The 140,468-nt window shown below is 49.3% G+C and overlaps 6 protein-coding genes across 43 annotated transcripts in view; 3 read left to right on the top strand and 3 right to left on the bottom strand.

The window, feature by feature from the left end:
• Mgat5b (mannoside acetylglucosaminyltransferase 5, isoenzyme B) overlaps positions 1-9,191 on the bottom strand; it is a 68,092-nt gene extending 58,901 nt beyond the window's left edge. For 2 of the 4 annotated variants that reach the window (XR_388471.3, XR_001780011.1), the window contains exons 1-2: positions 8,501-9,188; positions 4,592-4,704 (exon numbers count right to left, since the gene is read on the bottom strand). Coding sequence is in view for 2 of the 4 variants with exons in the window: in NM_172948.3 (NP_766536.2) it covers positions 4,592-4,704; positions 8,501-8,568 (181 nt within the window). In the remaining 2 variants the exon portion in view is untranslated. Of the gene's footprint in view, positions 1-4,591; positions 4,705-8,500 lie in introns of all 4 variants that reach the window. The other 2 variants (XM_006533417.4, NM_172948.3) reach the window with 2 other exon arrangements.
• A 43,192-nt stretch (positions 9,192-52,383) lies between these two features.
• Mfsd11 (major facilitator superfamily domain containing 11) lies at positions 52,384-75,833 on the bottom strand. 12 transcript variants are annotated; one of them, NM_001361585.1, is made up of 14 exons: positions 74,141-74,282; positions 73,871-74,044; positions 73,346-73,401; positions 69,463-69,570; positions 68,666-68,720; positions 68,451-68,547; positions 66,927-66,985; positions 66,349-66,521; positions 64,098-64,138; positions 62,088-62,153; positions 59,385-59,510; positions 56,576-56,750; positions 54,665-54,800; positions 52,587-54,263 (listed from the first exon to the last, which is right to left on the bottom strand). In NM_001361585.1, exons 8-14 carry the CDS (start codon positions 66,426-66,428, stop codon positions 54,099-54,101), a joined length of 789 nt encoding a protein of 262 aa, NP_001348514.1. In that variant the 5' UTR covers positions 66,429-66,521; positions 66,927-66,985; positions 68,451-68,547; positions 68,666-68,720; positions 69,463-69,570; positions 73,346-73,401; positions 73,871-74,044; positions 74,141-74,282; the 3' UTR covers positions 52,587-54,098. The 12 variants fall into 12 exon arrangements, with proteins under 12 accessions (NP_848735.1, NP_001348514.1, NP_001348515.1 ...); XM_006534144.4 differs by lacking the exon at positions 74,141-74,282 and adding an exon at positions 75,683-75,833 and having other exon boundaries at positions 53,241-54,263; positions 66,377-66,521; positions 68,666-68,745; XM_006534143.4 differs by having other exon boundaries at positions 53,241-54,263; positions 66,377-66,521; positions 68,666-68,745; positions 74,141-74,280.
• Positions 74,369-78,147, top strand: Srsf2 (serine and arginine-rich splicing factor 2). 7 transcript variants are annotated; one of them, XR_003949366.1, is made up of 5 exons: positions 74,910-75,476; positions 75,713-76,023; positions 76,293-76,396; positions 77,083-77,188; positions 77,691-78,140. XR_003949366.1 is itself a non-coding variant. In XM_030245724.1 (3 exons), the coding sequence occupies exons 1-2, from the start codon at positions 75,115-75,117 to the stop codon at positions 76,014-76,016; spliced, it is 666 nt and encodes a 221-aa protein (XP_030101584.1). In that variant the 5' UTR covers positions 74,910-75,114; the 3' UTR covers positions 76,017-76,023; positions 76,293-78,140. The 7 variants fall into 7 exon arrangements, 3 of the variants coding, with proteins under 3 accessions (XP_011247137.1, XP_030101584.1, NP_035488.1); XR_003949365.1 differs by lacking the exon at positions 76,293-76,396 and having other exon boundaries at positions 74,369-75,476; XR_003949364.1 differs by having other exon boundaries at positions 74,375-75,476; positions 77,083-78,140.
• A 156-nt stretch (positions 78,148-78,303) lies between these two features.
• Positions 78,304-84,529, bottom strand: Mettl23 (methyltransferase like 23). Of its 2 annotated transcripts, XM_006534360.3 has the most exons (6): positions 84,270-84,358; positions 82,099-82,281; positions 79,686-79,790; positions 78,906-79,143; positions 78,744-78,828; positions 78,306-78,654 (listed from the first exon to the last, which is right to left on the bottom strand). In XM_006534360.3, the coding sequence occupies exons 3-6, from the start codon at positions 79,767-79,769 to the stop codon at positions 78,489-78,491; spliced, it is 573 nt and encodes a 190-aa protein (XP_006534423.1). In that variant the 5' UTR covers positions 79,770-79,790; positions 82,099-82,281; positions 84,270-84,358; the 3' UTR covers positions 78,306-78,488. The 2 variants fall into 2 exon arrangements, with proteins under 2 accessions (NP_083141.3, XP_006534423.1); NM_028865.3 differs by lacking the exon at positions 82,099-82,281 and having other exon boundaries at positions 78,304-78,654; positions 84,270-84,529.
• Positions 84,277-90,612, top strand: Jmjd6 (jumonji domain containing 6). Of its 13 annotated transcripts, none has more exons than XR_001779858.2 (7): positions 84,277-84,979; positions 85,324-85,712; positions 86,689-86,975; positions 87,499-87,596; positions 88,113-88,206; positions 88,916-89,054; positions 90,281-90,612. XR_001779858.2 is itself a non-coding variant. In NM_001363363.1 (7 exons), exons 1-7 carry the CDS (start codon positions 84,851-84,853, stop codon positions 90,410-90,412), a joined length of 1,263 nt encoding a protein of 420 aa, NP_001350292.1. In that variant the 5' UTR covers positions 84,595-84,850; the 3' UTR covers positions 90,413-90,612. The 13 variants fall into 13 exon arrangements, 3 of the variants coding, with proteins under 3 accessions (XP_030101324.1, NP_001350292.1, NP_203971.2); XR_388319.4 differs by having other exon boundaries at positions 87,499-87,634; NR_156486.1 differs by having other exon boundaries at positions 84,595-84,979; positions 87,499-87,634; positions 88,118-88,206.
• A 9,304-nt stretch (positions 90,613-99,916) lies between these two features.
• On the top strand, positions 99,917-124,644 carry Mxra7 (matrix-remodelling associated 7). 5 transcript variants are annotated; one of them, NM_001347633.1, is made up of 5 exons: positions 99,917-100,315; positions 111,802-111,859; positions 116,028-116,121; positions 117,177-117,256; positions 120,076-121,472. In NM_001347633.1, exons 1-4 carry the CDS (start codon positions 100,046-100,048, stop codon positions 117,208-117,210), a joined length of 456 nt encoding a protein of 151 aa, NP_001334562.1. In that variant the 5' UTR covers positions 99,917-100,045; the 3' UTR covers positions 117,211-117,256; positions 120,076-121,472. The 5 variants fall into 5 exon arrangements, 4 of the variants coding, with proteins under 4 accessions (NP_001334562.1, XP_006534069.1, XP_011247493.1 ...); XR_001780042.2 differs by having other exon boundaries at positions 99,962-100,315; positions 117,177-117,264; XM_006534006.4 differs by lacking the exon at positions 117,177-117,256 and having other exon boundaries at positions 99,962-100,315.
• Positions 124,645-140,468: the final 15,824 nt, after the last annotated feature.

Here is a 140,468-nt window from a genome sequence, read left to right as displayed (position 1 = left end):
TACTGCCCTGCAAAACCGCAGGGTAACGTCTGTACTGTAGGTAGTTGATGGGTGTTGCCTTGTGCAGTGCACAGCCTGCTGGGCCTTCCTGGGCCGCCCTGGTGAGCCACAGTTCATAACTTCATCTGTGGGAGTCCCTTCCCCAAAGGATCAGGATGAAAAAGAAGAAATCACCCCAGAACTGGGACCTGCTTAGCTGTGCACAGACCAAAGCTCTCAGACCTGAAAGCACCCCCACCCCCCACCCTACCCCCCACCCCCCATGCCTGGTTTGCGGTTCAGCAGGAGCAACTCCGTGCCTTGACTTCCCTGGTACTGCTGTGCTTCCTGGAGAAAACCACCAGCTCCTCTGCCCAGCCCAGGCCTCCTCGTCCCTCCTCTGCCTTCACCGCCCATCACAGGCTCCATCATAGCCCAGGGGCCACTGGGAGACCAAGCCAGCAGCTTACTAGAGTCTGAGGAGTAACACAGGGGCCTGACCCAGGCTGCAGTAAAAATCAAAGCTTTGACTCCAGCCCTGTTCTGCCACTGACCCAATGGGAAGAGTTCACTTCCTTCTCTTGGCCTCAGTTTCCCCTCGGGTAAAATGGGCAGTGGGGTCTGGAGTTGTTGGGCTTTGTGATTTTTTTATCCTCTTCTCTCCTCCCCACTTCTTGTAAAAATTGGGGTCACCAGAAAAGAAGAGGAGGGGGAGAGGAGAGAAGGAAATAGAGAGGGAGGAAAAACAGATGGGTCCCCTAAAACTACAAAAGGGGAGAGTGGGATGAGCCCCAGGGTGGCATTGGAATCTCTCAAGGAGCATGACACCTTGTGCCCCTGGCCCCTGGGTGGGTCTGGGCACAGCAGGTACTCTAAGCAGAGAGAAGTAAGTGACTCTGCATGTTCACACGGAAAGACAATTTCCTGGCACAGCCTGGAAGCCTGGAAAAAGGAAGTCAAGAGACAGGGTGGAGGGTTTAAGAAGGACACAGGGGCAACCGTGTGTGTGTTGTGTGTGTGTGTGTGTGTGTGTGTGTGTGTGTGTTTGTGAGTCTTCCTGCCACCAATGGAGGATATTGAATCTGTCTGCTGGGCCTGATTAGTGATCTGAAGCCCCTGTCCCATGGTTCCCACGTTCTTTGTCCCCATTTGGCTGGCCACACACACAGGCTTTTTGGACAAAGGACTTTATAGGAATGGAGTGTCCTTCCCTCCAAGTCAGGGCCAGAAAGATGGTGGAGGAAACAAACTGATTCTTTGCTGAAGGAAGAAATCAGAGGGAGAGATGACCAGGGAAATATAGGTCACCCCCCACACAAGAGTCTCTGAAGACATTTGGGGGTGGAGGCTGCTCTTCACAGCAGGAATTAATAAGGTTTCCTTGTGGAATTTTTTTGTCAGCAGGAGGTGTGACCCCAAAACTGGAGGACTTAGGGACATGCAAGTGGCCACTGCCCAGGCTTCATTATGGCTTTGGCTGAGGGGGCAGACCCAGTTCAGATGGCCCTTGAGGCACCCTGCTGTTCCCAAACCAAGAAAGATTCCTCCCCTGTCTCCAGTGCTCAGAAGTGCCTCCCTCCCTCTGCAAAAGCCCTAAAATGTCGCTCCTCCCTCCCTGAGAAGCTCATTTCTTGCTCAGGAAGATACCTGAGGATAAAACCAGATGTAAGTACCACAGAGGGGAGAGGGCCTGGGAGGTAGGCCCTCCCCAAGTGACACGCTCAGCTCATGTCACCACTGGCCCCAGAACTATCAGCAAAGCAAGCTGACACATCTTCCCCATTCTGAACTGAAATGCACTTACTACGAGGTCCCAGCAGTAAGTCTGGGAGCTACATGCTCCCCCACTGATTTCCATATAGATGAGCAGCCTGGGGTGCTGCAGATATGAATGGACCCCACATTTAGAGATGGGTGTTATTATTACCCCCTGAGGCCAGCTAGTCTCTCTCCTCCCCAGACACCCTCTCTGTGGCTGTTTCTCGTGTTCCCATCCCTACCCTTTCCTTTGATCAAGCTCCACCTGCCAGAGAAGACAGCCCTCCCTGGATCTTGCAGAGGAGGCTGGGACGGGGTGTCTGGACAGCTGGAAAAATCATTTCCTATGCAGGGTAGACGCTGCAGACCCAGCTGAGGCAGAAGAGACCAGGGCAGACCCCAGCAGGCCAAATGGGGCTTGTCCTCTACCTGTTATCCCTCTTCTCCAAATGGCCAGTGTCTGAGAGACATCCACAGAACCTGGAGCATCTTCCACTCAGCCTCTGCTGTGGCGCCTGGGGTTGAGCGGAGCTCGGCACAATGATCATCTCAATCCACTGGGCCTACATCTGCGAGGTAACCTGCTCAGGTCTGACTCCATGAGGAACAAGCAAGGCCCTTGTTAGGAAGAACTAGGCTGGGCCTCGCTGAGAAGGACTGCCAAAGGCTCCTCCCTCCCAAGCCACAGTCCCACCTTGGCCAGGTGATTCCCATTCATCGAAGTTTGTCTAAATCTCAGGAGGTTTGTCTCTGTGTTCCCAAACTAGAGCACTTTCTCCAGGCCCAGAGAAGGTGCCTCCCACAGTCACACCAGAGATGTTAAAGGCTGGAAGGACACGTGATGAGAGTTCTGGAAACTGGGCATGTTGCTCCTGGTCTAGCTGCATGGAATAGGGATGTTCTCTGTACCTTAAACTTCAGTTTTAAAATGGTAAGCACTAGAGCTGGAGAAATGATGGCTCAGCCGTTAAGAGCACTGACTGCTCTGCCAGAGGTGTTGAGTTCAATTCCCAGCGACCACATGTTGGCTCACAGCCATCTGTAATGGGATCCAATGTCCCCTTCTGTTGTGTCTGAAGAGAGAGAGAGTGTACTCACATACATTAAATAAATGAATAAATCTTTACCAGCCTGGTCTACAGAGTGAGCTCCAGGACAGTCAGAGCTAAACTGAGAAACCCTGTCTCAAAACAAACAAACAAACAAACTAAATAAATAAAGTAAGTTAAGTACATGAGTGCACACACACATACACACCCCTCTGATGTAACTATGTGTAACCTAGGGGGTTCTCTCCTTTCTATGGCACAAGATCTAGGGCTTGAGCTAGACCCTTCCCAAGGCCAAAGCCAAGACAGGGCAAGGGCCATGAGGTGGGAGTGTTGTCTTGGCACATAACCCTTCAGAGGGATGGGCAGAAGACCCAGAGCCCAGGCACAATTCTCACCCTAGGTTCTCGAAGCCCAGACAGATAAGGGCATTCGCAGCGAGCCTCACATCCTTCTGTGCCCTGAGCCCCCAACCATCTAACCCTGGCTTTTCCCTCACAGTGAGTCTTCCCAACTGCCCTGCCCCTTCTCTAATCTCAACCCCTGAGCATCTCCTGTGTAGAGACTCACACACCTCAGGGGTCCCCTGCTCCCCTCCCCACCACAGAGCACATGCGCTAAATGTGCATAGGAGCTTCACTCTGCAGTCGCAGCACAGGATCCCCTCTCCAGATATCTCAGCGCAGGCTCAAGGCCACCCTGCAGAGGCAGTGCCCTAGCCCACTTAGCAGATGGAGACCCTAGGCTCAGATACTGAAGGATCTCTGGAAGTCGGCCGCTGATGCTAAGCATGACCCGGCTTCTGAGAGCTTTCGAGGGTTTAAAGACTCATGTGCGGAGTCAAGGAATGCACCGGGGATGGCTACCAGATGGTGTAGTAAGTGCCACTCGGAGCCCACTCGAGAGGATGCCTACGGTGCTCCTCACCAGGAACCAGGAGCCAGGCAAGCTCAAGGAGGTGATTTCCGAGAGAGACTCTCTCGACAGGCAGAAATCTCACAACACCAAACAGCTCCAGAAGCCTTGTCTGCCTCAGTTTCCCTCCATGCCATGCTCCTCCTTCACACTACTGACTCAAAGGGACCCTGTGACGCAGTACACAGAACTCAGGCATTTGTCTGCTCCCAGCAGCTCCGTAGGAAGGGCAGGGCCAAGGACTCATAATTACCTTCAAGCTGTGTGCCAGCCAGCACAGTGCCTGGGGTTTCTGCACACCAGCCCATTCGGTCCAGCATCGGGGAGGGTCTTCACCCTTTCCCCTGCCCCTCCCCTTTTCTCTGTAACTTAAGAATTTGGCAACAATCCACAGCTAGAAACTAGAGGTGCAGGTTCCAGCCTGTCTGGTCCCAAAAGCCCACACTCTGCATCTCCATTCCACACCTAGCAAGTGTCATTTGGGCCAGGGACAGAGAAGGACCAGGCGAGACCAACATCCCAGACAGGAACCATGTGAGGCCTTTGCAAGCCTGTCCCTTACTACAGCCTGGCCTGGTGAGAAACACACAACATGGGTCTCAAAGAGATGGATGCTGTATTAAAGGACATCAACCCAGACACAGGAAAACGACATAGGAGCCTTTCTGACCCTTCGAGATCCTCCTTCTTGGCCTGAAAATCCTGGTGGCACTCATAGGACCAGATCCCAAGCAGCAGGACATCCCAGTTGACACTCAGGACCCCTTCTCTTACACATCTGCATGTTCAGAGGGCCAAGGTCCCAAAAAACCTGCTAAAGGGGCTGAGCTCAGAGGCATCGCCCCTCTGCTTCGAGGACATTCACATTCCTCTCCTTGCTTTCAAGGTACCTTCTGTGCGGATGGTGAAGGGCGAGTCCCCCAGGCGCCGGGCAGAGAACTGGCCTCCCAAAGATGTCATCAGGAAGCAGAGAGTGAAGAAGCCGATGCCCAGGACAAACAGCCTGCAGGGAGAGAGGAGCAGGGTGGGTCAGCAGAGCGCACAGCCATCTAGTGTCTTATTTCCAACTAGGAGAGGCACAGAAATGTTCTAAGCTTGAGCAAAGAAGCTGGGTGAGGTTCAGGAGGCTCAGGAGTTCAAGACCATCCTCAACGACATAGCAAGTTCCAGCCCAGCCTGGGCTAAGTGAGATCTCAAGCCAACAAAGAGCCAGCAAGCGAGAGAAGGGAGCGTGGGGGTGCACAGAAGAACCAGGGGCGGGGGTGGGGCGAGCTCCCGGCCCAGGAGGTTTCAGCTCAATGGGACAAAGAAACTGACCACATGAAAAAAAATAATAAGAATTCACATATAAGTAGAAATCTGAGCAAGGGTCAGCCCTTGATGGACTGTCAGATAGAGGACAGTTAATCTGGAGTAGCAAGTCCCCAACTTTGGTGTGTGGATCGGCGCTGGCTCCCAAGAACGATTAGAAACGGATATTCTTGAGCTAGGGACATAGCTCAACAGTAGAGCATTTGCCTAGCATACACTAGAGCCTAGACCCAATCTCCAGCACGGACATAGAAAGAGAGACGGGGAGGAAGGGAGAGAGGACACGGTAGGTCCTCCTTCCTGGATGAGATGCTGGGACAGGGCAGGCCATCTGCTTTCTTTATCCAGCTCCCCAGTGACTCTGGTCCACACTCACATGTGAAAAACACTGGTCCGACTAAACAGTGAGACCCACCTGGCTCCCATCAATCACCTGGGCCACCCTAGGCACTGCACATACAGCCTCTGCCATCTGCCATGAGCTCACTTGTCCTCATAGGGTGCCACAGGCCCCCAACACTCTTAGGTGACACAGTCTCAAGGCAAGGCCACATCCCCTCCACCCCCAGCTGTGCCCACTCTCCCCACAGACTTCTCTATCAGTCACGCATGCCCTGGTTTGTCAACCTGCACCACCGAGGGGAGGAATAAGGACATCTTCCCACCCAGGCATGGAGTGTCACACAAGTGTGCCTGCAGTCATGCAGGAGGGGGAGCGGGCCAAAACATGACATCATGCATTCTTTCAGCACACAGTCATTATCTAAGAGGTGCCAGACACTCAAGTAACCTGAAGTGACAGCTGGAACCCGGGCTTAGAGTCCCTGCCCCAAGCTCTGCCAGACCCAGTGCTCCATGCTGGGCTCTGAACAAGACTGAGCCGGCAGCACAGCCCTGAGCCGGCAGCACAGCCCAGAGAGAGGGCGGGGAGGAGAGGTTTTGAGACCCCCCCCCCTAATTCATCAGAGGACTTGATGGACTGTCAGAGCTGAAAGGGGACCCTCCCTTACCCCCAGGGCAGAGTGAGGAACCCCACGTGATATAGAACCAGGATAACCAAGAGGACCCCAAAAGTCATGTCAGGTGCTTCCACCTGTCCCACCTCCGCTCTGTCCCCAACCTAGGGGACTGTTTGTTGTCTTTCTGCAAGACTTGCTGTACACATTTATTTAATCTCCATTATTTTAAACCGACAGAGTAGTGTTTAATTAAAATTTGGTTCATTAAGGAAAACACATAATTGCCAAAGAAAAGAAGAAACAAAACAAATTTCGAGCCCGTATTTAAGGAAGCTGTTAGAAACTGAGTCGGGGAGGGAGAGAGGACCTAGACTCAGAGATTCCCAAGAGCTGCTTCAGGAGCAGCCGTGCCCCTAATTTGTTGGGGGATCATGGTGAGCTGCAGTAGGAAAGATGGTACAAAGGACACTTCTCTTACTTTGGAGGGACCTCACTGAATCCCTCCAAAGTAAGGGAAGTGGGGTTCAGAGCACACTCAGAGAGATCTTATGGGAGACTGGCAACTATCCTCTAAGCCTAAGGATGAAAAAAAGAGGGGGAGGGGTTTCCGAGTTCCAGTCTCTCAACCCCCACCCTGACTCAGCCATAGGACTGGGTTTCAGGCTGGAGATACAGGATGCTTGACATGAGGAAGGTCTACACCCTCAGCCTGGACTTTGAGGCCCCAATATACCTCTTAGCATCTCTCTACCAGTTACCCCACTTGGAGTCCAGGGAACCCCAAAAGCAGTAGTCATGTATAATACATATGATGGTCTCAACCACACAGGTAACATCTCAGGGGCACCTATAAAATAAAGGCCTGGCCAAGAACTCTGCTAGAGACAGCATTCCCAGACCTCCCTTGGGGATAAATGAAGTTAGGGTGATGTAATCAGATAGCTGCCCCTGGCCTTCAATCTAAAGTTCTGAGGGGGCCTGAAGAAGACTGGTTGCTAAGGGTCTCCACCAGCCTAGACAGGAGGTGAAGTTAAAGGGTTGGGAGTGAGTGGCAACTGATCTGGGAATCCTGTCTTCAGGCACACAGGAGGGAAAGCGGGCTCAGGGCGGGCTTAGGGCTGAGGGCGCTGTCTGTGGTGCTGGAGACCGCTGCTTGCAGTCATTACACCAGGTCCTGACTTCAGAAACGGGGGAGGGGGGGAGGTAAGGGGGGGGGGTTCCAGCGGGCTACAAAGCTGACTAGGGATTTGGGACCAGCCAGAACCCTCTCAAGTTGCAGGAATCCAGTATAGCTCTGGAAAAGCCAGAGTCTTTCCCTGGGCATCTTAGGCCAGGGATTTCTGAGACACTTCAAAACCCTGCCCTCAGTCCTCCGGCTCTACAGACCTTTGCATTCACACAGACAACCTGACTGCTGCTGTCCCCAGAGGCTGCCATCTCAGCCCCCACAGAACTGGCCCAGCATGCTGATGGCAAGAGGCAGGTGGGCCACATCACCTCAGCCCCAACCCAGCTGGGTACAGGAGGTTGTCTGGAGGTACCGGGGATCAACCCAGAACCTGGGAGAAAAGCCAGCACCTGCCTTAAGGTTTATGATCGGACTCCACCTGTGGCCTAGTCCCGAGTCCCACCCCCACAACGGTGCCCATCTCTCCCTCTGTGTCTTCTGAAGCCCAGCTGCCAAACAAGGCAGTACTTCAGGCCTCCCAGACACCCTCTCCCCTAGTCTGGCCTCGGGGCCTAGCTCTGCTGGAGTCTGGGGGAAGGAAGTGGGGTCCCTTCTTGGACCAACAGGTCTTAGCGAGTCTCTCACAAACTGCACCCCTGCCTGGCCAGGACTGTCCACGGGAAGGGAGGGAGGGAGGGAGGGAGGGAGGGAGGGAGGGAGGGAGGTGTTCCATGCACCTGCTATGCCTATCTAGTCTGTTGGAGATCCGCGATTGGGAGTGAATCCCTAGCAGAAGGGGGTCCTTGCCCCAATCTTGGGGACGTTCCTGTCAGACCCAGGTTTGTCCCCCACCAGGAAGATGAGTGAGATGCAGGGGGAGGGAGGGGGAGAGGAAGGGGGATGAACTAGGCAGAGGATGGGCGGGCCGACCTAGGAGACAGGCGGGACACCAGGGGTGCTTCCTAGGCACCCCACAGTAACTTCGCAGCTCAGATAGGACCGACAAGAGATGAAAAAGACCGCAAGGGGCAGGAAAGGGACTTGCTGGCTGGGGCCACTTTGGAGCCCAGGACCTTGATCTTGGTGTTTTCTGACTCCATGCTCACCTCTCTATACCTGATATCGTTCCAATCTTGGTCAACTCAAGAAAGATCCAGACCCGCACCCCCCCACACACACACATACCCCAACCCTATCTAATTCCGTCTTCCCATCCCCATGGCCCTCATCGAGAATAGACTCGCGAACCTCCTTTGCCACCCGAACTCGCACCCCCTGAGGGGACCGACCTCGCCCAGCTCCACCATGAGTCCCCTTGGGGAGGTCTTGACCTCCCTGCGCCAACCAGTAGAGAACTTTACCGAAAGGGTCTCAGGGTGACCAGGCATCTTCTGACCATTATCTTCCCATCTGGGTTGACTGTGATCATTGTTCAAACTTGTCTGGGCGAGAAGCCGGGGGCGAGGCCGGACGCACCGTCCTGGGCCCGGCTCTGACCGCCTCGGGAACCACGAAGCCGCTGCGGGCCGAAGCCGGGGGGTCGCAGCACCGAGGGAGCGCGGGGCACGGTGGCTCTGCAGCCCCGCGCGGGGCACGGCGCGGCCTGGGCGCGCAGGGCAGGGGTTCGGCGAGAGCTTGGGGCCGGGCGCTCTCTGCGTCTCCGCCCTCCCCGATTCACATTTTGGGGAAGGCGAGGCGGCGCGCCCCCAGATCGCCGGCCGCGCGTCTGCCTGCTAGGCTCGCTGGCTGGGCGGGACGGCGCCGCGGCGCGCAAACGGGCTTCCCGCGGCGGGCGCCCTCATTCCCGGGGCCCGCGCCCTCAGAGCCGGCTAGAGGCGGCCCCAGGCCCGCACCCCGGCCCCCCGCACCTTCCGGCCGCGCCGCTCTGCAGCCGCGCGCAGCGCCGCGCCCATGGCTTTGGGAAGGAACGGCTGCGCGCTCGCCTGCCTTCGTCCTCGCCCGCCCGCTCGCCCGCTCGGTCGCTCGGCCACCCGCGCTCCGGGCTCCGGGCTCCCGCGCGGCGCTACAACCCGAGGCGCCGCATTGTTCCCTCTGAGGAGGCGGCCCGGGAGCGGCCTCGCGTTTCCTCGGCGCCTGAGCGCCATCTGGTGGCCGCAGTCTCGCTGCGCTCCCTCCCCGGGCTGTGCGAGGAGGAGGGGGACGCGAGCGCGGGAGCCATGGCTCTGCGCCCCTCCCTGGACCATGCAACTTCCTAGGGCATCCAGCAGACCGGAGAGCCGAGGCTGCTCCGGTAACTGCATCGCGCAGGGGAGATGGGGCGCGGAGAGGGGACCCTTGTCTCTCCTGCAGAGCACGAGCCACCACTACCACCCCCAAGAGCTTCCGTACCTATGGCTTCTCACCCGCTGATTCTCTCGGCAACACCCACCCACCCTGAGAAACTCCCCGAGTCCTCCCACTTCTCACTTGCCTATAATAAACTGGGGCTGTGGCATTCATGCCAGGAGCCGTCAGCTGTATGCCTGAGGTCTAGCCTTGGACCCTCTCAATCACTGAGTTAACGGGCTTTCTAGTATACAACTAATGACCAAAAAGCTCACCAAGGCTCTTTAAAGTCAATTCCCAAACCCACAGGCTTAAATTTTAGCATTGTTGAGCCCTGCGCACACCATCCCTGCGTGTGTGTGTGTGTGTGTGTGTGTGTGTGTGTGTACTGTCCTGTCACTTCCTCACTTAGAGTTGATGTGAGTTTGGTCTTGACAGCCAGGAATGAAATTATCACCCAGGCTTGTGGCAGCTGGAGGCACCCAGACAAGATGCATGATTTAGAGGCCCAGCAGAGACCCCATCGCCCTCAGACATTTCCTTAGCCAGCTGGCTGGAGTGCCCGAATTTCCCTCCTCCATCCGTCACTCTTTCACTGAGGCACGGTCAGACTGCCCTTGCTCAATGCAAATGTGCTACCTAGCGAGCGAGCGAACACATCAATTCGCCAACACCAATTTATCGCCTGTTTTCTCGTTGGCGGGAGTAAGGCAACTAGGTAACAGGTGAACGCTGGTGGAGAAGCAGACAAAGCAGTCACCGCTGGTAAGGAAAGGCTCAAGGGAGGCAGAGAAAGCTGCAAAGGGCCTGGGGATGCCAGGGTGCTTGGATGGAACCAGGTTAAGATGGAAGAAAACACGGGTGTCCTAATTAGGTTTCTGTTGCCGAGATAAATATCCTGACCAAAAGCAACTTGGGAAGAGAGGCTATGCTTGGCTAACACTTTCCCCTGGCAGTCAATCATGAAGGGAAGTCAGGGCAGAAACACAAGGCAGGAACCTGAAGGCGGGAGCTGACAGAGAGACTGTGGGGGTGTGTGTGGGTGGGTGTGTGCAAAGGCCGTGGGGGAGTGCTGCTTACAGACTTGCTCTCCAAGGCTCCCGTCTGCTTTCTACACCACCCAGAACCACCTGCCCAGGGCGGCACCAGCACAGTGAGTTGGGACCTCCTACATTATTAATCAAGAACATGCCCACAGGCTTGCCTGTAGACCGCTATGATAGAAGACAGTTTCTAAACTGGTAAGTCCTGCTTGTGTCAACAACAATAACAACGAAAAACTAGCCAGAGCAAAGGGCTTTCTCCTGAGCTGGGGAGGAGACTCACCATCACAGACTGTCTTATACTCGGTACCCAAGGCTTTGGGGCACTTCCTGACCAGAGTCGTGCCTGTCTGGTTTTGGGTAGTGCTGATCCAGCCTGAACGTCTTAAGACCACGAAGGCTCTGCTGGCTCTTCAAAGTCAAGAACTTTGAATGTGGTCCAGAGAGATGAGAGATGCTGAGCATGCTGAGAGATGGCTCAGCATGGGGAGACTGGTGACCTCAGGACCTACAAGGTAGAAGAAAAGAGCCCACTCTCTCACATCCCCTGACTTTCACACTTGCATCATGGCATACATGTGACCTCACACATGCACACATGACACACACACACACAAAAGAATGTCTCTTCTGACCTGACACCTCCCATCTCCCCAAGCTCAAGGGGGGTTGTTTATGCCTCTCTGACATCCCTGAGGGTTGTCTGCCCTAGTAGGTATGACTGCAGTGTACCATCTGGGGAAATGGCCTTCCTTCAACCAGAACTTGGACTTAGAACATGGGAAAGGACACTCCCAGCTAGGAGTGGTGTCCACCTAGCATCCTGGTGCTTAGGAGGTGGAGGGAGGAGGATCAGCAACTTACGTCTAGCCTTGGCTACACAGTGAATTTGAGTCCAGCCTGGGCTACATGAGACTCTGTTTCAGAAGGAGGTAGCTCCCCACTGACCTCTTCCTCTGGATCTTACTCTATTGGAACTGTCCATATAGACAGCAGAGGGATTGCCTGCCTCTGCATTGAGCAGCAGGCTCACAGCTAGTGGAGACGCAGAGGAAGAGCGAGGGTTACTTGCTATGACAGATTGTTTAGCCGTGTGCTTGCTTTTGCCAGCCTTGTCTCTGCAGTCCAGTTCAGTGCACATGGCCCCCTTGCTGGGCACAGTAGGAGAGAAATTATGAATCTAGTATTATGTAACCTTGAACACAAGAGATCTGTGCCTCAGTTCCCCCACTGTGACTCGGGCTATTTATATAGCACTGGCTTCACAAGGTTGCTATGTGGATGCCTGCCATTATTTCTGTCTGCTGTAGCTGGCACCACTGGTGCCTGCATCTCCTCTACACTCGCCTCTACACACTAAAACTACTGTTCCTGAGACAGTTCTGCTTGTGGGGAGAGGCTGTGGGGATATGACCACTTTCAGGGAGAAAACTGAGGTGGCCCCAGAAACACCCTGCAGCAACAGATAGCTATCCTGCCTGTGTCCCACTTAGGTGTGATACTCCGAGCCTCGTGTCCCACACACTCCTGGTAAGACAGCGCTCTTGTTGCTGAGTTGCCCATTACTCTATGATTCCTTGTGTCTGAGAATAGCCACCCTCTCTGTCCCATGACAACTGTCATTCTTCAGCCAATACTCTTGGGGTCAGCTCCCAGACAAACGATTGCACTTGAGTCCCTGTCTCAGAACCCCAAAACCAGAGCCTTGCAGAATGGACCCAGGGTCTTCACCCCTGGGACACAGCAGACTCAGCTGTGGAACTCAGCAAGACCAAAGCTTTATTCTAATTAGGTCCCTGATGTCACCCTGTTGGCACACCTGTGCTTTGTCTTGAGGCAAGGTCTCATATAGCCCAGTGTCTACTTTTCTATTGTTATGAAGAGACACCATGACCAAGGCAACTTATAAAACTTAACTTGGGGCTTGCTCACACTTTTCGAGGGTTAATCCATTATCATCATGGTGGGAAACATGGCAACACCCAGGTAGCCATGGTGCTGGAGTAGTAGCTAAGAGCTTTGCATCCTGATTGGCGGACAGCAGTCAGAAGGAGAGGGGCACTAGACTTGCCTAGGACTTTTGAAACTTTAAAGCCAACTCCCAGTGAGTGGCACACCTCCAACAGGGCCACACCTCCTAACCTTTCCCAATCAGTTCACCACCTGAGGAGCAAGCATGCAAACACAAGAGCCTGTGGAGGCCATTCTCTTTCAGGGCACGCCCCTCCCCCAGGTGGGTCTGGAACTTTCTATATTTTGAGACTGACTCTAAATTCTTGATCCTCCTGCCTCTACCTCCCCAAGTCCTGGGATCACAGCCCTAAACTACCACATTCATCATAATTTTTTTGAGACAGAGTCTCTCCATATAGCCCTGATTAGCCTGAAACTCACCAGGTAGGCCTCTGCCTCCCAAGTATGAGAATTAGAGGCGCATAGCACCATGCTTTCTTCCTTTCCTTTTTAAATGTTAATGGGAAGGGTTCCTAAGTAAGCCATCTTGGAGCAGGCAGTAGAAACTGAGGCAGGCCTGCTGGAGGGCACCTCGAAAGATGTGTCAGCTCAAGAGGGTTCCTGACCTGAGCCGTCTTCCTCTCAGTTACTTTCTTCTTTGTGGGAGAACTACTTTGCTTCAGTCCCTCTCCCTGGCATCCCGGGCTGAAGGTGCCAGGAGAAACCCAGACTCAGCAGCAGGCCCGAGTGGTAGTGAGTTCCTCTGCTGAAGAAAGTGTAAGAGGCCCCTCTGGAAAAGATTAAAAAGTAAGGGAGGTACCCATATTCAGGGTCTTGGACCAGTGGGTCAAACCTACCAGTAAAGCCACTGAAGTTGTTGCCTAGGTTACCATAGCACATCAGCATGAAAAGAAAAGCCCTGTACTCTCTGGAAGCCGGATCTCTGAACTCACTGTATCAGAGGGCTGAATCCTTCTGGGAGCTCTGGTGACGGTGCTGTCCCAGCCCTTCACGGGGATCTCAAGGAACAGGACAAAGTGGTTAGAGATGGCTGAGGACCTGTATCCCCTGAGGACTGCACAGACAGTCACAGCTTTGTGTGGCCATGGGCCCAGCTACTTACTTCAAACGAAGCCAAAAATCTGTGAAGTTGCATAATTTAAAAATGTAGGCTCAATATTTTTAGAACATTGTGTAAGGCCAGTAAAATCCACTTGATGGCCTGCCTGACAGCATCTCTGTGGATGGTACCACCCAGGGGCAGAAGAGTATCTGTGGCCCCACTCATTTAGCAAGGCCAGCTTCCTGGGGTCAAGCCCTCCTCTTTCTCTTCTCAAGCCCAGAGACACACACAGACACACACAGATACAGACACAGACACACACACACACACACACACACACACACACACACACACTATCTTGCCTAGGAAGGAAGGTGAATACTGAATTTAATTTGGAAGCCTAAGAGTAAACTGTTCCCTGGAGCTTCCGGTCGTCCATCCCTGATTCCCCCCCCCCCCCCCCCATGCACCCTGCACTGGAGTTCCTTCAGGGCCTATCTGGCCATCAGAGCTGTGACTCCTCTCCTGCCTTCCCAGGGCTTCAAGAAGCTTCTGCAGCGCACAGACCTGGGCAGGAGGAAGCAAGCCGTTTACGGAGTTTGAAATCCCCATTTCATGTGCTCACGATGCAGCAGCAGCAGACAGCACATTACGAGGCAATAGGCCATTGTCCTTTGCTGGAGTGCGGAACATTAATAATGTCATAACAGCATTTACCGACACCGCACACAAATCATCAACGGCGCGGGCGGGAAAACCAGCCCCACACCCTGCACCCTGCGCCTAGAGCCAGTCAGGAGGCCACCGATCAGGGAGGGCCGCTTCTCCAATGCATATTTCATGCTTTCTGTTTCACAACATTTAGGCTAATCCTCCGATTGAAAAGCAGCGTCTGGGGTTTATTTTTATTTATGCCATTCTGCTGCACAGCTTGTGGGAGCTGAGAACAGAGCTACTGTACCTTGGCAGTTCTGCTGGGTAGGTAGGTAGCAGCTGTGTGTGAGTACTTACATGAATTAATCCCTGAATGAGAGAGAGAGAGAGAGAGACAGACAGACAGACAGAGAGAGAGACAGAGACAGAGAGACAGAGACAGAGACAGAGACAGAGAGAGAATATGAGGGGGAGAGAGAGAGTGCCAAGGAGCCAACCGGCCCTTCTCGGGTGAACCCCACTGGACACTGCAAACACAAGCAGGCACTTCATTTACTATGGCTGAGACACATTAATTTCCTACCTGCTGCATGCCAGGAAATGACCAGGGACTCTAAATGTGTCACCAGCCTTATGCTTCTGGTGTGGTCGTTACACATTCATCAGCATGGCCACTTTTCAAATAGGCAGTTGTTTTGCTTCTGAGTCACCCCCCAGGGGCTTCCGAGGCCAGTCCATGTCGGTGCATGTCAGTCGTGGGAGGGCCAGGTGCCGGTAAGCATGTTTTCACACATGACAAGATCAGACCAAGGTTGCCTGTGGGATTTCAGTTGCTAATCAGCGTTGCTTAAAACACAGAGGTGTTGAGGTGGGAGAGATGACTCAGTCGTTAAGAACATTGTCTGTTCTTCCAGGTTCATTTCCCAGTCAGCACCCCACATGGCCACTCACAATCATCTGTAACCCCAGTTCCAGGGGATCCGACACCCTCTTTTGGCCTCTGTACACAAGTGGTACACAGACATACATGCAAGCAAAACAATCATATACATAATTTTTTTATTTTAATACAGGGTGTGCTGGCGAGATATCTCAGCAGATGAAGGTGCTTGCCACCAAGCCTGACACCCCAAGTCTGATTCCCAAACCCCACAAGGTGGAAGAAGAAACCTGACTCCTGAACGCTGTCTTCTGACCTCCACACACGCACTGTGACACATGCGTATATGTTCAGTGCCTGTGCATGTGTGTCAGTCACAGAGGTGAAGGCTAGAAGATCAGGGGTTCAATGTCAACTTTACCCTATCTCCAAGAATAAAAATAAATAAATAAAAAATAAAATAAGCCAGGCAGTAGTGGCGCACCCCTTTAATCCCAGCACTCGGGGAGGCAGAGGCAGGCAGATTTCTGAGTTCAAGGCCAGCCTGGTCTACAGAGTGAGTTCCAGGACAGTCAGGGCTACACAGAGAAACTCTGTCTCGAAAAAACCAAAAAATAAATAAAATAAAATAAAATAAAATAAAATAAAATAAGGCATGGCAGTATAACCCGGCATTCAGGCAGCAGAGGCAGGAGGATGTCTAAAAGGCCAGATGACCTTATGCTATCTGTTCTATAAAAACCATCATATATACATATGGTCATGGACTATTGGAGAGGTGTTAAAATAATTTCCTTTGTAGTCCCTGCTCCCAGAAGGATGACTCTGAGACTAATAATTTTTTATTAAATGCCTAGGCCATAAGCTTTGGCTCATTCTGGCTAACTTAAAACTTACTTAACCCATTTAAACAATTCTATGTTTACCATTGGCTAGTAACCTCTCCTTCAGTCCCCGCCCACTTTTTCCTTCCTCTCTCCCTCATCATCTCCTTCAGCATCTTCCCAAGTTCCCCTACTTGCTGGTTTAAGTCCGTCCATTCAGTCTGTCTCCTTTTTTGTTTCTTGCGGCTCTCCCCGCATCTCTCTCTTATCTCTCACTATTTCCCAGAATCCTCTCTCTTCCTGCCAGTGTCCCACCTCCTATTTCTTGCCTCACCTCATTGGCTTTTTTTATTGATAGGTGATGTGTATAAGAAAAGGCTCTTTTTCTTACATCAAAACTTATATACAATATTAACAATTATAGGGGCTGGAGAGATGGCTCGGCAGTTAAAAGCACTGGCTGCTCTTTCAGAAGTCCTGAGTTCAATTCCCAGCAACCACATGGTGGCTCACAACCATCTGTAATGGGATATGATGCCCTTTTCTGGTGTGTCTAAAGACAGCTACAGTGTACTCATTAAAAAAAAAAAAAACAATAAAGAAAACAAAAGAAAAAGAAAAAGGAAAAAATAGAAAAAAAAGTGAACTCATTAATATATTTTTTTAAATCAACAATTATTAAAAGAAAATCCGGTAAGAATTACATTCACAATGTCTAGTCCATTTGTATTTGGCGACTTTGGAGAAAGCACTCTCCTATCTATCCTGTCTTGGTGAGTTAGGGTTCTTTATTTAAATCATTTTCTATCATAACTTAAATAGACCTTAAAACATTTTTCTAAATCCTAACAGTGTGAGCTTAGTTGTGAGGCTACCTAGTCTTCAACCCCATCAGAGACCTGAGAGGGAATAAATGTTACCTAAGTGTGCAGGAAGTGCAGAGCAAGCAGCTGCCAAAACTATAGAACTGACAGAGGTCTCTGGCTGCCTGGACAGTCACCCGCAGATTGTCTCTCTAACACTGGAGCATCCGTCTTCAGCCTTCTGGCTCAGTATGACACACTCTTTTGTGACGCAGGAATTATGAGGGACTTGACTACCTTCCTGTTGCAAAGCTCGACAGTCAACTTACCTGTAGTTGTTTGTCCAGATTGGACATTATTCTGTCTGCAGTTGAGGCAAGGGATTTTTTCCCCCCAGTGGCTAGCTTGCCACATATGAAGCAAACTTCATAAGGAGGTTATTCGGGCTCATCATCTTCACTAAAATGGAATGAGGATGCTGCCAGGAGCAGACCTGTCTTCTTGTCAAAAAAGATCTATTAATAAAACATCTTTAAGTGCCATATTCTGCAGATCTCTGAGGATTTTAAAGACTATCTATCTATCTATCTATCTATCTATCTATCTATCTTATATCTGATCAATTTGGTTTTAGCTATCTATTACCTGTTCTATTTTAAAGAAAATATTTCTGTAATAAACTAGACTAGAATTGAACACGACCAAGTTTGATTGATTGACTACTAACTTGAATTTCTTATCATAAATAGTTTGTAATAGATTTCAAATGGACTAGAATTTAACACTGCATCTTTTAAGAACTGTATAGATATAATACCTTAGAGGTGATATATAGAATGTAATCTTAATTTTGTATCAATATACAAAGATCTATAGCAATGTAAGGTTTTTGGTTTGTTAATACTCTTTGGTCTGAGAGTAGATTCATTAATCTACCCTTTTGGAATTATTTCTGTATTATTGCTATACCCCCCCTTTTCTGTTCACCTCTTCTCCCCTGTTTCTCTGTAACATTAGATAGGAAAGGAAGAAGGACAGAGGAAAGAAAAAGAAAGGAAAAATCCCTAAGTTTAACCTCTCTTAATTTTGCTTTCTCCCTGATCCAAGACCATTACAATTTGTTACTGTCCCCTTAAATGATGACAAACATCCATCATCCATAGAATGACCAAACCCCATCTACCCCACCTCTTGGGAATGGGGCGGAGTTTTCTCTTTTCTGTGGACCCAAGAAAATTGAGAAAATGGTCGTCTTTTTTTTTTTTTTTTTTTTTTTTTTTTTGGTTTTTTGAGACAGGGTTTCTCTTTATAGCCCTGGCTGTCCTGGAACTCACTTTGTAGACCAGGCTGGCCTGGAACTCAGAAATCTGCCTGCCTCTGCTGCCTCCCGAGTGCTGGGATTAAAGGCATGTGCCACCACGCCCAGCGACAGGTAGCTTTCTTTTTTTTTTTTTTTTTAAAGATTTATTTATTTATTATATGTAAGTACGCTGTAGCTGTCTTCAGACACTCCAGAAGAGGGCGTCAGATCTTGTTACAGATGGTTGTGAGCCACCATGTGGTTGCTGGGATTTGAACTGCGGACCTTCGGAAGAGCAGTCAGGTGCTCTTACCCACTGAGCCATCTCACCAGCCCGACAGGTAGCTTTCTTAACACTTGACCATTTTCAAGCCGAAGGAAGGAAGAAAGGAAGGAAGGAAGGAAGAAAGGAAGGAAGGAAGGAAGGAAGGAAGGAAGGAAGGAAGAAAGAAAGAAAGAAAGAAAGAAAGAAAGAAAGAAAGAAAGAAAGAAAGAAAGAAAGAAAGAAAGAAAACATGCTACCTGTAGGGTTGGTGAGATGGCTCGGCAAGTAAGAGCACTGACTGCTCTTCCGAAGGTTCTGAGTTCAAATCCCAGCAACCACATGGTGGCTCACAACTACCCATAACGAGATCTGATGCCCTCTTCTGGCACGTCTGAAGACAGCTACAGTGTTGTGCATTTATGTATAATAATAAATTAATCTTTGGGCCTGAGTGAGCCGGGCAGACTAAGTGAGCAGAGGTTCTAAAAATTCAATTCCCAGCAACCACATGAAGGCTCACCACCATCTGTACAGCTCCACAGCTACAGTGTACTTACATACGTTAAATAAATAAATAAATCTTTAAAAGAAAGCTACCTGTAGACGTCTCTGCCTGCTGAGAAAGTTCGGGCTTACATGAAGTCATGACTGGATCAGTCTGTAAGACTGGATAACTTGAGGTCATCTAGGATCAGCAGCTTTCTCTGAAGCTGTCCTGGAAGCCGGTTGTGATGAAATAGCAGTGAGGCAATCTGTTCCAGCATCCCGCCTGATGCTCCCTCAGACTGCCTGTAGCTGTGTAGCTGTACATCTCAGCATCTTGCGCTGTCTTTTTGGTTGTTTTTTTTTTTTTTTCCAATATGAACATATAAGCTTTTACAGGTAATACACATTTCTACGTTTATCTGTTGATAGCATAATAAGACCTGAGGATTTTATAACCATCTCTCTAGCACCACACATTTCATTCTTATATTTGCTCCTGTATCTATTAAGCCTTTGGTCTCTCTGAGTTTTCTGTTTGATCTATTAAAGCTGCTCTGGTTTTGATATCTGGGTTCTTAGTGTTTATACCCAAAGCAGTGTTGTTTAACTGTTCTGCAGATGAGTTTTTCCCTATTAACCTGAGATGACTGACTTGAATTTGATATTGGGGCCTCTCAGGGCATTTATTGTCAAGGGAGTTACCTTGTTTGTCCCTTGTTGATCTACATTCATTAGTCCTGTGTTAGCCTTTATCACCCTTCTGTGTATCCCGGAAAGGTGGGGCAGTAGTTTTGTATGATCTATAGAGGAAACGTTGTTTCTAGGAAAGCCTTGCCTATAATCCCTTTTTAAATGACCTTGCCACAGTTAAAACATTTGACAGTTTGGCTTTCTAAAAAGCCTTTAGGGACTATTTTTCCTATTAAAGCTGCATCCTTATAGTATTTTAAACCTAGCTTTTCTATTGGATGCCATCAAATTTTTCCTGAGGTGGCCATTATCTGTTAGCACTTGTTGTATACTAAGAGGATAAGCCAAGGCTGGTTTTCTAACGACCATTGGCTTTCTTTTCTAATTGTCATTATATGGTAGTGCCATAGGCTTTAGCCTTATTTCTTCTGTTTCTATCTTAGTGGGGAGTTTTTCATTCTTTTTATTTATAATGTTTTCTAATTTTACTTCTATGGCTTGTATCTGTTTTTTATGTTTCCTTTCCTTGTGTCTCTCTCTAAACACTCTTTAGGAAGATATAAAAGAACCTTACGGTTATGAAGATTAAGGTAATAAATATCAGAATAATAATCATCTTATCTGTCTTATTACCTTTAATCTTATTAATTTTACATTCTTTTCACCTGTCTATAATTTTTCTTTTTTTCTTTTTCCCCTTCCCTTCTTCCTCTTGCTCCAGCCACACTAGCTCTGGGCCCTGCTTGCTCCTGCCCCCACTTGCCCCGGCCCCCCGCTTGCCCCGGCCCCTGCTCCTGTCCCCGCTTGCCCCAGCCCAAAAGTTTTTTATTTATTCTCATTACATGTGGTTGTGAGCCACCATGTTGCTGGGATTTTAACTCTTGACCTCCGGAAGAGTTATCGGTGCTCTTCAGCGCTGAGCCATCTCACCAGCCCCATAATTTTTCTATAGCCAGTCTCCCTCCTTCTTTAACATTAAAGCAACTTTAAACATTTCTTATCTGGACAGAAGCTTCACTACTTTGGAGTTTCTCTTGTCTTCTCTCAGTCACTCTTCTCTGGTTAGCTCAGACCTTGAGAACCTGCTCAAACCCTCTCACCCAGGATTTTTTTTTTTTCTCGAGACAGGGTTTCTCTGTGTAGCTCTGGCTGTCCTGGAACTCACTCTGTAGAGCAGGCTGGCCTCGAAATCAGAAATTCGCCTGCCTCTGCCTCCCAAGTGTTGGGATTAAAGGTGTGCACCGCTATGCCCGGCTCAGAATTTTACTAAACCTGAATTCTATGCCCCACATTAGGCACCATGTGTTAAAATAAATTTTAAATCCTTTTTTCCTTTCCAGTCTCGGCTCCTGGAATGACTGAGACTAATTATTTATTATTAAATGCCTAGGCCACAAGCTTTGGCTCATTCTCTGAGTAGCTCACAACTTAGCCCATTTGACTATTCTATGTCTACCATCAGCTGGTTACCTCTCCTTCAGTCCCCGCCCGCTTCTTCCTTCCTGCCTCCCTCATCACCTCAGCATCTTCCCAAGTTCATCTACCTGCTGGTTTATGTCTGTCCTTCTGGTCCATCTCCTCTTTCATGGCTCTCCCCAACTCCTCTATCTCTTACTATTCCCCAGAATCCTCTCTCTTCCTGCCAGTGCCCCACCTCCTATCTCCTGCCTCAGCTCTCTGGCCATTGGCTTTTTTTATTAATAGGTGATGTTTAAAAGATTCTCTCTAGCCGGGCGTGGTGGCACACGCCTTTAATCCCAGCACTCGGGAGGCAGAGGCAGGTGAATTTCTGAGTTCGAGGCCAGCCTGGTCTTGAGTTCCAGGAGGGCTACACAGAGAAACCCTGTCTCAAAAAACAAAACAAAACAAAAAAAAAAAAAACAAAAAAAATCTCTCTATAGAGGGATCTGATAGAATCTCAAGTGTTCTCATATAGAAGGAGGAAACAGAAGAGTGTGAGGCAGCAGAGGCAGTCTCAATCAGCCATGGTGGGCTTTGAAGATGGAGGGAGACACCCCAAGTCTGGAAGTACAGGTGGCCTCTGAACTCTGGAAAATGGGCTGAGGGAGCGGCTGGGGGCGGGGCTGGGGCGGGGCTGGGGAGAGGCTGGGGCGGGGCTGGGGCGGGGCTGGGGCGGGGCTGGGGAGGGGCTGGGGAGGGGCTGGGGCGGGGCAGAGGGTGCAGACTGAGGAGCATAGGGTCTTTAAGTATGTTGGGAACACCGTGAAACTCGACAGGGATGGACTTGTGCGTAATCAGATGTACATTAAAACTACGAAGATACTAAAAATGATAGGCTCGGAGAGTAAGGGCCCTCTCTGTTTTGTTCGTTTTGAGAAACTGCGTCTCATGTAGCCTTGGAGCTCAGTTGTCGTCCAGCTCAGTACGTAGTACGTAGTACGCAGTACGTAGTACCTTCAACCCTGGATCTTCCTGCCTCCATCCTCCAAAGGCTGGGATTCGAGGTGTGCACCCCATGCCTAGTTTATGTGGCTCTGGGGAGGGAAGCCAGGGCCTCAGTTTGAGCTCTCCTCTCCACCTCCTTAAATGCAGTAACTTATCTACAATGAGAAAGTGTCCCAAGCCTAGGCACCCAGACTGCCCCCCCCCCGAACCCCCTCCCAGCTTCTCTTGTATTTGCAGATATATGGAGAGGTGTAGCCTCCCCACCCCCAGCCTGGAACCTGCTGGCTCAGGGGTGGAGTTTCCTGCTCTTTCGTTCTGCCACGCCCACTGCTGGACCGTGCACCTTTGCTGCTTGGAGCCACACACGTGTTCACCCTGCTACTGGACCCCGAGACCAGTTGGTGGGAATCGGGTCCCCTCCCCCTTCCTTTATAACTGAATGTCGGAACTAGTAAAATTGAGCTTTGAACAGGATGAACTTGTCTTGGCTCCGTTTCTTCTTTCTCCCCGTCTAGTTCCTCCCTTAGCTCGAGTGGCCATCTCAGTTGCGAGCTGCTGGCCGGCCGCAACAGAGAGGGATCCTTGGGGCACTAAAAGTGAATAAAATCTGCATCTTCGACTGACAGTTTACAGGAGAGCAACTGCTAAGTAACCAAGACCTGCCCCACCCCAAAGCCCCTCACTCCTGCTGTGACGTCACCCTTCCAAGCCCCGAGGGGTACTCAGCACTCAGTCCCCGGAGGTGGGGCAGGAGCCCTTTCTCCCCATCTACTCATCTCTGGCTGATGAAAGTCTCTTAATTAAGTAAGTGTTCCTCGGCGGCAGGTTTAATTTGATAAATAGGAAACTGAAGCATGCTAATACAGCCATCCGTCATATGCAGGCTGGCTGCTTCCTTCAGCTGACACTCCACTTGCGTTTTGGGTTTTGTTGTTGTTGCTGTTGTTGTTTTTTTTAATCAATTTTTAGGCTGATAATGAATTGGGTCTTGTTCAGGAATAGCAGGGAAAGTGACAGCCTTGTGAGATGACACTAAGATTGGGAACCGAAAGAAAGAAAAAGGACACAATGGGACACACACCCCAGACCTACCTTACAGAAAGAACTCCAGGGTGCCCCTCCCCCGACTTCCTTCTCTGCAACCCTCACTGATGGTCAATCCCCACCTCCAAACTGCCCACTCCTTCCTCCTGCTTCTGCTGGGCTCTGCTCACCTCTCCTACCTCCTAATGGAACACATGTACCTGCCCCAATGTCCATTCACTGAGCAGGAGGGATTTTGCATAACTTGCCAATAATACAGTGGGAAGTCCTCCATTTGGGCCCCCCAGGTAGCATCTGACTCACAATGTGGCTGCTCCACCACAGGCAGCCCTCTGTGGCTTTAGATGCTATAATTTTCCAACTATGTCTTGGCAGATGTTATCCTGAAGTTAACCTGTGCAGGTAGGAGCCACCCAGACGCATGGAGGCTGTCCCCTAAGCTCCTCTGGTATCTTATCCAGGTTTCTGTCTCCGGGCTGCTTCTGTCTAGGGGCTACAGGTGGCTCAGACGTGCTCTTGTCCAACAGGCCCTTCGGGGACTTGCTGACCACTCCACTTGAGACTGGGAATTACACAGAATGTTTGCCTGAAGAGGCTGGGAGAAAGGTTCGGAATGTAGACCAGCTGCAGCTGCTCTGACAGACCCCAGAGACCTGGAGGTGGAGGGTTCAACAATAGGAATACACCTTTCACCACTGTGGAGGTCGAAACCAAAAATCAAGATGGCAGCTCATCTGCTGTCTCTCCATAACACCCCTCTCAGTGAATGGCAGTGGGCACTAACGCACAGATGTGGTATGTGAGCCTTCAGGCCATCGTCCTGGGCCTGCCGAATTCAGCCCAGCTCAGAACTCAGTACAAAAGCACAGACTTTGAATGAAGCCTGCGATCAAGGTCCAGCCTTGGCAAATACAGGTATACGGATCAGAACACAGCTCTGGCCTGGGTGAGTCTTGATCAACACCATACTGTAGACGGTATGTAGTGGGAGGATCTCTCCCTCAATTGTGGGTGGAGTTATTGGCAATAGGCGTACCTGAACACACTAAACAACCAACTTAAAGGGTGAGCCTGCCGCTGGCTCCCCAGGGGACCTGACACCTCCCTCTGCACAGTCCACTTGAAGCCTCACATCCTTGAGACACCAGACGCCAGAGGTTAATAGCAGACCTCGCTGTTGGCTGCACATTCTGAAAACACAGTTATTTGTCAGGCATTGTCTGGAGTTTGCCCCAAGTGCTATTTTGGTTGATTGCCGGTTAGGTGTGTGCCGTCTGTCACATTTAATTTGCACGGTGGCAGTGTACACTGTTGACAGCCCCCCCACAGTCTCTGGAATCTAGGAGAGCTAGGTGCTGACTGGATAGAATAGAGGCAAATGGCTGAATGCAGGTAGCTGGGACAGCCAACACTCCCGTCTCTCTAGGGGAGCCAATGGCTACCCAGGTGCTTCATGCTGAGCTGGGGCTCAGAATCTCTTCTCATTTCTTTCTTTTATTGAGGTAAAATCAGCAGCGTTAAAGAAGTGCACAGCTCTATGGGATTTTGAGCCTAACACGGTCATGTGCCTACCCCCCCTGTTTGGAAACCAGTGCTGGGGAACCAAACCCAGGCTTTGTGGACAGCAAAAGTGAGGACCCAACCAACTCCGGGGGCATCCAGGTCCAAAATGCTTTTCTTCGGGGGTGTTCATTTGGCCTGCTGCCGGGTGGAGATGGCTAACATGACCATCTCCGGTGAGATCCTGGGTTGCTCACGGCTCTCTCCCCATCTCTGGATCGCCAGTTGTGATAGCAATCACACTGTTAAGGGACGAGAAGGACAGGTGACCTAACCCATTTTCAAGCCATAATAAATTCCATCCTGTCCAGTAGACCTTCCTGGTGAGGTGTCAACTTCATCTGCTCTACAAAGTACATTTGATGTTCTTCCTTCTGAGGGACCAATCCTTTGCTGTGCACGGTCAGTGTGGTGCCTCCTGCCTTGGCCCAGGAGCATTCGGGATGAGACATTTGACAGTGACTGCTGGGAGAATCCCTTCCCTGGAAAGATGTAAACATCTCCCCCTCCTCCTAAGGTCCTGAGAAGAAGCCAAAGTAGAATTCCACCCAAGTGCAACCTGGGAACGAATGAGTGTAGTACAGCCATTTTTAAGTGTATCCCAACTAGCTTACAAATAAACAAGACTCTGTGAGCACCCAGCAAAGCAGACGCCACAACAGGATCCTTCTGTACACGTTTATTGGGAGAGCTTGATTGCAGAGGCAAAAAGACCCCGAGCCCAGAACTGGTGCTGCTTATATAGGCCTAGGAGAGGCGTGTCTCACACCTGGATTGGTTATGCATTTACTATCTCGTTTACATGTCTACATCCGATTGGTTATGCTCTCAGAACCACACAGAACCTCATTAACATACCTCATTTACATATCTACACCCGATTGGTTATGCTCTCAGTACCTCACAGAACCTCATTAACATGCCCAGGACAGGCAGTGACTCGGCAAAAATCTTTACTGCATATGTACATATTGGTTGTTTACCCAAACTTATGCGTGGTGGCCAGCGGTAGCCAGCGCCACCTTGTAATGGCATATGTGGCTTCCCACAAGACTCATTCTGTGGTTATTTTATTTGGCTTTGACAGTTATTGGGGGTCACCCCTAATCTACTCTTCTGACTGCTGGCCTGGCTACCTCCCCAGCAGTGTACCCCAGATGCATGCTGTTTCTTCTGGTTCATCTCCCCTCAAGACAGCTTCCTCCTCCTCCTCCTCTTCTTCCTTCTTCTACCTGGTCTCTCCTCTCTCTTCTAGCTTCTCCGCCCCCCAACTAGGCAACTCAAAACCCACCTACCTCTAATCCCTCCAATAACTGGCTGTAGTCAGTTTTATTTAACTGATAGTTTAAATTAAGGAGCAAGGTTTGCACAACGGAAGCTTGTAAATGTGAGAAGTCCCCTGGGCACCAACCTTCCAAGACAGAATTTATCATTACAATACATAGGAACAGACCAAACCTCAACAAACAAGTTTACTGGGCTCACAGTGCACAGGAAGGGGTTGCTTACAGGACACAGGGGACCTCAGAGTGGCTGTTGCAATGAACAAGTCTCACTCAACATGATGATGGCTTCCTCATCATCATACATGGTGGAGTTCTCCTCAGCAACTGTTCCCAACCTAAGACCAAGGCCACCTCCAATTAGGGAAGAATTGGACAGACATGGCTCCAAGAAATGGCTGGAATCTCAGGTGAGGGTCTAATGATCCTCTCTACCCTCTCCTCCTCTGAGGCAACAGTCAACAGGCTCCGCCCAGTCGGTTGCCTGCAAGCTGATCTGATGAGGATGGCTTCTGTTTTGCTTGGAGCGCATTCTCCAACAGTGCCCTTCAGCAGGTCTCCCACGGAGAGTGGCACGGGAGGGTGGCTATCATGTCATTCAGAGTCCTTCAGACCTGGCCTGCTGGGGCTGAGTGTCACCTCATGAGCTCTGCTTCTCTTCTTCTGGCCACAGAACAGACACTGTGGGTCAGATGCACTCAGGAAACACAAGCTGACACCACTCAATTTCCTGACACACTTGCAGAGTGGGTGCAGTGTGTGCTCCGTGGGATGGAGGCAGGAGTCTGGCCTTAAGCCACTTGTACCCTGCTTGAACACACAGGTACACAGGGAATATGCATGAACGCATTCTGCTGCATACCTAGCACTGCTTATGAGCACCTGCCAAGACATGTATGGGGGGTCCAGCTGGGGTACACCAGAACCTTCCCACATTCACTCCAGGGCCAGGCCAGCACAGAATTGACACTCCTGTGGCAGGACTGACAACCTTTGGCTGGTGCTGGAGCAGGGTCCCTGGGTGGCTTCTTCCTGGGGCAGGTGTGCATGCAGGCCTCCTGCTGAGCTTCAGGCTTTTCTCCCAAGGGTGTTGCCATCACAACTCATGGGATTGACATGTCACAGTACTGCATACCAGGTGTCTTGAAGGACAGAAGTGAAAATTGCCCCACAATTCCCAAGGCTGGGAGTTTGATGTCAGCCTGTGGGCAGAAGCATTTTTTCTGAGGACCCCCACTGGCTTGTATGTCTTTTGAGGATCTTCTCTTAGGTCCTTTTTGCTTCCCCTTCCCCCTTTTATTTAAGACAAGGTCTCACTCTGTAGTCTAGTGGCCTCCAACTTTGAATCCTCCTTTCTTACTCTGCAGTGTGCTGGGGTTAAAGGTGAGCCGCCACTCCCAACTAAAACTGACGCTTCTTTTTGTTTTGTAATGTGTGGGGAGGGGAGAGTGTCCCGTGCCGTGGAGCCTACATGTGGAAGTCAGAGAGGTATGTGGGTTCCAGGAATAGAACCCAGACACTGGACTTGAAGCAATCACCTCTCTGCTTCCTCATGGCACGCAGCAATCCTACCCTAAAGACCTGGGGTTAACTCAATCACCCCTTTAAAAACTTTGTCTCCAATATGATCTTGTTCTGGAAGTTTAGGCTTCATTGTGTGCTGTGGGAGGGCATATCCAATCCAAAGCAGGTACCCACACAGAAAACCACTCCCCAGTAGCAGGAGGATTAAAGCGGGGTTGGGTGGGAGTGGGGGGTGAGCTGGGCTGCACTGGGCTGCACTGGGGGAGCACCTGCATTAAGCAGATTATGGGGAAGTGCTGCTTCAAGCCTCAGCTATAATTAGTGGAATTACAATCAGGCTGAGAAGCACAGCCGCTCCCCTTCCTGCTAATTTGAGCGGGACCCCGCTGACTCTAAGTAGGGAGGTCTGGGTGCACACTGTCAGCATGTGTATTGAGGGGCTGGGCAGCAGAAGTGGGGAATTCTGGCCCAGGTGCTCAGTGGTTGGCTAAGAATAGACCCAGGCTGGGGCCTGTGGGCACTCCTGGTGGGGTTCCGTCAGGCAGGTAAGGGAGCCAGGCAGAAGTCCCCTGCTGCGCTACAGCAGGAGCAGCTGGCCAGCTGGTGGGGGCAAAGCCACATGATGCGGACATCCTATGTTCAAGAATTCTACCTTGTGCTGGGGGGGGGGTGGTGGCGCACGCCTTTAATTCCAGCACTTGGGAGGCAGAGGCAGGTGGATTTCTGAGTTTGAGGCCAGCCTGGTCTACAGAGTGAGTTCCAGGACAGCTGGGGCCACACAGAGAAACCCTGTCTCGGAAAAAAAGAATTCTACCTTATCTTCCTCTGCCCTCCCCTCACCAAAAAGGAAAAAAAAAAAAATCAGAAGAGAAAAAAGGCAACTGTGAGAGAGGAGGGGAAGACGGAAGAATGGAGAGAGGAAAGACGGGCCCTTGACTCAGGGGCACCAGGTATTTTCTGGGAGCACAGTACAAAACAGGGTTCAGATTCAGGTGTTGAGGCTCACACCTGTGATCAACGTTCTGGAGGCTGAGGTAGGATTGCCATGAGTTTGGGGCCATCCTGGGCTACATGGTGAGGTCTAGGTCAGCCTGGGCAACAGAATAAGACCCTGCCTATAAATAAATAAATAAATAAATAAATAAATAAATAAATAAAAATAAAAGACAGGGTCGGTCCGAATAAGACCCTGCCTATAAATAAATAAATAAATACATAAATACATAAATACATACATACATAAATACATACATACATACATACATACATAGAACAAAATAAAAGACAGGGTCGGTCCTGGACTGGAGGTGTTGCGGGAAATATTAAAAAACAAACCCGCCAACTCTCCGTGGAGCTCCTGCTGCCACTGCCAAGTCTTTGGAGCTAGCCTCCCGGCTGCGCCGGACTGCTTTGTACCAGCTCTCTTGTCCCTGGCACCACTACTTCTTCTTCAGCCATAAACCCATGTAGTCGGCGATCCCACATCCCAGTAACTGAATGGAACCGCCAATCTCGCAGTTGCATATCACCACACCCAGTAACCCGGTAGAATCAAGACTCTTAAAGCTTAATTAACCAATTAGATTTATGTATCAATAAAAAAAATCACAATTTACAAGATGCCAATACAATAATTTCAGAGCCAATCGATAATGATAAAAGCTTTTTTTTTTTTTTTATCCCAATATTTCTAACCTTGTGAAATCATAGCTATGTGTGGCTGGGAAATGTCACGTGGGTATGTATATGTCTGCAGCCATCCTGGTTCTCTTCCTACTCTGAGACGATCTCTGCCTCTACAACTCTTAGCTCTGCCTCCTTTTCCCCTGTCTAATCACAGGCCTCCTCTGCACTAATGTAATTGGACAGGGAAAATTCTGTGACATGGAGGGGGGGCTCATTTTCCAAATGGGAAGGGGAATCCACATCTCAGGGACTGCATGCTCCCCACCCCCCAAGAAGACTTCAGAGCTAGGTGCAGCGCTGCACACTTATAATCCTAGCGCTTAGGAAACAGAGGCAAGAGGATCAGGAGTTTTAAATTAGCATCAGCTATCTGAGAGAGTTGGGGGCTAGCCTGGGCTACATGAGACCATGCACTGGGGTGAGGGACAACTACTGTGGGTTGTGCTGGGGATTGGTGGGAGAAAATCACTATCAGGAAGGAAGGAGAAGATTCCATGTAAAGATGGGAGGAACCATGGGGGCAGCCAAGGTAACTTGGAAGTCTGGACTAGAGAGGGTCAGAGTGGCTGGGAGCTCAGTGAACAACAAGTGGGATTTGGAGGGATGGCACCCACATCCAGCAGCTCAGAACCATGAGCAACTCTAGCTCCAGGGGGATCCAATGTCTCTGGGCCCTGTGGGCTCCTACACACACACACACACACACACACACACACACACACACACACACACATTCATACACACACGCACATATTCATACTCACACATATACGTACACACTCACACATACTCCCACCCAGTCCCACACACAGAAAATTAAACAAAGATCTTGGTTGGTTTGTTTGAGACAAGGGCTTACTGTGTAGTCCTGGCTGTCCTGAAACTCACTGTATAGACCAGGCTGGCCTTGAACTCACAGAAGAAATCCACTTGCCTCTGCCTCCTGACTGCTGGGATTAAAGGAGTGTACCACCGTGCCTGACCAGAATAAATCTTTAACAAAAGGGACTGGAGAGCAGGCAGGAATCCATTGCTGCTGCGTGGAGCTGAGGTCTGCTCCGGCCGCAGGTGGAGATGCAGAGAGTGAGAGCCTCGGGCCTCTCCTGGCAGCACAGCCATGCCAGTGTCAAGAAGGCAGTTTGAAAAGCCATGTAAGCTGGTGCATGCCTTCAATCCCACTACTTGGGAGGCAGAGACAAGCGACCTCTGAGTTCAGGTCTAGCCTGGTCTACTAAGCAAGCTTTAAACAACTGTCTGGGAACTCCTGCCTCTTCCCAAATTCAGAGATTATAAGCATACATCACCATGTCTGCTTTATGTAGTGTTGGAGATCAAACCCAGGGCTTCCTGGATGCTAGGCAAGTGCTCAGCCAACTGAGCCACACCCCGACCCCTCTGTGTGGCTAAACCACTTCTGCAGAGATGGATGTGGGACAGCCCACTTGTTGTCATAGGAAAGTCAGCCACAGTGATAGATGGTTAATGAAACCAGTAGTGGGAAATACCACAGACTGGGGTGGCTCTCACCCCAACCCTCAGCATCTTGGGGCTCTATGGATGCAGGCTCCAAGCAGCAGCACCCCTTCTTTTCCTTGTGAACAGGGCTGGATGAGGTGCCCTGGCCTGTGGTCCTGATGTTAACTCAGCAGCTCAGGGCAGGTTTCCTTCCCAAAGCCAGAGACAAAAGCTCTGAGATCTGAAGCTGCGGGTAGCAGCTGCTATAGAAAACAGACTGGATCCCAAGAAGCAAACTATGGTTTGCCAAAAATATCCCCCAAGTTAGGGGTGTCCTAGCAGTGCCTCCCCTCCAAAATCCATGAAGAGTCAGATGTGGGACACCAAGGCAGGACTGAGAGCAATTAGGCCATTTAAGGCACACTTTCAAAGCTCAGACGTTTTCCAGACACACAAAGAAAATGTGTGCTTTGTAGATACAGTGAGCGGATACCAGCCCTCCAACGTGTCTTTTCTCCACCCCTGATTTAGAACAGGCAATAGAGATAAATAAGCCTAATTCAGGGCACAGACAAGAGAAAAAGAAATTCCACAAAGAGGACAAACACACCCCAGGGCGCAGTCTGCAGGTGGGTGTGGCCCCAGGATCCATGGCACTCCCAGATGGCAAGGTAGGGACATCACAGACCCCAGCTTGAGATACAGAGGAACACTTGGAGGCAGTCTACTGGGATCAGGACAGGGACCGCGGCATGTCTTCTTCCATCAGAGAGGTGGCTGCTCCCCCCCCACCCCCCAACAGACAACAGGCAGCAGGAGCTGCAGGAGAAGACAGAAGCCTCAGCCTAGAAAGCTATCCAGATGAGCTGGCTCCAGCCGCTGTCATCTAATGCCACAGCCTGGGGCTCAAACAGTGGACTTCTGTGCTCACAGTTCAGGAAGCTGGCAGGTCCAAGAGCAAGGTTCTTTTTTTTTTTTTTTTTGGTAAGAGCAAGGTTCTTGGTGAGGCTTCTTGGTTTGCAGAAGGCCATCGGGCTGGTGTTGCAGAAAGGCCACTAATCCCACATGAGGCTGGTGTCCTTTAACCCTATCTGCCTCACAAAGGCCTGTTTTTCTTTCTTCTCTCTCTCTCTTTTTTAAAGATTCATTTATTTATTTTATGTGAGTACACTGTTGCTCTCTTCAGACACAGAAGAGTGCATCAGATCCCATTACAGATGGTTGTGAGCCACCATTTGGTTGCCTGGCATTGAACTCAGGACCTCTGGAAGAGTAGTTGGTGCTCTTAACCGCCGAGCCATCTCTCCAATACTAGTATACTGGTAATTTGGTGTGTGTGTGTGTGTGTGTGTGTGTGTTCATACCATGGTGTCTCTCCTGCTTCCACGTGGGTCCTAGGAATGAAGCTTCTATCATCAGGCTTGCCAGCAAGTGCCTTTATACACTGAACCATCTCATGTCCCCTCACCCGAGCCTTTACACACTGAGCCATCTCATGTCCCACCCCACCCACACCCCCACTGTTTTGAGACACGATCTCTCATTGAACTTACAGTTCATCAATTGGCAAGACTGACCAGTGCTCAGTGCATCTGACTGTCTCTGCCTCCCAGTGTTGGGATTATAGGTGTGCACCACCAAGCCTGGCTTTGTACGTGGGTGCTGGGTTGTAAACTCAAGTCTTCATGCTTGCCTAGTGAAGCCTGTACAGTCTGAGCCCTCTCCCCAGTCCCTGGAGTTGAATTTCTGCATGTGAATTTGAAAGAGATATAGTCTATGGTGGTATTCAAGGTTCCTTTTCTATTACATACACAGAGACACACCACAGACCCACTACACACACACACACACATACCACACACAGATCACACAGACAAACACACTACACACACACACACACACTACACACACAAACATGCACACACACACATACCACACAGACACACTAAACCCACATAGACACACTACACACACACACATACACACATACCATACACAGATCACACAGACATAGACATACACTACACAGACACCACACAGACACATGCACACATTCACGCATGTGCACACAGGAACAAAGGAAGCTGCTGGGCAGAGAAGCCCCCCACAGAGGAATGGATGGAGCTGTCACAATGTAGTGGCTTCTCCCTGACCGTGGAGAGCTCTGTTACTCTTCCCAGGACAAAGAGTAGGGCAGAGCCAGGTCCGCAGGCCCTTCTCCTCTGCTCTGAGGCTTAAGCCCTGACTCTTCTGCTCTTCCCCTTGCATACACTCCAACAGAAACACTCATATGGAAAGACAAGAAAGGAAAGCTGGGGGGGCTGGTGAGATGGCTCAGTGGGTAAGAGCACCCGACTGCTCTTCCAAAGGTCCAGAGTTCAAATCCCAGCAACCACATGGTGGCTCACAACCATCTGTAACGAGATCTGACTCCCTCTTCTGGAGTGTCTGAAGACAGCAAAAAAAAAAAAAAAAAAAAAAAAAAAGAAAAAAAAAAGAAAGGAAAGCTGGGTTTGGGTCTGAGGAGGGCAGGAGGGTGGGGCAATACTGTGTACTGTCTGCTCTAATGCCGGGCTCTGTGTGAGTTACCCACCTCATACAATCCCACTGAGTAGGCGGCACAGTCCCCAGTTGACAGAAGGACAGGGACAACTGAGGGCTCAGGGCTGTGCAGCTTTCCCCAGCCTGCCAATCTGTCCCATAGCCTTGTGACTTTGACCATATTACACTCTCAGAGGTGCTGGGGTCTTTCCGGGCTGAGAGGGGTCTCCCCAAGGGGCAGAAACTTACAAATACAGATGTAATAACAGGCTGACGACAGGCACCTGACCAAAAGAAGATGTCCACAGACAGACGAGATAGCATGTCAAGGCATGCGCTGGGGCTGGGTACTCCAGGCTCACAGTCTCTTTGCTTGTTTTGCTTTTTTGAGACAGGGTTTCTTTGTGTAGCCCTGGCTGTCCTGGAACTCTCCTTAGACATCTGTAGACCGGGCTGACCTTGAACTCATAGAGATCTGCCTGCCTCTGCCTTCTGAGTGGGGGAATCAAAGGTGTGCACCACCAACTGTCCAGCTTCAAAGTATCATTTTTTTATTCTTCTCTTGCTTGTGTATATGAAAAGGGGTCTCCCATAGCTCAAGCTAGCCACAAACTCACTGTGTACCTGAAGGTAACTTTGCCCAAGTGCTGGATCACAGGTGTGCACAAATCATAGTTTCTGCAGTGTTAGCACACAGAGCCTCATGGACTTGAGGTATCATCTTTAATTCAATTTTGTTTGGTTTTGATTTATTTACTTTTATTTTATGTACATTGTCATTTTGACTGCATATATGCATGCCTGTGTGAGAATGTCAGATCTCCTGGAACTGGAGTTCCAGACAGCTGTGAGTTGCCATGTGGGTGCTGGGAATTGAACCTGAGTCCTCTGGAAGAACAGCCAATGCTCTTAACCGCTGAGTCATCTCTCCGGCCCTAACTGCTGAGTCATCTCTCCGGCCCGCCCCCCTCCCCCTACTCCCCTCCCTCCCACACACCCACCACTCCCGGTTTTGTTTTGTTCAAACAGAATCTCACTCTGTAGTCCAGTCTAGTCCTGACCTCACAGCAAGCTTCATGCACCAGCCCCTCCCCTTCCATCCCTGGGGCGTGGGGATGACAGAGTATGCTCTTGTGCAGGACAGGACAGTGACCTGGTCCCTCTCACCCTTCACTTGTGCTCTGCCCTAGGGACCCTCACTCTAGCCAGAACTTGTTTCATTATTCTCATCCAGAGGAGGCCCCACACCCACCCTCCACTTAGGGACCGGGCTGTCTGCCGGTGAGCAGGAAGGTGAGGGAGGGGCTGTCTGACGGTGAGCAGGAAGGTGCACGGTCCTTACTACAGATCTGGCCCAGTGCCAGGATGACAGGGGCGCACCCACCTCTAAGGCAGCGTCCCCATCTGCAAACTCACAGCCCGTTGGCAAAACACCTTCACACGCTGGCATTTTATAGCTGGCATCTTCATATGTAGGCTGCCGCCTGCTGTTACAGGAACGCGTAATTTGTGGATTTCGACAGGATGCTCCATCAGAGGCAAAAGCAAGTGTTTGTAAAACATACAAGTCAAGAGAATTAATAGGCCATTAAAGGGGGCGCTCCCTTCCAGATAGCCAAAAGGAGAACGCGCCTGACGTATAAATCTTTAAGAGTTCACTGCTCCGACAAAAACCAAAGTACACACACATGCTTGCATAGGTAGAGGCAGCAGGCAGCCTCTGAGAGGACCCAAGTGCCCCTTGTTGTGGGCTGGACTTAGAGATTTGCTTCTGACAGTAAACTACAGGAGTGAAGAGCTACCACCTGCACAATTAAGCTTCTTAAAAACCGTGGGGAAGCTGGGCTTGATGGATCAGACCTGTGATCCATCCCTGTGACTGTCTGACTGCCAGGCTGGGGCCAGCCTGGTATATAATGTGAGCTCCAGACCAGCCTGGTGCTCAAAGAAAGGAGACTGGCCACAGCCTCTAAACACTAGGAAGGGGAAAATGAGTCTCTGCCTCTGATATACTCTCTCCTCCATGGAAATATCATGTCTGGAAAACATTGGATGACAACTGGGGAGAGTACAACCCTGCTTATTGTGTGGTACAATTCCTTCATCTAAGGTGTTGGTTGGTTGAGTTGGGTAGTGTGTAGCCCAGTTGGCTATCTATCCCTTTCTCTGTCTCTCTGCCTCTCTCTCTGTCTGTCTCTCTGTCTCTGTCTCTCTCTCTGTCTCTCTGTCTTTCTCTCTCTATATATATATATGTGTGTGTGTGTGTATTTATATATGTATATATATACATATATATATGTATATATATGATGTATGTATCTTTTATTTATTATTTACATTTATTTGATGTGCACATGCACCTATGCCACCACATGACGGTGGAGGTCAGAAGACAACTTGTGGCAGTCAGTTCATTTCTTCTATCCTGTGATGGGTCCCCAGGAATTGAACTTGGGTCTTCAGACTTGCCAGCAAGCAGCTTTACCCACAAAGCTAGCCTGCTGGGCATCCAGCTCCTTCCCGAGAAGCTGTGTTGGGCTGTGTAGCTTATGAAGGCCTTCCTGTCTCTATTGCCCGCCCAAGTGCTGGGATTGCAGGTGTGTACCACCGGGTCTGAATCTCTTGTTTCTAAGCCAAGCTTTTAAGAATCGTGGTTTGCTTTCTTCGCTTTGCTTTTTATTTCCAGACAAGTTCCCAATTTTTCTAATCCTTCTGCCTTGGAGCGCTGGGGTTCCTGTATGCTAGGCAAGCATCTACTGACTAAGCTATAGCCAAGCCCCTTTAAGAACCATTTTAACAGGGTTGGAGAGATGGCTCAGTGGTTAAGAGCACTGACTGCTCTTCGAGAGGTCCTGAGCTCAATTCCCAGCAACCACATGTTGGCTCACAACCATCTGTAATGAAATCTGATGCCCTCTTCTGGTGTGTCTGAAGACAGTGACAATGTACTCATAAACATTAAATAAATATTAAAAAAATCATTTTCACAGAGCATGGGGTGCATGCCTTTAATCCCAGCAGAGGCAAATAGATCTTTGTGAGTTCCAGGCCAGCCAGGGCTATAGTGAGACCCTGTCAAACATAAAACAAAAGGTATCAGTAACCATTTAATTTGAATGTCTTAATGCATGCAAAGAATCGATCCACAAGAGACTCCACAAGACACCCTTTCATTAAACTCAGCTCCCAGCCACATTACCCGGTATGCAGCCTGATTTCTCTTGGTCTCAGGGCTCAGGTGACAACAGGGGCACCACCTGGCCACATTTGCTCTTTTCCCAGGTAGGAATCAATTACTGCAGGCCCTAAGAACCAACCCCTTCCTAGGGTGAGACCTGCCAACTGGTCCTCTCTCTGCAGGATACAGATGAATATTTATGACCCTGAAAGTGCTTCTTAAAAAGGGAGGAGAGACCTCTGACACTGCCTGAGTCCTAGCAACATGACTAAACGCACCAAGGAGGTCGCAATGCCAGTAAACTTGGGAGCCGCTAAGGTGCCTTTCTCTAGAAAATGAAGAAAAGTGAGGTCAGCCACCATACCAAACACGGTTACTCTTTCTTTGGCAAGACTGAGATGAAGAAGCAGGCAGCTGGCATCTCATTTGGTTCCTCATTTGGTGGCCGCCAAACGCTACTCCCTCATCACATACGGCGAATGTGGGGGCGGCTCCCAACAATATAGGACAGCCACCAGACAATTAAAGAGGCTTGCTCTGGAGACGAGGATGTCCTGGGACTTGCAGAGATCCTCCTGCCTCTGCTTCCTGAGTGTTGAGATTAAGGGCGTGCATCACCATACCCTACTCAGCAGTGCCATTTGACAGGTTCTTAGACACAAACAAGGGGTTAAGGTATGTTTTAAGAACGGGGGAGGGGCATGTGTAACAAGGTCATACTCACCTTGGGAAGAGCAGCAGCACCCTAGGGAGAGGTTGCCCGGGACACCATCACTTTATCTTGAAGCTCGGGGACATCTTTGAAGTTGGCTTAACCAGAAATAGTAAGAATAAAAGGAGCAGGGCTGGAGAACCGGTTCAGCCAATAGGAGCCCTGGGTGTTCCTCTAGAGGACCCAGGTTCAATTCCCAGCTCACAACTCAACTGTCTCAACTGTCTGTGAGCTGGAGGAGGAGGAGGAAGAGGAGGAGGAGGAAGAGGAAGAAGAAAAGGAAGAAGAGGAAGGAGGAGGGGGAGGAGAGAGAGGAGGGGGAGGAGGAAGAAGAGGAGAAAGGAGGAGGAAGAGAAGGAGGAGAGGAAGAAGAAGGGTACCCAGTATGAATGTAGCTGAGGCAGGAGAGTGCTATGAAGCACAAAGAGCCCTGGATGTCATCCCAGTACTGCATACACAGAATGTGGTGCCACATGCCTGCAATCCCAGTCCTCAGAAGAGGAGGCAGGCAGGGGGATCAGAAGGTCAAGGTCTTCCTATCAAGTCCAAGGGCAGCCTGGGCTGCAGTGCCCCATCATTGGAAAATCTGGCGTGGTGTTGTTTGGACTTTATGCTCAGAGATAGAAGACAGGGAGCCCAGGAAGGGTCTTGGTCCAAATCAAGAAGGTGCAAGAGAGTATGGACCCAGGACCACCTGTGGGCGAGGGAAGCCCCTTGTCTGGGGACCAGCAAAGAGGCTGCAGGCTCTCCTGACAATTCAGACCAGCATCCTTGCCCATGGCACTTATGGTACCATGTCCAACTCTGGCCTAAGGGCAGCTCCCTCATCTGTAGTAGAAAAGCACAACACCCCCACACCCTCCCAGACCCACCCGCAAGGATGCACACAATGAACAACACATGCCCCAGACAGGCCACAGCCTACAGCAAAGCTGGGATGGAAAATGAGCCTCTTGGGACCTCCCTGAGGACAGGAGCCTTATTCCTGGGATAAAGGGAAAGAAAAATTACAGGTGATGCGGTCTGGCTTCTCTGTGGGTAGAACTTTCTAAACCGTTCTGCAGCTGGCTTCCCGCATGACGGGGCATCACCTGGCTCCTGTGGCTTCCTGAAATGAAGCCATTCAAAGCCCTGGAAGGACGACTCCCCCCTCCTTTCCCCCACCCTAGCCTTGGAGCCTGCCTTGCACCCCCACTAAGGAGAGGCACAAGCATTTGTAACTAGACTCCATGGTCGTTGTTTGGTCTCCTTGAAGTTGTAAATAATTCAGGAGAAAGGCTCTCCGCAGTTTTAATTAACCCACATAGAATTTCGGAGGAGGAAGCATACACCCTCTCCAGCCTGGCCTCCGCAGGTAGGAGTGCCTTGTTAGCCAGAGTCTCAAGCTGGGCGCGAACTGCCTGCTAATAGAGATTTCAGAGGAAGAAGCCAGCATCTAAAAAAAACATGAGGCCTGGACTGAGCAAGCAGGCCTGGGATGAGAAAGGTTCAGATCTCGGGCCCTGTTCCATCTCTCCTCCTCAGAGCAGAACATGGAGAGAGGGACTGTCCTGTCTGCCTCGCAAGGTGAAACATGGTACAGCTCACCATGTACCAGAAAAACCCACACTTGCTTCTTGTCCAGAGGACCCAGGTTCAATTCCCAGCAACCACATGAAGGCTCATTACTGTCTGAAACACCAGACAGATCCCTCTTCTGGCTTCTGTGGGCACCAAGTATGTACATGGTACACAGACAGACAGACAGGCCCACATTCATAGTAAAATTAAAAACAAAACAAAACAAAAATATCAGCCCCACAAGCAGGTACCTGAGGCCTGGATCCTGGGTAGAGGGGAAGAAATGGCCACCCCAACCCTGTGACTAAGTCCCAGTGGATGCTCTGTCCTTCTCTTGGTCCCTTCAAAGTGCATCGAACCTGGCTCAGTCACCACACTGCTCAGATGAGATACCTGTGTGCTCCAGCTGGGAGAGACTGCCCATCACACAGAATTCAGCGAGGGACCGCCAGAATAGTGCTTTCTAGCACCCAAATGTCCAGGCCATCCTTACGAAGGCTTGCTCAGTCGCCAGAGGCCCTCAGTGTAGGGGGAGCCTCAGGGTGGAGAACCAGAGGATGATCTTGCTCTACTGCGCAGTACTAGAACGGAGGAAGGCGGGTGGGTGGAGTTCTAGGAAGAGCCTTCAGTCTGCTTTAGGGGCTTATAAAGTGAGCAGGTGCCGGAGGGGGAGAGTATAGGTGTGTGGGAGGGCTGCGGCCAAGAGAAGACACTCAATACGTGTCCCTGGTGACAGTGGCCTAGATTACCACCTACTCTGGAGGCTGAGACAGGAGGATTTAAGAGTCCAACGTCAGCCTCAGCAACTTCATCTCAAAATTTAAAACCTGGCGAAGGGTCCAGTAGACGGCTCAGCTTGTGTAGACGGCTCAGCAGGTAAGGGTGCTTGTGTAGACGGCTGGGCAGGTAAGGGTGCTTGTGTAGACGGCTCGGCAGGTGAAGGTGCTTGTGTAGCCGGCTCGGCAGGTGAGGGTGTTTGTGTAGACGGCTCGGCAGGTGAGGGTGCTTGTCAAGCCTGATGACCTGCATTTACCCCGACTAACGCTGTCCTCTCTGCTCCCAGATGTGCACCGTGGCACAACACATCTGCCACACACATGCACTAACAATAGATGGCTTGCCTAATATACGTGAAGTCTTGTGTTCCATCTCCAGTAACACACAGAGAATACACATACCTACAGAGAGACACAACCAAAGAGAGACAGACACATACACACATACCTACAGAGTCACAGACAGACAGATACACACACACACACACACCCCTACAAAGAGACACATACAAACAGACACACACACACCTACAGAGAGACACACATACATACATACATACATACATACAAACACACACACCCCTACAGAGAGACACAGACAGATAAACAGACACACAGACACAGACACACACACACACACACACACACACACACACAGTACAAAGGGGCCCAGAAGTGGATACAGCTAAGAAACTCAAGCTGCACCCCAGTACATACCTGCTTTCCCCTGTACTATATCAATAAGAAACCCCTCCCATAAAAAACCCATGCTCACATTGCAGAACCTGTGATGAGATGTCATTTGCAGAAAGGTTATTTTGCACACATAAAAGTCTGACCACGTTGGGCGTGGTGGCACACACCTTTAATCCCTGCACTTGGGAGGCAGAGGCAGGAGAATTTCTGAGTTCGAGGTCAGCCTGGTCTACAGAGTGAGTTCCAGGACAGCCAAGGTACACAGAGAAACCCTGTCTCAGAAAAACAAACAATCAAACAAAAAGTCTGACCAAGCCTGCCTGACTCTTCCACCCATGGCTGATGACAAATGGCAGGAGAGGGGTCTCTGGCTCATCCTGCAGCGAGAGGCACACATGCAGAAGACCTTGAAGCTGTGCCAAGCCAGAGGCTGGTGAACCCAGGACTGTGAGGCAGGCCCACGTGTACTGACCGCTCAGGGTACAGGGAGCCTGCGGAGGGGACGGAAAATCCTGTGGAGGCAGGAGGAGGAGAGGCTGAGTCAGGTGAGAATGAGAAAAGGGTGAGTTGAGTGTCGCTGTGACACTTGCAGTTCAAATCTTGAAAACTGAGTATTTTCTTCACATCTATAAAACTGATGCCAATGAACAGTAAGAATCCACTAGATCCAAGCAGTATGAACAACACAGAGGTTCGGACCTGGCCTTGGCAGCAGTCCTGCATCCCCTCAGAGAAGCCTGAACCTCCACGTATCGCCCCTTGTATGTAAAGTCGCTTTTCTTTACCCTGGATGTCACTGGGGGGAGGGGGAATTGAGGTCATGAAACCAGAAATGCACCCATCCCAGGAAGGCCCTGAATGAGCCTCCTAAGCCCTCCTCCCTCCCCCTTTTGCCTCATTCTGACACCGAGGCCCACACCTCAGAGAAGCAAGGCCCCACCCTCTTTCCCCACCTCAGAGCTCCATCTATATCCCCAGCAAGAGCTTGCACCTGCAGAAGCAGGAGATGAACCAGAAAACTCCATCCTGTTCTTTGGTTGGACTCTGCAGATCTAAGGATGGGGGATGAGGGGCAGGGGGCGTGCAGATGCAGAGGTTTGGACCAGATGACACCCCCTCCCCTCCCACTGTTCCTGCCTTGACCCTAGCTCTCCCCATTACTCTCCTGGGGCCCAGAATAGACAGTACTTCCAACTGGGTGGGCACTGGGCAATGGGACCCTCTCAGTGTCCACTCACTGGGCACAGTTTCCTCTGTGCCCATCTCTTTGGTGCCCCGTGGTGGTCTGAGCTCCCTGCAGTGTGGGACACAAGGACTCGGTCACCCAGCCATTTCTCCCAGGTTCTAGCTTGATGAAAGTGACAGTTAAGAACTCTCATCCACAATGACACCTGAGGAGCGACAGGTGGTAACTTGAACCAGAGTTTATCTGTCCCCATTTCAACCACAGTGACAAGGAGAGTATCATTGTGTTTGCAGTTCTGAGCGAGTGTCTACTTTGCTTCTGGACGAGGGCTGAAACCCTGGCTCCTGAGTGTCTCTCTGTCTCTCTGTCTCTGTCTCTCTCTTTCTCTCTGCCTCCCTCTCCCCTCCCCTCCCCCCCCCCCCACGAAGCCAAGGGGATTTTTCTTTGGAAGATGTGGTTCAGGGAGTGGGAGACAGATGAGAGGGTGACCAAAATAACACTATACACACCAATGAAACTCTCAAAGAATAACTTCTGTTTTGAGGAAGGGTCTCACTATGCATTCCTGGATGGCTTAACATTGGCTATGCAGACCAGGCCAACCTTGAACTCACAGATCTGTCATCCTATCTCCCAAGTACTGGAAGTGAAGTTGTGTGCCAACATGCCCAAAAACAACAACAACAACATCCACCTGCCTTTAGACTGTGGGTGTGGCTTAGCGACAGAGTGTTTGTTTAGCATGCATAAGGCCCTGGTTTAACCACTACCTACATAAAACTAAAGCCCAGCCCACACAGAGATGGGAGAGACAGCCACTCATGAGAAAAAAAACCCTTAGACTTGGGAAGACCGGAGCTGCAGTAAACCCATTGTCCCATCTGGGCCCTTGTCAGCCTGAGACAGGTGCTGAGTTTGTTACAGAAGTAGGTGGTAGATCTGGGTAACCAGCTGCACCCCCCTTTTCCCCCCACCCCCACCCCGGTGCTCAAGGGGGAACAGAAACTGCGAAGCAGACAGCTGGCAAGGGATCCAACTCACCTGCAGAGCACCCCTGAGGCCTCCTGTTCCTTAGCAACCTGCTGAAGCCAGCCAAGGGCTTCCGGATTCCCTTTCAGAGGATCAGTCACCTCCCTCCCCTCCCCTTCCCTCCCTCCTCACCTCGCCCCCTCCGTCCCCCCAACCCCCACCCCCGGAGAGGCGGAGAGCAGTAGGATCCCTGTACACGCAGAGGGAGTTCAGGGTGAAGGAACCTAAGTTTCTTTTCAACTGGGTCTGCGCAGAGCCAGAGGATGCCAGGGATCCCCCAGCACCCCCGCGCCCTGCCCCGCACCCCCTGCCCTTCCTCACAACACACACACACAAAGGGAAGGTGTCAGGACAGTCTCCGCTGAACCATTTCACTGGCTCTTCTTTCGGAAAGTCTACCTATAAACTTAGAGATTCACGTCGGGACAACAGAACACATAGGACAGTGACACCTCGGAGACCTAAGCGTGGGAGACTGAAACACAGCAGAGACGTCCCTTAAACCGAGCTATTTACTATGCCGGCTCCACACCTCTTGCATCCCAGATCACGAGTTCAGTCTCGGCCTAGATCCAAAGCTGTAAAAACAGATCGCAAGAGTCGGTTGCCCTCTGCTGGGCATCGTAGGATATGCACCCAGCCTCCGTACCAAGAACTGATTTCTGCACTCTATGAGAGGATTCAAGAGCTGGACAGCTGTGGCTGAGTCTTTCCCCCGAATCATCTGGAATAAATTTGATTTGATTTGGAGTCTATAGCCCAGGCTGGCCTCAAAAACATAGCCAAGGCTGACCTTCGACTCCTGATCGTCCTGCCTCTGACTCCTGAGTGCAGGACTACAATCATGTGCCACAAAGCCCAATTTTTTGTTTTTTGTTTTTGTTTTAATAGCACTGGGGAATGGAAACCGGGGGTCTGAGCATACTAGGCAAGCACTCTACAGCCCAGGTTCGAGACTATCTTGGGTATCTAGACCCATCGACTTGCAGAAGAAAAAAAAAGGGTCTTAAAGTGTATGGAGACCTTATAGAGCAGGCATGTCCACTGCATTTCAAGATACAAGACGGGGCATCCTAGCCATCATAATTCTGGTCTGACCGGAACAGGTCTTTTCTTTCTTTTACGTTTTTGTTTATGGGCTGGAGAGATGGCTCAGCAGATGAGAGGACTGCTCTTCCAGAGAACCAGGGTTTGAGCCCCAACACCACACGGTCACTCGGAATCGTCTGGGATCGTTCTGCGGTATTTGATGAGCTCTTCTGTTCTCTACAGGCACCAGGTATGCATGTGGTGCACAGAAACAAAGCACACATGAAATAAAAATGAACAAATCTAAATATGGGCTGGAGAGATGGCTCAGCAGTTAAGAGCACTTGACTGCTCTTCCAGAGGTCCTGAGTTCAATTCCCTGCAACTGCATCGTGGCTCACATCTATAATGGGATCTGATTGCTTTTTCTGGTATATATAAAGACAGATCACTCATTAAATAAAATACATGTTGCCGGAGAGATGGCTGTGCTATCCAGAGGATCGAGAGGCTCTGCTTTCTTGACTTCTAGAGGCTTCCTGCATTTATTCGTTCATCTTCAAAGCCAGAAGTTTCCCTCCTTCATTCCTCAGGCGCGGCTTTGTCTTTTCTACCCCTCTCTGATCTTTGCAACTGATGTCAATTTTTCTCTGATTCTGACCCACTTTCTCCCTTTCATAAAGATACTAGGAGGGCTAAGCCTGGGGCGGGATGTGGTGGTGGTGGGGAGGCACTGGGCTGGGGCTGGGCTGGGGCTGTGTAGGCAGTTGGGTTTATCCCCAGCACTGTGCAAAAGCAGGCATAGAGGAACAAGCCTAGAGTTTCAGCGCTTGGGAGGTAGAGGCAGGAGGATCGGAAGCTCAGTGTCCTCCAAGAGTACAAAAAGAATTCAAGGCCAGGGGCTGGAGAGATGGCTCAGGGGTTAAGAGCACCGACTGCTCTTCTGAAGGTCACAAGTTCAAATCCCAGCAACCACATGGTGGCTCACAACCATCCGTAATGAGATCTGATGCCCTCTTCTGGTGTGTCTGAAGACAGCTACAGTGTACTTACATATAATAAATAAATAAATCTTAAAAAAAAAAAAAAGAATTCAAGGCCAGCCTGGGTTACCTGAGACCCTGTCTCAAAAACAAAATAAACAAATGTGGTGGTGTATACCTTTAAGCACACAGGGGCGTTCAAGGCCAGCTTGGTCTACAGAGCAAGTTTCAGGCTAGATAGAGGCACAAAGTAAGACCCTATTTAAAAGAAAGAAAGAAAGAAAGAAAGAAAGAAAGAAAGAAAGAAAGAAAGAAAGAAAGAAAGAAAGAAAGAAAGAAACAGAGAGGGCGGGAGCGATGGCTCAGCAGATAAGATTACTTGTTGCTTGCAGAGGGCCTGGGGTTCAGTTCCCAGCACCCGCATGGTGGCTCACAGCTATCTCTAACTCCAATTCCAGGGGATCCAATGCCCTCTTCTGATCTATACGGACAGTGAGCACACTTGGTGTACCTACAGACTCATACACATAAACTAAATGTATTTAATAAAAATAAAATTTCAACCTAGGTGGTGGCGCTGCACACCTTTAATCCCAGCACTTGGGAGGCAGAGGCAGGTAGGATCTCTGTAAGTTTAAGGTCAGCCTGGTCTACAGAGTGAGTTCCAGTCAGCCAAGGCTACAGAGAGAAGGCCTGTCTTAAAAAACACAAACAAATAAATCGAATTTCAAAAAGTTTTTTTTTCTTTTTTTTTTTTTTTAAGATTTATTTATTTATTATATGTAAGTACACTGTAGCTGTCTTCAGACACTCCAGAAGAGGGCATCAGATCTTGTTACAGATGGTTGTGAGCCACCATGTGGTTGCTGGGATTTGAACTCCTGACCTTCGGGAGAGCAGTCGGGTGCTCTTACCCACTGAGCCATCTCACCAGCCCAAGTTTTTTTTTTCAAAATAAATAATACATTAAATAAATGTTTTATTTGTATGTATCCATTTGTATGTATGTGAATGTATCCAAAAAATGTGGTCCGGAGACAGAAAAGGGGGTTATTAAAAACAAGGTGGATGACATTTATATGACACCCAGGATTAACCTTTGACCTCTACACACACAAACACACTGGTACACATGTGTGCTCTCTCTCTCTCTGTCATGCGCGCACGCGCGAGCACACACACACACACACACACACACTTAGAAAAGACAAAACAAGAACAATTAGCCAATCAATTCACTAATGAAAGAAACTAAACTGCCCACAAACACAAAACACTTAATCTTACAAGATAATGGAATGAGCCAAATGCCCACTAAGTAGAAGGTTAGCCAGAGCCAAAGGATGTCCTTCCGGCTAAATGACCTCAAACAAACTCCACCCACAAGCACGCTCTTAAGCCTGCACACACCCGCTCAAGTGCACACGGAGCCTGGTACAGACCTAGTACCAACACTGCACAAGAGCAGGCCCAGTGCTGACAGTGTGCACGCACAGTATGGATCTCCATAATGTGAACAGAGACCCTGTGAACGTCTCCCGACACCCCAAGTTTGACAGTTAATTTGTCAACCTGACTGATTAGTAAATGCCCCAGGCCTGTGTTTACTTAGTGAGACACGACTGTGGGTGTCAGTGAAAATGCTTCCTGAGAAGACAAACTGAGTGTGGGCAGGGTAGTCCAACGGCAGGGGGCTAGACAAGATGGAAGGGGAAGGGGAGAAAGCCAGAGTGGGTGAAAGGTTTGCATTGCCTCCTGATCCCGACTGTGAGCAGGCGCGGGCACAGCTGGGAGTGCCTCCCAACCACCAGACGGTGGTCTGTCCCCTAAACCGTGAGCCACAATGAACCTTTGTTCCCTTGAGTTGCTTTTGAGTTATTTGGTCACAGAAATGAGAAATCGGGGCTGGTGAGATGGCTCAGCAGGTAAGAGCACCCGACTGCTCTTCCAAAGGTCCTTAGTTCAAATCCCAGCAACCACATGGTGGCTCACAACCATCTGTAACAAGATCTGATTCCCTCTTCTGGTGTGTCTGAAGACAGCTACAGTGTACTTACATGTAATAAATAAATAAATCTTAAAAAAAAAAAAAAGAAATGAGAAATCAAGAGAAAACACAAACACATCATACACACATAGCTATACACATCATACACACACATCACATAACACACACATCACACATACACACACATTACACATCACACACACACATCTCACACACACACATCACACACATCACACACATACACACACACACACATACACACATACACACACACACACACACACACACACACACACACACTGGGGGTGGCCTGTCTTAATTCCATATGCTCCCGTGCTCCCACTCCATCTGAAATGAGTCACGGAGGGAGACTTGGCTTTCAGCTGGTGTAACAACTGTCCCAGCCGAGCTCGTTCAAATGCAGAACCTGGAGAACTAATCCAATAAAAAAGAAAAAGGCAAAAGGCTGAGAATGTAAACAAAAAAGACTGAAGGTTAAGCGGGGGCTGATTTTCAGGAGGAAATTTCAGGATTTCAGGAGGAAAAAAGAACCTTTGAGGGCTGGTGAGATGGCTCAGTGGGTAAGAGCACCCGACTGCTCTTCCAAAGGTCCTTAGTTCAAATCCCAGCAACCACATGGTGGCTCACAACCATCCGTAACAAGATCTGGCGCCCTCTTCTGTAGTGGCTGAAGACAGCTACAGTGTATTTACATATAATAAATAAATAAACCTTTAAAAAAAAAAAGGACCTTTGAATAGAGACAAACTAGAAACTAAGGGAGAGGCGCAGATGAGCCTTCTAGCTTGCAATCAGTGCTTGAAATTCCCTGGCTCAGTTCACACAGAACTGGGCAGAACCAGTTCTGACGGGAGTATCAGCCCTTCCAGCTCAGGAAAATGGAAGAAGCCAGGCAGACGCCAGCACGCGTGCACAGAGAGGTTTTGTGCCTCTTTGCACCACCTGCAGTGGATCTGAAGAGAAAGCCAGGAGGGCCGGCAGCCAGGACTCCAGCTTAACACACACTTCCTACTGTTAAAACAGTAAGGGCTAGGGGGCGGGAAGCTGGAGAGATGGATGGCTCAGTGCTTAAGAGCACTTGCTGCTCTTCCCAAGTACCTGGGTTCAGTGCCCAGCTCCTAAGGTGAGCTCACACTCCAGTCACAGAGGATCTGATGCGGCCTCCAGACCACAGCAGGTGCTAGATCACACATGCATACAGCCACATGCACAAACTATAACTTTAAAAAATAAACTGAGCCGGGCATGGTGGTGCACACCTTTAATCCCAGCACTCAGGAGGCAGAGGCAGGCAGATTTCTGAGTTCGTGTCCAGCCTGGTCTACAGAGTGAGTTTCAGGACAGTCAGAAACCAAAAAAAAAAAAAAACAAAAACAAAAAAACCCAACAACAACAACAACAACAACAACAACAACAACAAAACCTGTAGGGGCCAATGTGATGGCTCAGTAGATAAAGCTGTCTGCTGCCAAGCTGGAGGACCTAGGGACCCACAGAGCAGGAAAGACCACTTCCTACAGGTTGACCTCTGACCTCCAGACATACACAGTGGCATACACCTTCTACCACACACATAAGTAAGCAAATTATATAGTACTACTGGCTAGGGGTAGTGTTTAGTTTTTTTTTTAAGATTTATTTATTTATTTATTTATTTATTTATTATATGTAAGTACACTGTAGCTGACTTCAGACACACCAGAAGAGGGCGTCAGATCTCATTATGGATAGTTGTGAGCCACCATGTGGTTGCTGGGATTTGAACTTTGGACCTTCAGAAGAGCAGTTGGGTGCTCTTACCCACTGAGCCATCTCACCAGCCCCAATTTTTTTTTTTTTAAAGTCAGCCATAGGCACCAGTGTTAACAATAATATGAATAACAATACACTATTTTGTTTGCTTGTTTGTGTTTGTTTTTCGAGACAGGGTTTCTCTGTATATCCCTAGCTGTCCTGGAACTCACTTTGTAGACCAGGCTGACTCTGTGTTCCGAGTGCTGGGATTAAAGGTGTGTGCCACCATGCCCAGCTCAAAAAGCTATTTAAAAAAATAAAATTAGCCGGGCAGTGGTGGCACATGCCTTAATCCCAGCACTCCGGAGGCAGAGGCAGGCAGATTTCTGAGTTCAAGGTCAGCCTGGTCTACAAAGTGAGTTCCAGGACAGCCAGGGCTACACAGAGAAACCCTGTCTGGAAAAACCAAAAAAACCCAAATAATAATAATTTATTTTATGTACGTGGATACACTGTTGCTGTCTTCAGACACAGACACCAGAAGAGGGCATCAGATCCCATTACAGATGGTTGTGAGCCACCATGTGGTTGCTGGGATTTAAACTCAGGACCTCTGGAAGAGCAGTCAGTGCTCTTAACCTTTGAGTTATCCTGACAGTCCCAAAACACTATTTCTTCCTTCCTTTCTTTCTTCCTTCCTTCCTTCCTTCCTTTCTTTCTTTCTTTCTTTCTTTCTTTCTTTCTTTCTTTCTTTCTTTCTTTCTTTCTTTCTTTCTTTCTTTCTTTGTATGGAACAAAGTTTATTTGGGGACATGGGAAGGGGAGTTGAGAAGGGAGTAGAGGCAGAGAAAGAGAGGGGACAGAGCACAGAGAGAGAGGGAGGGGGTGGGGAAGAGGCGGGACAGGAACATGTGGAGAGGGGGGGAGGAGGAAGAGGAGAGAGGAAGAAAAGGGTCCGAGAGGAAAAAAGAGTCAGAGTCAGAGAGCCAAAACACTATTTCTAAGAGAGATGTTTCAATATTTCTTGTTTTATTTTGTTTTGGAGACAGGTCTCTCTGTGTAGCCCTGGCTATTCTGGAACTCACTCTGTAGACCAGGCTGGCCTTAAACCCAGGTATCTTCCTACCTCTGCCTCCTGAGCGCTGGGATTAAAGGGGATATCCATCATTAAAGGCTGAGGCCTTTTTAAAATACACCAGTGGACACATGAGGTGTGTGGGTTAATGCAAATCCAAGAAATCTCCCTTCCAGGCTTCAGGAGCTATTAAGCTCTGGTTAGTACAGGTTTCCGTACATACCACAGGATTTACTTGATGGTCACGGTCACAACAACATTGACTGACATCCAGAGGAGGGTAAAAAAAAAAAAAAAAAAGGTTGTTAAGAGGGCTAAAGGTGGCTCAAGATAATTAGGCTCTGTACCTGCAACATTCCAACTCCACACGATGACAAAGATTCTCATTGGTTGATCAGTCATGTTCAATGCCAGCCCCAGCAGCTGAGAGCAGCTCCCGGTGCCTGGTCTGGGAGCGCCAACAATAAGTTTATGTGAAACACACACCTGCCTTCCTTCTGGGAATCTGGCAGGTGGCCAGGAGGCAGGCCAAGGCTGTGTGTGTCATCAGAAGCCAGTGAACCCCTGCCATAGAAGGTCTGGCCCGGTGTCCATTCCTTGCAGGCGCGCAATGAAGGTAGCCGTGGAAGTGTGACCCCCGTGTGGCCCTGAAGTGGAGACCCAAATAGATGGACCCACTCATAGCACCTCTAGACTCTGGGTCCTGGTCCCTGCAATGGACATGGATACTTGACACTGGAATATTAGCCTTAGCCGTGAGCATGACCACATGCATTCACAGAGTCACATACATCTTCCCATCAGATGTCCCTTGTCAGGAATGGTCCTTGGGTCTCCTGGGACACAAGCTACTATAGAGTGCTATCCTTGGTCCCAGCAGCTGTGATACCCAAAAGCTGGGTTTATTGAATGTTGACACTCTCACATAGGAGAGGGTGAGAAGGGTGGCTGGACCCTGGCTTGCTCCCTGTTCCTTCTAGACAGCTACACGCACCTCCTCTCTGATCGCACGGGGTCTCACGGATTTGGGAGCAGCTTCAGTGTATGCATGGAAGGGTTACCGAAGGGGGCTCCATCTGTCACAAGGGGAGACGTTTGGGTGGAGCAGTTCCCTTTGAGCTGGCCCTCACCCCTGCTCTGTAACTAAATCCGGTAGGTTCTCTGGCTTTCCAAACCAGGTTTCTTTAACCTAGTCTGCTGTGGTGCCCTATGTGGAATGAGGAGGCACGCAGAGGTCAGAGGGCAACTTTCAGGAGTCAGTTCTCTCCCTCCACCATGTGACTTCCAGGGACTAAACTCAGGTCATCAAGCTTGGTAGCCAGTGCCTTTACATGCCTGAGTCCTGTTGCCAGCCTCCTGTGTTTCTAACACACACACACACACACACACACACACACACACACACACACACACACACTTTTTATGAGTATGGTCCTATATGTATGTCTATGCACCATGTGCATGCCTGGTGCCTTTCCAGGCCAGAAGAGGGTGTCAGATCCCCTGGATTTGGGTTATAGATGATTGTAAGATGCCAAGCGAGTGCTAGAAATGGAATCTGGGTCTTCTGGAAGAATAGTCAATGCTCTTAACTGCCAAGCCATTTCTCTAGCTCCACCACCACCACCACCACCACCATCACCATCATCATCATCATCATCATCATCACCTCCACCACCATCACCACCCCACCACCCGCCTCTCTCTCTCTCTCTCTCTCTCTCACACACACACACACACACACATACACACACACACACACACACACACACACACACACATTATATAATCTCAGCAGGCCTGAATCAATCCTTTTGTCTCAGCTAAAGAACTAAGGGCAACAACAGGGTCAACCAGCTGCTGGGGTTATCTCAGCTTCAAGAAAGCCAGCCAGACCTCAGCCTGGCATGGCGGTGCAAGCCTGTAATCCAGCATTTTGGAAACAGAAGCAGGTGGACCAGGGTTCAAGGTCAAATTCAACTACATAACAAATCTGAAGCTAGTTTTGCCTACCTGAAACCCTGCCTTACAAAACAAACCTTACAACCAGGGAGGACGCCATCGTTCCACACAGGGGACTTCTATAAGGACTGCGGCTGACAGCAGGGCTTTGCGGATTCCTACCCTACCATCAAATACTCAAAAATGCCAGGCATGGTGGTGCGTGTCTGTAATCCCAGCATTCAGAAGGTGGACAGGAGGAGGAGGAATGTGAGGTCAGTCTATGCTACATAGTGAGATGGAGGAGAGCCTAGGCTATACAATAGCCTATCTCAAGAACTGAAGCACGGAGCTAGAGAGAAGGCTCATGGGTTAAGGGTGTGCACTGCTCTTCCAGATGTGAGTGTGGTCAGTTCTTAGCACCCACACTGGGTGGCTCACAGCCACTCTAGCTCCAGGGGATCCCATGCCTCTGCCTTCTGACACTGACACAAGCATACACACCTAATCAATAATAAGAATAAATCTCACCTGCCCCCCACCCCCAAATCATCCAACCAACTACACAATTTCTAGATTCATGGCATGTTTCAGAGTCACAGGTCTGGGTGTGATGGCTATGCCTTTAATTCCAGCACTCAAGAGGGAAGGCAGATCTCTGTGAGTTCAAGACCAGTTTGGTTTAGGCTACTCTGAAGGGGAGTGGGGAGGTTGTAAAGGGGAGGGGAAAGGAGAGAGAGAGAGAGAGAGAGAGAGAGAGAGAGAGAGAGAGAGAGAAACACAAACCCAAACAAACTCCAAAAAACCAACAACCCCAAAGTGATGGAAAACAAGATATGTTTCTCTGAGCTGGACTCACTGTACTGTGGACAGATAAATGTCACGTTTAAAGGGAAGGCTCTGTTCTATGGAATATCCAGCAGGTCCAGACATAGGAAGGTTGTTAGTGCCTGCCACATCTGAGACGGGCTGAGGGCTGAGACAATGCAAGACAGTTCTGCAGTCCTGGGGCTGCAGAGCGGGCTGAGGATTGAGAGCACTTGGGGTTTGTCCTGGCTTGAATGAGAAAGGTCCCCACTGGCTCACACAGCTGAATGCTCCTCCCCCTCCCCCAGTTGGAGGAACTGTTTGGGAAGGATTGGGAGAAGTGTCACTGGAAGTGGGCTGGAGGGGTGGCTCCATGATTAAGAGCAGCAGCTGCTCTCCCAGAGGTTCTGAGTTCAATTTCTAGCATCCACACAGAGGCTCACAACCATCTGTAATGGCAGACCCATGGGAAGTTCTCTTCTGGTGTACATATATGCACACATATATCTATATACATAAGTTACATAAAGACAATTCTCTAAAGCAGAAAGCCATTCCCAGTTAGTTCTCTGCTACCTGCTTGTGGATAAAATGTGAGCTCTTGGCTACTGCTCTAGCCCCAGGCCTGTCCCGCTGTCATGCTTGCCACAATGATGGTCACAGACTTACCCTCTGGAACTTTTAAGTGCCAATAAACCCTTAAGCAAGTTCCCTTGGCTGGGCATTGGTAGTGCACACCTTTTTTTTTTTTTGACTGTGTATCTTTTTTTTTTTTTTTTTTTTTTTTTAAAGATTTATTTATTGATTATATGTAAGTACACTGTAGCTGTCTTCAGACACTCTAGAAGAGGGAGTCAGATCTTGTTGGGGATGGTTGTGAGCCACCATGTGGTTGCTGGGATTTGAACTCTGGACCTTCGGAAGAGCAGTCGGGTGCTCTTACCCACTGAGCCATCTCGCCAGCCCTTGACTGTGTATCTTAATGTAATTTTTCCAAGCAGGCACCAGACTTTTAATACAGAAGAAAAACAAGAAAGCTAGGCGAATACATCCGTCAAGGTACATCGACACAAAACAAAGAAATAGTGGACACTTTAATCCCAGCACTCAACCAGATTCTCCAGCCTCGTGAGTTCAAGGACAGCCAGTGCTACACAGAGAAACCCTGTCTCGAAACAAGTTGCCTTGGTATCTCTTCACAAGAGGAAAGTAACTAAGACACCAGAGAACGCACCCCATATCAGTGGTCTTTAACTGCCTGTAAATGCAGTTCGCAGGGATCCAATCTCCATCTGACTTCTCTGAGTTCTGTAGGCAGAATGTATATACAGACAAGCCACAGGCAAACACATACACTAATAAATAAAATAAAAAAGAATTTAAAAATAAAATATTGTCATTAGATATGGTGGCAGTTATACAACCTTATGCACACACACCACACATACACACTAAGTTGGTGAATTTTAGCCAGAGGTTGTTTGTGGCTTGGAAGAGCACAAGTTGGAGGCCAAGCTGCAGTACATACATGTTAGACCTGATCTAGATGCTTAATTAATTTAATATCTCAATCGTAAGAGTGTCAGTCCTTGTGGGAGACAGTCTGCAGTGCTTACGCACTTTCCCACAGAGGATGGCCGGAGTTTTCTTTATTGTAACGGTCAGGACAACCACAGCATGAGTCCTCCCCCTCCCAGTAAATACTCTTTCCTTCTCTAAATATGCTTTTATTAGTTGACAAATGACACAGTCTTTACCTCATTACACATAACCAGCCCCTTGCTGGGAGTGACAAGGTAAGACTTGTTCAACAAAGCATTTTAGGAGAAGTTGAAGTCTCAGCGGTGTGTGGTAGCATATTCTCACCACCCAGGCATTCTGGAGACAAAGGCAGGAGCATTGCCTGGTATACAAAGTCCAGGCCAGCCAAGGCTGCATATCAAGACCCTAACTCTTAGGATTGGAGCGTTTTAAATCCAGTGTTGGGCAATAACCCCAACACTGGAGGCAGGGGAGGGCTGCAAGTCCAAGACCAGCCTGGGCTACGCAGTGAGATCCTGTCTCAAAACAACGTGTCTCAGCATCCTTGCTGTGTTTCAGAAAGTCATTCCCAGACCCACACATGGAGTGGCATCTGCTTCCTATTTCGAAAGAGTGAGGCATACTCCACAGCCAGCAAGGATCTCGTGACACATGGCGAGCCAGGCTGGATCGTTCCTCGAGAATGAGGATGGAGGAGCCCTGATTGTGAGGAACTGAGGGAGGGGGTGGACGAACATCTCAGAACAGCTGTAACGGATAGAGCGGGATTCCCTTCCTCCGCTAGCGTGTGCCGCTAGGATATGTAAACTTTACTACCAACCCCGCCCGATTTCACAGTCTCCGTTCTCGCTTTAGCGATTATGAGACTGACAGGCCGTCGGATTTAACCAGCTGCCATGTGACCAGCTGTGTTTCTTGGAGACACTTGTTTTCTCATCAAATGCTTCGGTAGTCCGAGCCTCGGGCCACGATGGCAGCAGCGTCCCACTCCACAGCGAAGAAAGAAATGGTTCCAAAAAACCCAAATATCACCATGACCAGGAGCTGCCAGTGGAGGAGGAGGTAGTTGCTGTAGAAAAAGGCCACGGCTGCGCAGATTGACTAGAAGAAACAAGATAAATCACCAAGTGGATGCTGGGGCCTCAGATGCTCCACAGTCAGCCCAAAGGACATCTGCAACTGGCAGTGCCCGTGAAGACAGACTTCACTGGTCCCCAGCTCACAAATGCACCCCAACTTGCCTGACAGCAATAATCCAGTAAGCTGTGGCACTATAATAGTACAATAAAGTGATGAGAAGTCTGAGACTCTCTGGAGAGATGGGGCTGGTACCTAAGGAAGTATTCACTCAAGTGCAGAGACCAGAATTAAAGCCTCTCACCTAAGCAAGCCCACTGTGCCTGGTTCTCCTCACCCCCCTTTACAGGACACCCAGCATTCATTTAAACCCCCAGTGACCGAGGACAACGGGAAGGAAACCGACTGCAGCACAACCCAGTTACCTGAACAAACTTAAAGACCGCGAAGGCCGGCGCGCTGTCTTCCGAGTAGAGAAAACCCAGAATGCTAAGCAGCTGGGTGTTGAAGCAGCTGTCTCCCAGACCCAGCAGAAAACTGCAGAGAATGGCAACTTCTTTGCTGAAGGAAAACAAAAAAGCAAAAAACACATAAGACTGGGAAGATGGCTCAGTGGTCAGACAGAAGCATGCGCTGATTCTGGGAAGGACCTGAGTTTGGTTCCCAGAACCCATGACTCCAGCATCAGAGGACCCAATGCTCTTCTTTGAACTCCACAGGCACCACCTGAACTCAAATATGCCCCCCCCCACATATATGAGTAATTTAAATAAAAATAGCTGGGGGTGGTGGGTACATGCTTTTAATCCCAGCATTCCAAAGGTAGAACCAGATGGACCTCTGTCAGCTCAAGGCCATCCTGGTCTTAGGGAGTTCTAGGACGGCCAGGACTCTGTAGAAAGACCGGTCTCAATGCATACATGCATACATACATACATACATACACCGGTCTCATACATACATACACACATACATACATACATGCATACATACATACATACATACACCAGTCTCAATGCATACATACATGCATACATACATACATACACCAATCTTAATGCATACATACATACATATACCAGTCTCAATGCATACATACACACATACATACATACATACACCAGTCTCAATGCATACATACATGCATACATACATGCATACATACATGCATACATACATACATACATACACCAATCTTAATGCATACATACATACATACATACATCAGTCTCAATGCATACATACATACATACACGGGTCTCATACATACATACACACATACATACATACATACATACATACATAAAACTAAAGTGAATCTCTAGAAAGAAGTTAAATGTGTAGCACCAATATTCACCAAATATAAAACCATGCTCCCAACAAAAGCAGTTTGTTTTGTTTTTATTTGGTGAAGAGGCTGCTGAGGACTGAGCCCAGGGACTCATTAATGCTAGGCAAACCCTGCTACCGTACCACTCCCCAGGCCCAGTACAGACCCCAGGCTGCCCTGGAACTTGTGATCCTGTAGCCTCAGCCTCCTTGGCGAAAAGGTCACAAGTGTGCAACACCCCTGTCCCCAAACAAGAATAAATAAATACTAACATGGCTGAGGTCTTTTCTGTGCTATTGGAGATTGAACCCAAGATCTCCCAAATTCAAGGCAAATTTCTTCTTGTTTGTTTTCGAGACAGGTTTTCTCTGTGTAGCTCTGGCTGACTATCCTAAACTCACTTTGTAGACCAGGCTGACCCTGAACTATAGATCCACCTGCCTTTGCCTCTAGAGCGCTGGGACTAAATGTGTGCACCACCACTCCATCTGACTCCAAGTAAACATTTTACATTCAGGGCTCCAACTCCAGCCTCCCTACTGACTCTGCAGTGAACAATTATGCTTACACACAGAGACCTTCACAGTCTAGCAAATTCTGGTCTACTCTCTTTGGAAAGCAAAGACTGTCTCCTGGGTGAGGCTCCCTTGGGCCTACGGGTTTATCCCCAGACACTGCATCTGTGATGAATTAAAGTCAAATGAAATCGACTGACACCCTCAAACCACGAAGGACTGAACAGCTGCTCGGCCAACAGCTGCCGCCTTGTTCCTCTGTGTCCCCTTCTAACATGGGAATAGTTCACTGTTAAAAAGCCGAGGATAAAATTCTCATCAGATACTTCTGTACCCCTGCACGGATCAAGAGATGATCCAGGAAGGCAGAGGTTAAAAGCAACCATTGCAAAACTACCTCGGTACTCTCCGCTCTCTCAGCTCTTGCCAGGTGACCTCACAAAGCTGACAGATTCTGAGGTTTAAGTGCTCCACTTGGACAGTCAGCGTACCTGGGCCTGATGTATGCAATGCTGTTGGTCCCTTCCACAGGGGCAATGGGCGCGTCTCCGGGCATGTTGAGAAAGATCAAGTAGAAGGCTACGAAGTGCACCAGGGTGCCGAGCAGCACGACCGGGTTCCTGCCAAAGCGACTGTTCTTGCTCAGCAGGCCGAAGAGGCTCCCACCTGTAGGTTAGGACACAGGAACACTTCAGGGGGTTCCACCCACCATAGAACCAGTCACAGGTCATAGTGTGAGCAGAGGATGAATCTCAGATGTCCAGCATCTGCCCAGAAACAGGGACCGTCACAGTGGGAACACAGGATGACCACAGCACTCATAGCCACGGCATCGACGTTAGCTGTACTTCCAGCCAGCGATGCTCTTGCTATTCTTTCTGTGAATTAATACATCAATACACCTCCTATGCTTGCTGCCTAGTTAGAGAAACAAAAGGCCGTGCATAACTCATCAACTACCACTCTTGTAGTGAGACTGGGCCTCAGGTAGCCCAGGCCTGTGCTGACCCTGCCTCCACCTCCCGGGGGTGGGGTGGGGGGTGGGGGGTGGGATTAGACCCGTCACCCACCCCACAGCCTGTCCGCTTCATGACTGGATGAATCACCCTGAAAGTGTAGGGTGGCAACAAAGGCTTTTAGGAAGGTTCACCCATCATAACAGCTTAGTGCCAAGGCCAGTGGCTTGTCCTATGGATCTAGGGACCAGGAGACTGAGGGAAGGAGTTCAAAGCCAGCCTGGGCAACTTTGTGAGATTCTGTCTCATGGTTTTAAAACTGGAGTGTGGTAAGCAGCTAGCTCAGTGGTAGGGTGGCTGGTCTAGTATGTACAAGGCTCCAGGTAATTCCTAGCATCCCCTCTTCCCCAAGGCTAGCAGTTAAAAAACTTCTAACATGAATAGGGCTGTGGCACAAACTTGTAACAAGTTTGAAGCTAGCCTAATTCTATATTGTGAGTTCCAAGTCAGCCAAGAGCTACATAGCAAGGCCATCTCAAAAAAAAAAAAAAAAAAAAAAAAGACAATATTCTATAGCACAGTGTGGTAACTGTGGCTAATGACAATTATCTGTGGGCTACAAGATAGCTAGTAGAAAGGATTTGAAAAGTTCCATAACACAAAGTAATGCTATAGCCCTGAGGTGGTTGATATGCCTATTACGCTGACCTGGGATCGGGTCATCACACAATGCGACGCCACACTGTGCCTGACCTGGGATCGGGTCATCACACAATGCAACGCCACACTGTGCCCTGCTCCCCCGTGCCCACACAGCTGGTGCAGGCCCTCTGAAGAACAATCTTGGAGCGCCTAGCATCCTGCTAGCCTGCATTCTTCTTCTTCTTCTTTTTTTTTTAGATTTATTTATTTATTTATTTATTTATTATATGTAAGTACACTGTAGTTGTCTTCAGACACTCCAGAAGAGGGAGTCAGATCTCGTTACGGATGGTTGTGAGCCATCATGTGGTTGCTGGGATTTGAACTCTGGACCTTTGGAAGAGCAGTCGGGTGCTCTTACCCACTGAACCTTCTCACCAGCCCTGCATTCTTCTTAATAAGCAACAGGGTAGATCTAGAATTTTCCTGAGTTCTGTGAGCTATATCTAACCCTGCTGACTCATTTGTGCCCATGAGGAAACTGAAGGCAGGATGAGGCCTGCCCCCGTACTGAACACCCCACCCCCCACCCCTCCACCCCCCACTTTCCATCAGTCTCTGCTGTCCTGCTCTCTGGGTTACACTCTTAGTTCTGCACACACATTGGCCTCCATGAGAGTCTGTGGAAATTGATGGCATCCAACCTGCCTTAACCAGCTTTGAGGCTGAAAGCAAGCACAAATCTTTGAGTCCTGAGCGCCTTGCTATCAGCTTTTACAATGAGCGTCCTTTTCTAGACCCCCACAAAGGTGTCAGCGGGTTTCTAACCATCCACTTAAATGTACAGGCAGCAGAGCCTCACAGACAGCTCACCCTGTGATGACATCACCCCAAGCGGGAACAATCATTCCAGGAGAACCAGGCTGTTCCCTGAAGCAATAAGGCTCTCTTTGAAGCACCTTGCAGAACCAGATTTGTGACAGCTGACAACAGCTTAACCGCAGCAGACTAGTCGCACGCCTCCTACCTGGGTGCCATCGCCCTAGCCAGGGCTCTGATCCCAGCACCCAAGCCCAGCTGCAAGGAGGGCAGAGAAGACTGCAGGGGCACAAAGACTTCCAGCCTACCCAAGAAATCTCAACTCCAAGTTTAGGGAGGGACCCTGCCTCAAAGAAATGACAGAAAGTGATAGAGGACTTTAGATGCCCTCCACTGTATACACTCGTGCACACACACTCTACTGGCCTTGTGTGCACACACCTGCATACACACACAAATAAGCAAAAGTTAAAAAAAATAGTGATGATGGAAAAATAAAATACACCCATTTGGATAAAAATAAGTAGGGGAGATAGAAACTCAAGGACAGGACAGAGGTGAAGGAGACCTAAAATTTCTATCTTTATGCCAACAAAATGTTTTTGTTTTCCTTTCTTTTCTTTTGAGATAAGGTCTTAAGCAGCCCAGGCTGACCCAAAGTCATTATACAGCCAAGGATGACCTTGAACTCCTCAAGTCACCCTGCTTCCATCTCTCAAGACTCAGGAGTGTAGTCAGGAGCCATCATGCCTGGCTCTTCTTCCTTTTTAAAATTGAAGCAGGGTCTCCTTTTATTGCCCAGGCTAGCCTTGAACTCCTACAGAGCCAGCTTTCCAACCTGACTCTGAATGAAAGGTTTTTAAACTAAAAAAACCCAACCTACCTAAAATCTCTCCAATGCCGATGAAAATTCCAGAAAGTCCAATGAGGCTTTTCTCTTCTGTCCCAAATTTGTTTACGGCCCCAATACAGGTACCGTACACCCCAGAGAAGAAGGTCAGCTCCAGACCTTAGGAGGGGAAAACCAGGGTTAGTTTAACTGTCCATCCAGGCTTTTTCCTATTTTTGGTTTGTGTCTAATAGCAGCTGAGCTTGCCCTACCTGAGGACACACTGACAAAATTCAGAGACACTTCCACTCCCCAACACAGAGGCTCTGCAGGGCTGCCTTCAGATGACTACATCATGTGACAGCTCCCTCACGAGACCAGAACTCTGGCAGGAGACACCAGGGTGGCTTGCTTCCTGCTTTTTCTGCCAGCCCTGTGATTGCTGACACAGGCTCTCTGACTTCTGAGCCCCAGAACTCAGGGGACACAGTGTGACTGGCAGCTGTTGGTGATTTTTGAGACAAGGTCTCGCTTGTGCAGCTAAGGCCGGCCTCAAACTTGCATCTTTCTGACAGGCTCAGGCTGGTTTTCATTTTTGTTCATTTAGGTTTTTTGTTTTTTTTTTTCTTCAAAGGCTGGTTTGCTTGCTTATTTATTTATTGAGAGGGTTTCTCTGTGTAGCCTTGGCTGTCCTGGGACTCATTCTGTAGACCAGACTAGCCTCAAACTCAGAGACCCTCCTGTGCCACCACCGCCCAGCTGATTTATTTTTATTATGGTGCATATGGTGTTTGGCTGCAGGTATGTATGTCTCTGTACCATATGCATACAGTGCCCGCAGAGGTCAGAAGAGGCCTTTGGATCCCAGAATTAGAGCTACATATGAGCCACCATGTGAGTACTGAGAACCAAACCTGAGCCCCTGGGAAGAGCACAAAACCTTCTTTCTTTTCTTAAAGATTTATTTATTTACTTATTATATGTAAGTACACTGTAGCTGTCTTCAGACACACCAGAAGAGGTCATTGGATCTCATTACAGATGGTTGTGAGCCACCATGTGGTTGCTGGGGATTGAACTCAGGTCCTTCGGAAGAGCAGTCAGTGCTCTTAACCGCTGAGCTATCGCTCCAGTCTGTGGTTTTGGGTTGCCCCTGACTCTTACTCCAAGACTGGCACTCCAACCTATGGCTCTGCTTTTGCTAGGCAAACGCTGACACTCAAGTATGCAACTGCACCCTCAGTCCAACCACAGCAGGTTTTTTTGGACACAAGGTCTTGCTCATCTGAAAGTCAAACTGAGATTACAGGTGTAATCTCACACTGGGTCAGAGCACTGATGTTTGAATTACGTTAAAAACAAAATCATTAAATGGTAATCCCAGCACTTGGGAGACAGAGAGGGTCAAGAGGTTGAGATTACTTTCAGCTTCACAGTGAGCTCTAGACCACCCTGTGCTCGATCAGAGATCAGGTCTCAAAAACAAAAGCAAGTAAACAAACAAGCACCACCAAACAAAAAACAAAACAAAAATCAGCCCTGGCTGTCCTGGAACTCACTCTAGACCAGGCTGGCCTCAAAGTCAGAGATCCGCCTGCCTCTGTCTCCCGAGTGCTGAGATTAAGGGTGTGGTCACCATAGCCTCAGCTTTGTATACCTGCTTACCTATATTTTATATACTAACATAGAATTACATAAAAATTTCTTGGGTAAAGCACATGCCTTTCATCCCAGCACTTGGGAGGCAGAGGCAGGCGGATTTCTGAGTTTGAGGCCAGCCTGGTCTACAAAGTGAGTTCAGGACAGCCAGGGCTACACAGAGAAACCCTGTCTCGAGAAAAAAAAAAAAGAAAAAGAAAAGATCAACGGTGGAAAAAGTTCTAAAAGCCCCAATTTAAACCCCATTCTATGGTAAGTTTTCCAGAGCCTCAAACTAAGACAGCTTAAGGGGGAAGTTCCCACGTCTTTGGTAAAAACCCAACTTAAACGGGCATGCTTCTGTACAGCTGGCTCGCAGGCAGGAGAAGGCAAGGGTATAATATCAGCAGACAGAAACAGCACGCATTGAAGGCTCATCAGCCCATAAGAAAGCCGCCCTGAAGGGCTAGGACACCATCAGCTGTTCTTATGGACACAGTGATGTTTACAGACTCTTTCCAACGTGCACAGAAAGTTCCATGTTTATCCCACCTTCCCTAGAAGAAGAGACCAAGGGCTGCAGCTGTTCTCACAGAGCCCTAGTTCCCTACATGATGTCAGTCATGTGACCCCTCCTGGGTACATCTTGAGTGCTCCCTGCTGCTTTGACCAGGCTGGTCCAGGCTACCTCTGGTAATAGGCTCCTCCCACACCGAACCTGGGTTGGCCCTGTGACTGGCTGTCACCGAGGCTAGGTCCAGGACGTGCCTTCAGGAGAGCTTGGTCAGCTTTTCCTGCTGTCTTTTTGGGGCCTTTGGCCACTCTGAGGTCTGGCTTCTCCTGTCACTCACATGAAGAGCTCACGGAGGGAGGAGGTTATTTATTCACAGAGCAGGGCGGAGCCCTGACGACGGGCTATGACACTCAGAAAGGTACTAGACATGTGTAGGAAACTGTTTTAGAGGCTGTGGCAGCAGCTGCTCTGAAAGCAGCCTCAGGAGGTGACAGGACAGCACTGTGCAGTCGAGCAGATCGTAAGAAGTCCAGCCATCAGCACGCAGCCGCAGGGCAGGAGGGGTAGCTGTACCTGTGTAGGGACAGGAGGGACAGAAGCTGTACCTGTGTAGGCAGTCGTGACGCTCAGGAGCAGCATCTCCCTGGTGACACACAGCCTCAGAGACTTTTCTGTAAGGAGAACAATTGGACAGACTTAGCTGGATTTTAATCGGCAACCATTCCCTTCAGCCAGAACACTCCTCTTACCACTGAAGCCAGGAAACAGAGAGCCTAAACCTTCAGAGTAGAGTGCACGGGACATGAATGCTCATTTCAAGTGTTCACGTTGGTGCTAGAGACACACTGTCCTCCCTGTGTCTTTAGATCTTAATGACAACAGAGGAGGGGAAAGGAACCAGAATTACTCAAGACAATGAAAAGCTGAGCGCACGCTCCTGAGAGGCTACTGAGGAGCCAGTCGACAGAGATTTAGGTCAGAGACTGATTGCAGGCTGGGCGGTGGTGTCCATGCTCTGCTGTTTGCAGACACCTCGACCTCTGCCTCAGCACCTGGAGGTGTAGATGAGATCCACAGTGGAGATCGTATTGCTAAAGACGTGCCCACTCCCTACTAAGACAGGTCTCACTCTGGCCCAGGGTATACTGGGAGTTACTATGTAGTCCAAGATAACTTGGAACAAGTCAATCTCCCTGTCACTGTCCCGAGTGTTAGGATTACAGACACAGACCACCATATATGCAAAGCTGCATCTCAATTATTAATTATTATTATTTTTGGAGAATCTCCTGTACCCCAGGCTAGCCTCAAAGTCCTCGGTATACAGATGATGGCTAGCCCTCTTGCCCCTCAAGTACTGGAATTACAGGGCAGAAGTGGGAGAATCCACAAGCTTCAGGGGAGCCTGAGCTACACTCTGCAAATCAGTCTTTACAAAGTTGCTAACCTGCTGGTTCTGTGAGCTTTAACCTCGACTCTCTGGCCATGAGTGGATCATCTGGTAGACAGGTTCCTAGACTATAAATTGGAAAGCCAGACCTCCAGTGACCTCATTTTGGCAGGGAACCCAACTATACCCTACCTGCTAATACATAAAACCCCAGTTTATAATTTATAACTATGACTGCATCCCTCAAACACAGGCAGTGTATAAAAGCTGAGTTAAACAGCTCTAATAACAGAGCATACATGTCCCACGTCCTAGGTTCTTTCTAAGAGGAGGCCTTGTGACCTGTGAGCCAGGCGTCAGCTGATAAGATCAAGAATTTCCGCTCTGGCAGAAGGGACCTCATATCCCCAAGGGCCACAGGCACAGTGAAGTCCTAAGAGCTGATGGCCTGCAGCGGGTTGCTCCAGGAGTAACCGCCTTAGCAAGGGCGTCTCCTAGGAAAGCAAGGAAGCTGAGAGGCTGGAGTTGGAGCCTGCCCGGGTCTGAGGGAATGACTGTCTCCCGTGTGAATCAGTCTGGGCTCAAATCCATCTCAGCCACCTACTGACTGGCTGGTTGACCTTGGGTAGACCTTCCCGACAGCCGGTTTTCCCATCAGTAAGATAGATGGCGCTTGTTTGTAAAAGTTACAGTGGACACTGATAATCACATGCCCCACCTGTCATCCACTGAGCCACCCAATCCCAACCTCATTCCCCATCTCCACCTCACTGATAACATTTCCTCCATGCGCCCAGTACTGTTCGGTTACTTGTAAACAGCTCTGAGAGGGCTCAGTACGGACCCTGGAAACCTCAGCTTTCTTCTCTGGGATGAAAATGTCGCCCGCTGCCCATTACAGAATCCTTAGAACCACTGTGCAAAGGCAGCGAGAAACCTTACTTATAGAATGCTTGCTCTCAGGAGCAGCTTGGGTTTTCCCACCTCCCTGAGTTAGAGTCCCCACACCTGAGGCCTCCTCCCAGCCCTCACACATTCCTTAGGCGGGCAGAGCTACCGTTCACTCCTGACAGCCCCATGCTAGAGACACTGGTGGAGAAACTGGCGTACCTGGAAGACTGAAAACCCTGGGGACCGTCAATCCAGAGTTACCAGGGAAAGGGGGAGGCAAATGCTGAAGGTGTTCCCCAATAGCTCTTGCATTTCAGACCCAGAGAATACTTACTAAACGCATCGACTGCCTTTGTCACGTTGTTCTGGGCAGACCTGGGAAAATAAAACAGACTGGTTTCTCCCTCGGAAACTCTCAAGGGAAAAAGGCAGCCCATGACCAGTGACCGCCCCATTTCTACTGAGGTCTGTGGAATCTCAGGCCACACTCCTTTAATTTCACCATGTCAGAGGCCCGGGCAGGTGGCTCTTGGGGAGTTCCAAGCCAGACAGATTTACAAAATGAGACCCTGTCTCAAACACAGACAGGTGTACACACAAAAAGACCAATGTGTCTAGAGCTCCGACTTAGTGGCTAAGAGCAGCTGCTCTTCCAGAGGACCCAGGCTCGATTCCCTGCACCCACTTAGCGACCCACAACCATCTGTAACTCCAATTCCAGGAGCTCCGATGCCCTCTTCCATCCCCTAAGGGCACCAGGCACACACACAGTACACAGATTACACATGCAAGGTGAAACATCCACACATATTAAATACAAGGTTTTTTTTTTAATTTAAAAATAAAATCAAGCCAGGTGGTGGTGGCGGCGGCGCACGCCTTTAATCCCAGCACTTGGGAGGCAGAGGCAGGTGGATTTCTGAGTTTGAGGACAGCCTGTTCTACAAAGTGAGTTCCAGGACAGCCAGGGCTACACAGAGAAACCTGTCTCAAAAAATCATAAATAAATAAGTAAATAAATAAATAAATAAATAATAAATCTTCTGATATAAGGACAACAATATGACTGGCTGGAGGCACAGTTAGGGTGCTCTGAGATTTTCTTACAGGCATATTAATTCTGCCGCCTCTAAAACTCAAGTCTATTAAGAACATGTCACTGCCGGGTGTTAGTGAAACAAAGACGCAGAAGTTGTGCACGTAGGTGACAGTTCAGGACGAGAGAATATTCACTAGGCTGACATCATTCCTAAGAACCACACTTTTCCATGGGCACACGATCCTTCTCCAATTCCTGCTGACTACTGCTCTAACACAAAGCTGAGAAACAAACCTCACATACTACTTAATGCGTACACCAAGTCTGCTGAGCCAGGCTAGGTGACATCATCTTATGGGTCAGCTGTCATCTAGCAGTCTGTCACTAAAGGCAACTCGTCACACGATGCGATGCGATGTGTGACTGTATCATGTTAGCATATCCTCAGCCCAAAGACCACCGCCTTCATTTTAAACACTGGTGCCAATTTCCAACGGGAGAGTTTTATGAGTTCTTTGTTTGTTAATTACAAAGGCAACACAGTAGCCAGGCATAGTGGCCCACACCTTAAATCCCAGCACTCAGGAGGCTGAGTCAGGTAAATCTTTGTGAGTTTGAGGCCAGCCTGGTCTATGCCATGAGAGTCTGTCTCCCAGACAAATAAACAGGTAAGTAAGTAAATGGCAAAACTTTTAACAATGGATGGAAAGTTGTAAGGAAAAAACCTTCATAGTTTGACAACTCAAAAACAAAATAAGCCTCTCGTTTTTCTTTTTTTCTCCCTCTCAAACCTAACTAGACAAATCACCTATAATTTTTGGTTATGTAAGGTTTTGGTTTGAAACAGGTCTTATGTAGCCTAGACTGGCCTTGAACTTGCTATGAGCTTCAATTTCTAATCCTCCTGCCTCCACTTCCCAAGTACTGGGACTACAGGTATGTGCCACTATGCCTGGTGACCAGATAACTGAAACAATGTCACTCCTGAAATGTGCTCAGGTAACCGAGTATGCTGGCACTCACTTGGGATTCCAGCAGCAGGGGCTGACGCAGGAGGGTCTCCTGCCCAAGCCTGCCTAAGATATGTAGTGACAGCATCGGAAACCTCATGTACAGATGACTGTGAGGGCCAGGGGCTCAGGCCCTGAGAACTGCAGGGCCCGACACTCATCCACACCACAGCACTAGGAAGCTTGAACGCTGGGCCACAGGCACAGGACTAAAGGCAGAGCATCTGCTCCTCTCCTATCAGCCCAGCCTCCACAGGGAGATGGGGTAGAAGGCTGCTGCTCACCAGAGCAGGTAATTGAGGCCTCGGGACATGATGGGATAGGGGTTTTGTACTGTAGGGTCATCTGACAGCTGGGGAAGGAAGGAAGTCCCCGGGGATCTTTCACAGCCTCCCTTCTAGGCCCTCCCCTTCTGTTCCCCGGGACTCTCCTTCACCTTTGCTGGAAAGTTCTCCCCATGCCTGTCTGTCTGAGAGTAGCTGGGATAGACCAGCTTAGTAATCCCTAGACCAGGGCTATTCAAAATCTACACTAACACGAAGAAGAGTGTTCCGGGCGTCTTACTCGGTGGCTTCCATGTCCTGGTCATCGCAAGACTCTTCTTCTCCAAGGACATTCTCAGGATCTGGTTTCCGAATGAGAAAGAACAGAACGGTCCCCACGAGGCTTATCACTGTCAGAGCAATAAACACTGTCCTTCGGTCATGCTCTAGGGACAAAGCAGAGAGTGGAAGAGCCTGTGAGACAATGCCCGTGAGTGTCACCCCCACTGGCTGTCCCCAGGCAGTGAAACATTTCCTCAGTACATTTTTAAGGTATCCATAAAAACTTAGGAGAAGGAAACAGCCACTTTCATCTTCATCTCTCAGCTAGAGAATACTAAGAGCAAAAGAAACAGTCCGAGAACGGAACTTTCGCTTCTAACCTGGGGAGGGCACGGATCCAACAAGGGAGCGCACACAGACCCTTGGGAGCCTGGCTAAGCAAAGCCCAGCCACTTGGGAGAAGGCAGGCGTTCCCAGGAGTGAGTGCTGCTTAGAGCAGACGGGCCATTCTGTAGAACTGCTGCTCACTTTCATAACCATCTGAATAAAGCAACGTGAACAAGACCAACCTGAGATCTGGGTCTTCCCTTGCCATGCAAAATATATGTAGAGATTCCCAAAGAACAAGCTGTGGGGGGAGAAAGGGAGAAGATGCTGGGGCATCACTGGAGTCCTCTGGTTAAGTCATTTATTTACTTGAAACAGGGTCTCACTATGTACTCCGGGCTGGCCTGGAACTCAAGAGAGCCACCTCCCTCAGCCTCCTGCATGCTGGAACAAAAGGCCTTGAGTCACTGTGTTAAGCTCACATTTGGGGCTTTTAAAACCACTCCCATTATTTGGAAAGAGGAAAGAAGCTAGTGAGAAAAATGGGAGGTGATTTTGTAAAGAACCTACCTGCCCTAGGTTCCTTAGCAGGGCCACCTGACTTTCTAAGAAAGTTAAGTGACCCATAAGCATGTGACAGTAACCTGACTTGGCACCGCTCGGCAGGACCTGATTCACTTGGGCACATGTGACTTCCTGGGAAACAGACTTATGCTATCTTTAAGTTGTAAAATTTAAAGAGTCTGTGAACAAACTGTGCAATTTATGTATCCACACCTCCAACCATTGGCATACTTCTCTCACTAGCTCTCCTCTGTCTCAATCTCTAACTCTTTAAATCGAAACTTCTGTATCAGGCCTGGTGGAGTACACCTGTACTCTCAGCTCCTTGGGAGGCTTGAAGCAAAATAGTCACACTGAATCAAGGCCAGCCGAGGGAGACTCCCAACCAAACAGAAAATAAAACACACACATACAACCCCTCCCACCACCACCAACTAAACATTCAAAATTAAGTCTTACGAAAACCCAAAAAACTTTTTTGTTGTTGCATTTAGTTGTTTGTACAGGAGAGGTGAGCCGGGGCTACAGGGCACAAGCGGAGGTCAGGGGACAACAACCTGTTGAGGGAGTTGTTCTCTCCTTCTACCACGTGAGTCTAGGGACAGAACTCAGGCCATCAGGTCTGGTGGCAAGAGCTTTTATCCATGAGCTATCTTGCTGGCTCCAGGCTGGCCTGGAACTCACTGCAATCTTCCTATCTCTACCTCTTGAATGCTGGAATTACAGGTGCATCCCACTATACCCAGCTCTTCAGGATAGACTCCTGAAACCAACAGGCATAAGAATGAGAATGACCGCTGTGGCTTTTCTCAGAAAGCAGCTCCCGTGCCATATGGTTCAGACTTGGCGCCGCCATCCTCCCTTCTGAATCCAAGCACACTTGTTCACAGCTATCAGGCAGCGCAGCTTGGGGAAAGGATGCTGCTCCTGGACCCCAGAGAGCCATATTTCCATGGGTTAACTTTTAGTCTCCATTTTCTCATCTGTGGACTACAGATAATGCCTCCCACCTCCTGAGCTTGCATGAAGATAATTAAACAAATAACCCAAAAGCCCTAAACTATAGAGGATGCTAGGTTGACATTTTCTATTTGCTAATTTTAACATAAATCATTGAGGGAATCTGTACCACATGGTAAAGATCTAATAAGTGACGTCACAAGGCAACCCAAGGGGGGAATGAGCTCTAAAGATATTATTACCTAGACTGTAAGAGTGCCCAGAAAATTCCGCTGTTTCTCCCGATTGTGTGCTCATCAGAATTTATCGTCAGGCAATTTCCTTGTGCTGTCCAAAGGACTAAAATTCAAAGCAAAAGTTCATTAAAAGTCTGACATCAGGTAGCTCCCTGCACTAACCGGTACACCGCACCTGCGCCCCAGCCCCAGGGAAGTGTGCTTGCCGGGTGCTCACTCACCAGCAGCGGCAATTCCGATGAAGACAGATGCTGTGTAGAAGGACCATGGGAAAGGCTGGATAAAAACGGCAATGTACATGCTAAAATACAACAGGTCAGCGCATTACAGTCAAACAGTATGTGAGACAGAGCTAAGCATGCCGCCCCAGGGCCAGTACAGAGGATCGCTTCCTCAGCTTCACCTGGAAAGCGCTTTCGTATGAAAGAAGCAGAAATGTGAGTTGGTTTGGGCCTTTTTCTTTTCTTTTCTTTTTTTTTTTTTTGCCCTTGGAAAAGAGATGAGGCCTCTGAGTGTGACAGGGCAGTGGTCTGCCACTGAGCCTTCCCCAGGTCAAGCTGCTTGCTGTTTACCACATTGGGATGTTAATGGACATTTTGAAGGTTTACAGCAACTGCCAGGAGCTCAGTGCAGGATGAAGCTCCGCCCAGAAACATCTCCTAATTTCATATAAATCTGCTTGCCAACATAAGAGAAAGATAATGTAAATCCAACAGGTTTTTGGATTCTGATTATTAATAAGACAAACGCTGATATCCACTAGACAGGTTGGAACCTGATGAGAGTATGAAGAATTCTAAAGGCTGATCCAGTTTGGGGACAGCCTGGGTCTGGGCTATCGTGAGACCTGGTCTCAAACATAAAAACCAACTTGATACACTCGTTGGTTAAAACTTCAGTGTTCCTGAGCAACAACCCAAGAGTCAGACCCCTGAAGTAACTACTTTCTACGTGCTTGAGAGATGATCTGAAGTGCTCTCCATTTAACAAGCGATAGGGGAAAAAAAGAGCCACTCACCTGTAAAACAAACCACTGACAAACATAGAGATCTGAGGTCCAACAATGGCGACCACGGACGGAGTGATCAAATTTGAAGCAGAGAACACGCCATAAATAATTGCCAAGCTGCTCAATACACAGAAGGGAAAAAAAAGAACAAAAACCTTAAGTAACGCATCCCAAAATTTCATGTTTAAAATTCTGCTTAGGCGGCCAGATGGCCAAGTGGGCAGAGGCACCTGTGCAAGCCTGGAGACCAAGTTCTATCCCCAGAACCCACCACAAGAGAACCAACTCCTAAACTGCCCTTTGACCTCCACTCATGCACTGCGGTATGTGGCTACTCATATATACATATATAAAATAAGATAATGTAAAACTCCATTCATAGCCGGGCGTGGTGGCGCACGCCTTTAATCCCAGCACTCGGGAGGCAGAGGCAGGCGGATTTCTGAGTTCGAGGCCAGTCTGGTCTACAAAGTGAGTTCCAGGACAGCCAGGGCTACACAGAGAAACCCTGTCTCGAAAAACAAAAACAAAAACAAAAATTCTATTCATAATATGTAAATTTTATAAGTTCACAAAAAAAGTCACAGACTTTAGTCAGAATATATATTTATATCCTTAGAATAAAGTTCTCATTTATGTAACATACAAAAATATACATTTACTTCATGAGTATATTAGTTATTGATTGGTAGAAAAAGGTTTTGTTGAGACGGGGCCTACTATGTAGCTCTGGCTGGGTCTGAACTCATGGCATTCCTGACTCAGCCTAAAGATTATGGGCATGCAAACAATAAAAACTGGCTGTTTTTATTTGTTGGTTATGACAGGGTCTCTAAATCTTGCCCTGGCTGGCCTCAAACTTGCAGCCACGCTCCTGTCTGTCCATCCCAGAGGAGTGTTGAGATTATAAACAACGTGCCACATCTGGCTTGTATCATGCTTCTTTCAGCTGGCTTGCCTGTAACATGATTCCAAGTACTGCTTTTAACGAAGTGAGTGGCGAGAAGTACTGTGCTGAGCACTTCACAAAGATTTCCTCTTTTAAGTCTCGATGCTATGGAAGGAAGGTGTCACTACCCAACCTCACTTTATAGGAGACAGAGCTGCTGTGAGTGAGTTGCCTGAGTTCAGTCAGTCCTTAAGGAGTGGTGAGTCAGCCCCCAGCCCGGGAGAATTTGCTCCAGGGGCCTGCAAGTGATCTGCTCCACTGCAGCTTCTGGGAGCTGCATGGCATTTCTCTGCTACAGATAACAAGCCGAGTTATAGCGGGCTTCGCTAGAATTTATCTTACTTGCCTGAACATTTCTCAATCACTCCTCAGCCGTTACATAGACGCTGCTCAGTTACACGTATAGGTCATATAAATATACAAGTTATTTATCTAGGCAGTTGATTTTGAGACAAGATTATCACTATGTAGCCAGGGCTGGCCTTGAACCCACAATTCTCCTGCCCGAGCCTCCCACATACCAGGATTACAAGCATCCACACAATGTCTAACCCTACACGTATCTTTTTTCCCCTTGCTAGTATACATATCTTTTGTTGTTGTTTTGGGATAGGGTCTCTTACGTAGCTCTGGATGTACGACAACTCTCTCTGTAGACCAGCTGACCTTGAACTCACAAATATCCCCTAGCCTCTGCCTCCCAAGTGCTGGGATTAACCCACTTTACTATACATTCCTTGAACTCAAGCTACCTTGAGGATCCTCATTTCATTTATTAGGCAGTGTTTATCTGCCTAGTTCATTCCAATTTGTAAATTCGTATTTCTCTGGCTTCCATAAGCCGCTCACAAATTGAATGTATTCTTTCATTTGTTCTTTAAAATACACAGAAAACACAGTACTACAAAGTTGTAACGGTTTTAACTATCTAAAAAAGCGGACACTAAAATCCACATATATTTTGGGTAATTAAGAACCAAATTAGGAGAGTTTTGAAATTGGGAGGATAAACCTACAAACAAACCTATAAACAGAGAAATTACGGAAAAGGACCCAGGCATAGCAAGGCCTGCCTACCATCCCAGTACTCAGCAGGTTAAGCATGGCTGGGTTCCAGGTCAGAGGAGACCACAAGGTAGGATTTTCTTCTCAAATAAATGTAAAGAGTGTGTGTATAGCTTAACTTCATAACTCTACAATGTATACATACATTGTACATAGAGATAAACATGTGCGACTCTTGTCAATTCAAAGTTTTGGTTTTCTCCTATAAGAGAACCCAGAGTTAGATGAGGTACACTTGGTTAATCCCAGCACTCAGGAGGCAGAAGCAAGAGGATCTCTGTGACTTTAAGACCAGTCATTTTGAGGTCAGCCTGGTTTATGGAGTGAGTTTCAGGACAGCCAAGGGTACACGAGAAACCCTGTGTCGAAAAACCAAAGTAAGTAAGTAAATCAATCAATCAATCAATAAATAAGACAAGCCAGGGTTACAGAGTGGGACCCTGCTAACCACAAAACAACCGCCCCCTGCCTAGTTTGTCCAGTATCTCAGCAGGGGGTAATGCCAGGTTGACAGAGGCCTCATTGTCACCTTCCTGGCAACAGAGTCTTGGAGAGCCTCTGAGAGAATGCTGAATTCTTTGATGTAAGTTATTGGAAAGAGGAGGAAAGAGAAAAAAGGAAACCCTGAAGCCAGGCCTGATGCTACAGGTTTCTAAGTTTATCACTAGGGAGGTGTAGATACCTGAAGTTCAAGGTTATCTTGTATTATGCTACAAGCTCCACGCCAGACAAGAGAGGAGGCAATTGGAGGGAGAGAGGTTGTATATGTGCATGTATTTAGTACATTTCCAGCTACAAATCCAAAGTACTACAGACCTGTGAAGTTTTCATTTTCTATGTCTAAACAGCATAAAAATCTTTTTTTGTTTTGTTTTGTTTTTTTGAGACAGGGTTTCTCTGTATAGCCCTGGCTGTCCTGGAACTTACTCTGTAGACCAGGCTGGCCTTGAACTCAGAAATTCACCTGCCTCTGCCTCCCAAGTGCTGGAATTAAAGACGTGCGTCACTACTGCTCAGCTTCAGCATAAAAATCTTTGTTTTTTTTTTTTTTTTTTTTCTTTTTGTTGTTTTTCGAGAAAGGGTTTCTCTGTATAGCCTTGGCTGTCCTGGAACTCACTTTGTAGACCAGGCTGGCCTCAAACTCAGAAATCCGCCGCCTCTGCCTCCGAGTGCTGGCATTAAAGGCGTGCGCCACCACGCCCAGCTTCAGCATAAAAATCTTAAAGCTTCTGATGAAATTATAAATTGAGAATGAGATTACAAAGCCTCAAAAATCCAATGTTTCAACAACTACAGCACTGTTCAGGATTAGAACATGATTTTGACAAGACTTGCATGCATATTGAGCCAGAAGCACTATACTGCCTGCATAGCCATGATCTTAGTAAAGAACCTGGGGTCACAGAGCTAACTTGCTGAACGTAGCAAAGCATCCCAGTTCTGAAGCCAGGCTTTCAATCCCAAAGCCTCCTAATTCTACAGAAGACCTTTAGTCATCATCGTAAAAGAATTTACCATCACGCTTATTTATTTTGGGATTCACGGCATGCACCCCCATGCCTGCTCTGTAACTTTATTACTACATTTTAAAATTTATGTTTGTATGGTAGGAGAGTGTTCTCCTGCGTGGAAGACACATGAAAACCTGCAGGAGCTGGTTCTCTTCTTCCACCACGTAGGTTCTGAGGATTAATCCACGTACTCTGGGAGGTATGGGTCTGTATCTACTGATCTACCTGGGTGGCTCAAACCTCAGAAAAAGAGAGACAGATTTGACACAATCATGGCTACTCTTCAGTTACAACATGTTATTGCTGGTTTTCCTGAGATGGATGGAACTATGACATGCAAAATAAAGTCATGCACACAGTACAATACCTGGTATATCCACTGCCATGAAAATCTGTGCTATTTAAGCTCCTGATGACAGTTTGCTGTGTGGAAGATAAAACTAATCAACAAAAATGTCTTGCCATCTCCCTCCCCGCAGGAAAGTCTAAATACTCAAAAAAAATGTTATGATCCACACCTCTCACCCAAGCCCACCATGAGAGGAGAAAAAAACCGACTCAATTGCCGCAGAAGATATACTCGAGATGGGGAAACAGATAATCAACTGTACCCACAAGCCACCCAAGCACTAAATACAGAGTTTAACATTCACAAAAATTAAAGTAACTATGGTCCATACTCAAATTGCAAGCCGCATCTGAGTATTAAACGAAAGTGTTTAACACCACGTAAACGCGAAATATCTGATACACAAAATTAAGAAAACGAGAAAGGGTAGGCTGAAAAACAGGAGGTGCAATCTTGGCGTGGTAGCGGACATAAACGTTTATTGTCACAGCTGGAATGCATTCAGACGGGCATTCAAAGGAAGGAGTACAGATTCCAACTCACCGCCACATTTCCACAAGTCTGAAAGGCGGTGAACATAAACATAAAGGCAACTCCTAAAATAACGATGTTGAAAAGCTTTTTAGACTCCGGGGACATTTTGGCTCCGCTTGCTCAGAGGCCAGCAGCGGCCCAGGACAGTCACCTCTTCTCCTCCAGTCGAACCCCCTGACAGCCCTGAGGGAAGAAACCAGATGAGAGAACCACGAAGCCAGACTGCCGATTTCCAATCTTGGGATGGGAATCGTGGGTTTAAGGGAAATCTCTCCCCACCGGTACAGTCGGGACCCTCCGGGGACGCGACCGAGTGCAGAGGAGACCCGGGGTCTACCCGCCGCAACTCCAGTTGCAGGGAACGGGATCCGGGGCAAGGACGAGCAGTAGCAGCTGCTGGGGCCCGCCCTCCCGGCCTGACTCACAGCAGATCACGAGACCGGTCAGCTGACCAGAGTCTGGTCGCAGCGCCCGCCGGGAAATGTAGTCCCGGCGCCCCGTGGGGGGAGGGGAGGGTACGGCCGCACGCTGTGGCTAGCGCGTACTTTAGGTCTACACTACCCGTCCCTTCGTAGAGAGCAAAGGCCCCGAGAAGTGAAACCAAGGCAGCGAGCCTCAGTCAGGAGCGGCGGGAGAGGGGAACGTGAGGTGGCCCCGGGACACAGAGAGGCAAAAGAGAGCGCAAGAACCGGCTCTGACAGGCGGGACTGAAGGCTGGGCGGAACGGCGCGTGGAGCCCGGGCATTGGCGTGGGGAAGGGGCGGGGCTCTGGTGGGGCGCGCTTCCTCTTTCTCCCTCCATAGAGCCTCGTTCTTCCCCTTCCCCGCGCTCTCGCGGACGCACCCACGGTAGAGCATTTGGCGGGCTTTCTAACTGCCTTCTCTGGCTGCTCCCCCGCCCCACCGCAGTGACTGCGCGCTTTCCGCCCGCCCGCCGCGCGGTGCGCAGGCGCACCTGGGAGGGGCGGGGCGCGCGGCGGCGACGTTACGCAACACGGCCGAATGGGCCAATCAGGAGATTCATTTCCGGGTGGCGCGGGCGCCATTTTGTAAGGGTGGGTATAAATGCGCGCTGGGGCCCGCCCGCTCGCTTAGTTGCTGCTCAGGCGTCCGTCAGGTTCGGGTGCTCTGCGGCGGCCTTGCGGCTCCCTCCCTACCCACGAGGACTGTAGCTACCGAGCGCCTGACGGAGCTGCGTTTCCGGAGAGCGAGGGCCTGTCCGGGGCGTTAGGGTCTCGGCGCCGCTTCGCAGCCATGAGCTACGGCCGCCCGCCTCCCGATGTGGAGGGCATGACCTCCCTCAAGGTGGACAACCTGACCTACCGCACCTCGCCCGACACCCTGAGGCGCGTCTTCGAGAAATACGGGCGCGTCGGCGACGTGTACATTCCGCGGGACCGCTACACCAAGGAGTCCCGGGGCTTCGCCTTCGTCCGGTTCCACGACAAGCGCGACGCCGAAGACGCCATGGACGCCATGGACGGGGCGGTGCTCGACGGCCGCGAGCTGCGGGTGCAGATGGCGCGCTACGGCCGCCCGCCCGACTCGCACCACAGCCGCCGGGGCCCGCCACCCCGTCGGTACGGCGGCGGCGGCTACGGGCGGCGGAGCCGCAGGTGAGCGGGGCCCGGGGCGGAGCGGGAGGCGGACGGGCACAAAGGTACGCGGAGCACGTGGAGCCAGCCCCTCCCTCGCGGCCGGGGTGGCAGCAGGGCCGGGCCACTCCGTGCGAGACCCCGCCTCGCGGCAAGGGAAATGGCGCCTGGCAGCCAGATAATGGCGGCGGGGCGGGCGGGGCGGGACCGGCGGCCTGCAAGCTCACCCTGTCGCTTCGTTCACGTCCCACTCGCAGCCCTCGGCGACGCCGGCGCAGCCGATCTCGAAGCCGGAGTCGGTCCAGGTCGCGAAGCCGCTCCCGCTACAGCCGCTCCAAGTCTCGGTCCCGCACTCGCTCGCGCTCCAGATCAACCTCCAAGTCCAGATCTGCCCGAAGATCCAAGTCCAAGTCCTCCTCCGTCTCCAGATCCCGCTCGAGGTCAAGGTCCAGGTCGCGATCGAGAAGCCCTCCGCCCGTGTCGAAGCGAGAGTCCAAGTCTAGGTCGCGGTCCAAGAGCCCACCCAAGTCTCCAGAAGAAGAGGGAGCAGTTTCTTCCTAAGAAAATGGTAATGTCTGCGGGAATCTGAGACACGCCCTAACTCCCGTGGGGTATGGAGTAGGTTTTTTGAGCCTTGTTAGCATAAAGACTCCTGGTGTTAAGAGTACTACTGCTCTGAAGTTACTCAGCTTTGGGAGTGATGCTGAAGAGGGGTCTGCAGAGAGGATTGTGTAAAGCTTAGATAGTAATGGCTGTTTCATGCTGTTTGAGACCTATTAATGAAAATGACTATTTCTTGCTGTTTTTATCCAACGTCTGCATTTTCCCCCTTTAAAGCTGCGGTCTCCTGTTTTATCAAAGAATATTGGCCAGTATTGCAGATTTTAACTGATTTGGCTGATCCTCCAGGGACCAGTTTCTGTGGGCGTGTATTGGAGCAGGTTTGTCTTTAAATGTTAAAGATGCACTATCCTCATAGAGAAAAACATTCAGTGCAACTGTTGTTGTGCTGACTGGGACTTCTTACTCTAATGGATGTGGCAAAGGAATTGCAATTAAGAAGCAATGAACTTTTGGAACCCCAAAAGAAAGTTACAGGTATTGATCCGCACCGGGTGGGGAAAGGATAGTGTGTCTTTAACTCTAAATTGTTTGGTCCTATTTTTCTTTTTAAAGGAAAGGGCCCTAAGTAGCTGATTAAGAACATCCTCAACTGCCAAACGTTTCATTTTCAAACATCTTACAAAGTGTAGACTAATTTCTGATAGCAAGTTTTTGTTTGGAAACAGCCCCACCCTGCCCCCCTACCTTTTTTTTCTTTTAACCCTCCCTTGCCTCCTTTTTTTTCCCCCTTTTTTCTTTCTTTCTTTTTTTTTTTTTTTTTTTTTTTTTTTTGGTCTTGGTTATTTGGCCAAGAATCACATATATCCGAACATGCTGGTGGTACCCTTTGGAAAAACTCCCATTTGGGCCTTTAAAAAAACTGATAATGGCCAGGTGGAACCTTCTGTAACCTACTTGTTTCACCAGAGCCTTAGTAAGTACATGCCTGATAATGAAACCATGTGCACTTTGGAACCTTTTTAGTAGTGGAAAGTAAGCTGAACCTCTTTCTTTTCAAACCTAGATGAATCGGCAAGCGGCTTAACAGAGGACATTGGGGGAAAGGACCACAAACTCAGTCCATCGGTCCATGGAAGAGTCCTTGGAACAAGCAACTGGCTATTAAAAAGGTTATTTTGTAACATTTGTCTAACTTTTTACTTGTTTTAATCTGCCTCAGGTGGCAAACTTCATTTTATGTGCCATTTTGTTGCTGTTATTCAAATTTCTTGTAATTTAGTGAGGTGAGCGACTTCAGATTTCATTATTGGATTGGATATTTGAGGTAAAATTTCATTTTTGTTTATAGTGCTGACTTTTTTGTTTGAAATTAAACAGATTGGTAACCTAATTTGTGGCCTCCTGACTTAATAAGGAAACATGTACAGCCATTACATACAGCCTAAAGCTGTCAGCAGAATGACTCAACATTGCCTTCACTTCTTAATAATTAAAAACCTATGAAAGTTGGTGTAATTTGTTCATATATGTTATTTACCTTCAGGTCTATATGATAATCTGAACCCAAATTTGTATAAAGACTTTTCAGGTGAAAAGACTTAATTTTTTTTTTAAAGGATTGTTTACCCAACACAATTCTAATCTCTTCTCTTATGTATTTTTGTGCACTAGGCGCAGTTGTGTAGCAGTTGAGTAATGCTGGTTAGCTGTTAAGGTGGCGTGTTGCAGTGCAGAGTGCTTGGCTGTTTCCTGTTTTCTCCTGATTGCTCCTGTGTAAAGATGCCTTGTCGTGCAGAAACAAATGGCTGTCCAGTTTATTAAAATGCCTGACAACTGCACTTCCAGTCACCCGGGCCTTGCATATAAATAATGGAGCATACAGTGAGCACATCTAGCTGATGATAAATATACCCCCCTTCCCTCAAAAAATGCAAAATGGTAAATCTGATCATCCTTGTGTTGTGAACTTTTAAAAAAAAAATCAAAATGTTAAGGAAGCAAATGGTTTGTAACTTTGTAAGTACTTAAAACATGGTGTATCTTTTGCTTATGGATATTCTGTACTATAACCATTGTTTCTGTAGTTTGATTAAAGTGTTTTCTTGGTGTTAGCTTTTTTGAGAATGTGTCCTGGTCTTTTGTTTCCCTCATTTTAATCCAAGACCTATACAATTATTTACTTTGAATGTTAACAGCCTTAAGGTATAAAATGTGGGTTGGACTGCTTTTTACTGGTAGGTACTTCAGTGTCAGTGTGGTCCTACTTTAATGATTGGGAGTAGTCTAAGCCTTTTTGAATGTTTAATTTTGTTAAAGTTATGTTGAATGCTATCCTAGGCATGACAGCACAGCCACAAGGCTTACAGAATTGATCATCTTCATACCCATTGAGTTTCCTCAGATAATTCAGCTTTATGCCAGGTTATTCCATTTTGACACTGTCCCAGAACATATTGAGGTACAATTCATTCAGAAACTGTCCTTTGCAAAGGAGATGATCAGCATTTCAACAGTATGTCTTCCTGGAAGGGTAGACTCTGCTATGTCTTCCTTGTCGGCATCAAAAGACTCCAGAGGAATATGCACACATTTCATATCCCACTTGTAGAGCAAGCCTTCAAGTGACCAGTCAGCACTTAAAAAAAGAAATTGTCTTTATAATTTTAAGCTTTTTCTGTTTTACTGTATTGATATAAAAGCAGCTAGTAAATTGTCCATACTCACCTTCGGACCTGGTATGTAGACCAAAATTGAACTTTTGGATTCTTCTGCATCAGGAAGTATACTGTGGCTAAAATGCTTTCAAAGTCTGGGGAGGGGTGGCATGGTTTTTTAAGTGAGTTTTCTAAGATACATCCAGCCAAGTTTGCTATAAATTATACTTACCTTCTGGTTCAAAGAACACATCAGATCCAAGAATGATGTCTTGTGGTGGCAAAGACAGAATGTCCTTTGATATGTGGCCCCATGTCAGTCCTACAACTTCGACCTGTGGCAGGTTATTCATCTGGCAACTTTGCCTGCAGATATCCAGACAGTGAGGAAACTCTGAGCTGTCAGATAGTATTACTTTAGCACCACATTTGGCAGCCAAAATCCCAGGAAGGCTCACTCCAGCGCCAACCTAAATGAAGATGGCATTTAAGAATAATTTAGTTTTCCCATCCCAAATGAGATAGTTTGCATATTCTAGCTAGGCTGGCTTTGAACATCTGCCTGTTTTCATCTGAAGGCTGGGACTAAAGGCATAACACTACCCCTGGCAATAAGCAGTCTGGGTTTAGAAGTTAATGGTTAACTAAATTGCTAAGGAGTAAGTACTTAGGCCGGGCATGGTGGTGCTCGCCTTATAATCCCAGCACTTGGGAGGCAGAGGCAGGCAGATTTCTGAGTAAAAATACTTCAAATTTAAAGGACTACTTCAGGCTTACAGGTTCTGGAATAGAAAATAACCTGACTGTAGTGCCAGAAAACGTGACTTGGATTAGCCACTTAGACCTCTGCTGCTAAACTGGTATTCCATTTACAGCTAAAATTTCCAGACTTGCCACTTTAATTTAAAAACATACTTTTCCCAGTTCAGAATTTCAAACTTTGCCGAACCGATTAATTTAAATGCATGAAGGTACAGCAAATATAACCCAGTATTTTGGTAACTCTGGTTACCTCTAAGACAGCTTTGCCTGGTAGAGATCTTCTGTGAAACCACAGGTATTGGGCCAGGACTACAGCACAGGGCCAAACATACATTCCATACTGGACATGCAGGACCTGCAAAGAAAGTTCATCATTAACATACATTATTACCATGACACTCCTGGCCTGCTCTAGTTCACACCTGGCAGGTTCTGAAACCAGTCCTTTTATTACAATGTAGCCCAGACTGGTCTTGATCCTGCCTTTTTCTCTTGAATGCTGGAATTATAGGCATATTTACCTAGATTGAACCCAGGTTTTATGTATGGGTTTTGTCTGTACATATGTACATGCATGAGTATGCCTGGTGATTCTGAAACTAGCTCAGATCTCTGCAAGAGCAGCATCTAAGCCATCTCTCTAGCACCTCTGCAAGCATTTAAAATGAGAAGGGACAGTATGACTTTTTGGACTAGCGCATACACTGTACATATTACATACTGGACAGTCATGTGCAGTATCTTGTTGGAAATAAAGGCTACAACAGTAAAGCAAGATTTGAGGTTATAGCAGCAGGAGATGGTTGCCCAAACAAGTGCCTTTAGTCTGGCTACAGCCCACAGGCATAGCAGATCGGAGTTTTATTGGCCCACAGAAGTTTTGAATTCTAAGTACAAGATGGTACTAGAAGGTAAAACCAAAAATGGCTATCTTTCAAAAAAAAATTGCATATGTGGAAGCCAGAGGACAACTTGTCAGTTATCTTCACCTTGTGGGATGAAGTTCAGGTCAGGCTGTTCAGCTTGTAGGCAAGTGTCTTTACCAAAGCCATCTTTTCAGCCTTATTTTTTTTCCAAGACAGGGTTTCTCTGTGTAGCTCTGATTGTTTTAAGGCAGTGGTCTCCTGTAGCTCAGGCTGGTCTCACTGTGTAGCTTAGGATGACCATAAGCTTTTCATCTTCTTGGCTCTACTTGCTAAGTACTAGGACTGCAGCTAAGTGCCAACACCCAATTTTATGAAGTGCTGGGAATCAAACCCAGACCTACATATGTGCTAGAGAAACCCTGTTCCATCTGACCCATGTCCCTATCCTATCTCATTCCTAAATCTTGGAAGTCTTTCAACTCATGCCTGACTGCATGTCCCTCAGGAGGGGGCATGTGTGGGGCTGAATTTTAAAAAACAAAAAGAGAAGCCGGGCGTGATGGCGCACGGCTTTAATCCCAGCACTCAGAAATCTGCCAGGCAGAGGCAAGCGGATTTCTGAGTTCTGAGGCCAGCCTGGTCTACAGAGTGAGTTCCAGGACAGCCAGGGCTATACAGAGAAACCCTATCTCGAAAAACAAAACCAAAAAAAAAAAAAAAAAACTTTCAGAATGTGGTTCCCACTTCTAATCTTATCATATAGGAGGAAGGAGCATTGTCAGAAGTTCAAGGCCAACCTTGACTACATACAAATCAAAGGCCAGCCAGAACTAGACTTCTAGATTCTGTGTAAAAACAAACAATTAGAATCTGGGGAGCATTTAGAGGAAAAATATGCTTCCACAATGAGCCTCCCCCACCAACTACTCCAGATCCAGATGTGTAATGTCACATGACCTACTTGTCAGGGCTTCAGTCTCTCAACTACAGACACTGTCTCCCTAGGGTAGTTAATATGCAATGCCAGGCACAAAGCACTGAATATTAGCAACAGAAATATAAGCCTTCTGCCTGTCTTCTGGAAGAAGGGGTGCCCTGATAGACTAGCTTTGGCAAAGCTTATCAAAGCTGTAAAAGAAAGAGAGGGCCAAATTTACTCTAGGGACTGAGTTTACTCATCAGTCCACTAACGGCACATGGATGGGTATAGTGGTAAACACTGGTCACTCCAGCACTGGAAGGAAGGGGGGCAGACAGGAGGGCCCCAAACTCAAGGCCAGTCAGGCCAAAATGTCATAACCCTACTTAAAAATAACAATAATAGGGATTGGAAAGAGCTCTGCTTTTCCAGAGGATCAGGGTTCAATTTCCATCACCCTTATGGCAGCCAGCGAACATCTGGATCTTCTGTTCCAAGTGACCTAATAGCCCTTTTTGGCCTCTGAGGACACACATAGGTGGTGCTCAGACATACATACATACAGGCAAAATACCTATAAGCATAAAAAGCCTATGCAGTGATACTCCCCTTTAATCTCAACACTTGAGAGGCTGAGCTAGGTAGATCTCCATGAGTTCAGTCAGCCAGGATTGCATAGACTTTGATTCAAAAAAGAACAAGAAACATAAAAATAAACTTTATTTGGGGAGCAGAGAGGGAACGTAATACTGAGGGGTGGAGGCAAGAAGAATGAAGAACACTAGAAAATGAATGATGGAAAAAGCCAGAGAAACATTGTTTTGTTTACTGTACTTATGCACTTGATGTAAATGAAGTCCCGGGGCAAAAATACAGACCAGATGGAAGATTCAGCAGTTCAAAGCTTCCCACTCTTCATTTTCGAGAGGAAGTCACTGTGTTGTGACTGTGCAGACTATGTTGGCCTCAAACTCCAGTGATCCTCTTGCCTCTGCCTTTTGAATGCTGGGATTAAAGGAGGGATTAAGGGCATGGGCCATCAATTCCAGCAAAAAATTAATCTGTAAATAAAAAAATAAAGCAGGGGATGGTGGTGCATGGCTTTAATACACTTGAAAGGCACAAGTGGGCAGGCCAGCCAGAACTCCATAATGAAATCCAGTCTCAAAAAACAAATATCAGTACCTAAGCATGAGACCCTGACTTAACATATGTCTATAACACAATGGATTAGGCTTTGAGTACAATAAAGGCCCAGAGAAGGATGTTTCTAGAAGAAATGCAGATTTGTGTATAAAAACCCCGGGGTTCTTTACTCATATTGAGTGTCTTTACTCCCTAAATTTGGAAGGAAATTCAAGAGTTTTTGACATGAAGACATTTGGAAGCTACAGAAACAAGTTGTTTTGGTCTGCCTCTTATGTGTTTTCCCCTGTAACACTGACCTGCTGAGAAAGGACAAACTAAAAACAAGGAGGACATGGGAAAGTCAAGATCTCATCCCTAAGACTAGTCTCTCACCAAGTGAGGATCAAATTTTAGTACAACTAACAAAATTCACCGTGACATTTGTCTACAGAGGAGCAGAGTTCTTTATATTGACATATTTCAAACCAGAATGTTCTATGGTTTTATTTACTAAAACAAGTTTCTTAGAAATTCCTGAAACAGCCGGGCGTGGTGGCGCACGCCTTTAATCCCAGCACTCGGGAGGCAGAGGCAGAGGCAGGTGGATTTCTGAGTTCGAGGCCAGCCTGGTCTACAAAGTGAGTTCCAGGACAGCCAGGACTATACAGAGAAACCCTGTCTCGAAAAACAAAACAAGACAAACAAACAAAAAAATTCCTTAAACAATTTAACTCCAGATGTTACCAAATCATTCATATGGCTATTAAGACACTCAAGTGCAGTATTCTGACTTATGAAGTCTGTACCCCATGCCTTCTTGTCCTTTTCCTAGTTGTCTATTAATGCCCAAACTTAAAAAGATCCAGGTTATTAGTATCTTCCAACTCTGCTTCACGCTTATTTGTCCTGAAATATTTCTCTGTAGTACACAGCCAAGAATCTCTTCTCTAATGTTAGAGGCTGCTGGGAGGGCGGAGGAATACACCTTTAATCCCAACACTCCAAAGGCAGAGGCACGGTGAACCCTGAGTCCAGACTGGTTCACAGAATGTGTTCCACAATAACCAGGGATACATAGAGAGACCCTGTCTCAAAACAAAATCTCTGCTTCACTTGTGTAGAAGTCTGGGAAAAAAAACAAACAAACGAGGACTGCTACAGGTGGCAGCATTGTATAGCAGAAGGCTATACCTTCTGCTCCCCTTACTATTGCCAGGGACACCTACCTACCTATGGTCCAGCTGCCTACATTACAACACGAAAATCCTTTGTAAAACCCGACTACCTGGGAAGAGTTAGTCAGTTTTAGAGTAGCTATGAGCTCGGAGGGAACAAGCCAGTGCCGATGTATAAAATTTTATTGGGGTGTTGGAGACAGGAATCCCTGGTCCCAAAATTTAAACAGCAAAGATTACGGGGTTTGGGATAAACTCAAAAGCACAACTATCATCTATCGTGTATGGATCTTGGATTCGAGCCCCGGCACTGTTTAAGCCAGCATGGTGGCGCACACTCCTAACCCTAAGAAGCGGGAAACGGGGGTTCAAATTCAAAGCCTGCCTGAGCTCAGAAATAAAACAGAGAGTTAGGGCTACCACTCAGTGGCGGAGCACTTGCCTAACAGGCAGAGGTTCAATCAAGAGTACCCGGAGGTTTGGTGGGGAGGGGGGCAGGCCGTGTTAGATATACTGACAGATGCTTTCAAAAGAGTACAAAGTTAGCATCACAGGACAAGACAGCCACTTTCCTGGTGGAATTCAGTGAACTTCCTGGCACTGTCCCTAAATGTGTCACTGGAGCGCACTTAACCCCTCACCGGGCTTCACACCAGACCTGGTGCTAATGAACGAAGCCGAGAACTGAAGGACAACCCACTCCCGCTCCAAACAGGGGGCTCCCACGTGGGTGCCGCCGCACGCACCTGCGGGACGCGGACCTCCAGCACCGCCCGATTGCCTCCGGGAACTGGCTCCTCCCGGAACCGAAAGAGCTGGGTCCCGGCCATGAGGCCGGGCTCGCACGTAGGGGAGTCCAGGGACGCCGGGTCAGGAGGCGGTGCCCAAGGAGCGCGGGGCCGGACACTGTCCATGGCAAACACAGGAAGCCGGAGGCCGCAGCGGGCCCGGCCGGAAGGAGACCGCAGGGAAGCGACGCGCAGACGGAAGTGTTGCGTAGGCCAAAGCAGGGAGGGGCAGGGCGTCGGCGACGCGACCTTCCCAACATGGCGCCCAATTGGCGTGCATGAAGGCGGGTCTGGCAGGTCGCTGAGGCCAATGGCGGACCGCATGAGGCGGTGGGGCGGGGAGGAAGGCCGCTGTTCGCCCAACCCAAAGCTCCGGTGGCGGCTGAGGAGTGAATCTTCTGGAAGGCGACTTTAAAGGCGCCGGGCCGGAGCGAAGGGCGTCTCGGGGCCGCGCCAGCCAGGGAGGGAGGGCGCGTTTGGTGGCAGGAAACGCGAGCCGCGTCGGGGTCGGGGCGGAACCGGACGGCGAGCGGCTCACGATGAACCACAAGAGCAAGAAGCGCATCCGCGAGGCCAAGCGAAGTGCGCGGCCGGAGCTCAAGGACTCGCTCGACTGGACCCGGCACAACTACTACGAGAGCTACCCGCTGAACCCCGCGGCCGTGCCGGTGAGCGGGGCGCGGGACCCCACACGACGGCTGCCCGCCTTCCGAGGGCCGCTGGTCCCCCGATGGGGCCCCGCAGCCCGGCTGTCAAAACTCGCTCGGTCGTGGGAGCTTCGGGCCCCTCCCTCCCGTGAAGGGGTGGCTCCGGGTGCGACGTGCTCGCCCGCACGCACGTGGGCCTCCTTCCGTCCCTCCGGCCCCCTGGAGGAGCAGAGGCTCGCTCGTTCCTTGCTCGTGTGTGCCATTGCTCACGGGTGTCTTTGCTAATTGGCCCTGTGGGACACCTTTATCCGCCACTGGACTTGTTCCAGTGTCCTAACGGGACAGGTCTTTTGTTGTTCCCGCAGGATAACGTGGAGAGAGCTGATGCCTTACAGCTGTCGGTGAAAGAGTTCGTGGAGCGCTACGAGAGGCCTTACAAGCCCGTGGTTCTGCTCAATGCACAAGAGGGCTGGTCCGCACAGGAGAAATGGACTCTGGAGCGCCTCAAAAGGAAATACCGGAACCAGAAGTTCAAGTGCGGCGAGGATAATGACGGCTACTCGGTTAAGATGAAGATGAAGTACTACATCGAGTACATGGAGAGCACCCGCGATGACAGTCCCCTTTACATCTTCGATAGCAGCTATGGCGAACACCCCAAAAGAAGGAAACTTTTGGAAGACTACAAGGTGCCCAAGTTTTTCACAGATGATCTTTTCCAATACGCGGGGGAGAAACGCAGACCCCCTTACAGGTAAATTATTTCACGTTAAGTTTTCAAAAACCATGGACAGTGACAGGCAGTGGTATTTTTGTAAGGCCAGCCTGGGCTACAGAATGAGTTCCAGGACAGCAAGGGCTACACAAAGAAACCCTGTCTCTGGATAAACACACACAAATCCGCAAGCCTGTTAGCAGAACTCTGTCTAACCTTGTAAAAGCAATGAAAGTCTTCCCTACACATTGACCTGTTTATAGTCCTACTTCGGAAGAAGGATTCCATGGGGGTGGGGGGGTGGGGAGGCATCTGGATTCCTCCAGGGCATTTTTTTTTTTTTAAATAAAACTTCATGCATGTATATGTTTTACCAGTCTCTGCCTGTTGGTTGAGGTCAGAACCTCAGGAGCTGCAATTATGGATAGTTGTGAGCCATTGGGATCATGTGAGGTGCTAAGAATTGAACCTTGGTGCTTTGAGGAATTGAGTGCTTCTAACCTGAGCCGTCTCTGCCCAGCCCCAGGTCATTTTAGTGCAACCATTGCTTTATCAAGGAAGTTTTATTTCTATTTTTACAAGTGTGGTTTCTTATACTGACTCTTTGTAACTCACTGTGTTACCAGGTTGACCTTAAACTCACAGAGATCTGCCTTCTAAGTGCTAGACATTAAAGATGTTCAATATTGCACCAGGCTTGGTTTGGGTGTTTTGAGATAGGGGTCTCTGTGTAGCACTGGTAGGCTTTGAAATTAAGATCCATCTGTGTCTGTCTCCAGGATGTTGGTATTAAGAGCTTGGGCTACCACACCTAGTGGATCAATAAAAGTCCAGCAGTAATTTGCATCAGTCCATTATTTTTTCTGTTAGACGTCAGTTCATATATAGTTCACTTAATATTGTATATCAGAATGTAGAGTCTCTGAAGACAGCATGCATGATTGTGTATTATAGAGACTTCTATGTCACACGCATTTCAGATTACCTCTCATGGCTTCATGCTTGCATCCTGTAGGTGGTTTGTGATGGGGCCACCGCGTTCTGGAACTGGGATTCACATCGACCCTCTGGGGACCAGTGCCTGGAATGCCTTAGTTCAGGGTCACAAGCGGTGGTGCCTCTTCCCAACAAACACACCCAGAGAACTCATCAAGGTGACCCGAGAAGAAGGAGGGAACCAACAGGATGAAGCAATTACCTGGTTTAATGTCATCTATCCCCGGACACAGCTTCCAACCTGGCCACCTGAATTCAAACCCCTGGAGATATTACAGAAACCAGGAGAAACTGTCTTTGTACCAGGTATAGATGAGCTAGAAGAAACTATACCTGTTCGTCCCAGCTCCGACTGGTCCGGACTTGTCCTGTATTGCCATTTTGGAGTAGAATCATAGAATGAGACAGAAGGGCCCTTTTTATCTGTTGGGTGTGTGCACTCCCTCCTGTGGCGACAGAGTTAGGGACTCAAGTCCAAAGGGAGAGAGAGCACCTCCATGTCCCACATGCCTGTGTCCAGTAGTAGGCCAGGTTCTGCCTGCTTTCCCTGGCTTTTTGCTGGAGTGAGTGCAGAACTGGATAGATGCAGTTTCAGCAGTGAGAGTTTCAAGGCTAGGGGTCCTCCTAGAACCTTTGCTTTTGCAGTGTTGGTCACAGCTGGCTTCCCAGGAGGCAGACAGTCTGTGTCACCATTGCTCGCTCGGCTCTGCCTTCCAGGGCCCATTCCCAGTGGAGAGAGAGCACAGGCCGGCCTGTGCTGAGTTGGCCCCCAGGGTGTCTGCATCTGCAGGGCTGATCGTCACTGAATTCTTCATTTGTTGGATTTCAGGGGGCTGGTGGCATGTTGTCCTCAACCTTGACACCACCATTGCCATCACCCAGAACTTTGCCAGCAGCACCAACTTCCCTGTTGTGTGGCACAAGACGGTAAGAGGGAGACCAAAGTTATCAAGGAAGTGGTATAGGTGAGAAACCGTTTATTCCCTCTGCTTTGTTCCAGCTTTTTCCCCAAAGAGGAAAAGGGAAGCGGTCCCTGCTGCCATGTTGTGTGTGGGGACAGCCGGGCCTTACCGACCTGTGGGTAGAAAGGGCCCAGGTCAGAGCTAGTCGGCAGGGGGTCTGCTAGCCTCCAGGTGGCATCGTGCTTGGGTACGTGCGGCTGGCTCTGCATGTGTGGCCAACATCACAGTCAAGACATGGTCACGATTGGGATTGTTTCTTATTTTGTTTTCGTGCTGTTTTCTTCTTTTTTCTTATTCTTTTTATTCTTATTCGTTTGTTTGTTATTTTTAAACATAAAAGCTAGCACTAGCCAAAACAACAACAACAACAAAAGCCTTTGTTGAGGTTTTTATTTTCCCTGGAAGCATTCATTTGAACTTAGTACCTTCAGTTCATGTGAGGCAACTGGCCTGGAGACTTAGCTCCTCTGTTTATCCACAGAACAGATACAGCACGGGCAGCGGCAGTGCAAGCCACCCCCAGCCACCCCGTGCCACTGTGTCCCAACCCTGACCTGGAGGGACCAGCTCTCGGGGTAAGAGAGGGATTCTGGCTTGCTCAGTGCGCTGCCTCCCTGCTGAGAGGCCAGCAAGGGTGGTGGCTGCTATTCCCCTGACTCTCGGGCATGAGGTCTACTTACTCTGCCCTGTAGGCCACTGTGCTGCAGAGAGGCCACTCCAAGGCCACAGCATACAGCAGGTCCTTTGTCGCTGGTCACAGTGGATGCCAGGTTAGGTTGCTGCTGGGGAGGGCTACTGCTATTAGTCAGCTCAGTTTCTCTTCTGAGTGAAGGGGTGGTCTCTTTGTGTGACAGCTTATTTCTTATGACTCTAATTATCTCTGCTCTTACTAGTATAATCTAACCAGCTCCCAACCCCCCTCACTAGCACTGTGCTTTGGGAAGGAAAGGCTTTTTTCAAAAAAAAAAAAAGGAAAAGGAAAATGAGCCAGAAAAGGTTTAGGGAGAAAAGTAGGAAAGGGGCTGTTTGTCTCAAGGCAAGAACCTTAAGGACCTCGGCCTCCAGAGGTGTGTGGCTGGTGCTCACAGGCGCGTGGCTCTAGAATGTTGTTTTCCTTCAGCGAGTGTGGACAGCCTGTGTGGTCTGTCCCAGCCCAGTGGTGCCACCTGGAGCCACTTCCAGGTGCTGTAAGCAATGGAGGCCTTCTCTCTGAGTCCATGTCACCGTGAGCGGGTGCTGCCAGCAGCTGTCACAGCCCTGAGAACATTGCCTCTTGCCCTTCAGGATCTTGAAACAGGAGCACCCTGAGCTGGCAGTCCTGGCCGACGCAGTTGACCTCCAGGAGTCCACAGGCATTGCCTCTGACAGCTCCAGCGACTCTTCTAGCTCCTCTAGTTCCAGCTCGTCAGACTCGGACTCAGAGGTGAGGCCCTCGCCTGCCTAGGCCCCTGAGTTCAAGGGCAGCGGAGCGAGCGCAGTGTCCTCACTCAGGACAGGTGCCGCCCTTCCCATGATGGCACCCATTTACAGCGGCTCACACATGTGAGCTTGTCTGCTGCAGAGGTGCCCCGGTGTGTGAAGGTTTGTGACACGGTGGCCTTGGGATCACAGGGATTAGAGTCTATTCTGACCACGCACGAAGCCCCGGGTACAAATTTCCCTGTGGATGGTAATACGTAAGTCTAGAAACAGGCAAACCCGGTGACCTGCTTTAGTTAACAGCAGCTCAAGGTGGTCTGCCATGACAGAGGGATTGCTGCTAGCACCACTTGCTAATGTGCTAGCCTAGGAAAGCCCTGTGCTCGACGTTCCATAATTTAGAAAAAAGGGAAGAAAGTCTTGTCCACACATGGAATTCTTGTTTTGTGATTTCAGTTTTGAGGGTTTTTTGTTTCTGTTTTTTTTCCAAAACAGGGTTTCTCTGTGTCGCCCCGGCTTTCCTGGACCCCAGTCTGTAGACCAGGCTGGCCTCGAATGCTGGATTAAAGGCATGGAACACCACGTCTGGCCTTTTTTTTTTCTTTTTTCCTTTTTTTTTTTGTTTTTGAGTCAGGGTCTCTGTACATACCCTGGCTGTCGTGGAACTCGCCATTCAGGCCAGGCTGGCCTTAGACCAGCAGACATTCACCTGAAGCTGCCTCCCAGGTGCTGGCAGTAAAGGGCTTTTGGTTTTGGTTTGTGTTTTTGAGAGTCTCACATCCTGGCTGTGGCTGTCCTGGAACTCTGTAAACCAGGCTGCTCTTGAACCCACCGAGATCTGCCTGCCTCTGCTTCCAGAGCGCTGGGATTACAGGTGTGCATCACCACACCCTGCTAGGTCTTTTCTATCTTAACATTTTGGTTTGCAGTATCTCTATAAAGAACATTGTTCCTCTGTAGACAAACTTGACAGTGAATTTTGTTGTTTAGAAGAGAGGAAGTGCTCTTGGCTACCGTGCTCTCTCTCCAGATGTTTCTGGATGTTCCGTTGACTTATTACGTGTGTGCCTGTACATCTGAGTATTTACTGTAGCACACGCGGAGGCAGAAAGTGACTTGAGGGAGTTGGTTCTCTCCTACCAAGTGAGCCCCAGGGATTGAGCGGAGGTCCTGAAGTTTAGTGTCAAGTCCTTGTCCCGGCCCTGAATTGTTTTTCCTCCCTGTGTCCAGTGTGAATCTGGGTCAGAAGGTGATGGGACGACACACCGCAGGAAGAAGAGGAGAACCTGCAGCATGGTGGGAAATGGGGACACTACCTCCCAGGATGACTGTGTGAGCAAAGAGCGCAGCTCCTCCAGGTGACCACATGTGGCCGCTGTCTGTGCCAGGATATGCTCGCAGCCAGGCTTGGGGGGCTGACACCCAGAGAACAAGGACACTCAGATGGGAGTTGGTAGTACGTGGTACAGTGGCTTTTCTCTGTGGTCATGTCTTAGGGGCAAAGGCGTGTGGATGGTGCCAATGAAACCCTTTACCTATTTAATAAAAACGGATACATTTTATACTGTGGACAGCTTTCTTTGGGGCATACCATAGTCTCCCTAAGCTCCTTTCCTGGGGTGTGTGTACGAGGGGGTGCCTGCTGCTGTGTATTCTGTTGGGCGTGACTAGGGCAGTCGGGAATTACTGGAGCAGTTGTCCTCTCTGAGAGCCATTTCCAGGTGCCGTAAGCAATGGAGGCCTTCTCTCTGAGTCCGTGTCACCGTGAGCGGGTGCTGCCAGCAGCTGTCACAGCCCTGAGAACATTGCCTCATTTTTCCCCTTGGTTTTTCGAGACAGGGTCTGTATAGCCCTGGCTGTCCTGGAACTCACTGTAGACCAGGCTGGCCTCGAACTCAGAAATCCGCCTGCTTCTGCCTCTTGAGTGCTGGGATTAAAGGCATGCGCCACCACGCCTGACCCTGTATAACATCTTAATCATTCCTCTAGACTTGTTTCTGTTTCTCTTTTTAAACAAGATTAGTTCTAAGTAAGCCAGGTGTGGGCGCTGGGTGTGTTTAATCGAAGCATGCTGAAGGCAGAGGACAGCCAGATCTACACAGAAGAAACCTGTTCCAAAAAAGACATAGAGAATTGGACTTAAGTTAACTTCAAAACCAAAAAGCATTTGCTGGCTCCTGCTCCTGTGTGGATAGTGACGGGCCCACAGAGAAATGTGGACTCACAGGGTGTGTGCTGGACACGGTGTGTGCTGGTTGGATTGTGGGACATGTGGCATTCTGAAGTGCTTGACTGCTGCAGGTAAGGGGCATTCCTTTGCCTTGCCTCGGAGCAATCTAGAACTGCATAATGACAGTCCAGGATCCTGGTTTTTTCTACGTTCCCTGGTGTGATTGGAATTGAATGGGGACAATCAGGTTGTCTCCTCAGTTGAATCTATGGGACTGGCCGTCCTTTCCACTGCTGTGTTCACATGTGCTCTCTGTCTTGTGAGTCATGTTATACACCCCCAGCTGTGCTTGGGAAGTGACAGTAGGCTGTAATGTGAGGTCTGAGGTTTTGCTCATTTCAGGGAGGGACAGTTGAGATGGTATCTGATTACATAATCCTGCTGGCTTTGAACTAAGGATCTTCCTGCCTCAACCTCTTCAGTGCTAGGATCTTGCACCACCAAATTGTTTGCCGTTTCATTTTCAAGACAGGGTTTTTCTCTGTAGCTAGCCCTGACTGTCCTAGAACTCTGTAGACTAGCCTGGCCTTGAACTCAGAGATCTGCCTGCCTCTGCCTCCCGAGTGCTGGGACTAAAGGCGTGTGCCATCTTGCCTGGTGGGGTTCTGTCTTACTGTTGCCATTTAGCTTTGGCCCAGCTATGCTGTCTACCTGCCGGCTACAGGCAATTGTGCTTTCCTTGGCAGGAGTAGGAGGAACCCTTGTGGAGGCTGTACTCATCCCAGAGCCGATAGAGTCTCTGTAAGGATCTATTGTGTAAGCTGTTGGTTGTCACCCATCTCAGTTTTCAGTCTTCTGCTCCTACCTTCTAGCCTCTGTCTTTGACTGTGGCTCTTCTTTCTCTGGCCCAAGTTCCTTCTTTGGGCAGATGCTGTCTTACGGCTCCCATAGAGTCGCCAGGAATGCGTAAGCTCCACTAGCACAGAGCCACGCTGGGACTAATACAGCGGGGGAGAAGGCTCTATGCTGTTGTAGTTGAGCATGCTGGAGCTCAGTAATTCAAGTGCTGCTCAGGGCAGTGACCTGCCGCAGGCTCTGCAGCCATTGCTGAGCACTCTGCTGTATTAGAGTCGTTCTGAGCAGGGGAAGCTGAAGTCTCAGTGTGGTATATTTTGGGGAACAGTAGAAGACGTGCTTGGACCTCAGGGCTGGTGGTGTTGGAGTTGTCATCTCAGAACTTGAGGTGTAACTGGGCCAGGGTCTGATAGGTGGGTTCCCACGGGTGTGTAATGAGTAAGGAATGCTGTCTACTCCAGAGTGACCTTCCTGACCTGCGTCCCCTATACATGTCATCAGGATGCATCAACAATGGCTTGTACATCCAGGAAAGAAATCTCTGGGTGGAACTGGCACATTTCAGGATCTGTGGGTCCTTCTGAATAGCTCTGGTGGGACTGGGTGTTGCAGGATATTTGATCACACTGTGAACCCCAAGGTTGTGTTGTTTACTGAAAAACCCTGTTTCTAGTTGTGGTGTGTCTCAGTCCTTCGTACACACCTTTAATCCCAAACAATGAAGGAAACAGTTAGTTTGTAGGAGGAAGCACCCATGTTTGAAAGTGATGTCTAAGTAAATGGCAGACAAAGTGGTGAATCAGATAAGAGAGAGGAAAGGGAAGCTACTTGACAAGAAGAAAAAGATGGAGGTGAGAGAGAGAAAGGAGAACAAGCTAGACATAGGTGAAGACAGAACAAGCCAGGGAACAAGAAGGAGCCAGAAGATTAGAACAAATTGCCAGAGTTAGTTTGAGGCCAGGAAGCAGAAAGTCAGACCAAGAGAGGAAAAGCCAGACTAGGTCCAGCTTGGAGAGGAGTTTGAGCCAGAACAGCTGAACCAGCCAACAGAGTTCAGAAAGAGCTAGAAAGAGTGAGCTTATTCAGCAGCGAGTCTCAGAGGCTGAAAACATCTAGGCCTAGATTACATTGTACGGATGCTATACGCTTTTAGGCCTGGGTTAGCCAACCGAGGCGGTGAGCCTCTGAGCCGACAATTACTACAGGAGAATAAACGTTCCATTTACAACGGGCTGGCTGGTAAGATCCTTTCTTACCCGTTACACTCACCTGTTTGCCTTAATCTGTCCTATAGCCAAGGACATTCTGATGAGTAGAGGGGACTTGTCCCCAGTCAGACTGTGACCTAGAAAGCTGTAGATTCATTGGAACAGTGGCACTGCCTGTCAGAGCGCCCGAGACACGGGAACTTAAGGTTCAGGCTGGTATGTATGGAGTTCTTGATCCAACTATGTGGCCGGCTGGATAGGAAGATGTGCATCCTTCTGCAGAGGTGGTGTCTGCCTCAGCTGGAATTGTCCTCTGGAACACCATCTCTAGCAGAAGAAAGACCTGGGTTTGCTTCCTAGCGCCCACATGGTGGCTCACAACCCTCTACTCCAGTTCCAGCAGACCCAGCACTCTCTTCTGACCTCTGCAGGCCCAGGCATGCACACGGTACACAGATACACGTGCAGACTAAACACTCATGCCCATACAATAGATCCCCCTCCCCAAGACTGAGTTTCTTTTGCCCAGGCTGGCCTAGAACTCATTCTATAGACCAGGCTGGCCTTGAACTTACACAGAAATCTACCTGCCTCTTCCTCTGCCTCCCAAAATGCAGACATTAGTGATCTGTGTCACCACTGCCCAACAACAATCTTAAAAAAACAAAAATAGCTGGCATGGTGGCAAAGCTTTAACCCCAGCATTAGGGAGCCGAGGCAGGTGGATCTCCGAGTTGAAGGCCAGCCCGGTCTACAGAGTGAATCTTAGTCTTCCAAGGAACAAAGTGGAGCTTGTCTGGGAAAACAGCAACAACAGAATGTTTTTAAGAATCTAGGAAAACAAGAAGCTGAGTAAGGTGGTGTATTCTGGTAGTACAGCAGCCATTGGCAAGCCGAAGTGGGAGGATCAATTCAAGACTATCCTGGACCATAGAACAGGGGAGGTTAAGCAAAGGGATCAGGAGTTCAAGGTCAGCCTCAGCTACACACCAAGTTCAGGCCCAGCCTGGGCTAACTGAGATCCTGTTTCAAAACAAAATTTGAAATAAAGTAAGCAACCAAAGGAGAAATCTCTTTGCTACCATTGGACCTGATGGGACATAATGCCAGTGGCCTGAGAAGTACAGAAATCTCAAATGGAGAAATCAGCAGCTGCCAGAGGTGCCTTTCAGTCACCAAACACCAGCAGAACCAGCATCTGACCGTGCCACAGATAAAGTGTGGTTTAGTCCACCCAGGCCAGAGGTTTCGTATCCCTGGCTCCGCTTACTGACCTGATGCACACATCAAATACACTCCACTGGGGAAGGAGAGGAGAGGTGAGGTAGAGGGGCAGAGGAGTGGCCAAGTGCTCTGGACAGGAAGTGGAGCCTCCCGCCTGTTCCCATTCTCTCAGCATGAGCTAGAACAGTAACAGAAAGAGTAGAGAACTCAGCAACACTAGGCAGCTGCTGACCCACAGCAGCAGGGTTAAACTGAAGAGCTGGGTTCTGGGCAAAGGGAGCTCGGGCTGATGAGAAAGGACAGAAAGACCCCCAAGACTTTGGCAACATAGTTCATCAGTCTGGTGAAAGACTGCCTAGGGTCACATCCTGACAGAGAAAGCCACCGCACAGGAGCACCATTCTTGCTGTGATTGCAAATGCCCAGTTCCCAGATATTCAAGCCTTGAGTGCCTGCAAGTACATCCTACCCAGGTCCTGACCTGCCTGTGCAGCTCAGTGGGCCATGGTCACTGCTGTCCACAAGAAGGTAGTGGAGTCAAAGGCTTAAACATGTGCATTTCAAGCCAGGAGTCAAGGGCAGCTCTCATCAAATGTAAGTGTTAGTTCTAAGGACAGAATATGAGCACTGTCCTAGCTGTGTGCTTAAATGAGCACATGGCATCTGAAGAAAAGCTGAAGTCCTTTCACTAAAGAGCGGGGCAGTTGCTTGTGCCCGTGCGTTACACAGAGGCCTTGAACTTGAGGCAAGAGAAGGATGGAAATGCAGAAATGCAGCAGATGTAAAAGCTGCTGTGTAGGAAGCAGGTGCGAGGACTCCTTAGCTTGTGTGTGGTGTGGTTTGTGTGTGTGTGTTCTGATGAGTTCAAGGTGGGGTTTGGCTCCACTTAACATCCCCCTGCCCTTGTCAAGATAGTACACTGACTTCAGTGTACAGGGTCACCATCTCAGCCGTGGGGTCTTTCCCTGGTGCCTCTCAACTGTGTCTCATTGTTTAGTTCAAGAACGCAAACCACTTATCCCCCAGAAATCTCCCCAGGGAGAACCTGCCCAAGCCTGCTGTCTCCATGGTAACTGGATGCCTCCTAGAAGCCAGACTTCCCTAAGCACCAGTCTCTTCTTGTCAGGTGGCCCTCTCACTGTGGGTTCTGCCCTAGTGTTTTAAGTCTTGTATAAAACTTGTTCATTTTGAATAAAGCATGTTGGTTTGAGATTGTGGTTTTTTTTTTTTTTTTTTTGGTTTTTTTTTTCTCGATTTTTTTTTTTTTTTTTTTTTTTTTTTTGAGACAGGGTTTCTCTGTGTAGTCCTGGCTGTCCTGGAACTCACTTTGTAGACCAAGCTGGCCTCCAACTCAGAAATCCGCCTGCCTGTGCCTCCCAAATGCTGGGATTAAAGGCGTGCGCCACCACACCCGGCTGAGATTGTGGTTTTGTAGTGTTTCCTCCTGTGTCTTCTCATCATTTCTAATTCTAAGACCATGGTCATTAGGACGTGCTCTGATAGCAGAACTGACTTTGTGTTGTGTTTTGTTATTTGAGACAAGGTCTTTTTCTGTAGCCCTGGCTGTCCTGAAACCTGCTATGTAGACCAGACTGACCTCGAACTCACAGAGGATCTGCCTGTGTCTGCCTCAGGAATGCTGAGCCTAAAGGCCTGTACCACCAGGCCTGGCTCCAAAATAGCCCTCTGAAAAATACAATTTATGGCTAAACCTGGTTGACAACCAGGACTACCAAGACTCTGTCTCAAAAAAAAACTTTAAAATACATTGTATACTTTTTTTGGGAAACAGGATGGCCCTTGACTTTGGACCCTCCCACCTCAGCCTCCTGGATGCTAGAACTATGCTAGGCTAAAGGTACACTAAAAATAAACAGGGCTAGGGAACTGGAGACATGGCTCGCTAGTTAAGAGCACTTCTGCAGAGGAACCAAGGTTTGGTCTGGTAGCTCACAGCTTGAACCTCAATGTGGGGCACATGGAATCGTGCTACCACACAAAAACTGGGAAGGTTGAGCGGATTCCAAAACCCCATTGTTTCTCGTATCTGAGAACGGTAAGAGCTTCATCTACTCCTGACTCAGATCCTGTCCCAGAGCATCCACCTCCTGAACCACGACATCCCACATGAGGATGGTGACCACCAGTCCCATAGCACAGAGTTCTCCATGTTAATGAGGTATCTAAACAGGCCTAAAGGCTTAGCCAATAAGCTTCCCTTCCTGGACATTCCTTCCTGCAAACGGTATTTAATCTCTGGTCCACCCTGAGTAAGTTGTATGCACCCATTTTCCACAATTAACCGTGAATAAACAGCTTGGGCAAGCAAGAACTGTCTCATCAAGAAGTGCCATAGAAGCTGGGCGTGGTGGCACATGCCCTTAATCCCAGCACTCGGGAGGCAGAGGCAGGCAGTTCTCTGAGTTCGAGGCCAGCCTGAGTTCCAGGGCAGCCAGGGCTACACAGAGAAACCATGTCTTGTAAAAAAAAAAGAAAAAGAAAAAGAAAAAAAGCGCCATAGAGGGAAGCTGCCTTCTTATGGAGCCACACTGCCTGAATATCCCACAGAAGGCCCCTCTGAGTTCCAGGACACTCAACCCTGAGCTAAGCCAGAGATCCCCCACTCCCACCCCCAGCTCATCACTGTAGTAGTACCCAGTACCCAATTAATTACTTTTTTTTGGGGGGGGGGGGCTTGAGACAAGGTTTCTCTGTGTAGCCCTAGCTGTGGAACTCACTCTGTAGACCAGGCTAGCCTTGAACTCAGAAATCCGCCTGCCTCTGCCTCCCAAGTGCTGGGATTAAAGGCGTGCGCCACCACTGCCCAGCCCCAATTAATTACTTAAATTGAACCCAGCGGCAGTGCTTCTCACTATCCTTCCCAAAGTTCAGGGTTCATGAGCAGGAGAGTGTGGTAGCTCACATCTGTAATCCCAGCACTGGAAGGGCTCAGGGTCTTAGACTAAAATAAGGCTCATATACGTTGCATGGCCTGTAGGGGTCAGAAGCCAGGAGCCTAGAGACAAAGCCTTTTTTGTATAGTTGAGTTTTTCTCATCAACTACCACTAAGAGGACACACACTCAGCCTTTATATTTTGATGTGCCTAAAACAGATCAATGGCTGGGCCACTTCCTAACCTCCACCTCTCTCCGATAATCTCAAGTTATTACTGACTAAATCCTATATTCCATCTTCGCTGCCCTGGACCCAGACTTGCAGCCCTCTTGGGCCGCTACCCCCCACATACTTCATGGTGGCTGTGCTCTCTGTCCCATGTGTCCTCCTCCTCTGGGTGTCAGAGAGTTTGAGAACTGTTGCGGCCGACCAGCAGCTCACAATGAACGGTTCAACTAAGATGGCAACTCGGGCTGAAAGAGAGGAACTAGACGGACGGAAGAAAGAACGGAGCCAAGTCAAGGTCACTCTGAACAAAGCTCAATTTTACTGTTCCGACACTCAGTTATGAAGGAAGGGGGAGGGGGCCCGATTCCCGCCAAATAATCTCGGAATCCAGTAGCAGGATGAGCACTGTGGCTCCAAACAGCAAAGCGGCACGTTCCAGCAGTATGGCAGAAAGATTGAGCAGGCAAGCTCCATCCAGGTGTAAACAGTGGGGAACCCTAAGGCTGGGGGAGGGGAGGCTACAGAGAACCCCCTGGCCCAAGGCTCATCACCAGCCATGTGGTCCCCTAGTTCCCAGAGGTGACTGGATTCTGGGGAGTTTGAAAACCCCTGACTCCTTGGCCTCAGCCTGCATCACTACTCACCCGGCTGGGGCCCCCATCTTGGACTGTGTCCCACCAGCCCTGCACTCTGATGTCAGTAAGGATGGATGAAATGTAGACTAGTGCTCGAGCGGAGTTCACACACTCCAGCCGCAAGATGGAACAGAACACAGAACCGTACGTACCTCAACTCCAGTTCTAGGGAATGCAGTGTTCTCTTTAGGCACCAGGATTGCATGTGTTGCACAGACATAAATGAAAGCAAAACACTCAAAAGTAAATAAAACTAAGAAACAGAACCTGGGAGCAGGAGAGTGTGGTAGCTCACATCTGTAATCCCAGCACTGGAAGGGCTCAGGGTCTTAGACTAAAATAAGGCTCATATACGTTGCATGGCCTGTAGGGGTCAGAAGCCAGGAGCCTAGAGACAAAGCCTTTTTTGTATAGTTGAGTTTTTCTCATCAACTACCACTAAGAGGAGACACATCCCCCCTTAAGCCCAGAGGCTGTGGTTATAGGATTGGGCCCTTCCCGCTGCTGACAGGGGATCCTCCTGTCATGGCTGGAGCTCACAAGTGAGATGGTGCTGTTTCTTCCCAGTAAGATAGTCACTCTCCCTGGTAGGATGTGGCTCCTACCGTGGTAGAGCACTTACCATTGTATGTGTAAGTATGTTGGTAGGCTTAGGATTCCTTCCCCTCTGCCACATGTCAAGAACAAAACAACTCTGGTCTAGCATCTAGCCAAAGCTGGAGCCCCGTTTTGTTGTGTGAGCTGAGACTGCTCAGGTTGGTCTACTGGGCTTTCTAAATAGCTGGGAAGCCCAACCCCTTTCTGTTCTTTTGAGACAGGGTCTCATGTAGCTCAGGCTGAAACGGGACTCACTATGTAACCCTGACAGGCTTTGAATGAATTCTACCTCCACCTCCTGAATGCTGGGGTTACAGGCACCTGTTAAGCCCAGTTGCTTTCTGTTGTTCTTTGTTTCTGACAAACTTTGCCCTGTATTTATTCAAAGTAACTAAAAGGCGGATGGGGTGTGCTAGGGAGGTAGACAGTTGCTACAGTGTGTTTTACACTTTAACCAATAGAGAGAGCAGTGGGAAAGATACAGAAAAACAAAACCAGCCTTCTTAACACCATCTTCACAGCTGTGAGCTCCAGCCAGCAGCAGGAAGAGCCCAATCCTATCCCCACAGCCTCTGGGCTGGAGGGGATGTGTCTCTTCTCAGTGGTGGTTAACGGAAACTTGTGAATGCTGCAACTGCGGGCCATGCTGCCAACCTCTCATCTCTTTCCGCCATGTCTCATAGGCAGTCTAGACAGCCTGGGGCTTGCTTGTGTAAAGCAGGCTGTATTTGAACGCACATAGACCCATCCGTCTCTGCCTCTGGAGTTCTGGGATTTGTTATCAAAGGCAAGAGCCACCATGTCCCTAGTAGAAACTTAAGAGTTCTTTGGAAGGGCTGGTGAGATGGCTCAGCGGTTAAGAGCGCTTCCATAGGTCCTGAGTTCCAATCCCAGCAACCACATGGTGGCTCACAACCATCCGTAACGAAATCTGATGCTCTCTTCTGTTTGCACTACCATCTCTAAATGAACTTCTGTAGGGCAGAAATGCACTGAAGCCTGAGCTGAGATGGTGCCCCAGAGCGAGCTTTTCAGCGCCTCCCAAGGTCCGAACTCCGAATCACTCCAGGGCGCGAGGGGCGTGGGCTTGACGAAACTCCGCCCCTGGGCGTGGCCTGGCGGCGGGGCGCGGCGGGTTCCCTCGGGGTCCGGGCTGGCGGCCACTCGGCGGCCACGGCGCGATGGAGTCGCCGGTCGAGCTGCTGGCCGCGCTACCCGCGCTGGTCACGGCGCTGGCGCTGCTGCTCGCCTGGCTGCTGCTGCGGCGTGGGGCGGCCCGGGTCCCGGCCCCGGAGAGCACCGCCTCGGACGAGGCCCCCGGGGCTCCTGCGCCGCCTGAACCTCCAGAGTCTTGCGCCCCGGAGCCTGCACCGGAGGGACCGAGCCAGTCCGAGCGCGTGGCGGAGCCGGAGGAGTCCGAGGCGGAGGAGCCAGCGGCCGAGGGGAGGCAGGTACGCTCCGAGATCGCCGTGGGGTCCCCGGGAGGGCGCCTACGAGCCTGCTGGCTGGACCTGCCCAGGAAGGGCCGAGCTAGTGGCCGGCAGGAAAGGAGGGTTCCTGGGGCTGGGACGCTCCATCCTCCCCCAAAGTGCCTCCAAGTGCCTTGCTTTGGAGCTGTCCTCCCTTCCTCCCCGTCCTGGCCGTCCCGGGCCTTTCAAGGCCCTTGACACTCTGCCCTGCAGCACCCTCCTCTTGCCTGGCTTCTGCCCACCCTTGCCTAAATCCACAAACACGTGTCCTACTTCAAGGTCTGAATTAAAGTGAGCTCTCTCTTGACAACACAGTACTTTGGGGTGGGATGTGCAAGAAGAGAAGTTGCCTGTCTTTTAGGTCAACTCGAATCCAGATTCCAGAGTCAGTGTGGGCGTTTTGTGAGGCTGGAAGGACGGGACTGAGGAAGGCACTTACTGGGACCATGGTATTGTAGCTTTCAAACTGCTTGTAGGCGTTGACACCTCCTCACCCCCCCACCCCCTGCGTTGGGATGAGCCCAGCTTATATGAAACAAAAGGTGCAAGAGGAGGCCCTGACCATCGCAGTTGATACCCCCAAACTACCTTGCCCACCTCCTAGGAGCTATCAGCTGACCAGTCTTCAGGGTACCCCTCACGCGTTCAGTCTCTGAGATGCATCTTTGCAGATTGGATCCGTGCTTGCCCGGGATACTGGGATGTCACAGTGCCAGGCCAGGCCACATGCTCTGGTCTCTGGTCAGATTTCAATACTTTGTTCTTGGGTGGCAGGATGGTTAGGAAGCCGTGGGCTAGCATAGTGGAAGCTGTGGGCAAGCCGTGGGCTAGCCGCCGTGGGCAAGCTGTTGGCTCTCTGCAGCCGCCTCCTTCCCTTGCTGGATACAATGGTTTACCCTGGAGTGAAGCTCTTGGGACAGGAGAGGCGGCAATGAGACTGGGCTCAGGCCTTTCTCTGCTGAGTCTGCCAGACTCCCTACTAGCAGGCTCTTTGCTTGACAAGTGGGTGACTAATTGTGTCATTAGAGTGGCTTCTAACTAGCCCTGAATAGGAGAACTATTGTGTTCAGCCCAGAGAGAATGGAAGGCTGCTGGGAGCTCACAGTCCTGGAGTGAGGGCCAGGTGGATTTGGGATTTCTCTCAGGCTCTCCCTGGTTGTCCCCATCAGCCCTGTTTCAAATGGTTCGCCTATTTCCTATTTCGCAGCAGCAGATTCAAGATCAAAGTCCAAGGTGTCTTTAAGCAGGGCACAGTCCTGACTTTATCCTCTGGAGTAGAGCAGTTTCCTACTGGATTTTCTCCGAGGTGTTCTTCACACGCATCCTCCAACGGGTCCTTTTCTGGTTTTGGTTGGTTGCTTGACTGAGACAGATTCTTGACTTCTTGACATGTAGCTTAGGCTGACCTGGAACCCACTATGTATTCAAGGCTGACCTCCAACTCAGAATCCTCCTGCCTCAGCTTCCCAAAGCCTGTGGTTTAAGCTGAGTGAGCCTGGAGATTCTGCCTTTATTCTAAGCACTCGGGAGACAGAGAGGAACGGATCTCTGTGAGTTCCAGTCCAGCTTGGTCTACATAATGAGACACGCCCCCCCCCCCATCCCCAAAGAACAAAACCAAACCCTAGGATTACAGGATGCTTTGAAGGACAAGGTACCACACAGGGAGTTCAAGATGGCAGCCAGGCTGTAGTGAGGGAATCCACCCAACAGGATGGCAGTTTCAACATTTGGAAATCAGGAGCATCTCTTATGGGCATGCGTCAACTCCCTCTACTCCAGTACCGGGTGAGGGCCCGAGACTTACAGGTGCCTTTGTGTCTCCCCCACTCTTTCCGTAGTGGGTTCAGTGCTAGAAGTCGCTGCTTAGAAATTGTCTAGAAATAGACTCAGGCATTTTCAAGTGTTCCCAGCGCTTTCTTCCGATGATGATCCTACTGCCCGGGGAGAGGAAGGAAGACTGCTCCCCGGGGGGGAAGATAACTGCAGTTGGGACAGGAAGCTGCAACTGGACGATGCCCTCAGAGAAGGCCTGCTTTGTGGTCCCCAAGTGAAAGATCAAGGACCACCCTACCTGCTGTTAGTTTAGAAGCCTGAGAGGCTTCACCACCCCCCCACCCCCCAACCCCAGTCTCCTTTTCATTTTCTGTCAGCTTCCTTCCGAACCCAGTCTGCTCCTGTCCCAGTGAGGGCTGGCCAGTCTGGGGCAGCTGCAGCCTCTGACTCACAAAGCTGATTATTAAAAAGGGTCAGGGAGGCAGCCTTCAGCTGCCGCTGGAGATCGCTTGGGCAGCATCAGCTCCTGCAGGCTGGGTGCCCTGAAGGCTGGGGCCAGGTGGTGGGCAGAGGCAGTTACAGACTGAGGCCTGAATGGAGACAAAAAGCTTGGTGGGTGGGTGGGTGTGTGTGTGTGTGTGTGTGTGTGTGTGTGTGTGTGTGTGTGTGAGCCAACCTGAAGTCGGGCAAGGCCGCCTTCCTCCTCCCTCCCCAGCAGGTTACAGCCTGGGCAGGGAGATCCTGAGCGGGCAGAAGATTATTGTTACAGTGTGCTTTCATCTCTCTGGGGGCAGGGGGATGACTTGAGGCCAGCAGTTCAGGAAGTATGGTGAACACACCTAGGTCCCAGAGAGTGCTATGAGGCAGCAGGGTCCAGACAAAAGCTGGACCTTCTTAAAGCCAGGGAGCAGAGCTTTTTTCCTATTTATTTATTTATTTATTTTAGTTAGTTAGTTAGTTTGTTTGTATTTCTAGACAGGGTTTCTCTGTGTATCCCTGGCTGTCCTGGGACTCACTCTGTAAACCAGGCTAGCTTCATAGAGATTGGCCTGCCTCAGCCTCCTAGATGCTGGGATTAAAGACGTATGCCACCACCACCTACCTGGCACGGGACCTTGAATTTTTAATCCCCCTGATTCCAACTCCCACGTGTTAGGATTAAAGACATGTACTACCACAGGCACTATACTAAATAGTGTGTGTGTGGGTGGGTGGGGGGGTATTGTTGTTGTTGTTTTTATTTGTTTGGTTTTTCCAGCCAGGGTTTCTCTGTGTAGCCTTGGCTGCCTGGAACTTTACAGAGTTATAGACCAGGCTGGCCCTGGACTCACAGAGATCTGCTCTACCTCTGCCTCCCGTGTGCTAGAATTATAGCTATAAATAGCACCACCACCACCCCAAAAGTGTATTTTTGTTTGTTTGTTTGTTTTCTGAGACAGGGTTTCTCTGTGTAGCCCTGGCTGTCCTGGAACTCACTTTGTAGACCAGGCTGGCCTCAAACTCAGAAATCTGCCTGCCTCTGCCTCCTGAGTGCTGGAATTAAAGACATGCACTACCACCGCCTGGCCAGATAGTGTATTTTTTAAAAATATTTATTTATTTATTCATTTATTTATTATATGTAAATACACTGTAGCTGTCTTCAGACACTCCAGAAGAGGGCATCAGATTTCGTTAGGGATGGTTGTGAAGCCACCATGTGGTTGCTGGGATTTGAACTCAGGACCTTTGGAAGAGCAGTCGGCGCTCTTAACCGCTGAGCCATCTCACCAGCCCCCAGATAGTGTATTTTTTAAAATTATTTTTGTGTGTGTGTTTTGCCTGTATGTATGTGCAGCACAGAAGCCAGAAGGCGGCGTCAGATTCTCACCCACCTCCTCCAACTGGAATTTCAGAGGGCTGTGAGCCACCCTATGGGTGTTGGGAACGGAACTCTACAAAAGCAGCAAGTGCCGGTACTACTGAGCTGTCTCTTCAACCCTAGAAATGATTTTCTTAAATTTGCTACACCACGCCTGGCTGATTTATAGCCGGGCAGTGGTGGTGCATGCCTTTAATCCCAGCACTTGGGAGGCAGAGGCAGGCGGATCTTTGAGTTTGAGGCCAAGCCTGGTCTACAAAGTGAGTTCCAGGATAGCCAGGGCTATACAGAGGAACCCTGTCTCAGAAAAACCAAAAAAAAAAAAAAAATTATGTGTATGTGTGCCTGAATATATGTATGTGGGCCATGTGCATGTGAGGGGCTTCCAGAGGTCAAGAGAGGGTCAGATGCCCTGGAACTAAAGTTCCAGAGGGTTTGAGCTGCCACATGTGGACTGAGAATTGAACCTTTCTCTGGAATAGTCAGTGCTCTTAATCACCAGACAGACCATCTCTCCAGCACCATAGAGACTAGGGGCATCTGCCACCATACCCTCCCTAAGCACTCACCCTTTGCTTTACAGTGGGTAGCAGAGACTACAAAAGTGGGCCAGCAGCATGGTACAGTGGGCAAAGGTGTGTGCCACCAAGCCTGATGACCCAGGGTCTAACCAATTCTCACAAGTTGTCCTCTGACCTCCACTTGTGTGACATGGTGCGCGCACACACACATACACACACTAAAAATTTTAAATTTTTTTTACATTTAAAAGTCTTATTTTAAATGTATGAGAGCTTTGCATGAAAGGATCTGGTACCCATGTACCATCTATACCTGGTGCCCTTGGAGGTCTGAAGAGGGCACTGGAGCTCTGGAACTGGAGTTTAGGGTAGGTTGTGAGCCATCATGTGGGTGCTGAAAACTGAACCCAGGTTCTCTGCAAGAGCAGCCAGTGCTCTTCACCTCTGAGCCATCTCTCCAGGCTCTAAAATTTTCTTAATAATAATAATAATAATTAATAATAAGCAGAGACTGAAGAACCACAGACATTCGGGAGCTCCCGGGATAGTTTTCTTCTGTGTAGATTCTTAGTTTTTGAGAACCCAGAGTAGGAGATAAATTGCACAGCATAGACATACCTCCTCCAGCGCTGTTGGCTGCTGGTCTGCAGCAAGCCTCGCTCTGGGCCAAACCGCCCACATCTCCCACTCCTGAAGAATCCAAAACTGGCCTACCCTCTAGATGAAGCCTTAAAGAGATTTTAGAAGCCACCACCCACCCGTCGCTCCTGTGTGGGAGCGTGTGTCAGCAAGTGCTCTAGATCCAACCTTTTGTTATAGTCCGTTTATCGACACTCTCCAGTCTGGGTTTCCCAAATGAATGACAACATTCTCCAACCTTCTCAGGTCTGTCTTCCTCAGTCCCTTCTTAACTTTCTTCTCTGTCTTAAATCTGTTTATTCTGAAACCTGGCGGCTGGACTTCAGCCCAGCATCTGCCCCGGGAGTTGGGCGGAGTGCTGTCGGCTGCCCACGGGGCTTTTGTGTATTTGTTTCTCTCTGGTTTTATGAAGCTGGTCTCTTCTAAACCCTGTCATGAGAGCACTGCCCAAAACTTAATCTGATGGGATTGAGTCTGTCATGCCTGTTCTCATTTGAACGAGTTTGCTTAAGGCCGGCAATGTGCCCTTGCCTGGGCTATGCACTTAGAGCCTGCAATGGAATTTTTGGACTGGATGTCTGAAGAGGGTAGGGGTCAGGGTGTGAGAGCTAGCCGTAAAATCGATTAGTTGGTCCATCTCTAGCTCATTCCTCTCTGGCCCCCTGTATATGCTAGCCCCTTACCCAGTGCATATGTGCGTGTAAGCGTGCTCTTGTGCTAAGATTCTGGCCTTTCACATGTTCTTCTCCTTCTCCCTCCCCCTACTGGAAGGTTCATGTCTATAATATCAACTGAAGGGCATAAGGGTTCTCTCCACCATTGCTGTCCTGTAGAGCACTTGGGCCACCACTGTCCTGACGATAGTGACGGATAGCCACGTCCACTCATGCAGCCCTCTCCCATCTCCTGTGGGCACCCATCTTCCTCAGGCGTCTGTCATAGCCAGTCCTCCTCCCCCGATCTCTCCTCCTCCTCCTCCTCCTCCTCCTCCTCTCCTTCCTCTTCCTCCTCCTCCTCCTCCTCCTCACTGCTCCTTACCAAAGCCCAGGCCTGTCTTGCCATCCTCTTTTCTCTGTCCCCCAAGCCTTCTTGCCTGTCTCCCAAAGGACCAGCTCCCCGGTTCCCCTGTAGTCTTGCTGGCTGCTGTTCCATGCTGGGCTCTTGCAGGCCGCCTGAGAGCCTTTCCCAAGGCTCCTGCTGTCCTAGGCATCCCAGCTCCAACACCTTCCCGGCTCGCTTTTCATAACCCAGAAGTCGCATCCCAGCATCCTTGCTTGAAGCCCTCTGCAGCTTCTGCAGGAGGGTAGACTCCGTGATGGACCTTGATCACAATTCTCACTGTTCCCGCTGAGCCCACTAGTGTGTTCCCGGTGCTCAGGCCCATGTCCAGCAGCCGTGTGTTGACTGCCTGTCTGCCCAGCCTGCATCTTTATAAAAGCCCTGTTTGCATCCTGTCATCATGCCCTTGACCATGTTAGCAGACGTTAATATCTCTCTCTCTCTCTCTCTCTCTCTCTCTCTCTCTCTCTCTCTTGTCTTTCTCTCTTGTCTGCATCATCCTGTTTGGCTTTCCTCAGAGCACTTAATCAGCATGAGGTCATCTTTTATTTTTGAGCACATTGTGTGTGCAGAGGAATGTCTACACACAGGAATGAGAAAAGGCCTTTGCCCACGGTGTTCACTGCCCCGTCCCCACTCCCATGACAGGCCCACCACACAGCAGCCACCCATGAGGTCTTGAAGATAAAGAGCATGCAAAAACCACAAAAAAAAGCAAAACAAAAACTCGCTGCTGGTTCTTCTCTGAAGGCAGGCTCAGTCTCCTTGTCTCTAACCTCAGGGGTTGAAAGGCATCTCCCTTCTCCCCCTGCCTGTGGCCTGGCTGGCATCCTCCTGCTGCAGAACTTTACTCCCACACTATGTTTTATGTCCCCCACCCCCAGCCCCCAGGTAGACTGCTCAGTAAGGGAGTGAGCTCCCCAACTTGAGAGTTGTTCAACCAGAAACTGGCACCATGTTTTAATTGGGTTCTGTCCGTGTGATCTGTGGTTTCTGGTACTAAGCACTTCTCTCCCTCTTTGGCCTGACATAGGTAGAGCTCACTGCACAAAGCCAAAGAGAGCTGCCCCATTCAGGGATGTCCTCTTACTGTCCTGGAGTTCAGGGTCCAAAATAGCTCTAAGCTGTCAGACCCTGTCATCTGGGAGACCTCTGGCCAAACTGAGGAAGTCAGGGGACCCAGGAGTGAGTGACAAAGAACAGATCACAGACCCTAAAGATGGGTGTCCCTAGATGGTGCCACATGCCTGTAATCCAAGCACTTGGGAGGCAGAGGCAGGAGGATGGAAGTTTAGTGTCAGCCTCAGCAAGTTCGAGGCCATCCTGGGCTGAGACTCTGTCTCAAAAATAAACTAGCTAAAAAACTTGTTTTTGGTTTTTTAAAAGATGGCTCCTTGCCTAAGGGCACTGGCTGCTCTTCCAGACCTGGGTTTGATTCTCAGCACCCACATGGCAGCTGACAGCTGTGGGATCCAATGTTTTCCTCTGACCTCTGTGGCACTGGGGATGCCTGTGGTGCCAGCCATCCACACACACAAAACAGAGAATACAGACTGTAGTCCAAAGGATTGCCTAACGTGTTCTCAAAGTAGGAGGAATTAGAAGAGAATCGGCCCAGGGCCTCAGGAAGGCCTGCATGGGCCAGCAGAAAATGGAGAATGTGGTGACTCTTGGGGAGTGACAGGGAACATGGGAGTCTGGCTGGAGTCTTGTCTGAGGCTGGGATGCAAGTGTTGGGCAGTTGCCCAGAAGAGCTGGATGGGCGTAGAGGGCTGGCTTGGGACAGAACGGCTGCTTCTGTTTCCTTGTCCTAAGGAGCATATCTTCTCATCAATGGCAAGAGTAGACTTAGTGAGTGGGGTCCAAGTGTCCCCCCAGAAGCATTGTTTGGGGACAGGGAGGTGGCCAAAGTCATCTGCTGGAAGCTTTGAGGAGAAGGGCTCCAGGTTTGAACTGGCTGGCACCGGTTAGCTCTGCTTTCCAACTCTACTGCCACCCCTGTCACCATGCAAAGATGGAAACTGAGCCTTCTGTTAGGGGGAGAGAACTGCAGGCAGCCTCCTCCACCCCCACCTGCCTTGCTTTTTCTCCAGGAATTAGCCACTGAAGAATTGGGACCAGCTAGCTGGGCATGGTGGCGTACACCTTTCATTCTAGCACTTAGTAGGCAGAGGCAGGTCAGCGTCTGAGTTCGAGGCCAGCCTGGTTTAGAGAGCTAGTTCCAGGACAGCCAAGGCTGCCCAGAAAGGCCCTGTCTACTCTCTGCCCCACACCACCCCAAACACACACACAAAGAGTTGGGATCAGTCCACCTGCCTGGTAGAGCTGTTATAATCTAGAGTCAGTCCAGATGTGCATCACATCTGGCTTAGCTTTGCTGGCTACCACACAGTTCCTGCTGGTCATTTGATAGGGTCCATCTTCTGGGGCAGCAGATGTATACATACACGCACACAGATACACACACACACACACACACAGATACACCCAGACACACACAGATATACATGGACACACACACATACACACAGAAACACACATGGACACACACAGACACACACACACATGCACACACATACACACACTTTGCATTCTTCTAATCAGCCAGAAGTCTGCCTGTTCCATTTCCTGCAGCACTGTCTGGGTCTTTGGGGATGCTAACTGGAGACTTTCTGTCTCTCACTGCCTCTGGAAGAAGCTAACCTGGAACATTATCTCAGAACATGAGCAGTTAAAACAGAGTGTGTCCATCCAGTTATACCGCACTGAGACTCCACGGGATGATTGGTGTTTGCTTAGTTTTGTTTAGAAAGCATGCAGGTTTATTTAGTACACTGCAGAGAGCAGCAGGCGGGGCAGCAACAGAACCACCTGTGAGGTGATTGGCTTTGAGCCTCAGTCAGGCCTGCTGGGGGATCGGCCAGGATGACATCAGCCTGTGTTACAGCGTCTAGTTTGCACCAGGTTGGTTTACTGTCACCGGGAGCCTGATGTATGGCCCTGCCAGGGCTGCTGCAGTAAAATGCCGTGAGCCTGGGGCCTAAGCAACAGCAATTTCTTTTCTCATAGCTCTGGGGTCCAAAGTCCAAGACCAAGGTGTTGGCAATGCATCTCTTCCCGGAGCTTCTCCTTGGTGTGCATGGGGTCTTTTGTGTGCTGTGTTTCTCTGTGTGTGTCTGATAAGGACAGTGGACCTTGGATTAAGACACATCCTAGAGACTGGGCAGATAGCTCAGTGGGTAAGAGCCTTTCTGAACATGCTTCAGGGCCTGAGTTTGAATCCCCAACACCCACGTAAAAACAACTCATGCGCATATACCTGTAACTCCAAAACTGAAGGGGTCAGAGGCAGGAGGATCACTGGGGTGTAATGGCTGCCAGCCTAGCTCCAGGTTCAGTAGAGACTCTGTCTGAGGGAACAAAGCAAAAAAGTGATGCAGCATAACACCTGACATGCTTCATTGGCCTCTACACACACATGTGTACAAACGCACACGCGCGCGCGTGCACACACACATGCACACAGGCACACACATACACACGCACACAGGCACACATGTGCATAGACATACATATACACACATACATGCATGCATACATACATACACACACACACATGAGCACACATTTCATAGACACATGTGCATAGACATACACACAGAGGTACACATGTGCATAGACACATATATGTGCACACACACATACACAAACACCTTTATACCTGTCCTGATGGCTTTATTTTATTTTATTTTATTTTATTTTATTTTATTTTTTGAGACAGTCTTGCTGTGTAGCTCTGGTTGACTGACCTGGAGCTCACTAAGTAGATCAGGCTGGCCAAGAGAACTCATAGCAGTCCTCCTGCTTCTGTCTTTCTGGTGCTGGGATTAAAGGCTGTGACTGCATGCCCAGCTCCCTCTTTTCCTTTGAGACAGGATCTCTCACTGAATCCAGAGTTCCCAAGTTGCCCAGGCTGGCTAGCTGGCCAGCCCTAAGGATCTGCGTCTGTCCAGCCCCCACAAACCCCAGCAATAGAGTTACCACATGCACAACCGCGTCCTTCCTTTTCATGGCTGTTGGGGATCCAAACCCAGTTCCTCAGGCTTGTGTGCTTTGCCCATCTGCCCAAGCCCCTTATAATTTCTCCTGACCCCTCTGCACAGTCAGCATGTGCCCACGCGCTCCTGTATCCCTACATGGTATACATGCCTGGTGACTTTAGACAGGTTAGTATTTTGGAGATCATGTTAGCTAACTGAATCTAGCTGAGGGGTGCTGATATCTCAACCAGTCTCTAGCACTGTTGTATAGAAGTCCCAGATAGGTGTTTCCAGTTTAGACAACAGAGCCTTAGGAATGACTCCCCTGAACCAACAGGGCTATCTCCTTTATCAACCCACTCACGTCCCTTAGGCACAAAGATACTTTGCTGTGCAAAACAGGGGAGGTGTCTGGTCCCCCATGACACAGCCTTGCCAGTCCTGGGGCAGTATGTTTCTATATAGCTGGGCACCGAGTCTACAGGCTGCTAAGTAGTGGGTACTGGCCCCATGTCCTGAGCAGCTCAAGACCCCAGAATCCGCTGCTTGGGACCCACTACCATGGGGCTAGTGAAAGCTTTATTTCCAGGCTCAGCTGGCTGTTCTGTTATAGGGCCTCCCCCTGTAGAGGTTGGCTGCTTCTTGGGGTATTTGGGATACCCCAGATCCACACCAGTGTTCGCCTCCCCTGCAGGCAGTTCACTTCCACCCACGCCCTCCCCATCAAACCTCAAGTTTCCACACTGGCCCGCTAGGCTTCCAAGCCAGATCCTCCGGCCTCTCTTCCCCTGCCCACACCCTCTAGTCCCACATAGCTAGCCAGTCACATGTCTCTCTCATCCTCAAACATTCCTGAAGTTGAAGTCACTCCTTCCTTCCACCAAGGCCATCCCAGGACGGGATGCCTCTCTCCAGCCATCTGTTTATTGAATCCATGTGTGGGAGAGACCAGGAGAAAGGGGGCAGAGTTCCAGTTTGGGGTAAATGGTCACTAAGCTGACTGGAGACAGAAAATGATGTTGGAAGAAACAAGGAAAGGCTGCCATATTGGAATAGCTGGCCTTGGCTCTGGGTAGTGTATCCGGTGTTCTCAGTGCCTCAGTATCTGGTGTTCTCAGTGCCTCAGTTTACTTACTTAGGTGAGAGCGGGGGTACCAGGCCACTTACCAAAATGGTACCTGGGGCTAGAGAGATGTCTTCCTGATTAAGAGCACTGGCTGCTCTTCCAGAGGACCTGCGCTCAATTCTCAGCAACCTCATTGTGGCCCACAACTTCTATACTCTGATTCCAGGGGATCCAACACCCTCACACAGACATATATGCAGGCAAAACACCAATGCACATGAAATAAAAATAAATACATCATTTTTTAAAAGGTACCTAAATTTGTGGACAGGCTCTACCTGGGAACAACTAGACTTGAGGGTACCCAGAGTCCCCCGTCGCCGCCTCCTCACCCCTGAGTTGGCCCTGACACCCAGGTTCCTCCATGGCAGCTGGACATGCCCACCTTGGACCTCAGAGATGGTCCGTCTGGTTAAGCAGCACTGACCCCTGCCATTGTCCTTCAGGATGAAGACTCAGACAGTGAGATGGGGCCACCCACTGAAGAACCTGAGGAAGAAGACGGTGAGCAGCACCCTCTCCCTCTCCTGCCTGGGCTGCAGTCTTTGTCTCCCCCTGAGCCAGTCTTAGGGCAGTGGGATCTGAGAACTGGGGGACCAAGTGGGTGAGAGGGGCAATGGGATCATGAGACCAAGGCTCTATTCCCCCTCCTCCTCCCTTCCCCTCCCTTCTCTTCCCCTCCTCTCCCCTCCCTGCCCACCCTCTCCTCCCCTCCCTCTGCCCTCCCTCTCCCCTCCTTGCCCACCCTTACCTCCCTGCCCATCCTCACCTCCTTCCCACCTTCCCCTCCCCTTCATCCTCCCCTCCGATTCCCCATTCCCCCCTCCTTCCCCTCCCCCTTTCCCTCTCCTTCCCCTCCCCTTCTCCCTCCCCTCCCCCTCATCCTCCCCTCCCTCCATTCCTTGTTTGAACTCTTGTTCCTGGCTTTTCTGTCTGTGGTATAAGCATCTTTGGGTGCAGGAGGACACCCCGTAGAGGTAAAAGCTTCTGGGCTTTTCCTGGCTGCTGGGTATCTTCTCCCTTCTCCCATCCATACCTGCCTTTCCTCTTTCTCTGGTACATTTGATTGAGGGGCCCTCCAGGAGACGGGGGCTGCTTCTCCAGAGCCTGGGGTGGCTCAGATGGGGAACCACAGGAACACATGGAACCAAGAGGCCCCAGTGTGTTCTAGACAGACAGACAGACAGGCTGGCTGGTTGGCAGGCTGGCTGATCTGTCATATTTTATTTCCTTCAAAGAGAAACCGGAGCAAAACAAAACAAAACAAACAAAAAAGAAAAAAAAACAGTAAAAATGTTAATATTTATTAGATCAGTACAGCTAGTGCCTGGCGATACTTTTTTCCTTTTTTCTTTTCTTTTCTTTTCTTTCTTTTTTTTTTTTTTTTTAAAGCAGAACTGGCTGCAGCTTTAAGCCAACGGCTGGCTGGCTGGCAGGCTCCATGGGAAGCAGTGGGTTCAGGAATGTGGTAACTGAGCTAGCTACAGAGCCCAGAAAGTCCCCAGGCCCTCTCGAGGAGAACAGGGCTGTGGGTTTCTGTTGGCATAGCCCCTTAGGCACGGGCAGAGGTAGGTGGGGATATCAACACCTGGCCAGCCAGGCCCTTGCTCTCTGCTCCTGAATCATGGAGATAGGAGTTAACAGCAGTCCCATGAGTCTGTCTGTCTGTCTGTCCCTGCTGGCGTGGCTACCAAAGTCCTACTGGTGACTGGAGCATGCAGAAGGGAGGTTAAAACTGGGGCAAACCAAGCAGGCACACCTACAGGCTACCATCCCTAACTCCGCTGACAGTCTCACATACGTCAAGCCCTCTGCCCGCCTGGCCACATGTCTGCTCCGGAGTCCTCCCACTCGTCTGAGCCTCTGTCCTTGGACAGCCCCCAACATTCATGGCCTCCCATCTATAACCAGGCAGAGGGGAGAAAGGCCAGCGGTCTCAGCTGTTAGAAGGAAGTGAGACTGCCCGCCAGCCCCCCTGCTGGAAGCAGCTCAGCCTCCCAGGCTAATTGATTAGTGTTGCTAAAATGACGTCCCCAAGCGGCCTGATGCCTGGAAGAGGAAGCCCCCATCCTGCACGCACTCCCTGGGGACTCTCACACCCGGCCCTCTGGCTCTAACTAAATTGGATTGGGCCCACCGAGTGTGATTGAGTTAAGGCCTGCGTTAGGGCAGCTGTCCTGGCAGGCTGGAAAAGCATCAGGCTAATCAGACTTGTCCCATAAACCAGAACCCAGGCGCGCACCAAGCTGGCAGAGCCGTTTGTGTTTATTTTTCTAGAACAGCAACACAGCTGCCCAGATGTCGGGGTTCTTTGGTTTTGTCAGTACTGCTTCTGGGCCCAGCGAGGGGGCAGCTTGCAAGCTGAAGCCCCGGTTGTTGTCCCTGGCATGCAGGATATTCAGGGATCTGGGATAAACAAAGGCCTTCTCAGTAGGAGCTGCAGCCCTGGGCAGCAGACTGCAGTTGCTCGGGGAAGTTCCTCAGTCTCCGGCCACACCCTGGACTTGAAAAGCTCTTGGTTCCTATGAACTAGACCAGATGGAGTGGGCCGTCCTGGGCTATGCTTATTAGCCTGGTGAGGCTTCAGACCAGTGTGCTGGGGAGCTGCAGAGGAGAGCGGAGGGTTTCTGAGAAGGCAAAGAACTTCAGACTCTCAGAGCTGCAGCCTCATCGCAGCAAGGGCCCCGACAGCCAGGCAAACCCCAATTGACCAATATGCCTCTGTCCCCCTCACCCATAGTCAGCATGCCACCCTGTACCCTCTGTATAGTTGGCCTGAAACTTGATGTGGACCAGACTGGCCTGGAACTCACAGAGACCTACCTCTTCCCACCCCGATGTGCTGGGACTAAAGATGGACGAACGCTACCACAGCCGCCCCATCGGCGCTCTTTCAGCCCCCTACCCACTCCGCCCACTCCACCACCCTTGCCAGGGAACGGCTGCTGATTCGAGTCTTCATTAGCTGCACACTTGTCGTCTGGTCACCAGAGCACCTAGAACTGTGTTCTCTAAATGTAGAGCGATTCAGGAGCAAAGCAGGTCCTTGTAAGAAGTAGATTGGTTCCGGAGGAAAGCCTCGGGCCCTGGGCAGCTGGCTAGGTAGGACCCCAGTCCTCCTAAGTGAGGCTTGATGAGGCACAGCATGGCTCTGTGGAACGTTTGGGCTCTGAGTTCATCTTCAGAACCTCCTTCCTTTCGGCGAGGTGAGAGTCCTAACCCCAGTGGCTTTTCTTCCTTCTTGGCAGCATCTGTATATCTGAAGACGTGTGCGAGTGGCGGGGGCCTGACCTACAGTGGAGGTGTCTCAGACTCTCCGGGAGGCAGTAGAAAGTTCTAGGATAGCAGCTGGAAGAGGGGACACCAGCGTCACCGGCTATAGCCACCCTCAGCCGGTCTACCTTAACAGACATTAGCTAGAAGCTGGCCAGCCTGCCCGCCATCTTGTCTCAGATACAGGTTGGATTAAGGGACACAGAAGGCTTTGCTTCCAAGCAGATTATTACATCAGGACACCCCGCCTCTCCATGCTTCCCTGCTTCCCTCTGCTGGGACGCCGTGTCTCATGCATGCATGCCCTGGCCTTCCTCTGCTCCCCCTCCTCCTGCCAGACCTGCAGATCTGCCTTTCTAATAGTCTGCAGGACTGGAGGCTACTCTCAGATGCTGGCAGTCCGCCAAGCCTGTGCATTTGTGCATCCCACCACGGCCCCGATGTCTGTCCCAAGCCTAGGAGAAGAAAAGGAAGGTCCGAGTCCCTGAGTCCCTGGGGCCCAGCATGTGAATGGTATCCGCTTTTGCTCTGATCAGCACACACTGGGGTGGGGGGAGGCCACAGTGGCGCAGAGGAAGCCCTCCCAGGCAAACAGCTGGACTGTTGACGCAGACAGGCAGACAGCTCTGGGCTGGCTTAACCTGGCCTGCAGAGGGAATGTCATCTGGAAGATGGAAGGGCATGGCAGAGGGATTAGTTTCTCTCTGGCTGTCTCAGTTCCATCTGTGCCCACCCCCCCCATTAAAGACCAAGGCGTAAGAAACCACAGGAGTTCATAGAAAGTATAAGATGTGCTGGGGTGAGAACATGACGTCACTGCGTGGGGGTGCCTCCAGGATGCACTCAGGCCACTACAAGAACATTGTAGCTTGTTGGCCTCTCTGACAGCAGGTCTTTTTCTTTTTCCATTTCTTTCTTTCTTTCTGTTTTGTGTTTGGTTTGGTTTGGTTGTTTTGGGGGGTTGGATTTTTGTTGTTGTTATTGTTGTTGTTATTGTTGTTGTTGTTTTGAGACAGGGTTGCTTTGTGTATTTCTGGCTGTCCCGGAACTCTCTTGGTAAACCTGGCTGGCCTCAAACTCACCTACCTCTGCCTCCTGAGTGCTGGGACTCCAGAGGCACGTGACACTACCTTCTGGCTTTTTTTATTTTATTTTATTTTTTCATCTACCGATTGAGCTTTGTTGAAAATTAATGGAGAGCTGAGGATGCAGTTCTAGGACGAATGCTTGCCTGCCATGTACAAGGCCCTGAGTTCAATCCCCAGCTACACACACACACACACACACACACATACACACAGAGGAAAGGGGGTACTGCTAAGCACTTGAGAGGGACTGCCCCCCCCCCCCCCCCCCCCCCCCCCCGGTCATCAATAAACAGTATTCACTGTCCCCACAGGAGCAGCCTTCTCCTTTAAATACAGCCCTGGGCAGCTGAGGGGAAGCCAGTACAAGAAGATGATGACCAAAGAAGAACTGGAGGAGGAACACAGGTAGGTCGGCTTCTGCAGCACTAATGTAAGGGTCAAGCAGGGGTGGGCCTCCTGCAAGCCCCGCAGCCCCGCCCACTACTCCCTCTTCCCTTTTTTCTGGGGGTGGGGGGCGGGGCGTCCTTTCTCGTCCTGGGAATATTCAGCCAGCTTCAACCAAAAGAAGAAGCTACCCCGGGAGGCAGGCAGCACGGAGGGAGGGAGGGAGGGCGCGAGAGGAGAGGAGAGTCCATTTCTTGTATTCTCTCTGCCCGAAGCCTCCCCAACTTGGAAAACAATGAGTGAGATGCCAGGAAAGGGCCCGGAGCAGCCTCACTGCTCACTTATGCGTAGAGTCCCTGACAAAACCAATTTGTCACTTGAGGACAGAGCGGGATTCTTGGTGCTCATCCATCTGGCAGCCTCCCTCCTCCGGCCCCCACCCTCCCTCACCCACGGTGTCATTCTCTATCTGTTCCGCTCGCTCTGCGCAGCGCTGCTCAGCTCTCTGCGCAGCTCCGGTCTGCGCAGCTCTGCACAGCTCCACTCTGCGCCGCTCTGCACAGCTCTAGGAAGCTGTATGGCTTCTGGAATCAGGACATCTCCCCTCAACCGCCAGAGCCCCCAGGACTTCCCCCTCAACGTTTTACCCGGACTGCACGGGTGGCTGAAGGGTGCTCAGAAGCAGTAGGATGGCCAAGGTGGCCATAACCCACTGTACCCCCAACCCCATGTGCACCTGCTGTCCCGCCCCGCCCCCCAGCAGTGTGAGCAGAGCCCTTGCGTTATAGAGAAGCCCTTCTCAGAGGGTCTGGTGGGGACTAGACCGATTCATGAGCTGACCCACAGCTCAGCCCACCTCCCTAGGCTGCTTCCAGGGCCACCAGTATCCCTCCAGTATCACAACAACCCTGTGTGCAAGATCCTGTCTCCCTATCAAGATGCTGAGTGTAACCTCTGGGTGCAGAGGGATGTCGGTGTACACAGACGGGAAGAAGCCCTTGCTATGGGAGCCCCTGACTCTTTGTATGAGGACATTGCCTCTCGTTGTGACCCCGTTTGCCACCTTTATATTTCAGGATTGAGCTGACCTCTGACCTCACCTCCCTGTAGCGAGTCCCCTAGTCCCGGGCCACAAATGTTCTTGCAAACCCTTGTGGTAAGGAGGTTGGTTTCGTAGACTAGCAGTGCTTTCCTTACATTGTCTGCTGTGTGTCCCCCAGCGCCACTGACGTGGTCTAAACCCCTCCTCCAACGCCTCCATAACCAATGAATGCATTTCGTCTCCTCTGAACCCATCTTGTTCTTCCTGTGCACGAGGACTCCCAGACACATAAAGAACCTTTCCCAGGGTTCCCCAAGGTCTGCTGGTATAGGTGCTAGTATGATTAAGTGGGGACCATCCTCCCTGAGCCCCGGGCTGCTATGGGGATGTGCATACATCTTGTGAGGTGCCCGATGTGGCTTTGTCTCACCCAGAGGAGAGGCAGTTGGCTGTACAATGCAGGACAGAAACCCCGAGAAGGCCTGCACTCCCTCCCATGGTGCAGGGCTGTTGATCTTCAGAGCTGGGCCTGCAGACCAAGGCTAGGGCCTCCTGTGGTCCACCCCATGCTGGTGTTAATCCAGAGGGCAGACAGGGTCATTTTTCTGAGGCTGTTTTGGAACTCCAGCGTCAGAGCTGAGGTGTTGCCACAGATCCAGCCCTGGCTGGAGAGGAGAGAGAGGGCAGGACACCCTGCCATCCTAAAGACCCCTGGGGATGGGAGCTTGGCAGCACCATGGCCCCATTCTATCCACTCAGGTTAATGCACTGTAGGCCTTGAGGGGCTGTCATACAGGAAAGCAGTTAGATCTCGAGTTTGGGGTCTGCCACTGTCCCCTGTCAGAGCTGAGGCCAAGAAATGAAAAGGCAAAGTCGCTTCTATGTCATTTACAAAGACAGCAGACTCCCCACTGCCTGAGGACCTTCTTCTCCAAGTCTTTGGGAGTCTCTAGACCACCCATGACTCGCTCTGCTGTTGACACTCAAGGCTGTTCTGTGAGCTGCAGAGTGTGCCAAGGAGCTGCTCCGAGTGAAGAAGGAGTCCCTGACTCGCCCTCTGCACAGAGAAGTCCTCACTGTGTGCAGGAGGGACTGGTTGAGGTCCCAGCAGGGCCTGAGTTCATTTCATTCCATTGCCCCAACCCAGCATGCTTCCTGTGGCTCTCCCACGCCCATCTCACCTGACATCTGCTTGCTCCCTCCCAGCCCTGCACGCAGGCCCAGCCGGAGGGGCATCCCCTGACCACACCTCTGTGCCACATCTGATGCTGGGGGTTGCAGAGGCTGCTCAGGTTGGCTTCACCCTTCTGTCTCTGGCTTTTAGAAAAACGATAGCTACATGACAGATCTGGACCCAACGGGATTTGGGGAACGGCTCTAGAACTGTCCCCTGAAAAATAGCACCAGTGTATTTGCTAGCTCAGAGAACAAAGGTGCCTGCTGCCAACCCTGCTCAGGCCTGCCGCCCTGAGTCTGAGCCTCAGACTAGTTCGATAAAAGGGGAGAACCAAGTGGTATGGATTGTCCCCCAAGTTCCACATGCACACAAAACAAATACAAATGTAATTGATAATAATAATAATAATGAAACCGTTCATCTACATTACCATCAAACTAATGAACCACTCTCTCAAGCTGGCAGGCTGCCCGTCAGACCTGTCCCTACCAGCACAATGCCTCTTTCTGCTTCTAGGCTGATAAACAGGCAAGCAAGCACCTTGTTAGCAGGTAAATGGTGCACTCTCTCCCTCTCACTTTGAATCATTAGCTGGGCCACCGCAGCTGCGCCTAGGGCCCAGCTCTGCGGCAGCGCTCTGCTCTGTTCTCCTCAGGCTTGATCACACTCCTCAGGGAGCAGCACTGAGCAAGCTGGATGCCCCAAATGGGTTCTCCTACCATCCCAACTGAGACTTTCTGCCCCTGGATCTGCTCAGACAAAACTCCTGTCCAGAGCCTGGGAAGTGAGAAGGCAGTAACCGCTTAAATCTCTGCTGCTCTGCACGCTAACCTTTTTAAATTCCCTCTGGGTGGGCACGCACACTCCTCCCCTGCTCCCCACATTGGCTCTGACCCTGCCGCTCTCCGAAGCTTCCCTCAGTGTGCCTGGGCTCATTGGATGGCAGACTTTTGCTCTCCCAGGCCAAGAAGCCTGGCTGGCTTTGCTTTTTAGCAGGATATCCCACCTGCTGGTCCCAGAGAGAGAGAGGAACCCAGCTTGTACACTAAGCTTGTGCTGCCAGCCCGGGCCAGGCCCCTCACTGCTGTGCCTGACTGTCTGTAGGTCTGTTATCTTTTCACTCATGGAAATAGACAGGACCCAAGAAGAGGGTTTTGTATGACATGTTAGGGCAGTTAGAAAAGTGGGGACCCCCACCCCCAGCCTTACCTTAAGAGTTCAGGCTCTTCCTGCATAACGGCTGAAAGCATGCAATAACTCCAGCTTCCAGGAGAGGGCGCCAAAGGCACACAATCAGACCTCGGGCCTTCAGAGAGTCAGAGAGTTGGCCAGGCTTTTGGCCCTTCTGGGGAACCTGCAGGGTTAGGTTCAGAGCCCTCACAGCAGACGAAGACCCAGGCAGCAGGAAGCAAAAAAAAAAAAAAAAAAAAAAAAATTATCTAAGGCAATAGGAATTCCATCAGTGTGACCACACAGCCAAGGCTTAGCAAGCTCACTGAACATCGTCTCTGTTTCTCAGAAGCTGAAAGTGGCAGAGGGACAGCTGGCTTTGGCTGTGGGGGGGGACTAACAGAGCTGTGTCCCTGCAACATATGAGGAGCAAACTGCTGGTCTAAGAAAGCAGCAGAGCCTACCATGGCCTCTGCAATTCCAAACATCTTCCTTCTCGTCCCTGTGCCCACCCTCCTGTCCTGTGCTGCTTCTGAAATCGACTGAACAAAATACATGATCTCTCTCTCCCTGTTTCTCTTTACAGAACTGAAGAATAATGAAGGTGTCCTTAGCCTCTTCCTGAAAGCTTTCCTTCCTTTTGACATCCTAAAAGCTTGAGAGATTTAAAAAAAAAACAAAAACACCCCCCCCCCCCCGAGGAGCCAATGCAGGCTGGGGTGCGTCCCTGGGCTAGCAAGATCCTGGGCATGGCCTTGTCTCTGTCCTCCTCAGAGGAGGAAGCTTGCCAGCAGTATGGGCTCAGGCTTTGAGCTTTTCTTACCAGCCATGTTTGCTCCCCACAGCCTTTGTGCCCCCCCCCCACACCCTGTTCCCACAATCCCTCTGTGTTTTTGTTCTCACTGAAGCCAAACCACCAGATTTGAGAAGTAATAGACAAAGGAAGTGAAGTCCACTGGTACTCACGGGTGGTCACCCACACTCACACACACACACACACACACACACACACACACACTCACACACACACACACACACACACACACACACACACACACACTCACACACACTCACACACACACACACACTCACACACACACACTCACACACACACACTCACACACACACACACACACACACACACACACACACATGTGGGGCTGGGGCACTTTCCTCTCAGGCCGGAATGACTCATGTCAGGCATTAGCTTTAATAGGGCCTCCGTTTTGTGCTCCCACCCCCACCACAGGAGTCTCGGGTCCAACCCTCTCAATACTAAGAAGCCTTCCCAGTAGTGTTCTTACCGGCTCAGCCCAGTCTCCACTTCTGCGTGCAGAAGCAATGACAGTATTAGCCTCCAGGAGACTTCTGGGCCGTGCATTTTCTAAGTTTTTTTTTTTTCTAGATGGCTTAGAACCTCAGCAGATACTCACTCACCGTTCCCAGGTTAGGTTTTTTTAGAATTTTATATTTGATAGTATTTATACCAAATGACTTGGAAGTCATAGACTTGTTGGTGAAAACGTTTTTTTCTAAAGCACTAGTTTTTTTTTGTTTTTTTTTGTTTTTTTTTTAAGAAGACTTCCTATTTAACAGAAGCCTGGAAAATGTCCAGCATCAACTCCTAAGCCGTGTATTCCCGACGGTCTCCTCCCTGATAACTCGGGTTCCGGGCTTAGGGCTGAACAGACGACAAAGCAGCTGTACACACACAAACTGTGCACACACACACACTGCCTTAGCTAGACACAGAGCCACATGACCAACAGTCACACTCAACTGTCCCTAAACAGCAATAGCCAAGTCCCTGCCTATGCTGGGATCTCCTCCACATAGAATAGCGATTTCCTCTGGATATGGTTAGCTAGGCTTGTGTGGAACCTGAGCATGGCTTGTGGGCAGCAAGGCCCTGGCACTGCTGGCGGCTTGGCTCCCTGTGTTCAGCCTGTGTTCAGGCCAATAAACATCGAGTAGAGAACCTTGGTTACCGTGTGTTTCTTCAGTTTGCTTTTTTTCTTTCTTTTCTTTTTTTTTTTTAAATCTTTAGAAACAATGGGCATAAGTTTAAGCCTTCCCTCATTTTGATGTCTTGGACAATCCCAGCAGAGTATGGAGCCCTATGCACACCTGATTGAAAATACACATCCCAGGGCTGGAGACATGGCTCTTGGGCCCAGAGCATTTGTTCTTGCAGAGGAGATGGGCTCAGTTCCCAGCATCCAGATGATGATTCACAGCCATCCGTAATTCTAGCCTCAGGGGATCCAGTTCCCTCTTCTGACCTCCGAGGGCCCCAGGCAAACACATGATACATATACATGCGTGTAGGTGAAACTCCCATACACATAAAAATAAGGATAAATAAATAAATGCCATGGCCCTATAAGTAGGGGGTACTGGTAGCATCAGCTGTGATCGCAGTATCTGCAGGCAGATTTTACGTAGCGAATTCCAGGCTAGCAAAGTCTACATAGTTAGACCCTGTCTCAACAACCCTGCCTCCAAAATGAACTCTAAAAATTAATAATGGTAATAATAATAATAATAACAATTATTATTATTATTATAAATACACAGCCATCATGGCTGCCAAAACCTTACGGACATTCATTAAGGGACTGTGCTAACCATGCACCTGACAGTGATTTCATCCACGGCTCTGGGGGGGCATCCTCTCTGTTCACCATACCCATTCTTCACATAGTAGGGTTCAGAGTGCAGCCTACATGGCCCCTCTTCCGTTTACAGCAGAACTGATGACAGACCTAGTTTGTCCAGAGAAAGGAGGGTAGGAATCGGGACATCTGTTAATCCAACTGCTAGAAGCCACTGTGGACAGAAAACCATTGATTGAGTGGAGGGTGGAGGGTGGAGGTGAGAACTCACAGCAGAAGGAATGTCATTGAAAGCACAAGAGCCTGGCACACTAGCATGCTGGCACCTGCCTTTGATCCCGGCACTCCAGAGGCAGAAGCAGAGGCAGAGGCAGGTGATCTCTGCAAGTTTGAGGCCAGCCTGGTCTGCAAAGCAAGTTCTAGGATAGCCAGGATTTTACAAAGTGAAAACCATAGCCTAAGACCTGACACATCAGGACCACCCCTCCAGATAATCCAGTTGGCAAAAGCTTTGTGGAGACATGCTCAGTTATGACGGACCTAAGGCACAGCTAGAGATCTGAGCTGTACTGTGGCTCCATGGCTTCAGTTCTCTCTAGGTCCCAAAGCAATAGTATGTCATGAATGGGGGCAGGAACTGCAGAATCTATGCTGCTCACAGGGCACATTGTCCCTGGCTTCAGCTGCTCAGCCCACCCTTGATATTAGCGATGGGAGTCCTTCTGCGCTGGTCAGATGGTGTGGCCAGAGTCTCACAAACCACAAAGCAGCCATGGAAACCATGGGGCCAACACGGAGGCATCTGCATCCACACTTGCTTTGAGCACATGAGGAAATGTTCCTCTCTCTAGGCAGCAGAACCCAGGGGCTAGATTTCAACCTACCCTCCCCACTGCCCTGCACTCTGGCCTGCACATCTGTATGTGCACATCTGTATGCCTCCATTTCCTTCCCTTCTGGTTCATTCCTCTTTCTCAGCACCTCAAGCTACTTTAAGGACATAGTGGTGGTGGTGGTGGTAGGGTGTCCTTCTTCCTTGCTCCACTGTGACATGCAGATCAGCTATAATAGGCCCAAGCAGAAAGTGACAAGGGTTTCAGGACTGAGTGTATTAGTGCCAACTGCCTCCTGCGTTTTAAGTGGAGCTTACACAGAAAAGCACAAGTCGTTAGAAAAGAGGAGAGTCTGCACCTGGCCATTAGCACAGGCCGGCTCTGCTCCGCCCCGCCCCGCCCCTGCCCTGGGTCAGGAGCACCCTCTTCCTCTCATCCTCTCTTCTCAACAGAGTTCAGAAAGAACAGCTGGCTGCCATCTTCAAGCTCATGAAGGACAACAAGGACACCTTTGGCGAGATGTCAGACGGGGACATGCAGGAGCAACTCCGACTCTATGACATGTAGGCCTGTCACCCGGCAAGATGTGACCCAGGACATCATGACAACTCTGAGGGACTCGGCCCAGGCAGTTAGTTGTGACTCCCAGACCTTTGTTTGAAAGACTGTCTTATAAAAACAGAGAGACCTATGTTATGTAAGGATCTGCAATTTATATATCACATCAGAGGAACCTACATCATTTCTTCAGGGAGGAAACCCCAGATCGCCCTGGCTTCAGCTTGCTGGTGTGGGTTCAGCTGGGCCGTGTTCTACAGACTCAGAGTGGGTGGGCCAGGGGAGATGATGAGACTCGGTGTTTGGCACCTAAGTATTTAGTGTAGACAAAATACGGGGCGCTATGGGGGGAGGATATAGGTGTGATCTAGTAACACCACACTCTTCATTCTGCCCTAGGGTTATTTCTGGAAGCATCTGGGGTGGTAGTTGAAGCAAGCAGTAGAGGAGCAATATTTTAGTAAATGTCTGATTGAAAGGTCCAGCCATCACCCTGGGGCAGAACCGTGGGGTCACTGCTGAAGCTTGTCCTCAGTACAGTCACGCCTTGAGTGTGTTTGTCACACAGAAGATTATGCCAGATACATAGCAGGAGCCCTGGGTAGAGCATGTGTGTGCTAAGATCAAGGCCCCTGAGTTCCACCCCCAGCACCAGACACCTTCTTCCCCACACCCTACCGCAGCTCAAAAAAGACAACATAATCAGTCCCTTTGGTGAGACCAATGGCCTTTAGAGAATGAGAAACTACCAGAAAGCATCCCGGTGTCCTCTAGAATAAGTGCCAAGGGAGATCACTCAGCAACGATGGGGGTGGGGGTCACAGCAGCTCCTTTATACCCACATCTTGTTCTACTTCTTATCACCCCACTGGCCAGAAAGTTCATAGGCTGAGCAGACTTGAGTCAAGGTTATCCTAAGGAAAGAAGAAGGAAGGTTTTTTGTTTTTCTTTTTCCAGACAGGGTTTCTCTGTGTAGCCCCGGCTGTCCTGGAGCTCGCTCTGTAGACCAGGCTGGTCTGGAACTCAGAGATCCACCTGCCTCTGCCTCCGAGTGCTGGGATTAAAGCCTTGCGCCACCACTGCCTGGCCAGTGGGAAAGCTCTTAAGGTCCGTTTTTATTTGCTAAAATAAAGCTAAATTGATATAGAGACGTAGCTCGAAATATGGAGACCGGAGTTAACTATGCGCGTGTGTGTGTGGTGCATGTGAGTGCGTGCGTGTGTGTGTGTGCGTGTGTGTGTGTGTGTGTGTGTGTGGTGCATGTGAGTGCAGGTGCCTGGAGAGAGGGCTCTGCAGTAGAGGGTGCTTGCTGCTCTTCCACAGGACCTCAGTGCGGTTCCCACAGCCATGGCAGGCAGCGCACAGCTTCCTGTGACTCCAGGTCCAGAGCACAGGTGCCTCCTCCTCTTCTTGCCTCCCCGGGTCTCATGCTTATGTCCACACTCGCACGTGCACACAGATGATGAAATAAATGTATCTGCAGACTCAGAAGCCGTTCTTAAACGTTCCTGGCATCACTGGTGAGATTGAACACAGAGCGTTCACCAGAGCTGAAACCAAGAGGAAACCCTATTTACTCACAGATGTCAAAAGGAAGAAAACTCAGTTCCACCAGGGCTGCTGACAAGCCAAGGCAGGTGTGATGGTTAGCACTGAGTGTCAACTTGGCAAGACATAAAATCATCCAGGAGGCATGCCCCTGGACATGCCTGGGAGGCTGTTTCTGGGAGGTTTAACTGAAGAGGGGAGGCCCATGCTGAAGGAGGAGAGCAAAGCTCCATAGGCTGCCATCTTGACTGGATAGGGAAGGGAACATGAGCTGAGCCCCAGTGTCCATCCCTCTCTGCTTCCTAGCTGTGAATACACTGTGGCTAGCAGTGCCATACTCCTGCTGGGACCTCCTCACCATAACTGATTCTGCCCTAACCCTGTGGGCAGAATTAGCCCTCCTCCCTTAATTTGTATCTTGTCAGACACCTGGTCATAGCAGTGAGAAGTGTTACAGATGTTACAGATGCAGGACCTGGGCTTCAGACAGCAACTTGCTCCACAGTCTTGAAGGTGGAAGTTTGAATCCCGGCCTCTGTGTCACAAGCTGGGTGTCCCCACCAAAACCTGTAACCTCAGTTCTGATGGGGGTGGAGGCAGGAGGATTGCTGGGACTTGTTGTCTTCCCCCTTGGCTGAGGAGGTGCAAGCTATTGGTTCTGAGAGAGAGAGAGAGAGAGAGAGAGAGAGAAGACCCTGCCTCAAAGGAGTAGGGGAAAATGATAGCAGACACTTGATGCTCTCCTTTGGCCTCCATGTGCACACACAGGCATGAGTACACGCACGCACGTGCACACGTACAGAAAAATAATATATTTTAAAGAAAACACCATTGATAGTGGCGTACATGGGAGGCTCTCTGAGGTGAGGATCCCTTTTAAGTTTGAGGCCAGCCTGATTTATGTAATGAGTTCCAGGATACCCAGGATTACATAGACCTTGTGTTACTACTACTACTACTACTATTACTACTACTACTACAATAATAATAAAAAAGAAGAAGGAGAAGGAGAAGAAGGAGAAGAAGAGGAGGAGGAAGAGGAGGAGGAGGAGGAGGAGGAGGCAGCAGGAGAGTTGGCTTAGCCAATTAAAGGTGCCTGCCACCAAGCCTGATGACAGTTTAGTCCCTGGGACCCACATGTTGGAAGAAGAGAACTGACTCCACCTTAGTTGTCCTCTGACCCCCGAATGACTTCTGAGTGTACCCTCCCCACACGAACACACAAAATATTTTTTTTAAAAAAAATGTGAAGGCAATATTTTAAAAAGTGGGACAGGGCAGAGAGGTGACTCAGCAGACAAGAGCATTGGCGCCTTCAGAGGACCCGAAGTGGCTTGCCAGCACCCGTGTTGGTGTGGCTCAAAACTTCCTGTAACTCCATCTCCATGGGATCTGATAGTTTCTTCTGTTCTCTGTGGGCATCTGAACATGTGGCAAGTGCATGCATGCGTGTGCACACACTCACACACAAATAAATCTTAAAACCCAACCCAACCCAACCCAAACCAAACCAAACCAACCAACCAACCAAACAAGCAAACAGAAAAAAACCAGGGCAGAAAGACAGCAAGCAGAGTAGACATACATACACGTGGCAAGCAAAGCAGACATACACGTGGCGGACCACAGCAGGGCGTCCATCAGGGATTCTAGTTCCTGGGCCAGAGGCTCAGGAGTTGAAGAAAACAACCCCAGTGGAATGCTCTTTTGATTGAGAGGCCCTCTGGGACTCTGAGCTTCTGTCCAGCCATGGGAACTGGCCCCAAAGCCTTTGGCTCCCCCACTGTACTGGCTGACCACACTGCTCTGGAACCCTGTCCCTGGCTAGGCTGCCCGTATGGCACACAGCAGTGGCTTGTCACTCCTGACATGCTTGTATTGGTTCAAGTCCAAGACATTTATATCTAATGATCAAACCCTCCTTTGTTAGAACAGTATCCGGCTCTTCTTCCCCTAAAGCCACCGTGTGCCCCCACATCTGGACAGGGTTAGCTGGCGCCAGGCTTCCTGTCCTAAAAGAACTTGATGCTTTCAGGGGAGCATGCTGAAGAAAATGTGCAACCTTGGCAGCACGAGACATTGCCCAAATGGATGGCAGCTTTGCTGGACCCACATGGATCATCCATACTGGGTTTGACTTGCACTCTCTCTATCTCTGTCTCTGTCTCTGTCTCTGTCTCTTTAAAGATTTATTTATTATAAATAAGTACACTGTCACTGTCTTCAGACACACCAGAAGAGGGCGTCAGATCTCAATATGGGTGGTTGTGAGCCACCATGTGGTTGCTGGGATTTGAACTCAGCACCTTTGGAAGAGCACTCAGTGCTCTTACTCGCTGAGCCATCTCGCCAGCCCCTTCATTTTCTCTTAAACCTGAAAATGTAATTTCTTTTCTTTCCTTTTTGAAACAGGATCTCTCTATTAAGTAGAGCTGGCTGTCCTAGAACTCGCTCTGTAGACCAGGCTGGTCTGCAACTCACAGAAAGTCACCTGCCTCTGCCTCCCAAGGGAATTAAAGATGTTCACCACCACACCTGGAGTCATGATTTTTATAAAAGATGAGTTACTTTGTTTTTTCCCCCAATGTGGTTACTAATAAATATTATTTATTACTTTTAGTTACATATGTGTGCATGGACACAGGTGGCTAGGGAACCCAGAAGGCTTCCCACCCGTTTGAGGTGGAGTTAAAGGCAACTGTGTGGCAGCCAGTGTGTATGTTGAGGCAGGCACATTGATCCACCTGACTCTGCGCCTGAGTGCTAAGATTAAAGGTGTGCACCACCACTGCCTGGCCCTCAGTGTAATCTTTAAAAAACATTTTTTGGGGGCTGGTGAGATGGCTCAGTGGGTTAGAGCACCCGACTGCTCTTCCGAAGGTCCAGAGTTCAAATCCCAGCAACCACATGGTGGCTCACAACCATCCGTAACGAGATCTGACGCCCTCTTCTGGTGTGTCTGAAGACAGCTACAATGTACTTACATATAATAAATAAATAAATCTTTAAAAAAAAAAACAAAAACAAAAACATTTTTTGGTACTCATTTTCATGTGTATGAGTGTTTTGCCTGCATGCATGTAGATGCACATGCATTTGCCTGGTACCCACAAAAGACCAGATAAGGGCATCAGATTCTCTGGAACTGGAATTACAGTTACAGATGGTTGTGAGCCACCATGTGGGTGCTGGAAACCAAAGCCAGGCCCTCTGCAAGGGCAGCCAGTGCTCTTACCTGTTGAGCCATCCTTCCAGCCCCAGTGCATTGTTTTTAAGCAGAGCTTAAAAAGGCTCATTAGCCATCCCGTTCTCTGAGTTCTTTCTTGTTCTTAATAAACTATGCCTATTTTTAACCACCCATCCCCATCCAGTTCCTTGCCAGAACCTGAACGCTTCAACAGGTGCCCCAACTGGGCTTGGCTCCAGTTACATTTCAATTAGCGTCCTGCCTTCTGTGAAAGGGCTGCGTGCTCTCAAATGTTACATCTTCACCATGTTGCCCCCTCCACCACCTAAGCTGCTCATCTCTGTGTTCTGTTAACTACTGCGTACTTGACACAGCTTTGGTTTATCAAAAGCTTATTTTAACCCAGTCCCCTGACAAGGCTCAGTGGGTAAAGGCACTTGCTACCAAGCCAGATGGCTGGAGTTGGGTCCCTAGAAGCCACACAGTGAAGAGAGAGAAAGGATTCCTGCAAGTTTTCCTCTGACCTTCACATACACATACATACATACATACACAGACATACATACTAAATAAATAAACATTAAATGCATTTTAAAATATTATTTTAGCCCTAGGAATAGTTCACACCTGTAATCTCAGTATCCAAGAGGAAGAAGGAAGTAGATTTCTGTGAATTCGCAGTCAGCCTAGTCTACATAGCTAGTTCTAGGCCAGTCAGGGTGACATAGTGAGCCACGCCCCTCTCCCAAAGAAATTGATGCAACTTAATTATGCCTTGATCTCCATTTTATTTTTTTATACTTTTTATTAGGTATTTTCCTCATTTACATTTCCAATGCTATCCCAAAAGTCCCACATACCCTCCCACCCACTCCCACTTTTTGGCCCTGGCGTTCCCCTATACTGGGGCATATAAAGTTTGCAAGTCCAATGGGCCTCTCTTTCCAGTGATGGCCGACTAGGCCATCTTTTGATACATATGCAGCTAGAGTCAAGAGCTCCGGGGTACTGGTTAGTTCATAATGCTGTTCTACCTATAGGGTTGCAGATCCCTTTAGCTCCTTGGGTACTTTCTCTAGCTCCTCCATTGGGGGCCCTGTGATCCATCCAATAGCTGACTGTGAGCATCCACTTCTGTGTTTGCTAGGCCCCGGCATAGTCTCACAAGAGACAGCTACATCTGGGTCCTTTCAGCAAAATCTTGCTAGTATATGCAATGGTGTCAGCGTTTGGAAGCTGGATCTCCATTTTATACATCAGGGAAACCGCCCGCAGGAAACCGCGATGGCGCAGATACGGATCGCTTTCCACTACGCAGGCCCCCACGTGTGCATCAGTGATTCCAGCTTTTGCCAGTCTTTCACCCACTCCTCCAACTCTCTCCATTCCAGTTCTTCATGGGTAGTTAAAAGTCCCAGATGTGCGCCTAGCCCAAGGTCTAGTGTCCTCAGTGATTGAAGGCTCCCACTCCTCAATGAGGGGCAAGGCCTGGCCCGCCTATGCCTATCCACAGTAGGTCGGACCCTTCCACACCAACCACTGAGGTTGGGGAAGCACTGAAGGTTAGGGCGGCTCCCAGTGGCTCTGGGGTGGACTGGGTGCCGTACTGCCACATCCCGAGGGGTGTCTGAAAGACTGGCTCCTAAACACATTAAACTATACTGTCTTTTTTTTTTTTCCATTTTTTATTAGGTATTTAACTCATTTACATTTCCAATGCTATACCAAAAGTCCCGCATATCCACCCACCCCTAAACTATACTGTCTTAATGCACCCAATGCCAGGAAGATTGGAGCCATTCTCTGCCCAGCCCATCACCCTGTTCACTCCTAAGTGGACTCTAGGACTCAGGACACAGACCTCAATCCTGCAACCAACATACACTCTCATTACACCCAGCCTGTGAACTCCAGCTAGTCCTGTGCACAGCCATGTTATCAGGAGGTGCCAGGCCAGATGCGTGCACCACCATATCATCAGCACCCGAGTCTGCCCTTTGTGTTATGCCCTGGCCCTTCCACCCTGGTTGAACAAAGCAGCACTCAGTGCGAAATCCTTTGGGGGCCAGAGTTTCTGTCCCCTCAATTTTTCTGTCCCCCCCACCCCCGACTCACCAAAAACTCTTGGAACCCTGGGACACCACACCACTGGGGCAGATTGGAATCTGCATCCAGGTGGCAGCTTGGGCACTTTCTAAGCCTTATTATACTCCAGGCTAGGTTCATTGAATGATGTGGAATTCTTTCTGCAATCAAGGATTTTGAAAAGTCTTTTTCTCACTCCTTTTATGCTCTTTCATCCCTTTGTGCCAAGCTCTCCAAAAAACCCCAAAAAACAAACAAACAAACAAAACCGGGTAGCTGTGTACAACAGGCTGTCAGACATCTAGCCGGTTTAATAACTGATCATACTCACTTGCCAGACGGTGGCTGGCTCCCTCACACTGACTTCAGGAGAGGAAGCTGCTGACAAAATTAAGAAAATTGTTCTAGGAAGAAAAGAAGTGATGAGAGAAGCAGACTGGGCACGGAGGATTCAACTTTGAATACTCGAAATCTCACTTTCAGACGTTGATTGCTACTGTCTGCATGCACACTGAGCCAGGCAAAGTAACACTGAACCACTAGACTGCGTTCTGACCTTCTGGGCAAGGTGAATCAAGAGTTCGATAAGTGTGAGAGTCCAGACAAGTGTCCTTAGAGGCCAGAGGAGAAGTTACAGGCTACCTGAGTTACCCTGGGGTGCTGGAAACGGACCTCGGTCTGAGCAGTCAGTTCTCTTAACTGCTGAACCATCTCTCCAGCCCCAAGAAACAAGATCGGGCGATGACATTGCTTGTCTTCCTCTTCTGTTCGCTATACTTTCTGCACACTTAGAACTAAGGATGGTATTCACCCAAGTGAGCTTTCAGTCAGAATTCTTTTCCATTCATTTGTTTTTGAGACAAACTCACTGTGTAGCTCTGGCTGGACCAGAACTCACTATGTAGACCAGGTTATCCTCAAACTTACAGAAAACTGTCAGCCTCTGTATGTGTCTGTGTGTCTGTGTGTGTGTGTATGTGTGTGTCTGTGTATGTCTGTGTGTGTGTGTCTGTGTGTGTCTGTGTATGTGTCTGTGTGTGTGTGTATGAAAGCCCTCAGAGGCCAGAAGAAGATATCCACTCTCCTGGAGGCAGGGTAACAGATGGCTGTGAGCTGCCCTGTGTGCCTGCTGGAAACCAAACTCAAGTCTTGTGGAAGAACAGAAAACACTCTTCATCACTGAGCGATCTCTTTAGCCCCCATTAACAATGTATTTCACTGCTTAGACAGTAACACCATACTGACAGTGTCGGGGCCTGAGGACCACACTAAAGTTACACTGGGACAACAAATCAGAACACAGGTTACTTGAGACAGGGTCTCTCCCTAACCTGGCGCTTGTCTGTATGGCCAGGCCAGCTGGCTAGCAAGCCTAGGGACCCTTCTGTCTCAACTCCCTAGCGCTGTCTTCACAGACACGAGGCACACCTGGTTTTGTTGTTTACCCAGCAGGCCCTTGACTGACAGAGCCATTTCTCCAACCCAACGCCATGCGTTTAAATGATAGCATGCATGTTGCTTTAGGTATTAAATTGACTTGCCTTTCCTATCTAATATTGTGATTTACTGTCCACACTCATAACACTAACAGAGAGTTATGATATTGACAAGATGTCCAGGAAGTATTAAGTGTATAAGCAGGAGGGGACTGGGCCAAACACCTCGGGTTATAATTATGCAATAAATACACAGAGGGACAAAGGCTTCCTTCTGCCCAGGCAGCCGAGCAAGCCTGCCCAGCTCTGGAAGTTACTGTTCATGGACGCGTGCTTCCGGCATGGACGATGAGGCTCAGAGGGCCAGTGAATCCCGGGAATGGCGGCTTTCTCTCTCTCTCTCTGACCCTTTTTCTTATTTTTGTGACCACATCCTTAGAAATATGCAAACTTGGATCTTGGAGTCCCACCACTGTACCATCTCTAAAGTCACAAACTCTCTTGGGACTGGGACAGAGATACATATAAAGGGCCAGGAAAAGTGTTCCTCCCTCTGTGATGCTCAGGACTCTGGAACACTTAGCTTCTAAGTTTCTTTCTTTCTTTCTTTTTTTTTTTTTCTTTTTTGTTTTTGTTTTTTGAGACAGGGTTTCTCTTTGGAGCCCTGGAAGTCCTGGAACTCACTCCATAGACCATGTTGCCTCGTACTCAGAAATCCACCTGCCTCTGCTTCCCCAGTGTTGGGATCAAAGAAATATGTGCGACATGACTGTCTGGCTAATTTTAGTTTTCTTTTCTTTTCTTTTTTTTTTTTTTTTTTTTTTTTTTTAATAGGGTTTCATCATGTCCAGGATGACCGAGAACTCACTATGTAGGTGACAGTGACCTTGAACTTCTGATCTTCCAGCTTTCACTTCCAAAATGCTGGAGCATGGACAAGCACCACCCTGCCTGATTTCTAAGGTACAAGACCTGGTAAGCGCTCTACTGAGCTGCAGCCTCAGCTCAGCTTCTACATTCCCCAGACAGTGGGTAGTGGGGTTCACTGCTGGGCTGCCTGAGGCAAAGGTTACAAAATAAAGGCAGTGTCAGCAAGGAAGATGGGGGAGGGGACAAGGAAGGCAAGCAATAGAATGGAGTCGAACCAGAATCTAAGTGCGGTTATTTTGTTGTTTCTGTTTGTAAGGTTTTTGGTGTTGCTCCTATTGTTTTAATTAATTGTGTGTGTGTGTGTGTGTGTGTGTGTGTTTACGTTAGAAAAAAACTTTCGGGAGTTAGTTTTCTCCTTGTACCATGAAGGTCCCGGGGATCAAATTCAAGCTTGGCAGAAGGTATCTTTACCCAATGAGACATCTCTCCAGCCTACAGTGTCACATTTGAGTTAGCTCAGCTCGATGGTGAAGGACTCTCCAATAGTCCTGAGCATGGCTAACACGGCACCTTTGGCCCTTTTCCTTGCTAAGCCATTAGATTACATTCCTAAAGCTACCTCCAAGGTCTAGTCCCTTATTTGGCCTCTTGGTTATACCTGACTAAAACTCTATGGTCCAGCAATCAAAATTCATATTTTGGCTTCACTTGCTACAAGATCCAATCAGGACTCACCAACTCATCCTAACACAGATTTGCCCTTGTTTCTCCTTAAAAAACCCACTCTGGTGGCGCATGCCTTTAATCCCAGCACTCAGGGGGCAGAGGGAGGCAGATTTCTGAGTTCGAGGCCAGCCTGGTCTACAAAGTGAGTTCCAGGACAGCCAGAGCTATACAGAGAAACCCTGTCTCGAAAAAAAAAAAAAAAAAAACAAAAAAACAAAAAACAAAAAAACACACACACACACACAAAAAAAAAAACCAACCAAACAACAACAAAAAAACCCACTCCTGCCGACACCCTGCCTTTGTCCCATCCAGAGGCAGAGCCCCAGCGCTTGTCCCTCAGGTAATAAATCTCCTTTGTGTGAGGACTTGGTGTCTGGGTGTGTGATGCTGACTCTTGGGCCCCTTCGCTCCTTACAACGGGGAGATTAAAATGGAGCGGTCTCCTCTGCTCCAGCCAACGCTTTGTATCATTCAATAGTCACCCTCCCACTCCCTCAGTCCCTTGACCCTGTCAGGCTAACTCCTCACTATAGGTTGGTGTGATGGTTTGTATTTGCTTGGCCCAGTGAGTGGCACTATTAGGAGGTGCGGCCTTGTTGGAGGAAATGTGTCCCTGTGGGGGTGGGCTTGAGACCCTCCTCCTAGCTGCTTGGAAACAGTCTGCTCCTGGCTTCCTTTGGATGAAGATGTAGAACTCTCAGCTCCTCCAACACCATGCCTACCTGTCTCACAACTATTTACAGTTCTGAATAGAAAGCCTAACGGGGTCCGAGTGGTTGCTTGAATTCTTTTCTAGACCTGTTTGCTCAGATGGGGTTTTCTTCAGTGGCAAAAAACAAAAACACCCCAAAAACCCAAAAAACAAACAAACTAAATAACACAAACTGTCAAAGTGACACAGTTCACCTGGAAAGAGAATTTCAACAGAGGACCATCCAGGACCGCTGGATACCCACCCACTGTGGGCAGCGCCAATCTCTAGGCAGAGAGTCCTGGGCTATGTGAGAAGGCTTAGGACAAGTAGTCATGCATTTGTTCTCGCTCCGCTCTTGACTGTGGATGTGACCAGCGACCTCACGCTCCTGCCTCGACTCCCCACCATGATAGACTATGAGCTGGAACTTTGAGCTAAAATAAACAGTTTTATCTCTAAGTTGCTTTTACATTTATTTATTTATTTTTTTTAGATCTGTTTATCAGCACAAGTGTTTTGCCTGAGCATATGTATGTCTGTGCACCATATGCATGTCTGGTGTCCTCGGCAGTCAAGAGCAGATATCAGATCCTCTGGAATTGTGAACCACCATATGGGTGCTGGGAACCGAAGTGAGGTCCTCTGCAAGAGCAACAAGTGTCCTTAACCACTGAGCCTCCTCTCCTGCCTCTCACACATGGGATCTCACTTGAGTGCAAGGGGGAGACTAAGGGAATGGCAACATGGGTACACAGGATCCAGCTGAAAAACCTGAACACACGCAAGGCGCCGCAGGACTTCACAGAGGGAGCCTGTAATCTCTTCTGCAAGAGTGTGTGTGCCTTGCCCCATGAATGGCAAGAACACGGAAGACATTCACACTCCTTGGCTTTGCTCTGTGTAAAAAATACTCTGTATTTTTTCAGCATCCTTAACGTTTTTATTATTTAAACTTATATATCTTGTGTATGAGGTCCCCCCCCACCCCAATCTGTATGTCTATGTACAGTATGTCTGTATGTCTATGCCTGGTGCCATAGCTAAGACAGTATCGGTTCCCCCGGCAATGGAGTTGTAGATGGCTGTAGGCTTGGGGAACCGAACCCAGGTCCTGTCTGAGAGCAACAAGTGTTCTTAGTGGCTGAGCCATCTCTCCCGATCCCTGATCTTGAACTTTTGACAATCCCCGTTTCTTGTTGATTCCACTAAGCAGAGTAAACACCATGGCTTAGTTAGGGTTCCCACTGCTGTGAAGAGACACCATGACCAGCACAAGTGTTTTGCCTGAGCATATGTGTTATTAGACGCGTTCTCACGACCGGCCAGGAAGAACACCACAGACCAGAATCTTCTGCGGCAAAGCTTTATTCTTACATCTTCAGGAGCCAGGGTGCAGGAAGCAAGAGAGCAAGAAGCAAGAGAGAGAGAAGCAAGAGAGAGAGAAAACGAAACCCCGTCCCTTTTTAAGGAGAATTCTCCTTCGCCTCGGACGTGTCACTCCTTGATTGGCTGCAGCCCATCGGCCGAGTTGACGTCACGGGGAAAGCAGAGTACAAGTAGTCATAAGATACCCTTGGCACATGCGCAGATTATTTGTTTACCACTTAGAACACAGGATGTCAGCGCCATCTTGTAACGGCGAATGTGGGGGCGGCTCCCAACATCTCCCCCTATCCTTTTAATAAGAGCAAATAGGCCACCCATATTAATGAGAGTGGAGATAGAGGTCAAATCCCCAGTGTGTAGGTAAAGGAGCCATGTACAGGATTAGCTCTTAGGCTCACAGGCTTTTACCCAGAGCAACCCTGACCTGTTCCCGTGTCGTTTTGCCTGGGGGAAGGGAACTAGGACACTGAACCTTCATGAAAGATGACATGTCTCCCTAGAATAGGCTCATATATGCCGCAGAGCCTTTCCATTGCAGTGCTTAGCCTTGCAACTCTCTCGGGCTGCTGAAGCACACTCACTCTATCCCGTGCAATGAGACTAGCCTCGTGGGATATAAGAGCTGAGTGGCCAGCGACCTATTGCCTAAGCATAGATAACCATATATCAGGGGGAGCTCCATGTTCTAGTCCTGCAAGCGCCTGGGCAATAACCACCTTGTCTCTCCTAGTTTGGGCCTTAAGCTTACAGACCAATCAAAGAAGCAACACTAATCCACAGCAAAGTGTATCTCCAAATAATATTAATCCCACCCATTTTTTAAAGAAAGAAAATGCTGAGGAGATCCAATTGGGTAATCCTTTGGTCAGGGACAGGTCCAAGCGCGTGGAGTTGACCTGAAGTCTCAATTCCCGAAGGATCTGTTCAAATTCAGCCATCCAATTCTGTAACATATACTGAAAAAGACTTTTTGACAATTTAGCTGCCCTAGTAAATTTAACATACTGAATGGAAATAACACACAATCCCGGAAACTTCTGTTCACATCCCAGCTGAGTTATTTGTCATAATACATCTAGTTGTATCTGGACAAGATCTATGAGTTGATTAACCAGCATGAGACCTCTCTGTATCTTGACATTAGCTGAGGCCTGTTCATCTATGACTGTAGTCACTGAGGCTGACAAAGTGTTAATGGTGTCAGTCGTCTGGACCTGTCCAGACAGAGCCAAGGCTGTCTGAATCAAGGCCAAACCCAGTTCCTAGTTAGTGGTAAAAAAGCAGGAGAATACTTGAGCATTATACATCACCATCATTGGGAGTGGAAATGTCGACATTATCCCCCAACGCTGCTCTCTTTTTATTATTGACGCCCTGGACATCACCAAGACGAGGGACATTAGTATTCCCTTGGTCAGTCTGGATTTTTCGGGTGAGTCTTTCTGGTAACCAAAATGGGTTGTCTTCATTCTGTGGGAAAACACAGATAGCTCCCCTGGATCTTATCAAAATAGGATCCGGGCCATACCATTTATTATCAAGGACATTTTTCCATTTAACCATCTCATTGGGCCTATCTGGCTCTGTACAATGACGTTCAGCCGCAGTATGGCCATGAACATCAATATTTAAAAAATTGAGTGTAAAGAGTGCCAAAGACACCGACACTCTTGGTGCTCGGGGTACAGTCTCCTCAAAAGTTCCCCTCTTCTGTTTTATAAGATAGGCTTTGAGGGTGCGATGCGCACGCTCAACAATACCCTGTCCTTGAGGGTTGTATGGAAGTCCAGTCAGGTGGGTCACGTCCATCTGACGGCAGAACTGTTGGAATTTTTGAGACGTATAAGCTGGTCCATTATCAGTCTTAAGGAGTCTGGGTTTCCCCCAAGCACTCCATGCCTCAAGACAATGTTGAATCACATGTGAGGCTTTTTCTCCGGTTAACGGAGAAGCAAACATGATGCCAGAACATGTGTCAATGGACACATGGAGATATTGAAGTTTTCCAAAGGAAGAAACATGTGTAACATCCATTTGCCAGACCTGTAGAGGTCGAATACCGCGTGGGTTAATTCCCACATGAGGAACTGGCAAGAACTCACAGCAGCTTTGACATTGAGTAACAATGTCACGGGCTTCTTTTCTTGTCAAGGAGAAACGACTGCGTAATGTTTCAGCCGTCACATGAAAATTGTTATGAAAATTTCTTGCAGCCTCTACCGGGGATGATAGGGCAGCAGCCACCACTTTAGTGGCCTTATCTGCCAAATCATTTCCCAGAGCCATGGGGCCAGGTAGGCCTGAGTGGGCTCTAACATGAGTAATATAAACAGGAAATCTTCTAGATAACAAAACTAATTGTATCTGCTGAAAAATATTGGCAACTCTACTGGAAGGCTTAATCACTCCAGCCACTTCTAAAAGATTTACTGCATTAACCACATAACAGGAATCTGACACAATATTAAGGGGTTTTAAAAAGGTTTTTAAAACTTCTAAGACCACTAAACATTCTACCACTTGAGGTGAATTTTCATTATACTGTTTGGATACCACTTTACCATTAGCCACATAGGCACCTATGCCAGTTTTTGATCCATCAGTATATACCACAATCCCATTTTTAAGTGGGTTTCTTACTGTTATTTGTGGAAACACAACAGATTGATTTTGGGCAAACTGTAAGATTGGATGTTTTGGATAATGGTTATCTATTTTTCCTGAAAAGGAGGTAACTAAAACTGCCCAATCATTAGATGTGGCTGCCAAGGTTTGAACCTGTGCAGCGGTATAAGGTACAATTAAAAGATATGGACTTTGCCCAAAGTGGGTGATTGCTGCTTTTAGACCTTTAAGGGCAAGCTGTGCAATTGCATCAGGATACCAATCTATTATTTTAGCTGGGGATACGTTTGGATGGATCCACAACAATGGCCCATTCTGCCACAAAACTGCAGTTGGCAATTGTGCTGTCTTAAAGACACACAAACTGAAAGGCTGCGAATCCTCAATACGTTGTAATTGTGCATTCTGTAAGGCTTTTTCCACCTTTTGTAAGGCCTGGTTAGCAGCTAGAGTAAGAGTCCTAGGGGAGGAGATATGAGGATCTCCTTCTAAAATACTAAACAAAGGCCTTAACTCAGCGGAAGGAATCTTTAAAAAAGGTCTGAGCCAATTAATATCTCCCAACAGCTTTTGAAAATCATTTAAGGTATGGAGGTGATCTCTTCTTATCTCTACCTTTTGGGGCACAATCTTATCTGGGGACACCACAGAGCCCAAGAATTGTCCTGTATCAGAAATTTGGAACTTTTCTGTGGCTATCTGTAAACCCCACTGACTTAAAGTTTTAAGTAGAAAAGGATATGCCTTTTGTAGCATGGTAAGGTCTTTATGGCACAGGAGGATGTCATCCATGTAAAGGAGCAAAATTAAAGAGGGGAATTGTTCCCTCACTGGCAAAAGAGCTTCTTGCACATAAAGTTGACACATAGTAGGACTATTGGACATTCCCTGTGGTAAGACCTTCCATTGATACCTCTTATCAGGTTCCATGTGATTAATAGAGGGGATGGTAAAGGCAAATCTGGGCCTATCTCTTGGACACAAAGGTATAGAAAAGAAACAATCTTTAATATCTATAATAATTAAATTCCAGCCACGTGGTAAGGCGGAAAGTACAGGGAGACCCCTCTGTACTGGGCCAAATAAGTTCATTTGCTCATTAATGGCTCTGAGGTCATGGAGCAGTCTCCACTTTCCTGACTTTTTCTTAATTACAAAAATTGGAGTATTCCAAGGTGAGGTAGAGGGTTCAATATGGCCTAATTTTAATTGTTCCTCTACCAGTTGAATCACAGCTTCTAGTTTTTCAGAGGATAGGTGCCATTGAGGAACCCACACTGGGTCCCCTGTTTTCCATGGTATGGGTCGTGCTGCCCCAATGGCCGCTAAGGAAAACCCAGACCCTGTCTGTCTTGGTTTCCATTAGGTGAGATGGGCTCTATCCTTCCCTGTTCTTGATGTCCTAACCCTTTTCCTTCTTTATAACCCATCTTTGCCATGATATTTTTTGCTTTAGTTGAATACCCTCCCGATGGGGCGTTTTCATTGGACAAAATAAGGCCCAAATGCTGCATAATATCCCTTCCCCAGAGGTTAACCGGGAGTGGGAGCACATAAGGTATGAATTTCCCTTGCTGCCCTTCAGAGGATTCCCACGTCAAGGCAATGGAGCTTATAGTAGGACATGATTGATATCCTAGGCCCTGTAATGAATGAGATGACTCTGTGGTGGGCCATGCTTTGGGCCACCAATGTGTAGAAATTATACTTTTATCTGCTCCGGTATCAAGGATGCCTTCAAACTCTTTTCCGTTGATCTTAAGGCGGAGCTTAGGTCTATCATTTAAAGATACAACCAAATAGGCAGAATCATTTCCTGAGGAGCCCATTTTCTTTATCTCAGGTCCTGCAGATTTTTCCCTGGTATTATCAGGGAGGAGCAGCAGCTGAGCTATCCTATCTCCTTTACTAATAGAAAAAACGCCTTTAGGGCTTGAGCACAGGACCTGTATTTCAGGGGAATGTTGACAATCCATAACTCCAGGGTGGACTACTAAGCCCTGCAAGGTGAGTGAACCCCGGCCGAGAATAAGGCCCATGGTTCCCGGGGGCAAGGATGGTATAGGCTCCACCGGCACCGGCTGAATACTCATTTGAGGCATTAGTAGGAAGTCGGAGGCGGCACGCAGGTCCACCCTTGTGGGTCTTCCTGGGTCGCCTCTCTGACTGCTTCCTGGGTCCTGACAAACCGGTTCCCATATCTTTGAGGGCCCTGGGACCGAGGGCCCGATGACCCGTTTTTTGGCACATAAGCTGATTGACTATCAGGTGGGGGAAGGACTCTGCCCTTTATATCCCTCACAGAGCGACACTGGTCAGCTCTATGATAACCCTTGCCACACTTAGAGCAAAGAGTGAGAGTCCCTCCCTGTTTATCTGGAGCTCTGCAATCTTTCTTAAAATGCCCAGGCTT

Source organism: Mus musculus, chromosome 11 (assembly GCF_000001635.26).
Source record: "Mus musculus strain C57BL/6J chromosome 11, GRCm38.p6 C57BL/6J".
Taxonomy (NCBI): Eukaryota; Metazoa; Chordata; class Mammalia; order Rodentia; family Muridae; genus Mus; species Mus musculus.
This window is presented reverse-complemented; position numbering and strand designations above follow the sequence as displayed.

Bases quoted from the DNA above. Each gene is read 5' to 3' on its own strand.
- Mxra7 (NM_026280.3), top strand. From the start codon at position 100,046: ATGGAGTCGCCGGTCGAGCTGCTGGCCGCGCTACCCGCGCTGGTCACG. The intron at 100,316-111,801 runs GTACGCTCCGAG...ATTGTCCTTCAG, and splicing joins CAGCGGCCGAGGGGAGGCAG to GATGAAGACTCAGACAGTGA. The intron at 111,860-116,027 runs GTGAGCAGCACC...CTGTCCCCACAG, and splicing joins AGAACCTGAGGAAGAAGACG to GAGCAGCCTTCTCCTTTAAA.
- Srsf2 (NM_011358.2), top strand. From the start codon at position 75,115: ATGAGCTACGGCCGCCCGCCTCCCGATGTGGAGGGCATGACCTCCCTC. The intron at 75,477-75,712 runs GTGAGCGGGGCC...TCCCACTCGCAG, and splicing joins TACGGGCGGCGGAGCCGCAG to CCCTCGGCGACGCCGGCGCA.
- Mfsd11 (XM_006534144.4), bottom strand. From the start codon at position 73,966: ATGTCCCCGGAGTCTAAAAAGCTTTTCAACATCGTTATTTTAGGAGTT. The intron at 73,402-73,870 runs GTGAGTTGGAAT...TCTTCCACACAG, and splicing joins AGACTTGTGGAAATGTGGCG to CAAACTGTCATCAGGAGCTT. The intron at 62,154-64,097 runs GTAAGTATTCTC...TTCTCCTTACAG, and splicing joins AAAGGCAGTCGATGCGTTTA to AAAAGTCTCTGAGGCTGTGT.
- Jmjd6 (NM_001363363.1), top strand. From the start codon at position 84,851: ATGAACCACAAGAGCAAGAAGCGCATCCGCGAGGCCAAGCGAAGTGCG. The intron at 87,597-88,117 runs GTAAGAGGGAGA...TCCACAGAACAG, and splicing joins CTGTTGTGTGGCACAAGACG to ATACAGCACGGGCAGCGGCA. The intron at 89,055-90,280 runs GTGAGGCCCTCG...CCCTGTGTCCAG, and splicing joins CGTCAGACTCGGACTCAGAG to TGTGAATCTGGGTCAGAAGG.
- Mettl23 (NM_028865.3), bottom strand. From the start codon at position 84,437: ATGGACAGTGTCCGGCCCCGCGCTCCTTGGGCACCGCCTCCTGACCCG. The intron at 79,791-84,269 runs GTGCGTGCGGCG...CTTTCTTTGCAG, and splicing joins TGGAGGTCCGCGTCCCGCAG to GTCCTGCATGTCCAGTATGG. The intron at 78,655-78,743 runs GTGAGTATGGAC...TCTTTTTTTAAG, and splicing joins TCTACATACCAGGTCCGAAG to TGCTGACTGGTCACTTGAAG.